The 121,366-nt window shown below is 41.4% G+C and overlaps 4 protein-coding genes across 14 annotated transcripts; all 4 read left to right on the forward strand.

The window, feature by feature from the left end:
* The first annotated feature begins 6,266 nt into the window (after positions 1-6,266).
* Positions 6,267-9,778, forward strand: LOC106605674 (meprin A subunit beta-like). The gene is made up of 7 exons (XM_045717741.1): positions 6,267-6,318; positions 6,423-6,611; positions 7,150-7,368; positions 7,745-7,909; positions 8,425-8,550; positions 8,891-8,999; positions 9,700-9,778. Exons 1-7 carry the CDS (start codon positions 6,267-6,269, stop codon positions 9,776-9,778), a joined length of 939 nt encoding a protein of 312 aa, XP_045573697.1.
* A 23,540-nt stretch (positions 9,779-33,318) lies between these two features.
* LOC106605693 (meprin A subunit beta) lies at positions 33,319-61,099 on the forward strand. 9 transcript variants are annotated; one of them, XR_006769954.1, is made up of 19 exons: positions 33,320-33,460; positions 33,656-33,747; positions 33,906-33,933; positions 34,281-34,331; positions 34,415-34,452; positions 34,570-34,648; positions 34,769-34,886; positions 35,018-35,196; positions 35,352-35,570; positions 35,948-36,100; positions 36,493-36,537; positions 36,634-36,678; positions 37,270-37,485; positions 37,735-38,178; positions 38,321-38,506; positions 38,831-38,942; positions 58,900-59,012; positions 60,065-60,103; positions 60,750-61,099. XR_006769954.1 is itself a non-coding variant. In XM_014201585.2 (17 exons), exons 2-17 carry the CDS (start codon positions 33,691-33,693, stop codon positions 47,415-47,417), a joined length of 1,869 nt encoding a protein of 622 aa, XP_014057060.2. In that variant the 5' UTR covers positions 33,319-33,460; positions 33,656-33,690; the 3' UTR covers positions 47,418-47,928. The 9 variants fall into 9 exon arrangements, 7 of the variants coding, with proteins under 7 accessions (XP_014057060.2, XP_045574644.1, XP_014057061.2 ...); XR_006769955.1 differs by lacking the exon at positions 38,321-38,506 and having other exon boundaries at positions 33,319-33,460; XM_014201585.2 differs by lacking the exons at positions 58,900-59,012; positions 60,065-60,103; positions 60,750-61,099 and adding an exon at positions 47,339-47,928 and having other exon boundaries at positions 33,319-33,460; positions 38,321-38,326.
* Positions 61,100-61,121: 22 nt separating this feature from the next.
* Positions 61,122-81,920, forward strand: LOC106605695 (meprin A subunit beta). Of its 3 annotated transcripts, none has more exons than XM_045718684.1 (16): positions 61,122-61,551; positions 61,948-62,035; positions 62,370-62,388; positions 62,576-62,614; positions 62,776-62,807; positions 62,897-62,975; positions 63,156-63,273; positions 63,371-63,549; positions 65,218-65,436; positions 65,813-65,977; positions 67,223-67,447; positions 67,973-68,416; positions 68,557-68,562; positions 73,481-73,592; positions 81,122-81,172; positions 81,322-81,920. In XM_045718684.1, exons 1-16 carry the CDS (start codon positions 61,418-61,420, stop codon positions 81,398-81,400), a joined length of 1,989 nt encoding a protein of 662 aa, XP_045574640.1. In that variant the 5' UTR covers positions 61,122-61,417; the 3' UTR covers positions 81,401-81,920. The 3 variants fall into 3 exon arrangements, with proteins under 3 accessions (XP_045574640.1, XP_045574641.1, XP_014057062.1); XM_014201587.2 differs by having other exon boundaries at positions 61,395-61,551; positions 68,557-68,742; XM_045718685.1 differs by lacking the exon at positions 68,557-68,562.
* A 15,120-nt stretch (positions 81,921-97,040) lies between these two features.
* Positions 97,041-118,503, forward strand: LOC106605676 (meprin A subunit beta-like). Its single transcript, XM_045717742.1, has 13 exons — positions 97,041-97,146; positions 97,514-97,666; positions 99,642-99,690; positions 100,338-100,401; positions 108,218-108,311; positions 108,746-108,863; positions 108,996-109,174; positions 109,432-109,650; positions 109,749-109,904; positions 110,061-110,285; positions 110,371-110,871; positions 111,061-111,231; positions 118,472-118,503. The coding sequence occupies exons 1-13, from the start codon at positions 97,041-97,043 to the stop codon at positions 118,501-118,503; spliced, it is 2,067 nt and encodes a 688-aa protein (XP_045573698.1).
* Positions 118,504-121,366: the final 2,863 nt, after the last annotated feature.

Consider the following 121,366-nt stretch of genomic DNA (forward strand, 5'->3'; position numbering starts at 1 on the left):
ATGGGCTGCGTCTCAATATATCGCATCTGCCGTGTTACGTTCTCCAGTTTCTGTTGTGGTTTGTGTATTTTCATGTATGTATTTCAGGAAATGGCTTCCTGAAATACCCCCAAGCAGCTGATTGGTCGGCCCCCATTGCTAATTGGAGAGCTGACCCCGCCCCCTCGTCAGGACGCAGCTGTTTCCAATTACCAACTCCTTCTGAAACTATATAAGCCAGTGTTCTGTTGCTCAGAAGGGGACCAGATGATTGCTGAGAGAGGAGGCTGAGGGCCGTTACGGTGGCCGTTACTAACAGACATGGGTGTCCTGTGTTGATTGTTGCTGGGGAGCTGATTGGTAAATTCTGTGTTCAGAGTTTTAAGTATTGTGTAGTAGTTGATTGGTTAAGTCTGTGTCAATAGGACGCAGTGTTTTGATTATTGAAATTGTTTGTGTTATTCTGTTTCATTTGTTCCCAGGGGGAAGGGGAAGGCATCTAGGGAGTGCTTAGGCAAGAGGCCCGCGGGCATACACCCGTAGTAGTTTACTGTCTATGCACACTAGGAAAGACCTGGGTGGAACATCCCCTGTATTTTGGTTAGTGCACCAGGTGGTGCTAGTCAGGTAAGTAGTGGGTAGGCAGGTAGGTTAGGAGAGGGGGCTTTGATATTTACTTTCTTTGCTTTGGTTCCGTCCAGCCCCTTTTCCCCAAACTTACTGTGCGATGGAATAAATCCCTTGTAAATGCTAATTTTCTGCCTTTTGTCATCCTTACTCACACCTACAGTCCCATGCCTTTCACACCACGGAGAGTTGAGTCGTAGCAGGGTGTTGCGTTCCCTCTTCGGAGAGGCGTACGTAACATGCCGATATTGCTCTTCTGCATCTGCTGTGAAAGGTGGCAGAGCTAGAGTGGTGTTTGTCAACCATGAGACTTCCCGAAAATAGGTATTCTCACAAAAACGTCTGTAGTGTCCGAACGGTTTGGGCTACGAAGTATTCTGACCTCTCTATTGAAAGACGAGACTCTCAAGATGGTGTTCGTGACATGTCTGAAGTCGGTACAGCCTCTTCTGCCAACTTCTGTCTGTAGCGTCCGAATGGTTTGGGCTACACACTAATATGACCACTCGGTGGACAGCTGAGACTCATGAACACTCTCACGATTAGTCTGAATGTCCCCAGTACCAGTTAAAGAAATTAATGGAAGGGAAAAGGGGATACCTAGTCAGCTGTCCAACTGAAATGTGTCTTCTGCATTTAACCCAACCCTTATGAATCTGAGAAGTATACAGTACCGGTCAAAAGTTTTAGAACACCTACTCATTCAAGGGTTTTTATTTTTACTATTTTCTGCATTGTAGAACAATAGTGAAGACAGCAAATCTATGAAATAACACATATGGAATCATGTAGTAACCAAAAAAAGTGTTAAACAAATCAAAATCTTTTATATTTGAGATTTTTCCTTTGCCTTGATGACAGCTTTGCACACTCTTGGCGTTTTCTCAACCAGCTTCATATAATGCATTTCAATTAACAGGTGTGCCTTAAAAGTTAATTTGTGGAATTTCTTTAATGCATTTGAGCCAATCAGTTGTGTTGTGACAAGTTAGGGGGGGGGGTATACAGAAGATAGACCTGCTGTATTATGGCAAGAACAGCTCAAGTAAGCAAAGAGAAATGACAGTACATCATTACTTTAAGACATGAAGGTCAGTCAATGTGGAAAATATCAAGAACTTTGAAAGTTTCTTCAAGTGCAGTCGCAAAAACCATCAAGCGCTATGATGAAACTGGCTCTTATGAGGACTGCCACAGGAATGGAAGACCCAGAGTTACCTCTACTGCAGAGGTTAAGTTCATTAGAGTTACCAGCCTCAGAAATTGCAGCCCAAATAAATGCTTCACAGAGTTCAAGTAACAGACACATCTCAACATCAACTGTTCAGAAGAGACTGTGTGAATCAGGCCTTCATGGTCAAATTGCTGCAAGGAAATCACTACTAAAGGACACCAATAATAAGAAGAGACTTGCTTGGGCCAAGAAACACGAGCAATGGACATTAGACCGGTGGAATTTTGTCTGGAGTCCAAATTGTAGATTTTTGGATCCAAACGCTGTCTCTTTGTGAGACGCGGTGCGGGTGAACGGATGATCTCCGCATGTGTATTTCCCACTATAAAGCATGGAGGAGGAGGTGTTATGGTGTGCGGGTGCTTTGCTGGTGACACTGATTTATTTAGAATTCACGGCACGCTTAACCAGCATGGCTACCACAGCATTCTGCAGCGATTCTCCATCCCATCTGGTTTGGGCTTAGTGGGACTATAATTTTTGTATTTTTCAACAGGACAATGACCCAGGCTGTGTAAGGGCTATTTTACCAAGAAGGAGAGTGATGGAGTGATGCATCAGATGACCTGGTCTCCACAATCCACCGACCTTAACCAAATTGAGATGGTTTGGGATGAGTCGGACCGCAGAGTGAAGAAAAAGCAGCCAACAAGTGCTCAGCATATGTGGGAATTCCTTCAAGACTGTTGGAAAAGCATTCCAGGTGAAGCTGGTTGAGAGAATGTCAAGAATGTGCCTAGCTGTCATCAAGGCAAAGGGTGGCTTTTTGAAAAATATAAAATATATTTGATTTGTTTAAATCTTTTTTGGTTACTACATGATTCCATATGTGTTATTTCATAGTTTTGATGTCTTCACTATTATTCTACAATGTAAAAAATAGTAAAAATAAAGAAAATCCCTTGAATGAGTAGTTGTTCTAAAACTTTTGACCAGTAGTGTATATTGAGATATATTTAATCCCATTATTTTAGGTACTAAACTATGTTAAAAATAAATAAAAATTGTTTCCTGATCGTTCTTATATCTCTCGGATATAAGTCTTGAATAAGAAATATATACTGGATACACTGACTCAATACTCTACAAATCAAGCCCCACCCCCAAGTCTTGATCCTTGAGCTTAATTATAACACAATCTATAAAAAATGTACCAAATACACACTCACAAAAGACGAAAGTCAAACTCCGCTTTTGCGTTGACTAGAGAGTGGAGGTTGACCATCGTTCGACTCACCCCGAGCAGGGCCTTTGTTCAGCTCTTCCCGAGAAACGGTCTTAGTCTCTCTCGGTAGCAGCTCCCTTCTTCCTAGGTAACGGTGGAGATAGCGCTGGTGGAGACTGCTTGAGTTAAGCCTGGTGTCTTTTGTCATCTTCTCTGTGTGCTGGTTTCAGTCTCTCCAGCACTGACAATGTTTACATGTTCCTACGATTATTGTTTATTCTCAGATTAAAATAATTTTGTAAAACATTTACATGGTTTGCAACAGGAATACTGTGCCAGACAAGCAGTCCCATGGTACCTGATTCCTCACTTGACCCTGAAAACCATTCAGAGGTGTCAGTATATGTTGTCAGGATATGCAGGGTATTGAGTCAGTGTATCCAGAGATTGAGAAACCCGGTTACAGTCATCAGAGGCCACCATAGGCAACAATGCATCGGTGAATAGACAAAGAAACAAAGAAAATAAAAGAGAAACGCCTCAGATGCAAGAAACTTTCAAACACAGACACAATATTAGGACCCTCGATGACACCATATAAACACACACTCACCAGCCAGTTTATTAGGTACACCCATCTAGTACCGAGTCGGACCCCCCTTTGCCTCGAGAACAGACTGATTACTTTGGGGCATTCTACAAAATGTCGGAAACATTCCACAGGGATGTTTGTCCGTGCTGACACGATGGCGTCACGCAGTTGCTGCAGATTGGACGGTGGTACATTTTTGCTGCTAACAGGCCGTTCCATCTTATCCCAAAGACGCTCTATTGGGTTGAGCTCTGGGGACTGACCAGGCCCTGAAGTAAACTGAACTTGCTGTCATGTTCCAGGCGATGTTTTTCCACTCCTCAATTGTCCAGTGTTGGTGATCGCGTGCCCACTCGAGCCGCTTCTTCTTGTTTTTAGCTGATAGGAGTGGAACCCAGTGTGGTCATCTGTTGCAATAGCCCATCCGTGACAAGGATCGAGAAGTACTGCGTTCCGAGATGCCATTCTGCACACCACTGTTGTACTGCACCGTTATTTGTCCATTTGTGGCCCGCCTGTTAGCTTGCACCACTCTTGACATTCTCCTTCAACCTCTCATTAACGAGCTGTTTTCGCACCATTCTCAGTAAACCCTAGACAGTGTCGTGCGAAAAAAGCCCAGGGGAGAGGTTGTCTTTGAGATACTGGATCTGGAACACCTGTCACCGATGACCATACCATGCTCAAAGACATTTAGGCCACCTGTTTTGTGCATTCTAATGTAACTGAATGCCTCGATGCCTGTCTGCCTACTTTATATAGAGTAGCAAGCCACAGCCACATGACTCACTGTTTGTAGGAGCAATCCATTTTCGTGAACGGGGTGCTCTACCTAAGAAACGGGCTGATATGTGTATATCCTGTATATACAGTACCAGTCAAAAGTTTGAACACGCCTACTCGCTCAAGGGTTTTTGCTACCCCCCAGCCAAACCAACGTCTGGGGGGTAGCACGGCTGACGGGTTGCTAAGGCCAGGACGACCACAACTACCGTCCTTTGTATAGCCAACCTGCGGGCTACTATGAACCTTGGCATGTAGTGTAAGTGTGTGCTGGGGCCTACTTTTTCTTTGTGTGTGTCCTGTGTTGCCGCAAACCTATAACAACATTTTTTTTATAAACAAAATAATTTAAGAAACAGTAACTTTGACCGTCTGCATCCTGCCTTTGTTGTTAGCGGAACCTAAAAAACGTTTTGACACAAGTAGTGAAGTAAATGGTTTAAGTTTAACAATTCCTTATCTAATGTGTTTCTTCCTGAGCGTGCCATGGTTATTTAATAATAAAATAGTGGTGTTAGGCAGTGGTCCAGACCCCAAAACAGCTTCTAACTTCATGGTGCTTCATCAGATTAGAACTACACTCTTAGTAAAAGGGTTTCAAAAGGGTTCTTCAGCTGTCCCCATAGGAGAACCCTTTTGAGTTCCATTGAAACATTTTTTATTTGATTTTAATTTAAACACATATAATGGGTTCTTGTTTATTGTTTTCCAATGATTATCTGATTTGTTGTTACTGCTAGTGACCTTCACCCTGGAAAGGATATCCAGAGAGAATATATATCCATGCCTGTCTTGTTGTGAGCTTAGCTGTCTCACAAGTTTTGGCTGGGGTAAGTAAAGGATACTTTCCAAGTATTTATCTTTTTTTAGAAGGCCTACTCTAATTTATGTCTGTAGCTCAATATGTTAAAAGAACTATGTTTAATTTGATAGAATATAATTTATTGTATTGTGAGAAAATAATATGCAAGTTATGCAAAACCGTAAATCTAAAGATAAAATACATTTTTTGAATTATGGTTTTGATCATTTCTTATCTTAAAATGTATTATATATCATTCTCCTCAGGCTGTTCCCAAGGTCACAGGTAGGTCTGGATATTGTAAATGAAAATAAAATGTACTGACTACAGTCTATGGACCTGAGTTGTATTATTTAAAACATTTTATGAACATACTTATACTGTAGCAGGTGTTTATGTATATGGTGCTTACCATTAATATTGTTGACATCTTTTTCCTTTTCAAGAGTTGGGTATTGACAAAATAAACAAAGGTAAGGTTGAGCTTAAATAAAAACATATGCAAAGTATTAATTATACAGTACATAACGCATTAATAAAACACATATTTGTCACAGTTGTGTTGAAAAAATACAGATTTATAGAAAGTCACTTAATATTTTAATAACATATTACGTATTAACCCATATCGCTTTTCTTCAGACTTATGTTTACGTGAAGGGGACATGATGGAGGTGGGTACAGCAATGGTTTACATTATTTATATGTTTTAAATGATAAAGTCTACATCTGAGGAACGTGGGTTAACCAAACCGTATTGTTCCAGAAATTTCAGAGGAATGGCATTCTGGGGGATAACAAAAGCTGGCAGTCTCCAGTTCCCTATGTTTTATACTCAAGTCTTGGTGAGTAAAGACATGGGATTCTGATTTTGACTACCTTGTATCAAATATCATACAACTGTAGCATCTATGCTGTAAGCAGAAAAGTCACTTCTTCAATTCCAGTTAACTGATGTATAATATTTATTTTGTATCACATTACTGATCTTTATAATGTGGTCACTGTATTTTCTATTTGCACAGATATGAATACTAAAGGAATCATTCTGTGAGCCTTTGACCAGTTCAGGCTGAAAACATGCATGGACTTCCAGCCCAGAGACTCTGAGATGTACTACCTGACAATTGAGAAACGTACAGGGTAAGACATGTGCTGGTGGAACATTTGGTAGATATTTTGCTAATCAACTATTAATTACATGGTATGTGTTTTGTGTTAACATGTCTATCCCTGGTAGGTGTACCTAAAACGTTCTCCTATATAGGGAGAACGTTTCCAAATGGACAGGTTGTTAACATTGGACAGAACTGTGGTATTATCGCCATCGTGGAACATGAGCTTCTACATGCTCTGGGCTTCTGGCATGAGCAGTCCAGATATGACAGGGATGAATATGTAACCATTGTCAATGAAAACATCCTAGAAGGTTTGATGCAATGTTTTTCCCAACTAAACAACGGTTATTTATTATTTGTCTAGTTTTTCGATTCTAGCTTTAATGTGGGATTGTTCAGGCATCTACTGCTTTAGATGAACATTAATGATGTGTAGTGTATGAATACTGTACAGTTCTAAGTCCTTATATTAGAGAAAAGGGGGAAATGTATAATATACAGTTTGAATCAATCCACTACCACTACCTCTGAATTCAATGTTTGACTACAAATAAAACCATGAAACCATTTAATAATCTCAGGGCTGCTCAAACTATTCTCTACCAGCTGTCCCACCCTTCCTTCTAGTCTCTGATCTGTGTTTTTACGATATGGTTATATGTTTTATTATTTATTTCAACATGAACCTAACATTTGTTTGTTAAATTATCATTTTTATTATTATTTCATGCACTTTGTGGTCTACAAATGAATGTCCCTTTACAATTTACAAATGTACTAAATTACAATGAAAATTATAATTATCACTATTATCATTAGTTACGTCATATAATATTTTTTTGCTTTCAGGATACCAAAACAACTTTAATAAGTACAGTGAGAATGACACCACCACCCTGGGTACTCCGTATGACTACTACTCAGTGATGCACTACAGCAAAGATGCCTTCACCAATGGCAATGGATCCACTATCATCACTAAGCAACCAGAGTTCCAGGAAGTGATTGGCCAAAGACTGGAAATGAGCTCCAATGATGTCTTGAAGCTGAATCGAATGTACAGTTGTAGTAAGTGTTGGATAGCTCTGTCAGAATGTCTGTTGATAACACTAACGCTTTACAATAAGAGTATGGTACTGTACGGATCTAGATATGGTATTTAGAGGTATACTACCTCGAACCTTAATCTGAATTCAAACCTTACAAACATAACCATAACAACTTTTGAAGTGTATAGTTTATTGTGCATGTAAGTGCAAGGGATATATACTGTATCTTATGGTATTCCAAAACGCAGATCTTTACCTAACTGAGTATGAAAGTCTCTTCTCCAACCATTTGTCAAAGTCATTTCTGTAAGGTCATAATTCTGCATGTGAACACCCGATTCAGGGCTTAAATAGACATTGAGAACAGACGGTAATATTTTTGTTTCACGTTGTAGATGCATCTGTTGCATTTAAGGAAAGTTGCAGCTTTTCCAATAGCGGATTGTGTGGGATGAGTCGCTGCTCTCGGAGTGCGGAGAAAGGCAGTGAAAATGGCTGGGAGAGAGTGACACAGGCTGCAGGGGGTCCCTACACCGACCACAGCAACCTTGGCACTAATGGTAAGATTTTGTAACACATTATGTTTTTATATATATTTATAATTATTATTATTATATATATTTTTTGAATATTTAGGACATACAATATACTTGCAGTGAAGCCGCTCAACAACTACATCACATTAGTCATCTAACAGACTCACATCCAGAGAGACACACAGAAGCAACCAGGGTCAACGCCCTGCTCAAGGGCACATCGACAGATCTCCCACAAGGTCAAAAACGGGGACCCGAACCAGCGATCCACCAGCCCAAGCTCCCAACCTCCAGGCCACCACCAATCCCCCCCCCATCCACCAACAACCAACAAAAGGAACAAAAGAGAAAGACAAAGGAAAACAGAAAACATTATTAGAATGAAATTGTATACCCATAAGATTATTTCTGTGCAGTTTCAAATGAAGATATTATATCATCATAAACAACCTTGAGTATTAACTTTTTACATTTATTACGTGTGAAAAAGTATTTATTTTGGGACAACTCTCGCAAAAATGGAACCTTTTACAAACAAGAGGGCAATGAATCAATCTACGCGACCAACGGACGGGGCAACGGCTATATTATGTCCATTTTGGACATCAAGGACAAAGGCTTCCTCAAGGGTGGAGACATCTTCTTCTTCCTCACCTCCATGCAAGGTCAGCTATTAAAATCAGATCATACTTACAGTTTATGCGGGGTTATTCTTAAAATGTTGTGTTGAAATTAAAAGTAGCAAAAAAATTATAATACATTTAAATAATAATTATAATTGTTTTATCATAAATAATAACTTTTTCCTCCAATGAGTGGTCATGGTGACGGGTTAAATAAACTAAATCTTCAGCAATTATTTTGGATTGATGTTTTGCACCAACTCTCAGAAAATAAATCCCAGAATCTTTTTTTCTTACGTAATTTATCATTTGTTTCATTTACAATTTCAAAATGACCGGATCAAAACAAATACACTATGATCATTTGCTGTTTTGTCTCCAGATATCTCCAGTCTGCAGTATGCTGGTAATAACTCACTTCCCTGTCCCACTCCACCACAGGACTTCACCCTGTTGCATAGCCAGCGGGAGGAAGGCCCATGTTCAGCCAGGTACAATCTTTCTAATAACAGACTCAAATGAGCCTTGTATGTGTAATAATTGTTGTATTTTTAACACAAATGTAATATTCTGTGAATGTTGCATAAATTGCAGACCACATCCGACAGTTTGCTTTGAACTATGGGTTGAGGTCTGGGTTTATCTCCCCTTCAACATAATAATGTTTCATTTTGCTTCTTCTGTGTTCTCGTATTTTTCATGATCATAGTGTATTTGTTCTGCACTGGTAGTTTTTAAATTGTAAATAAAACAAATTATAAATTGTATAAGACACAAATCACAATATCCCATGCTGCCATCCACAACAAGCACTCTGGGATATCTGTTCTTTAGTGTTATCTACTCTACTGATGAAAAATTGCCGCTTTGCAATAGTCTGCAAACACTCTATTCTCTTTTCAAAGGATATTCCCAACAACAACAACAACAACAGTCCCACCTACAACAGATTAATAAAATGGGTATTTAAACCTTTATCAATCTTTGTTTGAAGGAACTCATTTGAAAGATAATTCCTATAGATTAAGCATATTGATTAAACTATAAGTGGTGTACATACATACATGAGGATTCCAGCATGTACAAACGTTGAAAAGCATAAGCATTATAATAATTGATAATCATTTAAAAGCATTTATAATGACTCATTCATTTGGAGAAAGGTTGATAAATCTGTCCTTTTTCTTCCAGCCTCTTTGACTTCTCCTCTGGACTGGTGTCTACCCCAGCGATCATCGTCATGGCTCTTATGTTGTGGTTGATTCACTGAACGACATTAGAACCTAAACATATAGCTAACAACAGTCTATAAAGCCCGATGACCTACAATGATTTACCAGAGAGATTATATTAATGTATGGTAAATGTTTGTGCCTTGTATATTACCAACCCTAATGTCATCCTGATGGAAATTACAATAGTTTAGCTAAAGAAATGTACTTATGAGATAATCCAATTTTAGATTTCTTTGAAACGGTATGGTTATTTTGATGGTAAGCATTATAATACATATATATATATATATATATATATGTCCTCTTTCTCTAATCACCATCACTATCAAAATCACCATTAGGTTGATGTCATTAGTGCATAGTATATTTTCCTTTCTGTAAAATAATGTCTTATACGAACTGAAGGCAACAATGCACACAACCTGTGGCGACCCGTCATTCAGGGCCCCAAATTTTTTGCAAAAATAAATAAATAAACAAATATATACACTACCGTTCAAAAGTTTGGGGTCACTTAGAAATGTCCTTGTTTTTGAAAGAAAAGCAAATTTTTTTGTCCATTAAAATAACATCAAATTGATCAGGAATACAGTGTAGACGTTGTTGTTGTAAATGACTATTTTAGCTGGAAACTGCAGCTTTTTTATGGAATATCTACATAGGCGTACAGAGGCCCATTATCAGCAACCATCACTTCTGCGTTCCAGTGGCACGTTGTGTTAACTAATCCAAGTTCATGATTTTAAAAGGCTAATTGATTGTTAGAAAACCCTTTTGCAATTATGTTAGCACAGCTGAAAACTGTTGTTCTGATTAAAGAAGGAATAAAACTGGCCTTCTTTAGACTAGTTGAGTATCTGGAGCATCAGCATTTGTGGGTTCGATTACAGGCTCAAAATGACCAGAAACAAAGAACTTCCTTTTGAAACTCGTCAGTCTAATCTTGTTCAGAGAAATGAAGGCTATTCCATGCTAGAAATTGCCAAGAAACTAAAGATCTCGTATAACGCTGTGTACTACTCCCTTCACAGAACAGGGCAAACTGGCTCTAACCAGAATAGAAAGAAGAGTGGGAGGCACAACTGAGCAAGAGGACAAGTACATTAAAGTGTCTAGTTTGAGAAACAGATGCCTCACAAGTCCTCAACTGGCAGCTTCATTAAATAGTACCCGCAAAACACCAGTCTCAACGTCAACAGTGAAGAGGCTACTCCAGGATGCTGGCCTTCTAGGCAGAGTTCCTCTGTCCAGTGTCTGTGTTCTTAATCTTTCATTTTTATTGGCCAGTCTGAGATATGTCTTTTTCTTTGAAATTCTGCCTAGAAGGCCACTATCCCGGAGTCGACTCTTCACTGTTGATGTTGAGACTGGTGTTTTGCGGGTACTATTTAATGAAGCTGCTAGTTGAGGACTTGTGAGGCGTTTGTCATTCTGTCATTCTTCCAACCAGTGGGACCAGTCTTGTTTTGGCACAAGTCTTATTAAATGTTAACATTGCTGTTTGTTTTGGATGACAGATATTTCCAGCCTGCGTCTAAACCTCTCTGACCTTTCCATGCCTCGCCTGAGGACCAACTTCTCTGGCTTCACAGTGAGAGACACAGGGGATGTCTTTCACAGTCTGTTCTTCATGGTGTTTGGAAGATTTAGTTAAATCATCACATATTGCTGAAGCGAGTGTGTTGGGGGCATTCTGGTCGATCCATATTAATCAACAACTTTATAATGGCAGAGTTTTTTGTAAACCAACAGGTAAGTTGGATCGTAACAAGGTCATGCCTCTTAAACAGAGTGTACATGATTCAGACAACCATACGCTGTGTAAAAAAGCACCTTGGACATAAATTTAAAGATGTTCTAGTTAATGGATTACCTAAAATGTTTATTGACCGTGCAGTTAGACTGATTTTCACCAGCTATGATCATCATTCTTCCAACCAGTAGGACCAGTCTTGTTTTGGTACACATGTCTTATTAAATGTTAACATCGCTGTTTGTTTTGGATGACATATTTCCAGCCTGCGTCTAAACCGCTCTGACCTTCCACGCCTCTTCTGAGGACCAACTTCTCTGGCTTCACACTGAGAGACACAGGGGATGATGGGACATGCTTAACCCTTTTGTGGTGTTGGTGTCTGTGGGACCCATTTTCAATGTTTACATAAAAGAAAAATGATACAATGAATAATTTTTTCAACCTGAGACTCATTGGCCTTGGCTCATTTTCTGTGAAGAACATGTAAAAGAACACATTTTCATTGAGCGCACACTGCACCCCCTACACATTTATATTACATAGCACCAAGAACCTGTCTGTCTCCCTGCCTGTCTCCCACTTTTCTCACACTCTTTACCCTTTGTAGTGTGTGAAACTGTCACGTTCACTGTCCTCAAACTCCCTGTCATAGATCAGCCAAGGCTCAGCGTGCCGGTAATTCCACATACTTTATTGGTGAAACCAAACAAAACAAGAAACAGGTAAAACAGAAAAGAACGTGATGCAACTGAGGCGCACACAAAACCCTCACAGAAAGAATAATTACCCACAACTACAGGTGGGAAAAAGGCTGCTTAAGTATGATTCCCAATCAGAGACAATGATAGACAGCTGCCTCTGATTAGGAACCATACTCGGCCAAACACAAAGAAAGACATGACATAGAATGCCCACCCCACATCACACCCTGACCTAACCAAAATAGAGGAAATAAAACGTCTCTCTCAGGTCAGGGCGTGACAGAAAATACACAATGTCTTGTACAATGTTATTATAATACATTATTTTGACACAGAATTTTTGACAATGTATTTTCCTACACACAACCCCAGCCAGGTACAAATTGAGGGAGGGACACAACAAATAAATAGCTTTGCATGTGTGGCTCCTTACCACAATCAATCAGTATGGCAAGGCTTTGGTGATGAAAAGTGCACAATGTATTTAGTTAATCTTCCTATCAGGCTGTAGTGCAGAGCTGTCCACAAAGTTACTCTTATTAACTGTATGCAAGGTTTGCTTTGTGTTGTCTTATAAATGCCTCATTATCTTGCCAACCCCCATTGTCACACCTCTGAGAAGCAGTTCTGTTGTGATTACATCATGTAGGTCGGTTATCTGATTGGAAGTTAACTTTACAGTAATACTATTGGTCAACAACTCCAATTTTGAATCCAAACAGCTCAGATTCTTAAAAAATGGTCTTCGCTTCATTGTTCTTTCTCTTATGTTCCTGACTTGCTGCAGAGAGATACCTAAACACTTTCTTTCTCTCTCCCTCTCCCATGAGATATGGGCCATCTCTCTCTCTCTCCCTCTCTCTCTCTCTTTGACCATGTTTGGAATAATGCCTACTAATAGGAGGTCGACCAATTGCGATTTGTCAACGCCGATACCTGTACTGATTATTGGACGACCAAAAAAGCAGATACCGATTAATTGGAAATTTTTTATATATATATTTGTAATAATGACAATTACAACAATACTGAATGAACAATGAACGCTTTTATTTTAACTTAATATAATACATAAATAAAATCTATTTAGTCTCAAATAAATAATGAAACATGTTCAATTTGGTTTAAATAATGCAAAAACACAGTGTTGGAGAAGAAAGTAAAAGTGCAATATGTGCCATGTAAAAAAGCTAACGTTTAAGTTACTTGCTCAGAACATGAGAACATATGAAAGCTGGTCGTTCAATATTCCCAGTTCTTCAATATTCCCAGTTAAGAAGTTTTAGGTTGTAGTTATTATCGGAATTATGACGCGTCGACTATTTCTCTCCATACCATTTGTATTTCATATACCTTTGACTATTGGATGTTCTTATAGACACTTTAGTATTGCCAGCCTAATCTCGGGAGTTGATAGGCTTGAAGTCATAAACAGCGCTGAGCATTGCCAAGAGCTGCTGGCAAACGCAGTAAAGTTTGAATGAATGCTTACGAGCCTGCTGCTGCCTACCACCGCTCAGTCAGACTGCTCTATCAAATATCAAATCTTAGACTTATAATATAATAAACACAGAAATACGAGCCTTTGGTCATTAATTTGGTCAAATCCAGAAACTATCATTTCAAAAACAAAACGTTTATTCTTTCAGTGAAATACGGAACCGTTCCATATTTTATTGAACGGGTGGCAACCCTAAGTCTAAATATTGCTGTTACATTGTACAACCTTCAATGTTATGTCATAATTATGTAAAATTCTGGCAAATTAGTTCACAGTTTGCAATGAGCCAGACGGCCCAAAGTGTTGCATATACCCTGACTCTGCTTGCACTGAACGCAAGAGAAGTGACACAATTTCCCTAGTTAATATTGCCTGCTAACATGATTTAAAAAAAAAAACTAAATATGAAGGTTTAAAAAATATACTTATGTGTATTGATTTTAAGAAAGGCATTGATGTTTATGGTTAGGTACATTTGTGAAAAGATTGTGCTTTTTTCGCGAATGAGCTTTTGTTAAATCATCACCTGTTTGGCGAAATTGAAGTAGCCTGTGATTCGATGATAAATTAACAGGCACCGCATTGATTATATGCAATGCAGGACAAGCTAGTAAAACCTAGTAATATCATCAACCATGTGTAGTTAACTAGTGATTATGTGAAGATCGATTGTTTTTTATAAGAGAAGTTTAATGCTAGCTAGCAACTTACCGTGGCTCCTTGCAGCCACAAGGTCCTTTTGATGCTGCACTCGCGTAACAGGTGGTCAGCCTGCCACGCAGTTTCCTCGTGGATTGCAATGTAATCGGCCATAATCGGCATCCAAAAAGGCAGATTACCGAATGTTATGAAAACTTGAAATCGGCCCTAATTAATCGGCCATGCCGTAGGTCAACCTCTACTTGTAATGCTTGTTAATGCTTTGTAACTTAAGCTTTATGCCTTGTATGTGAATCCATTCATTTTACAAAGTAATTATATACACTTGTATTTGGAATTCTATTCTCCGATATTTCTTCATTACTTATTACGGTTACTCAACCATGATGTTCTTGCATATTGCTCTTTATCTTATGGAGTCAGATAATAATTTTAATAGGCTAGTTGCATTAAGAGGTGTATATATAGGTGTATATGAGGTGTATATATAATAAAATACATATCAAATATTACTCCACTACGAGGCCACTGCATGCTGTGACAAGGTCCTGGATGGTTACACATCTGCTTCAAGCTGCCTGACGGAACACTGGGGCCTTCAATGGTACCTTCCCTTTGATTACAGAAAGAATCTCCTTATCTCTGTCTTGTAGCCATTTAACATGTACTGTGTGTAACCACTCAGATTCATACAAACTGCTCCAAACACAAGAACTGACTTATATTCACTTGTCTCTCTTGTCTCTGCGTTTAGACAGGCAGCCCGTTTCGGGTATTTTTTTTCCAGTAATTGGTCTTTTGACCAGTCACATCAATCTTTTCACATCCAATCTTTTTCAGTGCTGATCTGATTGGCCAAAAGACCAATTAGTGAAAACAAGATCAGACTGTCAAAACGCAGCCTATTTGTCATATTTTTCAGTCTTGTCTGGGATATATATTTTAATTGGCACACCTGTTTGATGTCCTATATACATGAATAAACATGTATTTACCCTGGATATAAGACTTGCATTGATTTTCAACCTTTTTGAATCATAAGCTCTAAGTGTTGTCAGATGTGGAAGTTATCATAATAGTTAGTACAATGAGAAGAAAAACAGGCTAAGAAAAAGTTATTGTTTTGTAACCTATTAAAAAATGAACATGAGTAGTTTATACAAAACTTTATTGCATTTGGTGTCATCCCCCACTTTTGACAGTTTAAAGCATCCTTCCTCAGGGAACTGTCTGCTGATAGCTGAGTTCCATGACCCAGCAGACACACCTGGGAATAAGGGGATAGACACATTAGTTTCTTAAAATAAAAGTCTAAGACTTTTAGAGGGTGGAGTGCACATGAGTTTTGGAGAGAGTACAGTAAATTCAATCAACCAGTGGTGCTGGATAATATGCTACACTACATGACCTCAAGTATGTGGACACCTGCTCATCGAACATCTAATTCCAAATTCATGGGCATTAGTATGGAGTTGGTCCCCTCTTTGCTGCAATAACAGCCCCCACTCTTCTGGGAAGGCTTTCCACTAGATGTTGGAAAATTGATGCTCGCAGTCAGCGTTCCAATTCATCCCAAAGGTGTTAGATGGGGTTGAGGTCAGGGCTCTGTGCAGGCCAGTCAAGTTCTTGAACACCGATCTCAACAAACTATTTATGTATGGACCTTGCTTTGTGCACAGGGGCATTGTCATGCTGAAACAGGAAAGGGCCTTCCCCAAACTGTTGCCACAAAGTTGGAAGCACAGAATTGTCTAGAATGTCATTGTATGCTGTAGCGTTAAGATTTCCCATCACTGGAAATAAGGGGCCTAGCCCGAACCATGAAAAGCACCCCCAGACCATTTTTCCTCCTCCACCAAACTTTACAGTTGGGACTATGTATTGGAGCAGGTAACGTTCTCCTGGCATCCTCCAAACCCAGATTCGTCAGTCGGACCATCAGAAGCGTGATTCATCATTCCAGAGAACGCGTTTCCACTGCTCCAGAGTCCAATGGCGGCAAGCTTTACACCACTCCAACCAACGCTTGGCATTGCGCATGCTGATCTTAGGCTTGTGTGCAGCTGCTCGGCCATGAAACATCCTGTGGCGTACTGCATTAGCATCGAACAGCCCCTGCGATATGCAACTTTTCAGGGAAGTTAGGAACCAATATACACAGGCAGCTAGGAAAGCAAAGGCTAGCTTTTTCAAACAGAAATTTGCATCCTGTAGCACAAACTCCAAAAGGTTCAGGGACACTGTAAAGTCCATGGAGAATAAGAGCACCTCCACCCAGCTGCCCACTGCACTGAGGCTAGGAAACACTGTCACCACCGATAAATCTATGATGGCAATGCTTTCCACCTGGCTACCCCAACCCCGGTCAACAGCTCTGCAACCCCGACAGCAACTTGCCCAAGCCTCCCCCATTTTTCCTTCACCCAAATCCAGATAGCTGATGTTCTGAAGAAGCTGCAAAATCTGGACCCCTACAAAGCAGCTGGGCTAGACAATCTAGACCCTCTTTTTCTAAAATTATCTGCAGCAATTGTTGCAACCCCTATTACTAGCCTGTTCAACCTCTCATTTGTATCGTCTGAGATCCCTAAAGATTGGAAAGCTGCCGCGGTCATCCCCCTCTTCAAAGGGGGAGACACTCTAGACCCAAACTGTTACAGACCTATATCTATCCTACCCTGCCTTTCTAAAGGCTTCGAAAGCCAAGTTAACAAACAGATCACGACCATTTCGAATCCCACCGTACCTTCTCCACTATGCAATCTGGCTTCCGAGCGGGTCATCGGTGCACCTCAGCCACGCTCAAGGTCCTAAACGATATCATAACCGCCATCGATAAAAGACAATACTGTGCAGCCGTCTCATCGACCTGGCCAATGCTTTCGACTGTCAATCACCGTATTCTTATCGGCAGACTCAACAGCCTTGGTTTCTCAAATGACTGCTTCGCCTGGTTCACCAACTACTTCTCAGATAGAGTTCAGTGTGTCAAATTGGAGGGCCTGTTGTCCGGACCTCCGACAGTCTCTATGGGGTGCCACAGGGTTCAATTCTCGGTCCGACTCTTTTCTCTGTATACATCAGTGATGTCACTCTTGCTGCTGGTGATTCTCTGATCCACCTCCATGGAGACGACACCATTCTGTGTACTTCTGGCTCTTCTTTGGACACTGTGTTAACAAACCTCCAGACAAGCTTCAATGCCATACAACACTCCTTCCGTGGCATCCAACTGCTCTTAAATGCAAGTAAAACTAAATGCATGCTCTTCAACTGATCGCTGCACCCTCCCGCTTGACTAGCATCACTAATCTGGACGGATCTGACTTAGAATATGTGGACAACCACAAATACCTAGGTGTCTTGTTAGACTGTAACTCTCCGTCCAGACTCACATTAAGCATCTTCAATCAAATATTAAATATAGAATCGGCTTCCTATTTCACAACAAAGCATCCTTCACTCATGTTGCCAAACATACCCTCGTAAAACTGACTATCCTACCAAACCCTGAACTTCGGCGATGTCATTTACAAAATAGCCTCCAACACTCTACTCAGCAAATTGGATGTAGTCTATCACAGTGCCATCCGTTTTGTTACCAAAGTCCCATACACTACCCGCCACTGTGACCTGTATGCTCTCGTTGGCTGGCCCTCGCTTCATATTCGTCACCAAACACACTGGTTCCAGGTAATCTATAAGTCTTTGCTAGGCAGCCCCGCCTTATCTCAGCTCACTGGTCACCATAACAGCACTCACCCATAGCACACGCTCCAGCAGGTATATTTCACTGGTCATCCCCAAAGCCAACTCCTTTCCTTCTAGTTCTCTGCTGTCCACGAATTAGCTGGAACGAATTGCAAAAATCACTGAAGCTGGAATCTTATATCTCCCTCACTAAGTTTAAGCATCAGCTGTCAGAGCAGCTTACCGATCATTGCACCTGTACACAGCCCATCTGTAAATAGCCCACCCAACTACCTCATCCCCATATTGTTATACTTTTTTTTGCTCCTTTGAACCCCAGTATCTCTACGTGCACATTCCTCTCCTGCACATCTATCACTCCAGTGTTTAATTGCTAAATTGTAATCATTTCCCCATTATGGCCTATTAATTACCTTACCTTGCAAATCTTACTACATTTTCACACACTGTATATAGATTTTCTATTGTGTAATTGACTATGTTTGTTTATCCCATGTGTTGTTTGTGTTGCACTGCTTTGCTTTATCTTGGCCAGGTCGCAGTTGTAAATGAGAACTTGTCAACTGGCCTACCAGGTTAAATAAAGGTGAAATAAAATTTTAAAATAAATGGAAAGTATTGTAACCGAGGATAGACGATTTTTACGCGCTACGCGCTTCAGCAATCGGCGGTCCCGTTCTGTGAGCTTGTGTGAACTACCACGTTGCGGCTGAGCCGTTGTTGCTCCTAGACGTTTCCACTTCACAATAGGTGTGGCGGAAATATCCGAATCCACTAATTTCAAAGCGTGTCCACATACTTTGTATATATAGTGTATACAGTTTGTCATCACATAAACAGACAGCCATAGTGAAGGAGGTTTACATAGTGCATAAAGTATATTAGCACCAGCGGCGCTTACTTCTCTGTGTTCTGGATAGATCCCAGGTAGTTTGTCTGAAGGCTCTGGAGGTCCTTGGAATATTCTGTCTCTGTAGCACCTGTAGAGAGATGGATAGAGGTACTGAATGCTCTTGAAAGAGAGAGAGCAAGAGAGTTAACATTTACAATGTTGATTATTGAACTATTAGGGTCCCTTCCAATCAGACAAATGGATGCGTAAAAGATGCAGCAAGTCAGTGGTTTTCAATGGGAGTAGTGTGTCAGAAAAATTGCAAAGACTATCCATCAACCAATAAAAAATGTAAAACAGTGTTTCTCTCCACCAAACAGCTGTGTTGGACATGCATTTCATGCATTTTGGTTTGAAGGTAGCCTTACTCCGTGGTTCAAGATGTATCTTCATGTCTGTAACTTCGCTCTTAGTCCCTCTGACCCCTAAGCCTTCACCCCTGACATCCCATTGGCTCAAGGACTCTGGCCTATCCAGTATACAGTGTCTGTGGGGTCATATTGCACTTTCTAAGGCTTCCACTAGATGTCAACAGTCTTTAGAACCTTGTTTCAGGCTTCTACTGTGAATGGGAAGAGAATAAGAGCTGATTCAGTAATGTGTCTGGAAAATTGGCATGAGCTCAAACATGCGCACAGCCGTGAGAGCGAGCTGCCTTTCCTTTCAATTCTAAAGACAATGGAATTGTCCGGTTGGAATATTATTTCAGATTTATGATAAAAACATCCTAAAGATTGATTCTAGACATCGTTTGACATGTTTCTATCAACTGTAATGGAACTATTTAGACTTTTTGTCTGGACTAAACTCGCGCGCTTAGTGAATTTGGAGTGCTGGACTAAACGCGCAAACAAAATGCAGGTTTTTGGACATAAAGATGAACTTTATCGAACAAAACGAACATTTATTGTGGAACTGGGATTCCTGTGAGTGCATTCTGATGAAGATCATCAAAGGTAAGTGAATATTTATAATGTTATTTCTGACTTCTGTTGACTCCAAAATGGCGGGTATCTGTATGGCTTGTTTTGATGTCTGAGTGCTGTACTCAGATTTTGCTAAATTCGCTTTCACCGTAAAGCTTTTTTTAAATCTGACACAGCGGTTGCATTAAGGAGAAGTTTATCTATAATTCTGTGCATAACACTTGTATTTTTTATCAAAGTTTATGATGAGTATTTCTGTAAATTGATGTGCTCATTCACTGGACGTTTTGGAGGCAAAACATTTCTGAACATTATACGCCAATGTAAAATGGGGTTTTTGGATATAAATATGAACTTTATCGAGCAAAACATACATGTATTGTGTAACATGAAGTCCTATGAGTGCCATCTGATGAAGATCATCAAAGGTTAGTGATTCATTTTAGCTGTATTCCTGGTTATTGTGACGCCTCTCCTTGCTTGGAAAATGGCTGTGTGGTTTTTCTTGTCTAGGTGCTGTCCTAACATAATCTAATGCTATGCTTTTGCGGTAAAGCCTTTTTGAAATTGGACAATGTGATTGGATTAATGAGAAGATTATCTTTAAAATGGTGTATAATACTTGTATGTATGAGAAATGTGAATTATGAGATTTTTGTTGTTTTGAATTTGGCGCTCTGCTATTTCACTGGCTGTTGGCGACGTGGGACGCTACCGTCCCACATGTCCTAGAGAGGCTAGCTAACGCAATAGCGTCTTTCAATGCAATGGCTGGTCTGAAGGTCGTCTGAAATGTATCATTATAGTTCACATGATAAGCAAACTACTGTCATGCCTTTTCAACCAAAAATCGATTTACCTCACTCGTGTGGGTAGCTATTTCCTGAGATTTGATTGATTGATTGAGATTTCAACTGGTATTTAAGACTGCAAACAGGTATTACAATGTTCATGTGTGAATGACTTTAACATTTTATTTTTCCTATAGTATTTAAAGATGATTGTCACCATGTAAAGTGTAATTTTCTGTTAATGATTTGGGAAATTATGTCTTTACTATTATGCAGCCTTACCAATGCACAAATTCATTGAATAGGAAATCATGTTGAGCATGTATAGGGCCATTTTACTGTGTACAAACTGTCAATCAAGCATCAGTCTCATTTGCTCAGGCTCTTACTCACGTAGAGGTGATGTGAATTGAAACACATAATGGGTTCTTGTTTGCTGTTTTACAATTATGATCCAATTTGTTACTGCTAGTGACCTTGACCCTGGAAATAATATCCAGAGAGAATGTATATCCATGCCTGTCTTGTTGTGAGCGTAGCTGTTTCACAAGTTTTGGCTGGGGTAAGTAAAGGATACCTTCAAAATATTTTATGAGTAGGTATCAGTAATCAAGGTAAGACCCAAGTGCAGACTGAAGTAACAATGTTTATTGTAACCACAGGGGCAGGCAAACAGGTCAAGGCAGACAAGGGTCGATAATCCAGAGCAGAGGCCAAGGTACAGGATGGCAGGCAGGCTCAGAGACAGGCAGTGGTCGGCCGGGTACAGAGACAGGCAGTGGTCGGCCGGGTACAGAGACAGGCAGTGGTCGGCCGGGTACAGAGACAGGCAGTGGTCGGCCGGGTACAGAGACAGGCAGTGGTCGGCCGGGTACAGAGACAGGCAGTGGTCGGCCGGGTACAGAGACAGGCAGTGGTCGGCCGGGTACAGAGACAGGCAGTGGCAGGCAGGCTCAGAGACAGGCAGTGGTCGGCCGGGTACAGAGACAGGCAGTGGTCGGCCGGGTACAGAGACAGGCAAAGGTGAAAAACCAGGAGGACGAGAAAAAGCGAGACTAGGGGAAAACCAGGAGCTGAGACAAACCGCTAGTAGACTTGAACAAACAAGATGAACTAGCAACAGACAGAAAACACAGGTATAAATACACAGGGGATAATGGGGAAGATGGGCAACACCTGGAGGGGGGTGGAGACAAGGACAGGTGAAACAGATCAGGGCGTGACAGTAGGCCTACACTCATGGATCACTGTAGGACAATATGTTAAAATAACTATGTTTAATTTGATACAATGTGATTTCTTGTATTGTGAGAAAATAATAATCAGTTATGTAAAACACTTTCTTATCTTAATACATTTTATCTATCATTCTCCTCAGGCTGTTCCCAAGGTCACAGGTAGGTCTGGATATTCTAAATGAAAAATGTACTGGCTACAGTCTATGGACCTGAGTTTAATACATTTTTTTTTTTAGATGTGAACATACTTATACTGTAGCAGGTGTTTATGTATATGGTGCTTACCATTAATATTATAGACTTTTTCCTTGGTTTGGTTTAAATTATTTATGTTTTACTTGAACCCTATCTGAGTTATATGGGTTAACCAAAACGTCTTGTTCCAGGACTTTCAGAGGAATGGCATTCTGGGGGAAAACAAACGATGGCAGTCTCCAGTTCCATATGTTTTATACTCAAGTCTTGGTGAGTAACGACATGGAATCCTGATTTTCATCTTGTATGAAATATCAAACCACTGTAGTATTTATGCTATAAGTAGAGCGTCACTTGTTCAATTCCAGTTCCCAGCTGTATTATGTTTATTTTGTATCACATTGCTGATCTTTCTAATGTGGTCACTGTATTCTCTATTTGCACAGATATGAATACTAAAGGAATCATTCTGTGAGCCAGTTCAGGCTGAAAACATGCATGGACTTCCAGCCCAGAGACTCTGAGATGTACTACCTGACAATTGAGAAACGTACAGGGTAAGACATGTACTGGTGGAACATTTGATAGATATTTTGCTAATCAACTATTAATTACATGGTATGTGTTTTGTGTTAACATGTCTATCCCTTGTAGGTGCTCCTCCTATGTAGGGAGAACGTTTCCAAATGGACAGGTTGTTAACATTGGACAGCACTGTGGTATTATCGCCATCGTGGAACATGAGCTTCTACATGCTCTGGGCTTCTATCATGAGCAGTCCAGATATGACAGAGATGAATATGTGACCATTGTCTATGAAAACATCCGAAAAGGTTTGACTCAATGTTTTCCCCAATCATACAAACATTTCATTATTTTTCTAGTTCTCACATTATAACGTTACTTTGGGATTGTTCATGTATCTACAAGCTTTAGATCAAAATGTGTGCTGTGTGGGCTGTAGGAATACACATATTAGAGGCTATATTGGCCCTCCCCAGTAGGACCAGTCGTCTATAACAGTGGTTCCCAAACTTTGAATAGTCCCGTAGCCCTTCAAACTTTCAACCTCCAGCTGCGTACCCCCTCTAGCACCAGGGTCAGTGCACTCTCAAATGTTTTTTTTCCCATCATTGTAAGCCTGCCACACACACACTATGCGATACCTTTATTAAACAAAAGAATGAGTGTGTGTTTCTGTCACAACCCGGCTCGTGGGAAGTGACAAAGAGCACTTGTAGGACCAGGGCAGAAATAATAAAAATCAATAACTTTGCTCTTTATTTAGCCATTATTTGTTCATCGAAAATTGTGAATAACTCACCACAGGTTAATGAGAAGGGTGTGCTTGAAGGATGCACATAACTCTGCAATGTTGGGTTGTATTGGAGAGAGTCTCAGTCTTAAATCATTTTACACACATAGTCTGTGCCTGTATTTAGTTTCATGCTAGTGAGGGCCGAGAATCTACTCTCACATAGGTATGTGGTTGCAACGGGCATCAGTGTCTTAACAGCGCGATTTGCCAAGGCAGGATACTCTGAGTGCAGCCCAATCCAGAAATGTGGCAGTGGCTTCTGATTTAAATTCAATTTTCACAGAACCACTTGTTGCAATTTTGATGAGGCTCTCTTGTTCAGATATCTGTAAGTGGACTGGAGGCAGAGCATGAAAGGGATAACGAATCCAGTTTGTGTCATCCGTTTCAGGAAAGTACCTGCGTAATTGCGCACCCAACTCACTCAGGTGCTTCGCTATATCACATTTGACATTGTCCGTAAGCTTGAGTTCATTTGCACACAAAAGATCATAATGATGGAAAGACCTGTGTGTTGTCCTTGTTAAGAAAAGAGCTCCAACTTCTTAATAATAGCCTCAATTTTGTCCCGCACATTGAATATAGTTGCGGAGAGTCCCTGTAATCCTAGATTCAGATCATTCAGGCGAGAGAAAAAACATCACCCAAATAGGCCAGTCGTGTGACAAATGTATCATCATGCAAGCAGTCAGACAAGTGAAAATTATGGTCAGTAAAGAAAATGTTAAGCTCGTGTCAATACTTTGCCCCTTGATAACCAGCGCACTTTTGTATGTTGTAAAAGCGTTACATAGTCGCTGCCCATATCATTGCATAGTGCAGAAATTACATGAGAGTTCAGGGGCCTTGCTTAAACAAAGTTAACTATTTTCACTGTAGTGTCCAAAACGTCTTTCAAGCTGTCAGGCATTCTCTTGGCAGCAAGAGCCACTCGGTGGATTCTGCAGTGTACCCAAGTGGGGTCGGGAGCAACTGCTTGCTCGAGTGTTAGCACTCCACTATGTCTCCCTGTCATGGCTTTTGCACCATCAGTACAGATACCAACACATCTTGACCACCAAAGTCCATCTGATGTCACAAAGTTGTCCAGTACTTTAAACATATCCTCTCCTATTATCCTGGTTTCCAGTGGTTTGCAGAACAGGATGTCTTCCTTAATTGACCCCCCATAAACATAACTGACATATACCAGGAGCTGTGCCAGGCCCGCCACGTCTGTTGACTCATCCAGCTGTAACATATATAATTCACTGGCTTGTATGCAAAGCAGTTATTGTTTCAAAACATCTCCTGCCATGTCACTGATATGTCGTGATACAGTGTTTGATGAAGGCATTGTGTGTATAGTTTTTTGGGGCCTTTTCCCACAGCATTGTCCCAGCCATAATCGCGGCAGCAGTAAGAATTAAGTCCTCCACAATAGTATGGGGCTTGCCTGTCCTAGCCACTCGGTAGCTCGCCATATAAGACGCTTCTAGCCCCTTCTTATTAATGCTATCTGTTGCTTTTATACATGTCTTACTACTCGAAAGTAGTCTTAATTCTCGTGGCTTATTTTTCAAATTGGAATGTTTTGTTTCTAAATGTCTGCGCAAGAGTGAAGGTTTCATCGAGTTGTGAGGTAGTACTTTTGCACATATAACACACTGTGGCTGAGGAAAGGCACTACTCCCAATATAAGTGAACCCCAAATCAATGTAGTTGTCATCATATTTGCGCCTCTTCGATGGTTCAACGTCCCTGTCTGTTGTTCAGTGCTTTCCCGGGTAAGGGGGCAGTAGGTCTTCAGCTGCATCAGATTCACAACTGTCAGTGTCCATGCTAGCTGGGCTAACAACAAATGTAGAATTACTTATGCTAGCATTGGATGTGCTCGTGGAAGCAGAACAACATGTGTCGTCGACCGGTGCAGTACTGCTGGTAGTAGCAGTACTACCAGTACAGCTGGTATGTGTCTCTATGGGCCTTACTTTTTAAAACCATTTATCCATTTTCAAGCAAATGGAATGAGCAGCAGCTACGTTTAGCTACATACGGACCGTTAGTGGAATTCCCGCGAGAGAGTAACAGTTAATGTGATTGGAGGTTAATTATTTGACTAGGCTACCTGTATTTGACATTGTGTTGTTATTTTGCTGAACACTAGATTGCAACATTTTATTTTTGGCAGTGAAACGAGGCTACTCAGGCGGGGGAAAAAATCTCACCCAAATGTATAGCCCCATTGGAAAATATAAATGGACTGTTTGAAAATGTGAAGATTTATTTTTATTTTTTATGCGAATCACGTTTTTATTTGGCGTACCCCCGACGGCATTGCGCGTACACCAGTTTGTGAATACCTACTCTATAGGAATTAATGGAATTCTTTCTACAGTATTTGAATGAAATGTTTCAAGGACAAAATTATGTATTTAATTTTTTTCTAACATTAGTAATCTCAAAATTCCACTAAGAAAAATACATATTTTTTGGTATTAATGTTTTGTTCACAATTTTAAAAGTATGCAATAACGTGTCTATAATACAATAAATGTGGCTAAAACGAATGTAGACATTAATAAATGCATTTCTATAGCTTCCAAAATAATTTTTACAACGGTAGGGGAGTGCCAAGATGGAGGCACAGTGGCTTCAACACATCGCCCCGAACAATCATCGTGTGTGTATATATGTCATTGCTAAAAACATCTCAAGCAGCTGGCCTACACTTCCTCCTAGACTTTGACTGTTTTTGTTATGATATGGTTATACATTTTAAGATTTCTTGTTCAATTACAATTTATATTATTTTATGCACTTTGAGATTTACAACTGTCACTTTAAACATGTGAAATCTAATTTCTTATTACTATGTAATATTTTTTGCATTCAGGAACACAAGAAAACTTTAAAAACTACAGTGAGAATGAAATCGCCATCCTGGGTACGCCGTATGATTACACCTCGTTGATGCACTACGGCAAAGCCGACTTCGGCAAAGTTCCCGGACTCATCACTATTATTACTAAGCAACCAGAGTTCCAGGATGTGATTGGCCAAAGGCTGGAAATGAGCTCCAATGATGTTTTGAAGCTGAATCGAATGTACAGTTGCAGTAAGTGTTGGATAGCACTGTTGGAATGTCTGTTGATAATGCTAATACTTTACAATGTGAGTATGATACTGTAAGGTTGCAGATATGTTTTTTAGAGTTCCTACCTCTAACCTGAACCCTAACCTCAAACAACAGTAAACATGTCATCCCCCACAAATGATGCAGCTCCCACCTATAATTTTGTAAATGCCAGATCTCTATGGCAAGATGCATCATTCACCCAAGTTTTGTCAATCGGGCCAGTGGTGTCTGCGATATCACGTGAGTTAGCTAAACTCCTATCACTGGGCATGTGTGCCAATGTTGTTACAATACGAATATCCTTGACTGATTTTATATGCATTTGTGCCAGATCACATCCACATGAATCTTTATTGTTCAATAGCGGCCATGTTTTAGGTACTAGTCTAAAATATTGCGTTGAGAGACCTTTGTCCATAAATGCCACATCAAGTTTCATGCAGATAGGTCATTCAGTGCCAAAAGAGTGTTTTTCACAAAATTCTAAATGGTGGAAAATCCATCATGACGGACCTTATAGATCCCTGAGGCAAATGCGTACCTTGTAAGAAGAGGGACCTATGTACCAAACAGGGTGAGGGGCGTGACCTTTGAAAGTTTACATTTTCAATCGCTTGATATAGCGCCACCATCTGGCCAATCAGTGTAATTTTGTAAAGGCCGGGTTTCTATGACAAGACTCATTCAACCCAGTCCCGCCAAAATGGGGCCTGTGCCGTCTATTGCGTGTGACTAACGTACCAATGGATGGAGACAGCTCCACAGTCCCCTCTCTGATTTCATTGTGGGGGACAGCAAAATGTATGAACAATAACCATAAGACATTTTCAAGTGTAGTGTATTACGCTTTTGAGGACATACAAAACATAACCCTTATGCTATTCCAAAACGCAGATCTTGTTGCAACATTTACCTAATTGACTGAGTACACATGGACTTTGTCAAAAATCCCTTGTCAAACCATTTCAGAGTAATTTCTAAGGTCATACCTCTGCACATACAGTATGATCATGTAATTGTTCAGAGCTTAAATAGATATTTACCACAGATGGTTAAACTTGCATTTTTGTTTTCACCTTGTAGAGGCCTCTGTTGCATTTAAGGAATATTGCAGCTTTTCCGATAAAGATGTGTGTGGGATGAGTCGCTGCTCTCGGAGTGTGGCGAAAGCCTCTGAAAATGGCAGGGGGAGAGTGACACAGGCTGCTGGGGGTCTCTACACCGACCACACCAACCTGGGCACTAATGGTAAGATTGGTGGCACATTTCATTATGACTTCAACTGACGAAGTGAGAGATTGGGCACGTCGTGGTCATCCTTGCAAACAGTTTATCATGTGTTTATTATCCTTCTATAGTTTGGTTCTATAGTAAAGGCACATTTCATACAAAATGCATCAGAATGAACTGCATTATTTAATTCATTTACAGTCATAATACAACATGCACATCTTGTTTCAGAATCCAGAAGCTCACACCTTTGTAACTGGTCTATATTAAATCTATAGATATGTAATGTATATACTGTACATTGACACGTTACATTAAACATCGACTGAATCCCACTTAAAGGAATTCATATTTTCCCAAGGTACTGGTTTCTTCATGCATGCCAGCACAGCATCAGGCCAGGAGGGGGACACAGCCTGGCTGGAGAGCAGGGAGATGACTCCCAGCAGGAAGTGCAGTGTCCAGTGTCTACAGTTCTACTTCTACCACAGTGGTAACGAGTCAGATCAGCTCAACATCTGGATCAGAGAGTATCGTGATGAGAGAGACCCTAACGGAACTCTACGCCACATGGGCCAGATCACAGGTAATCTACTCTCTGAGTAAGGTCATGTGTGCCCTGACTATATGATGAAAAATATGATAATGCCCTTTTAGTGTGAGAGCTGTTTGAAAAGACCGCCTGAAATTTCAGCCTGTTTTGGTGGGAGGGAGTTTTGGCCTTCCATGGTGACATCACAATGTGGTAAAATAGTTAATAGACCAATTAGAGTTCCAAACTTCTGTCAATAACAGCTCATTTTCATTTCCCCCTCCCTGCTCAAGCCACTCCCAGAGAGTCCTACCAAAATTGTTGTTAGAGAAATTGCTTTGCTAAGAAGACGTTTTTGTTTTCAATTAATACGGTCAAATAATCACAGTAAGGTACTTAATTGTTAGCCATAAATTATTTGATATTTAGATAAAAAAGGCTGCATTGGACCTTTAAGTAATCCATATCTAAAGTGTGGTTTTAGCGATTACTAGCGAACTATTAAACATATTGCATCCTACCTTAACCCAAGATCTTGAGATTAACGCTGCACCAACTGTGGCCACATTTTATTGCGTGCTGAGCTGGATGGATGGATAGATGGGTACAGTCCATTTGTAAAGTATTCACACCCCTTCCCTTTTTCCACGTTTTGTTACAGCTTTATTCTAAAATTGAGGAAAAAAATTAAGTTAATCAATCTACACACAATACCCCATAATGACAAAACAAAAACAGGTTTCAAGAAATTTTGGAAGTGTATTAAAAATAAAGAGAAAAACCTTATTTACGTAAGAATTCAGACCCTTTGCTATGAGACTCGAAATTGAGCTCCGGTGCATCCTGTTTCCATTGATCATCCTTGAGATGTTTCTACATCTTGATTGGAGTCCACCTGTGGTAAATTAAATTGATTGGACATGATTTGGAAAGGCACACACCTGTCTATATAAGGTTCCACAGTTGACAGTGCATGTCAGAGCAAAAACTAAGCCATGAGGGTGAAGGAATTGTCCGTAGAGCTCTGAGACAAGATTGTGTCGAGGCAGAGATCTGGGGAAGGATGCCAAAAAAAAGGTCACTCTGACAGTGCTCCAGAGTTCCTCTGTGGAGATGGGAGAAACTTCGAGTAGGACAACAATCTCTGCAAGACTCCACCAATCAGTCCTTTATGGTAGAGTGGCCAGATGGAAGCCACTCCTAGGTAAAAGGCACATCATAGCCCGCTTGGAGTTTGCCAAAAAGTAAACACTCTTAGACCATGAGAAACAAGATTTTCTGGTCTGATGAAACCAAGATTGAACACTTTGGCCTGAATGCTAAGCATCACATCTGGAGGAAACCTGGCAACATCCCTACGGTGAAGCATGGTGGTGGCAGCATCATGCTGTGGGGATATTTTTCAGTGGCAGGGACTGGGAGACTAGTCGAGGATTGAGGGAAAGATGAACGGAGAGAGATCCTTGATGAAAACCTGCTCAGGACCTCAGACTGGGGTAAAGGTTCACCTTCCAACAGGACAACAACCCTGAGCACACAGCCAAGACAACACAGGTGTGGCTTCAGGATAAGTCTTTGAATCTCTCTGAGTGGCCCAGCCAGAGCCCGGACTTGAACACGATCAAACATCTCTGGAGAGACCTGAAAATAGCTGTGCAGCGACGCTCCCCATCCAGCCTGACAGAACCTGAGAGGATCTGCAGAGAAGAATGGAAGAAACTCCCCAAATATAAGTGTGCCAAGCTTGTAGCGTCATACCCAAGAAGACTCAAGGCTGTAATTGCTGCTAAAGGTGCTTCAATAAAGTACTGAGTAAAAGGTCTAAATACTTATGTAAAATGTGATATACATGTTTTATTTTTAATACATTAGCAAAAAAATCTACTTTGTTTTCTATTGGGGTTAGATTGAAGGGCGGGGTCAGTTTAATTCATTTTAGAATAAGGCTGTAACGTAACAAAATGTGAAAAAAAAGTCTTAGGGGTCTAAATACTTTCCAAATGCACTATAGATAGTTATCACAAAAAGGGCATTATCGCAACTTTCACAGTATTCCAACCTACTAGTGTGTGTCTGTGTGTATATGTATACCCACACAGTACCAGTCAAATGTTTGGACACCTACTCATTCAAGGGTTTTTCTTAATGTTTTTTACTATTTTCTACATTGTATAATAATAGAGTAGACATCAAAACTATGAAATAACACATGGAATCCTGTAGTAGCCAAGAAAGTGTTAAAAATCAACATAGTAGCCACCCTTTGCCTTGATGACAGCTTTGCACAATCTTGGCATTCCCTCAATCAGCTTCAAAAGGTAGTCACCTGGAATGCATTTCAATTAACAGGTGTGCCTTGTTAATTTTCTGGAATTTCATTCCTCCTTAATGAGTTTAAGCCAGTCAGTTGTGTTGTGACAAGGAAGGGGTGGTATACAGAAGATGGCCCTATTTGGTAAAAGATCAAGTCCATATGATGGCAAGAACATTTCAAATCAGCAAAGAGAAATGACAGTCCATCATTACTTTAAGACATGAAGGTCAATCCCGTGTGGCTCAGTTGGTAGAGCATGGTGTTTGCAACGTCAGGGTTGCGGGTTCGATTCCCACGGGGGACCAGTACGGAGACAATTTTTTATGAAATGTATGCATTCACTACCGTAAGTCGCTCTGGATAAGAGCGTCTGCTAAATGAGTAAAATGTAAAAAATGTAAAAATGCAATCATTCCCGGAGAATAACTCTGAAAGTTCCTCAAGTGCAGTCGCAAAAACCATCAAGTGCTATGATGAAACTGGCTATCATGAGGACCGCCACAGGAATGGAAGACCCAGAGTTATCTTTGCTGCAGAGGATAAGTTCATTAGAGTTACCAGCCTCAGAAATTGCAGCCAAAATAAATGCTTAAGAGTTCAAGTAACAGACACGTATCAACATCAACCGTTCAGAGGAGACTGCATGAATCAGGCCTTCATGGTCAAATTGCTGCAAAGAAACCACTACTAAAGGACACGAAGAAGAGAATGGCTTGAGCCAAGAAACACGAGCAATGGATATTAGACCTGTGGAAATCTGTCCTTTGGTCTGATGAGTCCAATTTTGAGGTTTTTGGTTCTAACCGCTGTGTCTTTGTGAGATGCAGAGTAGGTGAATAGTTGATCCCCGCAGGTGTGGTTCCCACCGTGAAGCACGGAGGAGGAGGTGTGATGGTGTGGGGATGCTTTGCTGGTGACACAGTCTGTGATTTTATTTAGATTAAAAGGCACTCTTAACCAGCATGGCTACAACAGCATTCTGCAGCAATACGCCATCCCATCTGGTTTGTGCTTAGTGGGACTATCATCTGTTTTGCAACAGGACAATGACCCAACACAGCTCCAGGCTGTGTAAGGGCTATTTGGCCAAGAAGGAGAGAGATGAAGTGCTGCATCAAATGACCTGGTCTCCACAATCACCCGATCTCAACCCAATTGAGATGGTTTGGGATGAGTTGGACCGCAGAGTGAAGGAAAAGTAGCCAACAAGTGCTCAGCATATGTGGAAACTCCTTCAAAACTGTTGGAAAAGCATTCCAGGTGAAGCTGGTTGAGAGAATGCCAAGTCTGCAAAGCTGTCAAGGCAAAGGGTGGCAACTTTGAAGAATCTCAAATATAAATGAAATTTTGATTTATTTAACACTTTTTTGGTTACTACATGATTCCATATGTGTTATTTCCTAGTTTTGATGTCTTCACTATTATTCTACGATGTAGAAAACAGTAAAAATAAATAAATAAAAACCCCTGAATGAGTAGTTGTGTCAACTTTTGGCCTGTACTGTACATATTACCTCAATTACCTCGTACCCCTGCACATTAGCTCGGTACCGTTACGCTTTCTATATAGCCTCGTTATTGATATTTTATTGTGTTATTATTTCCTTTTTTTCTTATTTGCACATTTTTCGTACTTTTTTAACTCTGCATTGTTGGTAAAGGCTTGTAAGTAAGCCTTTCACGGTAAAGTGGCGTCTGCTGTGTCCCTTTTCCCTCCCATATATGTGACCCTCCTCTAGATGCGGTTTGTTGTCAACGGATACGTTTGTCTGTCCCAGGCACTACATTAGACCCAAGCTCAGTCACAGAGGAAGTTGATCAACCCATCTACAAACGGAGGTAAATATTAATTCAGTCATTCTGTCTGTAGGGGTTTCATCTGCATGTATCATGATTGCATCTGTGTCAATATAGTCTTTAAGAATATGTAATTTGACATGTTGTCACGCCCTGACCTGAGAGAGCCTTTTTTATGTCTCTATTTAGGTTGGTCAGGGTGTGATTTGGGTGAGCATTCTATGTCCTTTTTTCTATGGTTTGTATTTCTTTGTTTTGGCCTGGTATGGCTCTCAATCAGGGACAGCTGTACATCGTTGTCGCTGATTGGGAGTCATACTTAGGCAGCCTGTTTTCCTTTGGGGTTTGTGGGTAGTTAATTTCTGTTTAGTGTTTTGTTATACCTGACAGAACTGTTTGGCTGTAATTTTCTTGTTTTGTTGAAAGTGTCTCGAGTAGAATTAAATATGAGCACTCAACACGCTGCGCCTTGGTCTACTTCTTCAGACAGCCGTTACACATGTCCATTTGTACCATTTATAGATGTGTCAATAAGTACACTGAGTGGGTTAATCATCATGAAAAGGTATTAGACTGGGCTGTAAATTATTTTTGTATTTTTTTTTCTCCCTGTCAATCTTTAGTCAGACATACAGATGTATCTTAATTTGACCTATATTGTCACAGCAAAATAATCCTGCAGCAACAGGATTTGAACGATTAGTCCATAATGTTGCTTGAACGGTGGTTAGACTATTAGCTGGCCAAAAGTTGGCAACATGGAAAGTGCAATACTCTTAATATAACCGTGTGTTAGTGTGGCTTTTCAGTGAATTTATGTAAATCACGAAGCTCATCTGCATTTCCTGCTTTGCAGGAAAATTCTCAACAACAAAAGACTGAACAAATTATGATCCTACATCTGTAATGTATTCAGGGCAGGTCCGAGGTCCACTCGATGGTATAAGTGTTACAGTATACCGTTGGTTTTGTGTTATCAGTGTTGCGGCTTTAATCTCTCCATTTCTCCTCACATCTCTTTGACATTGGCCTATCATGTAAGTGTGAATACTACCTATTTATTTTATCGCTCTAATTTCTTGATGTCCTTTCTTCTTCAAATCTTTTGTATTCACAAGGAATTGGATGTTTTCATTCAAGCACTATTCATATAATATCCATTCACATACAGTATTAGAATGACTTTGAATGGGAATTACATGTTTTTCTTTTGTCTATTTCTACTGTTATAGTGTGAATTGTCAGTTGACAAGAACCAGCACAGAGAATGACTTTGTATGCATTTCTCCTGCTGAGTGTGATTAGCCAGCACACTTTGACTATGGTAAGATACATCACATCAGAGTGTATAGCTTGCCCAATAGTGTTTAAATTGAAATATCACAATTATAATGACCAAATATGATGATGTATTTAAAAGGTAACCATTGGAGTCAGATTAGAGATTAGTTAATGTGTTTCTGTTTCTGTGTGACTCCACAGCCAACTTCAACAGTAGGAGATATAGCAGGTACTTTACCCAGAAATATAACCAACAGTCACTTGAATTATGGGTCAGGCACATAACAGGATGCTAAACCTCAGAATATACTGTGTCGTTTAAAATGTAATCCTGGGTGAATTATCTTTAATGGTTTTGGTAATGAGGATCTAATGATTACTGATGAGAAACATTCCAACACATCACATGTCAACAATGATTTCATCATATCTACGGTGAGCAATCATGTAATTGTTGGACTAATGACTTGTTTTCAGAGCTAGATCCTGTAACACTACAATAACTGTGACCCTATTCACACAACAGTATCATCAGGGTCTATAATTATAGCAGACATTGTACTCTGACTTTAACAGGCGCTGGAGAAGAAGAGGAAAGATACCCAGACATCACAGAGATAAACAAAGGTAAAAAGCCAGACTTTACAGGTAACTGTATCTCCGTCATACAGTAGATGGCCCTCTTCACGTACTCTCTCTCTACATATTAGATCTGGATCTCCATGAGGGAGACATCATGCTGCCATCTGTAAGTACACAGTGTTGTATTAATGTGCATATATTGTGTTTGTATCTATTTTAAAATGATCACTTTCATAATTATAACAATTATTATGAAATTGATATATGGTGCCTATTTCCATAGGGAGGAGCGAGAAACACCATCCTAGGTGATCAGTATAGATGGGGTATCCCTGTCCCATATGTTCTGGATGAAAGTCTTGGTAAGACATTTGACCACAGTGAAACATGCTTGGCCATTCAGTAATTAGAAAAATATGTGTAATCATGTAAATTGACATAATATATCCTACTGTTCAAGCCATCTGGTTAATCTATTACAGATATGAATGCCAAAGGGATCATTCTTAGGGCGATGGAGCAGATTCGCCTGAAAACCTGTGTGGACTTCAAACCTCGGGAGGCAGAGCCGAACTACCTCTTTATCATTGAGGATGAAGGGTAATATAATACCTTAATATTTGAAAAATCTAAATTCTTAATGGTTAGAAGGACCACTAAAGTAAAATCTCTCATTTTTAATTTTCTTTCATTTGTCTTTCTGTTTTGCTTCCTTATTTCTTTCTCTTTAGATGTTATTCATACGTTGGGAATCAACGCTGGGGCAACCAAAGCCTCTCCATTGGACTTGGCTGTGGTCATATCGCCATTATAGAGCATGAGTTTTTACATGCTCTGGGCTTCTGGCATGAGCAGTCTAGATATGACAGGGATGACCATGTTACCATTGTCTGGGAAAACATTGAAGAAGGTTATTTGTTCTGCTTTGCTGTCCTAAAATAATAATGAGTGCAAAGTTGCAAAAATTTAGTCAAAACTATATTAAGTGTTTGACTACAATCGACACAGCAATACAAGTACCATGTCAAGTAAAAGCATAATTCTACTTATTATTTTTGTACTCAGGAAAGGAGCACAATTTTGAAAAACGCAGCGCAAGTCAAACCAGCACCCTTGGTACCCCGTTTGATTACACCTCGGTGATGCACTACGGAAAGGAGGACTTCACCAATGGCAACGGATCCACCATCATCACTAAGCAACCAGAGTACCAGGATGTAATAGGCCAACGGCTGGACATGAGCTCCAATGACGTGTTAAAACTAAACACGCTGTATAACTGCAGTAAGTAAGCTATAGAACTTTGTTCAGTGAAAGAATGAGACAAAACCATGGACTTATGTGTTTCATTAGCAGCATGTCAATAGCTTTTATATTGTATTGGTCATTGATTGGGGCGGCAGGTAGCCTAGTGGTTAGAACGTTGGGCCATTAACCGAAAGGTTGCTAGATCGAATCCCCGAGCTGTCTTTCTGCCCCTGAACAAGGCAGTTAACCCACTGTTCCTAGGCCGTCATTGTAAATAAGAATTTGTTCTTAACTGACTTGCCTAGTTAAATAAAGGTTAAACAATAAAAATAAAATTGATGGGAATGTTGTAAAGCATCACTACTGGTCTACCATGCAAATGCTTCCCTTGTATCTATGTTTTAATTATGCAGCATCTGCGGTCACATTCCTAGAGACATGCAGCTTTGAGGACATCCAGGAGTGTGGTATGATCCTCTCTGCCAGTGGCAATGCCAGCTGGGAGAGAGTGGGCAGTGTCCAAGAGGGGCCAAACTCAGACCACACCAAGCTGGGTCCTTTATGGGGTAAGCCTCCATGTTATAATCGTTAGGGCTCATTTCAATCAAACATGAAAACTTAACATTTTAATTTGACACATTATATAAGGAGTTAAACATTGATTCATTAGGTGCTGGCAGACTGTCAGTTATGTGTTTTTATTGTTAGAAGTCTGGCCAACTCTCATCCCTGAAAACAATTATTCTCTCTCCAATGGCAAGTTCGGTACATCTTATGTTTTACAGGCTCAAAACTCACCAAACCATGTCGCTTGACTAATTCCTCATGGCCTGCTATGATCAAGTTGATGCTGCTGATCAGATTCAGAATCATATACAATAGGCCAGAACCTAATTTCCCCCTGATGTCATTGATAATTCATGGGTTCATCTCATATATAGATTTTTATTTCTGACAGATACTGATCCAGTGTCTGTGGATAACAGTACCACGTTTCAAAATGGTATGTATACTGACTGACTATATACAAATTGTCTGGTGTTTTATTTACGACATGTATATTTTTGCTCAATACATGATTTATTTGTTATTTTTACAGAGACTGCCCCTACTTCTGCTACTAACATGTCAACCACTGACAGCGGTGAGTTACTGTGCTCAGTCACGGACAGATAAGCTTTAGCATTGCAGAGATTCCATAACAGAAATCAGAAGATGTACTTGTAGAAGTTTATTATCAACTAATATCACCTTTATAAACCATTTATTAAAGCGGCAATCAGCAGTTGAAACAATAAAGCGTTTTCCCCACCTCTGTTTTGGTAAAAAGCTGAGGGATGGGGCTGGAGAAAAGTGACCATTCTCAAATTTATAGACAGAGCTATGGCTGCAAGGACTGACCATCCATGATGTCAAAATAATAGTTTTAACCATGTTGAGGCTATTTAATATTTGTTTACATCTACTTTGTTTGCAAACATTGGAGTATAACAAGCTTACATTTTGGGTTCTGATGAGGTACGACAGTTGAACTAAGCTCATGAGGCAATTATAAGTTATATTCTTCAAGAATCAATGGGTCCATATCATTCATTTATAAGTCCAAAAATGGATTTAGCAACTATGGATTGCCCCTTTAAATGATATGTATATATACATTTTCATCTAAGTATGTATGCACAGGGAGGAGGGTAGTGTAATTTTACAGTCATCCTCCATGTGTACTGTTTTACAGATGGTGGATTCTTCATGCACTACAGTACAGCTACTGGTAAAGAGGGAGACGGGGCCAAAATGGAGAGTGTGAGGAAGACACCACGGAGGCAGTTTCAATGCCTGCAGTTATTTTACTACCACAGTGGGGGTGACCAGGACCTACTCAACATCTGGATCAGAGAGTATGATGACAACAACCCCAAAGGAACTCCCCGACTCATGGGCCAGATAACAGGTGATTATGTAATCTAGTCTCAAATCATATGATCTCATGGTAAAATCTGTTTTTTAAAATAGGGAGATGTAGTTGATATATAGCTGTGTCAAATTGTAAGGTACTGGATCAATGTTACAGAGAATAATGTTTTTTCTAGTGATCCTCCTAAGAAATTAGAGAATGGAAAAATATGGGCATCGATTTCATGTGTCCACGTCAATATTGGGTAAATATTCACCCTGTCTGGTGTGAAATCTATTTTCACAGGCCCACCAGCGTCTTACTGGCAGCTCCACCACGTGTCCCTGAACGCCACCAAAACCTTCCAGGTGGAGTTTGAGGTGCGTAAAGGAGCAGGACCATCTACAGGCGGGGTTTCCATCGATGACATCAACCTGTCAGAGACAGAATGCCCCCATCACACCTGGCAGATTAGAGACTTTGAGAATGTTGCAAAGAACACTGACACCTGGCTATTCAGTCCAAGACACTACTCCAGAGACGGCTACGCCTATCAGCTGATGGTTGTTCTGAGATCAAGTTATATTGGAGTCTATGCACGCCTCCTGTCTGGTAAATATGATGACCAGCTCCAGTGGCCCTGCCCATGGAGACAGATAACGTTTCTGCTGATGGACCAGAACCCAAACATCCAGCTACGTATGTCCAAGCAGAACAGCATCTCCACTGATCCTGAACAGATTGATTATAGTGAGTCAAACAGCTTTACATTACTTGAATGAAATGTTATTATCATAAGATTATTTCTGTGCAGTTTCAAATGATATCATCATAAACAACCTTAAATATTAACTTTTTGCATTTATACATGATAAATTACATGATTTTACAGAAAATGGTGAGAAGTATTTATTTTGGGACATCCCTCGCAAAAATGGAACCTTTTACAAACAAGAGGGCAATGACTCAATCTACGCAACCAAAGGTTGGGGCTACGGCTATTTTATGTCCTTTAAGGACATCAAGGACAAAGGCTTCCTCAAGGGTGGTGACATCTTCTTCCTCACCTCCATGCAAGGTCAGCTGTTAAAAGCAGATCATACTTCCATTTTATATGGTGTTATTAAAAAAAAAAATTTTTTTTTAAAGAAAAACATTTACATAACATTAATAATCATTGTTTTAACATAAATAATACATTTTTCCTTCAAAGAGTGGTAATGGTGACGGGTTAAACAAACTAAATCTTCAGCAATTATTTTGGATTGATGTTTTGCACCAACTCTCAGAAAATAAATCCCAGAAACTGTTTCTTATGTAATTTATAATTTGTTTAATTTACAATTTAAAAATCATCAGAACAGATCAAATATACTATGATAATATGTTGCTTTGTCTCCAGATATCTCCAGTCTGCAATGTGCTGGTAACAACTTACTCCCCTGTCCTACTCCACCACCACAGGACTTCACCCCGTTGCCCAGCAAGCAGGAGGAGGGCCCATATTCAGCCAGGTACAATCTTTCTAATTACAGACTCAAATGAGCCTTGTGTATGGCGCCGGAGAAGAAGGCAGACGTTTTACGTGTCCCCAACCGATTGTGATTTTTTTTGTTCGTTTACTTGCGTTTTTTGTAACTGATTGTTTTGTACATAATGTTGCCGCTACCGAAAATAAATTCTGGACATCAGGACTGCATTTTCTCACCACGGACTGGCAGAATGCTTTTTTTCCTTTAACGAGTCTGACGAGCCCGACGCAAACTATATACTGCTTTCTCAGGAACAGGCCCAGATACCTGTGATTTGCGTGAAGAGGAGGCAGAGAAAAAGGGAACAGAGGGCGGGCTGCCTTCTGTGAATTTGTAGGCGATCAAATAAACCCCCACTTCCTTTCATTCTGCTAGCAAACGTGCAATCTTTGGAGAATAAAATCTATGAGATACGAGCAAGATTAAACTACCAACGGGACATTCAAAACTGTAATATCTTATGTTTCACGGAGTCGTGGCTGAACGACGACACTATCAACATACAGCTGGCTGGTTATTCGCTGTACCGGCAGGATAGAACAGCGGCATCTGGTAAGCCAAGGGGCGGCAGATGATGTATTTTTGTAAATAACAGCTGGTGCACAATATCTAAGGAATTCTCAAGCTATTATTCACCTGAGGTAGAGTATCTCATGATAAGTTGTAGACCACACGATCTACCTAGAGAGTTTTCATCTGTATTTTTCGTAGCTGTTTACATACCACCATAGTCAGAGGCTGGCACTAAGACAGCATTGAATGAGCTGTATTCCGTCATAAGCAAACAAGAAAACGTTCACCAGAGGTGGCGCGCCTAGTAGCCTGGGGACTTAAATGCAGGGAAACTTAAATCCATTTCACAAAATTTCTATCAGCATTTTAAATGTGCAACCAGAGGAAAAAAAAACTCTGGACGTTTACTCCACACACAGAGACGCATACAAAACTCTCCCTCCCCCTCCATTTGGCAAATCTGACCATAATTCTATCCTCCGGATTCCTGCTTACAAGCAAAAATTAAAGCAGGAAGCACCAGTGACTAGATCAATAAAAAAGTGGTCAGATGAAGCTACAGGAATGTTTTGCTAGCTCAGACTGGAATATGTTCTGGGATTCCTCCGATGGCATTGAGGAGAACACCACATCAGTCATTGGCTTTATCAATATATCTCCCCACAGTGACCGTACGTACATACCCCAACCAGAAGCCATGGATTACAGGCAACATCTACACTGCGCTAAAGGCTAGAGCTACCGCTTTCAAGGAGCGGGACTCTAACCCGGAAGATTATAAGAAATCCCGCTATGCCCTCCGACGAACCATCAAACAGGCAAAGCGCCAATACAGGACTAAGATTGAATTGTACTACACCAGCTCTGATGCTCGTCGGATGTGGCAGGGCTTGTAAACCATACAGACTACAAAGGGAAGCACAGCCGAGAGCTGCCCAGTGACACAAGCCTACCAGACGAGCTAAAATACTTCTATGCTCGCTTCGAGGCAAATAACAATGAAACTTGCATGAGAGCACCAGCTGTTCCGGATGACTGTGTGATCATGCTTTCCGCAGCCGATGTGAATAAGACCTTTAAACAGGTCAACATTCACAAGGCCGTAGGGCCAGATGGATTACCAGGATGTGTACTGTGAGCATGCGCTGACCAACTAGCAAGTGTCTTCACTGACATTTTCAACCTCTCCCTGTATGAGTCTGTAATACCAACATGTTTTTAGCAGACCACCATAGTGCCTGTGCCCAAGAACACTAAGGTAACCTGCCTAAATGACTACTGACCCATAGCACTCACGTCTGTAGCCATGAAGTGCTTTGAAAGGCTGGTCATGGCTCACATCAACACCATTATCCCAGAAACCCTAGACCCACTCCAATTTGTATACCGCCCCAACAGATCCACAGATGATGCAGTCTCTATTGCACTCCACACTGCCCTTTCCTACCTGGACAAAAGGAACACACACCTATGTGAGAATGCTATTCATTGACTACAGCTCAGCGTTCAACACCATAGTGCCCTCAAAGCTCATCAATAAGCTAAGGACTCTGGGACTAAACACCTCCCTCTGAAACTGGATACTGGACTTCCTGACGGTCCGCCCCCAGGTGGTAAGGGTAGGTAACAACACATCCGCCACACTGATCCTCAATACAGGGGCCCCTCAGGGGTGCGTGCTCAGTCCCCTCCTGTACTCCCTGTTCACTCATGACTGCACGACCAGGCAGCACTCCAATACCATCATTAAGTTTTCCGATGACAAGGAGGTCAGAGACCTGGCCGTGTGGTGCCAGGACAACAACCTCTCCATCAACGTGATCATGATAAAGGAGATGATTGTGGACTACAGGAAAAGGAGGACCGAGCACGCCCCCATTCTCATCGACGGGGCTGCAGTGGAGCAGGTTGAGCGATTCAAGTTCGTTGGTGTCCTCCACCAACAAACTAACATGGTCCAAGCACACCAAGACAGTTGTGAAGAGGGCACGACAAAACCTATTCCCCCTAAGGAGACTGAAAAGATTTGTCATGGGTCCTCAGATCCTCAAAAGGGTCTACACTTGCTCCATCGAGAGCATCCTGACTGGTTGCATCACCGTCAGGTATGGCAACTGCTTGACCTCTGACCGCAAGGCACTACATAGGGTTGTGCGAACGGCCCAGTACATTGCTGGGGCCAAGTTTCCTGCCATCCAGGACCTCTATACCAGGTGGTGTCAGAGGAAGGCCCTAACAATTGTAAAAGACTCCAGCCACCCTAGTCATAGACTGTTCTCTCTGCTACCGCACGGAAAGAGGTACCGGAGCGCCAAGTCTAGGTCCAAGAGGCTTCTAAACAGCTTCTACCCCCAAGCCATAAGACTCCTGTACACCTAATCAAATGGCTACCCAGACTATTTGCATTGCCCCCCCTCTTTTACACCGCTGCTACTCTCTGTTATTATCATCTAAGCATAGTCACTTTAATAACTCTCCCTACATTTACATTGTAACTCAACTAACCGGTGCCCCCGCACATTGACTCTGTACCGGTACCCCCCTGTATATAGTCTCGCTATTGTTATTTTACTGCTGCTATTTAATTACTTGTCACTTTTATTTCTTATCTGTATTTTTTTAACTGCATTGTTGGTTAGGGGCTCGTAAGTACGCAATTCACTGTAAGGTCTACCTACACCTGTTGTATTCGACACATGTGAGTAATAAAATTCGATTTGATTTGTAATAATTGCTATATTTTTAAGACAAAAGTAATATTCTGCAGATGTTGCATAAATCCGACAGTATGCCTTGAACTATTTGAGGTCTGGGTTTATCACCCCTTTACAACACAATCATATTGTGTGCTTTTTGCTTTTTCTGTGTTCTCTTTTTCATGATCATAGTAAATATTTTCTGTTCTGGTAGTTTTGAAATAGTAAATAAAACAAAGGATGAATTCCATAATAAACTAATCACAATACCGCATGCAGCCATCCACAGCAACATCTCTAGGATATCTGTTATTTAGTGCCATCTACTCTACTGATGAAATCAAATTGTATTGGTCACATACACATGGTTAGCAGATATTAATGCGAGTGTAGCGAAATGCGTGTGCTTCTAGTTTTGACAGTGCAGTAATATCTAACAAGTAGTCTAACAATTTCCCAACAACTACCTAATACACACAAATCTAAAGGGGTGAATGAGAATATGTACATATAAATATATGGAGGAGCGATGGCCGAGCGGCATAGGGAAGGTGCAATAGATGGTATAAAATACAGTATATACATATGATGTGGGTAATGTAAGTTAAGTAAACATTATTAAAGTGCCATTATTTAAAGTGGCATTGTTTAAAGTGACTAGTGATCCATTTATTAAAGTGGCCAGTGATTGGGTCTCAATGTAGGGAGCAGCCTCTCTGAGTTAGTGATTGCTGTTTAGCAGTCTGATGGCCTTGAGACAGAAGCTGTTTTCAGTCTCTCGGTCCCAGCGTTAATGCACCTGTACTGACCTCGCCTTCTGGATGGTAACGGTGTGAACAGGTAGTGGCTCGAGTTGTTGTTGTCCTTGATGATCTTTCTGGCCTTCCTGTGACATTGGGTGTTGTAGGTGTCATGGAGGGCAGGTAGTTTGCCCCTGGTTGTCAATGGTGTGCGTACTGGGAGCGGAGTCAGGTGCAGAGAGTTGTGAACAGGCGCACACTTTATTTAGGCAGGAGAAACCAACAGACGGACGCCACTGCGTCGAAACCTCCATCCAATATGAAAAGTGCAAAAACGCGCAAACAGTCACAATAATAAAGTACAACAAATAAACATACCTCGTGAATATAAAACACGGAATAAACGCCCACCTGAAATAGCGTGTCAAAAATGACACGTAACACGAAACAATCACACACAAAGACATGAGGGGGGAACAGAGGAATAAATACATGTAGTGTGATCGGGGAATGAAAACCAGGTGTGCAGGGAACAAGACAAAATGAATGGATAAATGAAAAATGGAGCGGCGATGGCTAGAAAGCCAGTGACGTCGACCGCTGAACGCCGCCCGAACAAAGAGAGGAGCCGACTTCGGCGGAAGTCGTGACACTGGTGATGCGTTGTGCACACCGCACCACCTTCTAGAGAGCCTTGCAGTGCAGTTGCCGTACCAGGCTGTAATACAGTCCGGAAGGATGCTCTCGATTGTGCATCTGTAAAAGTTTGTCAGGGTTTTGGGCGCTGTTGCGCTTTCTTCACCACACTGTCTGTGTGGGTGGACAATTTCAGTTTGTCTGTGATGTGTACGCCAAGGAACTTAAAACTTTCCACCTTCTCCACTGCTGTCCCTTCGATGTGGATAGGGGTGTGCTCCCTCTGCTGTTTCCACGATCATCTCCTTTGTTTTGTTGACGTTGAGTGAGAGGTTGTTTTCCTGACACCACACTCCGAGTGCCCTCACCTCCTCCCTGTAGGCTGTCTCGTTGTTGTTGGTAATCAAGCCCATTACTGTTCTGTCGTCTGCGAACTTGATGATTGAGTTGGAGGCGTGCATGGCCATGCAATTGTGGGTGAACAGGGAGTACCGGAGGGGGCTGAGAACGCACCCTTGTGGGCCCCAGTGTTGAGGATCAGCGAAGTGGAGATGTTGTTTCCCACTTTCACCACCTAGGGGCGGCCCGTCAGGAAGTCCAGGACCCAATTGCACAGGGTGGGGTTGAGACAAGGGCCTCCAGTTTGATGATGAGCTTGGAGGGTACTATGGTGTTGAATGCTGAGCTGTAGTCATTGAACAGCATTCTTACATGCGTATTCCTCTTGTCCAGATGGGATAGGGCAGTGTGCAGTGTAATGGCGAATGCATCGTCTGTGCACCTGTTGGGGCGGTATGCAAACTGAAGTGGGTCTAGGGTGGCCGGTAAGGTGGAGATGATATGATCCTTGACTAGTCTCTCAAAGCACTTCATGATGGCAGAAGTGAGTGCTACGGGGCGATAGTCATTTAGTTCAGTTATCTTTGCCTTCTTGGGTACGATGGTGGCCATCTTGAAGCATGTGGGGGACAGCAGACTGGGATAGGGTGCGATTGAATATGTCCATAAACACACCAGCCACCTGGTCTGCGCATGCTCTGAGGATGTGTCTAGGGATGCCGTCTGGGCCAGCAGCCTTGCGAGGGTTAACACATTTAGATGTTTTACTCACGTCGGCCACGGACTTGTCCAAGGTACTAGACAACAACAGATAGACAAAAATAATACAGAACTTATCACTCCTGGAGATATTAACCCCCAACAACAACTGCTCTCCGGGCACCAATGACGTGGACATTGATTAAGGCAGCCCCCGCAGCTCTCTGATTCAGATGGGTTGGGTTAAATGAGGAAGACATTTCGGTTGAATGCATTCAGTTGTGCAACCGACTTGATTCCCTCTTTTCCCTATCCATATAGGCCAATTCCTATGAGTGTAATAGGTTAAAATGGCAGTCAGTAGTATAGACAATAACAAAGCGTAGTCCCCCTTGTTTAAGTAAAAAGATGACTGACCATACATGATATCAAAATTGTAGTTTTAACCATGTTTTGAGGCTATATCGTGTTTGTTTACATTTACTTTGTTTACAAACATTGAAGTTTAAGGAATTTGTAAGTTATATTCTTCAAGAATCAATGGGTAAATATTAATTTATAAGTCCAAAAATCGATGTAGCAACTGCTGATTGCCCCTTTAAAGTGGCACTCTAGTCTCATTTTCACCACATTTAAAACCTGATTTACTTAACAAAAGCCTCGTTTTAATAGACAGTCCAGGTCAGTCGCATTTCTCTTTTGTTCTCTATTACTCTTCAATTGTTCATTTTGCTCAAAACTATTTTTTTTACCGTTTAGTATGTGTACTTTAGTGTACTTATACATGGGATATCGCTTTAACAGTAAAAGTTCAGAAATCGTTGGAGGACGTCTTTAAGAATATAACATAAATGCCTCATGAGCTTAGTTCAACTGTCGTATCCCACCAGAAACCAAAATACAAGATTGTTTTAATACAATGTTTGTAAACAATGTAATTGTAAACAAACACTTTATAGCTTCAAAGCATGGTTAAAACTATAATTTGATATCATGTACAGTGGGGGGAAAAGGTATTTGATCGCCTGCTGATTTTGTACGTTTGCCCACTTACAAAGAAATGATCAGTCTATAATTCTAATGGTAGGTTTATTTGAACAGTGAGAGACAGAATAACAACAACAAAATCAAGAAAAACGCATGTAAAAAATGTTATAAAATGATTTGCATTTTAATGAAGGAAATAAGTATTTGACCCCTCTGCAAAACATGACTTAGTACTTGGTGGCAAAACCCTTGTTGGCAATCACAGAGGTCAGATGTTTCTTGTAGTTGGCCAACAGGTTTGCGCACACATCTCAGGAGGGATTTTGTCCCACTCCTCTTTGCAGATCTTCTCCAAGTCATTAAGGTTTCGAGGCTGACGTTTGGCAACTCAAACCTTCAGCTCCCTTCACAGATTTTCTATGGGATTAAGGTCTGGAGACTGGCTAGGCCATTCCAGGACCTTAATGTGCTTCTTCTTGAGCCACTCCTTTTTGCCTTGGCCATGTGTTTTGGGTCATTGTCATGCTGGAATACCCATCCACGACCCATTTTCAATGCCCTGGCTGAGGGAAGGAGATTTGACGGTGCATGGCCCCGTCCATCGTCCCTTTGATGCGGTGAAGTTGTCCTGTCCCCTTAGCAGAAAAACACCCCCAAAGCAAAATGTTTCCACCTTCATGTTTGACGGTGGAGATGGTGTTCTTGGGGTCATAGGCAGCATTCCTCCTCCTCCAAACACGGCGAGTTGAGTTGATGCCAAAGAGCTCCATTTTGGTCTTATCTGACCACAACACTTTCACCAGTTGTCCTCTGAGTCATTCAGATGTTCATTGGCAAACTTCAGACGGGCATGCATATGTATTCTTGAGCAGGGGGACCTTGCGGGCGCTGCAGGATTTCAGTCCTTCATAGCGTAGTGTCTTACCAATTGTTTTCTTGGTGACTATGGTCCCAGCTGCCTTGAGATCATTGACAAGATCCTCCCGTGTAGTTCTGGGCTGATTCCTCACCGTTCTCATGATCATTGCAACCCCATGAGGTGAGATCTTGCATGGAGCCCCAGGCCGAGGGATATTGACAGTTCTTTTGTATTTCTTCCATTTGCGAATAATCGCACCAAATGTTGTCACCTTCTCACCAAGCTGCTTGGCGATGGTCTTGTAGCCCATTCCAGCCTTGTGTTGGTCTACAATCTTGTCCCTGACATCCTTGGAGAGCTCTTTGGTCTTGGCCATGGTGGAGAGTTTGGAATCGGATTGATTGATTGCTTCTGTGGACAGGTGTCTTTTTTCCAGGTAACAAGCTGAGATTAACAGCACTCCCTTTAAGAGTGTGCTCTCAATCTCAGCTCGTTACCTGTATAAAAGACACCTGGGAGCCAGAAATCTTACTGATTGAGAGGGGGTCAAATACTTATTTCCCTCATTAAAATGCAAATCAATTTATAAGATTTTTGACATGCGTTTTTCTGGATATTTTTGTTATTCTGTCTCTCACTGTTCAAATAAACCTACCATTAAAATGATAGACTGATCCTTTCTTTATCAGTGGGCAAACGTACAAAATCAGCAGGGGACCTTGCATCCATAGCTCTATCTATCAATTTGAGAGTGGCTACCTTTCTCCAGCTCCATCCCTGAGCATTTTACCAAAACCAGTGTCGGGTATCTGCTTTGTTATTGTTTGAAATGCAGATTGCCCCTTTAAAAGCATCTATATGACTCATTCATTTAGTGGAAGGTTGATATTTCTGTCCTTTTTCTTCCAGCCTCTTTGACTTCTCCTCTGGACTGGTGTCTACCCCAGCGATCATCGTCATGGCTCTTATGTTGTGGTTGATTCACTGAACGACATTAGAACCTAAACATATAGCTAACAACAGTCTATAAAGCCCGATGACCTACGATGATTTACCAGAGAGATTATATTAATGTATGGTAAATGTTTGTGCCTTGTATATTACCAACCCTAATGTCATCCTGATGGAAATTACAATAGTTTTGCTAAATAAATATACTTATGAGATAATCCAATTTTAGATTTACTTTGAAACGGTATGGTTATTTTGATGGTAAGCATTATAGTCAGGACCAAACCTTGTCATACTGATTTAATAAACAAATGATGTAATGTAATTATAAAAAAGAATCAATACGTTATAACCAATGATTACAATATAGTAAGTAAAATAATAAGTCTGCCTATGGGATTGCAAAAACTAGGAATCGGGGGATTTGTATGTTTTACATGTGACATAAAATACAATTTAGTGAACTATTTACAATTTACAGCATAAAATATTTTAACTTTTCTATATTACATGTAAATATTTAACTAAAGTGTACTTTTTGCATCATACAGATGGGGTCATAATATTTGGATTGTCCTTGACAAGTTATGGGGCCTTTTCACTGAGTTTCTCCCTCTATATTTTCCATGTCACACCGGTAAAGGATATGTACTCTTTTTGCTCTAATCCAGAGCGAGTTACAGTTATGCATTCATCTTAAGATAACTGATGGGACAACCACATATCACAGTTATAGTAAGTCCATTTTCCCTCAATAAAGTAGCTATCAGCAAAGTCAGGGAAAAAGTGGTGTGAGTGTTAGTTCACAAAAAGTCTAAATAATTATACAGTGCCTTCGGAAAGTATTCAGACCCCTTTACTTTTTCCACATTTTGTTACGTTACAGCCTTATTCTAAAATTGATTAAATAGTTTTCCCCCTCATCAATCTACACCAATACCCCATAATGACAAAGCAAAAACAGTTAAAAAAAAATGTTTTGCCCCCCCCACCCCAGACTGAAATATTACATTTACATAAGTATTCAGACCCTTTACTCAGTACTTTGTTGAAGCACCTTTGCCAGCGATTACAGCCTCGAGTCTTCTTGGGTATGACGCTACAAGCTTGGCACACCTGTATTTGGGGAGTTTCTCCCATTTTAAACTGCAGATCCTCTCAAGCTGTCAGGTTGGATGGGGAGCGTCACTGCACAGCTATTTTCAGGTATCTCCAGAGATGTTCGATCAAGTTCAATTGCGGGCTCTGACTGGGCCACTCAAGGACATTCACAGACTCATTCAGACACACTCCTGCGTTGTCTTGGCTGTGTGCTTATCCTGTTGGAAGGTGTGCTTATCCTGTTGGAAGGTGTGCTTATCCTGTTGGAAGGTGTAAGTTCGCCTCAGTCTGAGGTCCTGAGAGCTCTGGAGCAGGTTTTCATCAAGGATCTCTCTGTACTTTGCGCCGTTCATGGTTAGGGACTGGTCTCACAGTTGTGATGTGAGAGCTAGTTGTGAGAACCACCATATCGTTTTTTTGCATTAGCTGACAGATCAGAAACAGATTTCATATGTTGACCAGATGATAATCAAAAGGTAATTTGATCTCTCTCTCTAACAAAAGGACAAAAGATGTGTCAGGAAAGGAGGCTATTGTACATGAACAATGCTAAACTCATTGACTCCCAAAAAATGCATACACATAACAATCAATCTGTCATTACGTCTTAAAACAGAAGCATGACCACAAACAAGGAAACTATTTTGACGTCGTATAACATATGACAGCAACTTTTAGACTAAGTTTGCCCTCCTTTATCCCCACAGATAAAGGTCGAGGGAAAATCAGTTGATGATTTTTCAGCAGACCAAGATTGATATGTATGTACAGTTATCTTACTGTGTGCAATTATCTATCATCTTACATGATGATGTATTAGTGTATCACAAAGAATTGAGGAATCTGTGGTGTCTTGTCTTTTCAGACATTTCACTGTGGTTTGCATAACAATGAGCGACAATTTAGAAGCTGAGCTGCTCCCTGTCACATTTGCTCCTGCTACGCCCTCTGGTGTTCATCCGGTGTCTTCTTGACCTGCAGTCACTCCCCCTGTACTCTCTCTCTCTCTCCCTCTCTGTGTGATTGTGTGGTTGGAGACAGGTGTGCTGGAGTCAGAGCAGATTCCTAACAGCTGCAACTCGTTCCATATCAAGACCTCCACAAATACTCAGTCCTGCCACTTCCAGTCTGCCAGATCGTAATCTCTGTTCATTACCGCTCTCTCTGGCTCCTGTCTCCTGTTCCACATCTCACCACCCAACTACCTTGCTCTGGATTTTACTCACCACCACTACCTTGGATTCCCCTCAGGACCTGTTTACCCTGTTCTACTCAGCCAACTCCAACCTTAGTCTCCACATCTGTTTTTTCTGCAACTCATCCAAGCTTCCCCAGATCTGCACTCCATATCTCCCTGTGTAACAATAAATATTTTGGTTCATTCATCCCTGTTTCCTGATCTGAGTCTGCTCTTGGGTTCCCCAGTGTCGCTCCACTTAACAGTACGATCTGGCCAAGAGATGAACCCAGCAGACTCCACTACTCTTCACCAAATTCTTGTTGGTCAAGGCACTCTCCTTGAGCAACATGACCAAGCCCTGAAAACCCTGCTGGAGAACATCAAGGAGTTTTCACAGAGCCTGTCTGACATACGGGTCCGAACCTCCGCCCAGAGTTCACAACCAGTCTCAAGTCCCTCTTCTCCACGCCGGGAGCCTTTTGTTCTGACTCCTGAGCGGTATGATGGTAATCTTGGCGCTTGCAGAGCCTTTCTTATGCAATGTTAACTAGTATTTGAGCAACAGCCCTACTCTTATGCTAGTGAACGAGCCAAGATTTATTTTTTGATTGGCTGCCTTTGGGGAGCAGCGATTTCCTGGGCCACTTCGGTGTGGGAGAGACAGTCACCTATCTGCTTCTCCTATAGTGGATTCACAGATGAGGTGAGGAAGGTCTTCGACCACCCGGTCTGTGGAAAGGATGCTGCTAAACGACTTCTGTCCCTTTGTCAAGGCCCCCAGAGTGTGGCTGAAATGGCATGTGAGTTCCGTACCCTCGCCGCAGAGAGCGGCTGGAATGACGAGGCCCTTCAGGGAGCAGGGTCACACTCACTGAGACCCCCAAGGACGAGTTGGTGTCCAGAGAGGAGCCTGATTGACTTCACAAACTAATTTCTCTCACTATCCGCATTGACAACCATCTCAGTGAGCGTCGGAGGGAGAGGGGAGGTAGGGTTGCATGTTCCATAACATCTGCTTCAGTGCCTTGCTCACTTTCTCTGACTGCATCACATCTCCAAGCATGTTCTAATCCTGAACCCATGCAGCTAGGCCGGACCCATCTATCTCCAGGGGAGAGGCAGCAGCGTATCAGTACTATGAGCTGTCTATATTGTGGCCAGGTTGGTCACCTGGTCTCCACTTGTTCCCTGTGTCCAGCAAAAGAGGGGTCTCAGCAGTAGTGGGGGACATACTGTTGAGCCAAATCGACTGCCCATCATCTCCCAGACCCCTGCTTGAGGCCAACCTTGTGTGGCAGAGCCAGGCTTTTCCTCTGCCTGCTCTCATCGACTCAGGCGCCGATGAGAGCTTTCTGGACTGAGGGGTCATTAATCAATTGGGTCTGGACACTGTTTCGCTCGATTCACCTCTGGATGCCAACACTCTCAATGGAAAGCTACTCTTCCGTGTTTTGGAGAGAACTGTTCCTGTTATCCTGCGTCTCTCTGGAAATCACCAGGAAAAGATCAGTTTCCACATAATTGACTGTTCTCACTCACCTCTGGTTCTGGGCCATCCATGGTTAAAGCTACACAACCCACAGATTGACTGGTCCACCGGAAGGGTAACTACTTGGAGTACATTTTGTCATTCTAATTGTCTACATTCTGCCCTTCCTCCTGCCTTGTCTGCACCCCAGTCCATTCCAGAACCCCCAGACGTGTCTTCTGATCCTCCAGAATATCACGGTCTAGCTCCTGTATTCAGTAAGCACCACACCCCATCTCTGCCGCCTCATCGGCCATACAACTGTGCTATGGAGCTTCAGCCTGGAGCTCCTCTCCCTAGTAGGTTGCCTAACCTCTCTCGCCCCGAGCAAGAAGCCATGGAAGAATACATCCGGGACTCCCTGGCTGTCAGACATATCAGGCCTTCTTCCTCTCCGGTGGGAGCGGGGGTTTTCTTAGTCAAGAAGAAGGATGGGTCATTGAGGCCATGTATAGACTTCCGTGGGTTGAATAGTATCACTGTCAGGAACAAGTATCGCTTGCCACTATCAGTGCTGCTTTTGCCCCCCTCCATGGTGCCACAGCGTCTACTAAACTTGACCTCCGGAATGCCTACCACCTTGTCCGCATCAGAGAAGGGGACGAGTGGAAAACAGTGTTCAACACACCACTTGGACATTTCCCCAGACCAACGGCCAGACCGAGCGGGCCATCCAGGAGTTGGAAACTGCAATATGCTGTGTGACTTCAGCTAACCCTTCCTCATGGAGTGCCCAGCTACCCTGGGCGGAATATGCCCACGTCACCCTCATCAACGCCTCATCAGGTATGTCTCCCTTTGAGTGTGCTCTGGGTTACCAATCTCCCTTGTTCCCTGCCCAAGAGGTCGAAGTAGCGGTGCCCTCAGTCCAGGACCACATGCGCCGTTGTCGTCGCACCTGGAGGAGGGCCCGGGTTGCCCTCCTTCGTGCCTCCGCCAGGACCCAATCCCAAGCTAACCGTCGCTGTGCTTCAGCCCCGGTCTACACTCCAGGCCAAAATGTATGGCTCTCATCTAAGGACTTGCCCCTGAAAGTGGTTTCCAAAAAACTAGCTTCCCGATTCATTGGACCCTTTGAGATTGATCATGTCATAAACCCCTCTGGTGTTCATCTGAAACTCCCAGACTCTCAAAATTCACCCGACCTTCCATGTATCCTTAATTAAACCAGTCTGCTCCAGTCCCCTGTCCCCTCCTGCAGATGCTCATCGACGACCATCCATCCTGCCTATACTGTCCGGCGGCTTTTGAATGTGCGCCGTCGGGCCGCGGTTGACAGTATCTGGTGGACTGGGAGGGATATGGGCCTGAGGAGCGCTAGTGGGTGCCCCGTCATCACATTCTGGATCCCTCCCTCTTACAGGATTTTCATACCTCTCACCCAGGCGTCCGGGGGGGGTACTGTCACATCTGCTCCTGCTACGCCATCTGGTGTTCATCCAGTGTCTTCTTGACCTGCAGTCACTCCCCCTGTACTCTCTCTCTCTCTCCCTCTCTGTGTGATTGTGTGGTTGGAGACAGGTGTGCTGGAGTCAGAGCAGATCCCTAACAGCTGCAACTCGTTCCATATCAAGACCTCTACAAATACTCAGTCCTGCCACTTCCACTCTGCCAGATCGTAATCTCTGTTCATTACCGCTCTGTCTCTGGCTCCTGTCTCCTGTTCCACATCTCACCACCCAACTACCTTGCTCTGGATTTTACTCACCACCACTACCTTGGATTCCCCTCAGGACCGGTTTACGCTGTTCTACTCAGCCAACTCCAACCTTAGTCTCCACATCTGTTTTTTCGGCAACTCATCCAAGCTAACCCGGATCTGCACTCCATATCTCTCTGTGTAACAATAAATATTTTGGTTCATTCCCTGTTTCCTCATCTGAGTCTGATCTTGGGTTCCCGGTGTCGCTCCGCTTAACACTCCCACTGAATGTCCCTGAACACAGCTATCTACGGTCATTTTCTTTTTGAAAACATATCATTAATAAAGTTCTGTCCAATATTACGCAATTGGAAGTTGGGTGTGTTGGAATTAAGATACAGTTGAAGTCAGAAGTTTACATACACTTAGGTTGGAGTCATTAAAACTAGTTTATCAACCACTCCACAAATTTCTTGTTAACAAACTATAGTTTTGGCAAGTCGGTTAGGATATCTACTTTGTGCATGACACAAGTACATTTTCCAACAATTGTTTACAGACAGATTATTTCACTTATAATTCACTGTATCACAATTCCAGTGGGTCAGAAGTTTACATACACTAAGTTGACTGTGCCTTTAAACAACTTGGAAAACTCCAGAAAATGATGTAATGGCTTTAGAAGCTTCTGATAGGCTAATTGACATAATTTGAGTCAATTGGAGGTGTACCTGTGGATGTATTTCAAGGCCTACCTTCAAACTCAGTGTCTCTTTGCTTGACATCATGGGAAAATCAAAAGAAATCAGCCAAGACCTCTGAAAAAAAAATTGTAGACCACAAGTCTGGTTCATCCTTGGGAGTAATTTCCAAACGCCTGAAGGTACCACGTTCATCTGTACAAACAATAGTACGCAAGTATAAACACCATGGGACCACGCAGCCATCATACTGTTCAGGAAGGAGACGCATTCTGTCTCCTAGAGATGAATGTACTTCGGTGTGAAAAGTGCAAATCAATCCCAGAACATCAGCAAAGGACCTTGTGAAGATGCTGGAGGAAACAGGTACAAAAGTATCTTAATCCACAGTAAAACGAGTCCTATATCGACATAACCTGAAAGGCCGCTCAGCAAGGAAGAAGCCACTGCTCCAAAACCACCATTAAAAAAAGCCAGACTACAGTTTTCAACTGCACATGGGGACAAAGTTCGTACTTTTTGGAGAAATGTCCTCTGGTCTGATGAAACAAAAATAGAACTGTTTGGCCATAATGACCATCGTTATGTTTGAATGAAAAACGGGGAGGCTTGCAAACCGAAGACCACCATCCCAACTGTGAAGCACGGGGATGGCAGCATCATGTTGTGGGGGTGCTTTGCTGCAGGAGAAAATAAAATTGCATCATGAGGGAAGAAAATTATCTGGATATATTGAAGCACCATCTCAAGACATCAGTCAGGAAGTTAAAAGCTTGGTCGCAAATGGGTCTTCCAAATGGACAATGACCCCAAGCATACTTCCAAAGTTTTGGCAAAATGGCTTAAGACAACAAAGTCAAGGTATTGGAGTGGAGTGGCCATCACAAAGCCCTGACCTCAATCCTATAGAACATTTGTGGGCAGAACTGAAAAAGCGTGTGCGAGCAAGGAGGCCTACAAACCTGACTCAGTTACACCAGCTCTGTCAGGAGGAATGGGCCAAAATTCACCCAACTTATTGTGGGAACCTTGTGGAAGGCTACCTGAAATGTTTGACCCAAGTTAAACAATTTAAAGGCAATGCTACCAAATACTAATTGAGTGTATGTAAACTTCTGACACACCAGGAATGTGATGAAAGAAATAAAAGCTGAAATAAGTAATTCTCTCTACTATTATTTTGACATTTCACATTCTTAAAATAAAGTGGTGATCCTAACTGACAGGGACTTTTTACTAGGATTAAATGTCAGGAATTGTGAAAAACTGAGTTTAAATATATTTGGCTAAGGTGTATGTAAACTTCCGACTTTAACTGTATTTGCTGGAAGGTGAACCATGACAAATTAATCAAATCTATTACTTGGTAATAGTGTTGGACAACATGTAGAAGATGAATGAGATGATCTCTCTGGCTGCAAAATAAAATATCCATCAAAGGTGGCAAAAATGTGAGTCTGCATAATCTTCTGAATTTAGTTTGACACCGTTTTTTGGGGGGTTTGAATGCTTTTTATTGTAAGTTCTTAAAATAGCACAATGAGTTGAACTATATCCATAGGCTCCACCATTTCCTATATATACTGCTCAAAAAAATAAAGGGAACACTTAAACAACACAATGTAACTCCAAGTCAATCACACTTCTGTGAAATCAAACTGTCCACTTAGGAAGCAACACTGATTGACAATACATTTCACATGCTGTTGTGCAAATGGAATAGACAACAGGTGGAAATGATAGGCAATTAGCAAGACACCCCCAATAAAGGAGTGGTTCTGCACAGACCACTTCTCAGTTCCTATGCTTCCTGGCTGATTTTTTGGTCACTTTTGAATGCTGGCGGTGCTTTCACTCTAGTGGTAGCATGAGACGGAGTCTACAACCCACACAAGTGGCTCAGGTAGTGCAGCTCATCCAGGATGGCACATCAATGCGAGCTGTGGCAAGAAGGTTTGCTGTGTCTGTCAGCGTAGTGTCCAGAGCATGGAGGCGCTACCAGGAGACAGGCCAGTACATCAGGAGACGTGGAGGAGGCCGTAGGAGGGCAACAACCCAGCAGCAGGACCGCTACCTCTGCCTTTGTGCAAGGGGGAGCAGGAGGAGCACTGCCAGAGCCCTGCAAAATGACCTCCAGCAGGCCACAAATGTGCATGTGTCTGCTCAAACGGTCAGAAACAGACTCCATGAGGGTGGTATGAGGGCCCGACGTCCACAGGTGGGGGTTGTGCTTACAGCCCAACACCGTGCAGGACGTTTGGCATTTGCCAGAGAACACCAAGATTGAAAAATTCGCCACTGGCGCCCTGTGCTCTTCACAGATGAAAGCAGGTTCACACTGAGCACATGTGACAGACGTGACAGTCTGGAGACGCCGTGGAGAATGTTCTGCTGCCTGCAACATCCTCCAACATGACCGGTTTGGCGGTGGGTCAGTCATGGTGTGGGGTGGCATTTCTTTGGGGGGCCGCACAGCCCTCCATGTGCTCGCCAGAGGTAGCCTGACTGCCATTAGGCACCGAGATGAGATCCTCAGACCCCTTGTGAGACCATATGCTGGTGCGGTTGGCCCTGGGTTCCTCCTAATGCAAGAAAATGCTAGACCTCATGTGGCTGGAGTGTGTCAGCAGTTCCTGCAAGAGGAAGGCATTGATGCTATGGACTGGCCCGCCCGTTCCCCAGACCTGAATCCAATTGAGCACATCTGGGACATCATGTCTCGCTCCATCCACCAACGCCACGTTGCACCACAGACTGTCCAGGAGTTGGCGGATGCTTTAGTCCAGGTCTGGGAGGAGATCCCTCAGGAGACCATCCGCTACCTCATCAGGAGCATGCCCAGGCGTTGTAGGGAGGTCATACAGGCACGTGGAGGCCACACACACTACTGAGCCTCATTTTGACTTTTTTTAAGGACATTACATCAAAGTTAGATCAGCCTGTAGTGTGGTTTTCCACTTTAATTTAGAGTGTGACTCCAAATCCAGACCTCCATGGGTTGATAAATTGGATTTCCATTGATTATTTTTGTGTGATTTTGTTGTCAGCACATTCAACTATGTAAAGAAAAAAGTATTTAATAATATTATTTCATTCATTCAGATCTAGGATGTGTTATTTAAGTGTTCCCTTTATTTTTTGGAGCAGTGTATAAATGCTCCAGAGTTCAGAGCTCGTCAAGTTCAGTCGATGAAGAGCCATTTTCATTCAACAGGGGCACTTTCACGTAAAGTTCTTATGATGCAATGTTAGACTGTGTAGTAGCATTAAATCTGAAAGTTATGCATTATTTTATTGCATGACTGCTTTACAAGAATTAAGAATTAATATACATTTGTTCTTACATATATATTTTATTATTACATTATCTTTAAATATTACAAATATAAACAACATATCTCTATCATGGGTGTATCATTACTTGAGATTAAATGTATTATGGAATAATTTTATACCAATTGAAATGTGTGTGTGATCACTGAGAATAAAATATTTTTGTATCTTATTTGACCTTTGTGTCACGTCCTGACCAGCAGAGGGCGTAATTGTGTTAGTCTTGGTCAGGAAGTGGCAGGGGGTTTGTGTTTGTTAAATGTTGTGTGGGTGATTGGACTCCCAATTGAAGGCAGGTGTGTTGAGTTGCCTCAAGGGAAAACTCGAGAAAGTTGAGTGAAGTTCAATCACGTGCTTCTCTCCGTGGGTTGATATTTCTTATGCGCTCTGGAGCTGCAAGACAATCTCAGGTCTCCTGCGCATGCGCACAGTTTAGAGGGAACACTGGTCCACACTGTTGGTGACTGAGTCAAGACCATGTACAAATGTATCTGACACCGAAACAAGACCAAGACACTCAATATGTTTTCTCGAGACCAACATTACAACACTGGTAGAGATTCAATATTGTATTGTATTTTCCATCAGCAGAGACCACCAGCTAAGGGTATGATAACTAGGGGTGAGTTGTTACATAGGTATAGTATGCATGCATACACATGTACAGTATCATTCAAACATTAGGACACACCTACTCATGCAAGAGTTTTTCTTTATTTGAACTTTTTCTACATTGTAAAATAATAGTGAAGACAACAAAAATATGAAATTGTTGTAATCAGTCATAAAAACCATCAAGCGCTATGATGGAACTGGCTCTCATGAGGACCGCCACAGGAAAGGAAGACCCAGAGTTACCGCCACTGCAGAGGATAAGTTCATTAGAGTTAACTGCACCTCAGATTGCAGCCCAAATAAATGCTTCACAGAGTTCAAGGAACAGACACATCTCAATATCAACTGTTAGAGGAGAGTGCGGGAATCAGGCCTTGATGGTCGAATTGATGCAAAGAAACCACTACTAAAGGACACCAATAAGAAGAAGAGACTTGATTGGGACAAGAAACACAAGCAATGGACATTAAACCAGTGGAAATCTGTCCAAATATGAGATTTTTGGTTCCAACTGCCTTGTCTTTGTGAGACGCAGAGTAGGTGAACGGATGATCTCCGCATGTGTGGTTCCCACCTTGAAGCATGGAGGAGGAGGTGTGATGTGTGGGGGTGCTTTGGTGGTTACACTGTCAGTGATTTATTTAGAATTCAAGGCACACTTAACCAGCATGGCTACCACAGCATTCTGCGGTGATACACCATCCCATCTGGTTTGCACTTAGTGGGACTATCATTTGTTTCTCAACAGGACAATGGCCCAAAACACACCTTCAGGCTGTGTAAGGGCTATTTGACCAAGAAGGAGAGTAATGGAATGCTGCATCAGATGACCTGGCCTCTACAATCACCCGACCTCAACCAAATTGAGATGGTTTGGGATGAGTTGGACCGCAGAGTGAAGTACTGTTATAATCTCCACCCGGCACAGCCAGAGGAGGACTGGCCACCCCTCAGGTTTATTCCTTGGTTCCTGTCTTTCTAGGGCATTTTTCTTAGCCACCGTGCTTCTACATCTGCATTGCTTGCTGTTTGGAATTTTAGGCTGGGTTTCTGTATAGCACTTTGTGACATCGGCTGATGTAAAAAGGGCTTTATAAATACATTTGATTGATTGATTGAAGTGCTAGGCATATGTGGGAACTCCTTCAAGACTGTTGGAAAGGCATTCCATGTGAAGCTGGTTGAGAGAATGCCAAGAGTGTGCAAAGCTGTCATCAAGGCAAAGGGTGGCTACTTTGACGAATCTAAAATGTAAAATATATTTGGATTTGTTTAACACTTTTTTGGTTACTACATGATTCCATATGTGTTATTTCATAGTTTTGACTTGTACTGTATAGTCAAGTTTTCAAGATAAGTAACCTTCAAAAGTTCAAAATCATCACCGTATGACGCATGTTGCTGTTTTTTTTATGACAGATATTTCCAGCCTGTGTCTAAACTGCTCTGATCTTCCCACGCCTCGCCTGAGGACCAACTTCAGTGGCTTCACACAGAGACAGAGAGGCTGATAGGACATGCTTAAACCAACTGTGAGAATGACCTCCTAATGTCGTCACTGTCAACAGACAGACGGATGGACGGACGGACGGACGGACCGACATGAGGGGTGGAACTCACACAAATGATTGAATCCAAGTAACAAGCAATGAATTAAACAAGTTAACATTAAATTAAAAGTATACTGTAGTCCAGTATCTTGAATGAACAATGCTCTCCTTTCAAATCAAACATACAGCAGTTAAATCATATAATCACGATTTAAATCATGAAAGCCTTACAGTCTAATGAAATGCACACCTCTCATGTAATGTAATTGGAGTGTAAGTCATTAAATACATTGTAATATTTTGTCTGTTTATTCAGCTCTTTAGGCTTTCATTCAAGCAATGTCGATTTAATTTGAACAGTGTGACTTTCATTTGAAAGCTGTTTGACCCTCCCACGCATCCGTGCATTTGTTTTGCAGGATGGGCGGTTCTTGGAAGGTGGGTAGCCTTGATTTTAAATGTAAGAGCCAAGTGGGGAACGTTATTAGTGGTTGAGTAGATAACAAAACAACATTGTGGTAGAGACCAACATTGAAGGGTAAAATTTCTGATCATTAATTGATAGACATATTAGCATATTCAAAAGACCGTGGCACCAGGCGAGCTAAAGGAATCCACCCCTAGACTCTGTTGTGCGCGTAGAAATCTGATTGACAGGTTAGGGAACGACAGATTTATATGAAAGTCACACCATTCGAATGAAACATATCTCTTGAATGAAAGCCTAAAGAGCTGAAGACACAGACACAGTATAACCTTAGATTTTACTTGCGAACTGTTTACATTCATGTGAGGTGCGCATTTCATTCGACTGTTAGGCTTTTCATGAGTTGAATCGTGGTCATATTCTCTAACTGTTATTTTTATTAATGTAAGAGACTGGACTAAAGTGTGTAGTTTGATTTCAAGCTTGCTTCTTTATTCAAATTGTTGAGACTTCCATCCGTCATAGACAGACAGACATACATTGAAAGACAGACAGTACAGAGGACAAAGCTATTGTTAAAATGTATAACCTTTTATTTTCCCTCCAGGGAGAGCACCACAGAAGCTTCTACCTCATCTGCAGTCAGGTATGCCAATACCAAAAAGGGTTCTACCTGGAACCAAATAGGGGTCTTTAAAGAGTTCGCCTATAGGGATAGCCGAAGAACCCTAATTGGTTCTAGACATACCTTTTTTCTATAATAGTGTACTCTACACCCCCTCTCTCGGTCACCAGTAATTCTCAAAGGTCAGAGTTCAGTGCACTTGAATTTGAGAGTTTCTAGGAAACAGAAGTCTGTGGGCAGGTTTTGACTCTGAACTTATTGCTCTGAAGAGGCAGAAAACATCTTGTATCATCAGATTAGGCAGATGTATTTAAGGAAAGGGTTGGGGTTTTCCTTTCATTTACCTCTTAACATTTTTTTTTCATTCTACCTCTGTATCCACTATTACTACTGACCACTGGAGGCTGTTGAGGGGAGGATGGCTCATAATGGCCAGAACAGAGTGAATGGAAACCATGGGTTTGATACCATTCCACTTTTTTCGCTCTAGCCATTACTACTAGCCCGTCCTCCCCAATTAAGGTGCCACCAACCTCCTGTGTTACTGACATCAGTGTTACTAGTCCTGCATTGATTATATATGATTGTCATCAAGTGTCCTAATATTGTGTCTGTGTTTTACAGTTTCTTGCATCTTATGCTTTTCTCTTTGTTTGTATATTCACAGATGCATTGTTAACCATGGTGGCCTCTGTGATGACTATTAGCTGGTTCCTCGATCTCTGTATACACTGACTCACACATACTCCACATATTCTGACAAAGGTCACATCTTCAGTATCAAGTGAGGATTCAACTACCCTAGGACTGCTGGGAATGAGCTATTTGTTGTCTGGCACAGTATACAGTACTCCACTTGTCTTGTTTCACATGCTCTCAGCTTTTGGGCACCTAGCAGCTGCCCCACAGGTATTTAGAGATTGCATTTTATCATGATGTGTATTTATAATGACAGAGTGGAATTGAAAACTTGAACCATCGCCATCGCCATTTTAAAGCTAATTTCCTGCAATTCTACACATTTTGCCATGTCTTATGTGTATTCATGTGACATTTGAGTGACTCAAACATTACAACAGAATCATTGGGCTGGATAGAAATTGTTAGCTGACATGGACCATTTGATCTGAACATTTCTGACAAGATATAGATAGCTCTCTAAGGTCTGCAATGAATGACATGACAAGAGGAAAACTGAAGATGAGCAGTTTTTCCTGTTAGTGTTTCCAATGTCGTGCTTATATATATGTAAATATAAAAATATGTTGATGGTAGCAACAACGTGAGCTGCATTCTTGTAGAATGATGCTTCAAACCAGTTAAGCGATATGGCCAATGAGGAAGAAGGAAATGTTGGAGTATTTTCAAGATGTTTCAGTTCTTATAAATATGAATGGCTGGTTTGAGCGAGCTCACTTTCTTAGGGGCTGTGGTTGGAGATTTTGTCTGGTAGTTAAGTATTCGGAGAGGTATTATTACAATTTTCATGTGTGAATTCTTTTGGAAATTTTACTTGTGAGAGTTAAAAGATCATATTTACACCATGTTAAATGTATGTTATGTTATACAGAATTAGAATATTTTTTACTTGGGAAATTATTTGAAGTCTATTTACTATTATGTTGAAAATGCATAATTCAATAATAAGAGGAAATTATTCTGAGCATGTATAGGGACATTTCACAGTGTACAACCTGTCAGTCAAGCATCAGTCTCATTTGCTCAGGCTCTTACTCAAGTAGAAGTGATGTTTGAAAAAAAAAAGTTGAAAACAAAGTCGATTTAATTATTTTATCAAAACACATGTAAGGGATTATTGTTTGATGTTGTTTTCAAATGATGTTCTGATTTGTGGTTACTGCTAGTAATCTAGACCCTGGCAAGGATATCCAGAGAATGTATATCCATGCCTGTCTTGTTGTGAGCTTAGCTGTCTCACAAGCTTTAGCAGAGGTAAGAAAAAAATATTAGAAATACATACTTTTATAAGTTTAATATATATATATATATATATATATATATATATATATATATATATATATATATATATATATATACATACATACATATATTGTATATCTGTTAATCTGTGTAGCACAAAATGTTGAAGGCAATATGTTTATTTGGATACAATATACTTTCTTATAGGAGAAAACAATTATATAAATAATACAAAACATACTGTTCACCTTAACTCAAAAGGTATTATGAGACATTTACTTTAAGTTTAAGAATGTCAATGTTGTTTTCAAATTTACTAAAATGTATTATTTATCATTCTCCTCAGACTTCTCCAAAAGTCAAAGGTAGGCCAGGGTATCCTAAATGAAAATTATATGAACTGGCTACAGTATATGGACCTGCTAAGTAAAAAAAAAAGAGAGAGAGAAGATGCTTACATCCTGTAATAATTGCAGGTGTAATGTTTTACCAATTGATTATGATTGCTTGTACTTAATATTGGTGACTTGATTATTATTTTTCCTTTTCAAGACATCGAGGATGAGTTGGACATTGACAAAATAAATAAGGGTAAAGACAGACTCTGTAAAGTAATAATACACATTGCATAATACATAAATAAAACATTTGTTAGTAGTTTTGTAAAAAAAAGTACACCTTCATAAAAAGTTACTTTAACTATTTTATTTTAATAACTAATTACTTATTAACACATTGTCTGTTCTTTTCAGACTTACATTTACGTGAAGGGGACATAGTGGAGGTGGTTACAGCAATGGTTAAAATTATTTCTATGTTTTAATGTCACACTCTAACTGAGGAATGTGGGTTAACCAAATCATCTTGTTCCAGACCTTTCAGAAGAATGGCGTTCTGGGGGAAGACAAACGCTGGCAGTCTCCAGTTCCCTATGTTTTAGACTCAAGTCTTGGTGAGTAAAGACATGGGATTCTAATTTTGACTATCTTGTATCAAATATCATACAACTGTAGCATCTATGCCGTAAGCAGAAAAGTCACTTGTTCAATTCCAGTTCCCAGCTGTATTATATTTACTTTGTATCACATTATTGATCTTTATAATGTGGTCACTGTATTTTCTATTTGCACAGATATGAACGCTAAAGGAATCATTCTGCGAGCCTTTGACCAGTTCAGGCTGAAAACATGCATGGACTTCCAGCCCAGAGACTCTGAGATGTACTACCTGACAATTGAGAAACGTACAGGGTAAGACATGTACTGGTGGAACATTTGATAGATATTTTGCTAATCAACAATTAATTACACGGTATGTGTTTTGTGTTAACATGTCCATCCCTGGTAGGTGCTATTCCTATGTAGGGAGAACTTTTCCAAATGGACAGGTTGTTTCCATTGGACAGAACTGTGGTATTATCGCCATCGTGGAACATGAGCTTCTACATGCTCTGGGCTTCTGGCATGAGCAGTCCAGATATGACAGGGATGAATATGTAACCATTGTCAATGAAAACATCCGAGAAGGTTTGACACAATGTTTTCCCCAATTAAACAACAGTTATTTATTATTTGTCTAGTTTTTAGATTCTAGCTTTAATGTGGGATTGTTCAGGCATCTACTGCTTTAGATGAACATTAATGATGTGTAGTGTATGAATACTGTACAGTTCTAAGTCCTCATATTAGAGAAAATGGGGAAATTAATAATATATAGTTTGAATTAATCCTCTACCACCACCTCTGAATTCAATGTTTCACTACAAATAAAACCATGCTAGCATTTAATAATCTCAGGGATGCTCAAACTATTCTTTACCAGCTGTCCTACCCTTCCTTCCCAAATCAAATCAAACTTTATTAGTCACATGCGCCGAATACAACAGGTGTAGACCTTACAGTGAAATGCTTACTTACGAGCCCCTAACCAACAGTGCAGTTTAAAAAAATACAGATAAGAATAAGAAAAAAGTAACAAGCAATTAAAGAGCAGCAGTAAAAAAATAACAATATATACAGGGGGGTGCCGGTAAAGAGTCAATGTGTGGGGACACCGGTTAGTTGAGGTAGTATGTACATGTAGGTAGAGTTCATTAAAGTGACTATGCATAGATGACAACAGAGAGTGGCAGTGGTGTGGAGAGGGGAGGGGGCAATGCAAATAGTCTGGGTAGCCATTTGACTAGATTTTCAGGAGTCTTATGGCTTGGGGGTAGAAGCTGTTTAGAAGCCTCTTGGACCTAGACTTGGTGCTCCGGTACCACTTGCCGTGTGGTAGCAGAGAGAACAGTCTATGACTAGGGTGGCTGGAGTCTTTTACAATTTTTAGGGCCTTCCTCTGACACGCCTGGTATAGAGGTCCTGGAAGGCAGGAAGCTTGGCCCCAGTGATGTACTGGGCCGTTCACACTGTTGTCCTGGCACCACACTGCAAGGTCTCTGACCTCCCCTATAGGCTGTCTCGTTGTTCTCAGTGATCAGGCCTACCACTGTTGTGTCATCGGCAAATGTAATGATGGTGTTGGAGTCGTGCCTGGCCATGGAGTGCAGGAGGGGGCTGAGCACGCACCCCTGAGGGGCCCCTGTGTTGAGGATCAGCGTGGATGTGTTGTTACCTACCCTTACCACCTGGGGGCGGCCCGTTAGGAAGTCCAGGATCCAGTTGCAGAGGGAGGTGTTTAGTCCCAGGGTCCTTAGCTTAGTGATTAGCTTTGCATCATCTGTGGATCTGTTGGGGCGGTATGCAAATTGGAGTGGGTCTAGGGTTTCTGGGATGATGGTGTTGATGTGAGCCATGACCAGCCTTTCAAAGCACTTCATGGCTACAGACGTGCTACGGGTCGGTAGTCATTTAGACAGGTTACCTTAGTGTTCTTGGGCACAGGCACTATGTTAGTCTGCTTAAAACATGTTGGTATTACAGACTCATACAGGGAGAGGTTGAAAATGTCAGTGAAGACACTTGCTAGTTGGTCAGCGCATGCTCGCAGTACACGTCCTGGTAATCTCTCCTCCTTCTAGACTCTGATCTGTGTTTTAACAATATGGTTATATGTTTTATTATTATTTCATGCACTTTGTGGGCTACAAATTAATGTCACTTTACAATAAAAAAATGTACTAAATGATGGTGATTATTATTATGTATTATTATCATCATTATTAGTTACGTCATATAAGATTTTTTTGCTTTCAGGATACCAAAACAACTTTAATAAGTACAGTGAGAATGACACCACCACCCTGGGTACTCCGTATGACTACTACTCAGTGATGCACTACAGCAAAGATGCCTTCACCAATGGCAATGGATCCACTATCATCACTAAGCAACCAGAGTTCCAGGAAGTGATTGGCCAAAGACTGGAAATGAGCTCCAATGATGTCTTGAAGCTGAATCGAATGTACAGTTGTAGTAAGTGTTGGATAGCTCTGTCAGAATGTCTGTTGATAACACTAACGCTTTACAATAAGAGTATGGTACTGTACGGATCTAGATATGGTATTTAGAGGTATACTACCTCGAACCTTAATCTGAATTCAAACCTTACAAACATAACCATAACAACTTTTGAAGTGTATAGTTTATTGTGCATGTAAGTGCAAGGGATATATACTGTATCTTATGGTATTCCAAAACGCAGATCTTTACCTAACTGAGTATGAAAGTCTCTTCTCCAACCATTTGTCAAAGTCATTTCTGTAAGGTCATAATTCTGCATGTGAACACCCGATTCAGGGCTTAAATCGACATTGAGAACAGACGGTAATATTTTTGTTTCACGTTGTAGATGCATCTGTTGCATTTAAGGAAAGTTGCAGCTTTTCCAATAGCGGATTGTGTGGGATGAGTCGCTGCTCTCGGAGTGCGGAGAAAGACAGTGAAAATGGCTGGGAGAGAGTGACACAGGCTGCAGGGGGTCCCTATACCAACCACAGCAACCTGGGCACTAATGGTAAGATTTTGTGATAAATTATTAGTGAGACCATTTCATTTGTATTTTTATTTATTATGGATGCCCATTAGCTGCTGCCAAGGCTTGCATGAGTTACTTAATGTGGTATAGAGTTCCATGTAGTCATGACTCTATGTAGTACTGTATGCCTCCCATAATCTGTTCTGGACTTGGGGACTGTGAAAAGACATCTTGTGGTATGTCTTGTGGGGTATGTATGTGTGTCCAAGCTGTGTGTCAGTAGCTCAAACAGACAGCTTGGTGCATTCAACATGTCAAAACCTCTCACAAATACAAGTAGTGATGAAGTCAATCTCTCCTCTACTTTGAGCCAGGAGAGATCGACATGCATATTATTAATGTTAGCTCTCTGTGTACATCCAAGTGCCAGCCGTGCTGCCCTATTCTGAGCCAATAGCAATTTTCTAAAGTCCCTCTTTGCGGCACCTGACCACACGACTGAACGGTAGTCCTGGTGCAACAAAACTAGGGCTTGTTGGACCTGGCTTGTTGATAGTGCCGTTAAGAAGGCAGAGCAGCGCTTCATTATGGACTGACTTCTCCCCATCTTAGCTGTTGTATCAATATATTTTGACCATGACAGTTTACAATCCAGGGTTACTCCAAGCAGTTTAGTCGCCTCAACGTCCACATTATTCATTACAAGATTTAGTTGAGAGGTTTAGTGAATGATTTGTCCCAAATACAATGCTTTTAGTTTTTAAATATTTAGGACTAACTGATTCCTTGCCACCCATTCTGAAACTAACTGCAGCTCTTTGTTAAGTGTTGCAGTGATTTCAGTCACTGCAGTAGCTCATGTGTCTAGTGTTGAGTCATCCGCATACATAGACACACTGGCTTTACTCAAAGCTAGTGACATGTAAGGGGCCTAGACAGTTGCCCTGGGGAATTCCTGATTCTACCTGGATTATGTTAAAGAACACCCTCTGTGTTCTGTTAGACAGGTAACTCTTTATCCACAATACGTTTTCTGAGATGGATATAGACATCCTTCTATGTGTATGTACAATTTATTTGCTACAAAATGCAACAGAATAAACAAATAATTTCAGTCCATTAAAGTAATTAACAGAATATGTACATCTCTCTTTATAATATGGAAGCCCACACCCTCGCTATGGTAACTGGTCAATATTGAACCTATACAATAATAATATATAATCGACATGTTACATAAAATTTTGACTGAATCCCACTTAAAGGAATTCATATTTTCCCAAGGTACTGGTTTCTTCATGCATGCCAGCACAGCGTCAGGCCAGGAGGGGGACACAGCCTGGCTGGAGAGCAGGGAGATGACTCCCAGCAGGAAGTGCAGTGTCCAGTGTCTGCAGTTCTACTACTACCACAGTGGTAACGAGTCAGACCAGCTCAACATCTGGATCAGAGAGTATCGTGATGAGAGAGACCCTAACGGAACTCTACGCCTCATGGGCCAGATCACAGGTAATCTACTCTCTGAGTAAGGCATGTCAGTCCTGACTATATAGAAAAAAGACATCACTACAAGGAATAAAATGTGGTCACAGCTGGTGCAGAGTTTCCTTCAAGGGCTTGGGCAAAGGTCGGATCCAATGTGTTTAATAACGATGGCTACCTATCTAAAATAATCTCTCTTACACTGAACATGTGCAAGAGCTATGGTCACTCAGACATGGGATGCCAGAATATGATGGATCACAGTTTGGAAAGCCTGAGTTGTATGTGTCCAACAGCTGTTATATCACTGATAAGGTATTGGCCTTTAAAAAAAATGTTTTTCATTTAACCATTATTTAACTTGGCAAGTCAGTTAATAACAAATTCTTATTTACAATGACGGCCTAGGAACAGTTGGTTAACTGCCTTGTTCAGGGGCAGAATGACAGATTTTTTACCTTGTCAGCTCGGGGATTCAATCTAGCAACCTTTCGGTTACTGGCTCAACGCTCTAACCACTAGTTAACAGAAACTCACAATTTCCTCCTCCAGGTTCCCCAGCGTCTTACTGGCAGCTCCACCACGTGTCCCTGAACGCCACCAAAACCTTCCAGGTGGAGTTTGAGGTGCGTAAAGGAGCAGGACCATCTACAGGCGGGGTTTCCATCGATGACATCAACCTGTCAGAGACAGAATGCCCCCATCACACCTGGCAGATTAGAGACTTTGAGAATGTTGCAAAGAACACTGACACCTGGCTATTCAGTCCAAGACACTACTCCAGAGACGGCTACGCCTATCAGCTGATGGTTGTTCTGAGATCAAGTTATATTGGAGTCTATGCACGCCTCCTGTCTGGTAAATATGATGACCAGCTCCAGTGGCCCTGCCCATGGAGACAGATAACGTTTCTGCTGATGGACCAGAACCCAAACATCCAGCTACGTATGTCCAAGCAGAACAGCATCTCCACTGATCCTGAACAGATTGATTATAGTGAGTCAAACAGCTTTACATTATTAGAATGAAATTGTATACCCATGAGATTATTTCTGTGCATTTTCAAATCAACGTGTTATATTATCATAAGCAACCTTAAGTATTTACGTTTTACATGTGTTTACATGATTTTACAGAAAATGGTGAGAAGTATTTATTTTGGGACATCCCTCGTAAAAATGGAACCTTTTACAAACAAGAGGGCAATGACTCAATCTACGCAACCAAAGGTTGGGGCTACGGCTATTTTATGTCCTTTAAGGACATCAAGGACAATGGCTTCCTCAAGGGTGGAGACATCATCTTTCTCACTTCCATGCAAGGTTAGCTATTCAAATCTGATAACGTACTTACAGTTCATGGGGGGTTAAACATAAAATGTTGTGTTAAATTAAAACCAGCTAAAAAGTTAAAAACACTTACATAACATGAATAATTATTGTTTTAAACCCCCTAAAGTCGATTGATGCTCCACAGCATCAAACGGTGGCATAATTTTGAATCTTGAATAGCTCCCTGTGTGTTTATGCTCGAGATTTACCATAATATCTTGTAGCGGTTTAACTTGAAATCGGTTGTTAAACCCGAACCGTGTGAGCTAAAAACAAATATGTCACCAATATCGAAAGGGGAGACTCTCATGAACTGGACAGTGTTGGTTGTTTGGTTCCTATAATTAGTTCACATCACGCCTTACGGTAGCGATATGAACCCGAGGCTTTCTGAAGACTTCGGAACTTTCACCAAATTGTACCGAAAAACAGCTAATTACTTATAACTTCATTATCCGTTCACAATGCACATTAGTGACATCTGCTGGTCAGCAATAAATAGCAGCATATGCTTATCAGATACATGTAAATCGTTGGCTTTTTGTAGCCTATAATCAGTTGGAATACCAAGTTCACATCTTACATCATGCTTCCCTCTTTTGCCTTCAAGTTGACCATTTTTCTAAAACGGAATCTATTGCATCATTTAGGGTGCTTAAGATAGACGCTTATACTATACTAGGGGTGGCAGGTAGCCTAGTGGTTAGAGCGTTGGGCCAGTAACCGAAAGGTTGCTAGATCGAATCCCCGAGCTAACAATGTACAAATCTGAGTTTACTCTATCTACCAGTGAGGTGAAATTATATGAAAAAAAAAAAAAAAAATCAGTTCCGAACAGAATGGACTACATTTTTTTTACTTTAACCTTTGTCAAAGTAGATTTTTTTGTTTAGAACGAGTGCAAAGACAAATTGAGTTATTGCACACGCTCACTTCAGAGTAGGGGTTCCCTCATGGAAATATGCAAATACATGCTAGAATGCGCCACTAGGATCTCGCTCGCTCGTGCTTGGCTCTGCTCACCTCCTTGCTTGTTCTGCCCACTGTGACTAATTTGTTCACATTTCAAACGACGGGCTGTGGTCTATCTTGGTTTAGTTATAAAAATATTTGGGCATACTGCTTCAAAGTTAGCTGCTTAGCAATTTCGACACATGCCTCGGTACTCCGGTATCAAACGTAACATCACTACTTTACGGCAGTCATCTGCACTCTTTTGCAGACTTCCTGATTTCGAAGAGGTCTTGTCACAAAACTGACTGTCCAGACCGAACCGTTAGAGCTACAAATAAATATGTCACCAATATCAACAGGTGTCGGTTGATCTGCTCTATGACACACAAGCTTCAGGGGAGTCATCTGAAATTAACCCAGGACCGGGCTGTACAAATTGCTAAAAATGCATGGGGGTAAAATTTGCCCAAAATAACATGCCCAAACATGGGTCAAAAAAAAAATCTCGAATATCTCTCAGATATACGACAGACACTTCAAAAACTTGTTCCTTATGATTTACTTGTTGACTGTCTGTTTTACCATTTATGAATGTGTTATTCAATGTGTTTCTATGGGCAATAGCAGTGTTGTGACGTGACTATCATTAATATGATGACTTTATTTATCAAATAATTAACTACTATGCTTAATTGGTACTCAATTAAATGAATCATGTAACAATTAACTCATTAGGAATGTGGGGCACCACGGGAAAAGTTGTTTACCGAGTTACTATCTCCTGACTTAAAATATTAATATATCTCTTACATTAATAACAGTCGATTATTAATTATTACCTCATCGGTCTCATTCTGAACGTCACAGACTTCGTAAATCTGCACAAACCCAGGTCTCACTGATCATTCTGTACCACACAAATTGATTTATTTATTTACTAACAAGCTAAATGATAACATAAGATACACACACGGTATTGGTTATTGATTAGAAACTTAATACGAGGACAACAGGTCCCTAGCGGACTAACACAATATGGCACTTGTTACACAAGATGGAGAGTTAACCTCTCTAGGGTATGTGGGACGAAATCGTCCCACCTACTCAACAGCCAGTGGAATCCCGTGGCGCGATATTCAAATACCTTAGTAATGCTATTACTTCAATTTCTCAAACATATGACTATTTTACACCATTTTAAAGACAAGACTCTCGTTAATCTAACCACACTGTCCGATTTCAAAAAGGCTTTACAACGAAAGCAAAACATTAGATTATGTCAGCAGAGTACCCAGCCAGAAATAATCAGACACCCATTTTTCAAGCTAGCATATAATGTCACATAAACCCAAACCACAGCTAAATGCAGCACTAACCTTTGATGATCTTCATCAGATGACACTCCTAGGACATTATGTTATACAATACATGCATGTTTTGTTCAATCAAGTTCATATTTATATCAAAAAACAGCTTTTTACATTAGCATGTGACGTTCAGAACTAGCATACCCACCGCAAACTTCCGGTGAATTTACTAAATTACTCACGATAAACGTTCACAAAAAACATAACAATTATTTTAAGAATTATAGATACAGAACTCCTTTATGCAATCGCTATGTCCGATTTTAAAATAGCTTTTCGGCAAAAGCACATTTTGCAATATTCTGAGTAGATAGCTCGCCATCACGGGCTAGCTAATTTGACACCCACCAAGTTTGGCCCTCACCAAACTCAGATTTACTATTAGAAAAATGTGATTACCTTTGCTGTTCTTCGTCAGAATGCACTCCCAGGACTTCTACTTCAAAAACAAATGTTGGTTTGGTTCAAAATAATCCATAGTTATGTTCAAATATCCTCTGTTTTGTTCGTGCGTTCAAGACACTATCCGAAGGGTGACGAAGGGTTACGCGCCCGACGTGTTTCGTGACAAAAAAATTCTAAATATTCCATTACCGTACTTCGAAGCATGTCAACCGCTGTTTAAAATCAATTTTTATGCGATTTTTCTCATAAAAAAGCGATAATATTCCGACCGGGAAAGCCCTGTTTTCGTTCAAAGACGAGAAAATAAAAACATGGTGTCGCCTCATGCACGCGCCTCCAGTCTCATTGTTCTCTGATCGACTACTATCCAAATGCGCTACTGTTTTTCAGCCAGGGGCTCCAAAGGCATCATTCAGCGTTTTGCCGCCTTCTGAGAGCCTATAGGAGCCGTAGGAAGTGTCACGTTACAGCAGAGATCCTCAGTTTTCAATAAAGAGAGTGTAGAAGCCCAAGAAATGGTCAGAGAGGGCACTTCCTGTAAGGAATCTTCTCAGGTTTTTGCCTGCCATATGAGTTCTGTTATACTCACAGACACCATTCAAACAGTTTTAGAAACTTTAGGGTGTTTTCTATCCAAAGCCAATAATTATATGCATATTCTAGTTTCTGGGCAGTAGTAATAACCAGATTAAATCGGGTACGTTTTTTATCCGGCCGTGCAAATACTGCCCCCTATCCCCAACAGGTTAAAGAGAGAGGGAGAGAAAGCGAGAAAGAGAAGAAACACTTGGATACATTTGGAAACTATGCTTACAGTAGCCCTAATACCTTGCCCGATCTGCCGCTCTTTTGGCTAAGACTTAATGTATGTATTAACGTGTTGAAGGTCTTCGTTGGGTATCTCTGTTGGGCCCAGGCCTTCATGGGCAGGGTTCCACTTGGTGAGAAGGGGGGCCTGTTCTTCGGATGGCCTTCTCCTTCGTTCTCGGGTGTAAATCTCTGATTGTCCACAAGACTTCACAATGTCCTTCTTCTTAGTTGTCTGTTTACTTGCACTTGTTCTGGAAGAGTGGTCTTCTGAAGACGGGCTAATCAGCCGTGTCGATGATCCCAGAGTGGTGATGAAAGCAGTGTAGGAAACGATGATTTGAAGAGAATAACCGGATGGTCCTACTTAAATTCACCTTCTTAGATACAGTACTATCTAAGAACATCTACTCAATCGTAGCTTCTTCATCCTCGTGTTGCAGTTTTCGGGGTCGTGACTAATGTGGACCAAGCTGCAGTTTATGGTCCGTCTAGTCCCCTATGTTAATTCTTAACTCAATACTTTTATACCCTCGAGTAGAAAGGGGCATTTACGTCATGCTGACACTCTCTCAGGGCTCCCTGGGACGTGGCTAGTTACGAGGCAAGGTATCAATTTACTATGATCTCGTTAGAGACTAAAATCAATCTTATCACAAAAACATTCTCTCATCCTTGATATTTTCTACACAACGTAAAGGGTGTAAACCTGATATACACCGTGTAAAAGCTTTTCAAGTTACAACGTTATAATGTCTTTATAATAATTTTAATGACATCACATAATACACACACATTTTCCATATTCCATCTCTCATCCTTCCCAACATTCGGATGTTGAAATATACTGTCCCAGTGTTCATTGTTTGATGTTGAAGTTTTGGGTGGCCACTCTTCTGGAACACAAAGACATTCCAAACTAGAGACCAAAAGGAATCGTCTACTGCCTACAATTTACGATCGACGTCAGGTGTCATAAAACCCCCACATCCATCCCTCCCCCCTCTGTGGGTGAGAGGGCTTTATTGAAATCTGATCCACTGTAACCTGATCCTTGGATCCTCACAGGAGAGTCATGACAGCAGTAAATATCAAATTCAATGTTCCAGAATCTTTCCCGTTTCTTATGTAATTTACCATTTCAAAATTACCAGAACAGAACAAATACACTATGCAAATTTTGGTTTTGTCTCCAGATATCTCCAGTCTGCAGTATGCCGGTAACAACTCACTTCCCTGTCCCACTCCACCACCACAGGACTTCACCCTGTTGCATAGCAAGCGGGAGGAGGGCCCATGTTCAGCCAGGTACAATCTTTCTGGTCACAGACTTAAATGAGCCTTATAAGTGTAATAATTGTTGTATTTTTAACACAAAAGTAATATCTTGGTGACAATACATGAATTGCAGACTATATCCAACATTATAAACTGGGTGGTTCAAGCCCTGAATGCTGATTGGCTGAAAGCCGTGGTATGAGACCGTATACCACGGTTATGACAAAACATTTATTTTTACTGTTCTAATTACGTTTGTAACCAGTTTATAATAGCAAGTTTCTAATGTCTAAGAACAGCCCTTAGCCATGGTATATTGGCTACATGCCAAACCACCTAGGGCCTTATTGCTTAAGTATGCCTTGAACTATGGTTTGAGGTCTGGGTTTATCACCCCTTCAAAACATAATAATATTGTGTGCTTTTTGCTTCTTCTGTGTTCTCTTATTTTTAATGATCATAGTGTATTTGTTCTGTTCTGGTAGTTTTTAAATTGTAAATAAAATAAATTATAAATTCTATAAGAAACAAGTCACAATACCCCATGCTGCCATGCACAGCAAGCACTCTATGATATCTCTTCTTTAGTGCCATCTACTGTATTGATGAAAAATTGCCTCTTTGCAATAGTCTGCAAACACATTCTATTCTCTTTTCAAAAGGTATCACACCTACAACAGAAGAAGAAAATGGGAATTTAAACCATTACCAAACCATTACCAGAAAGCGACTTCCTATACATTAAGCAGTGGTGTACATACATAAATAGGGATTCCAGTATGTACAAACTTTGAAAAGCATAATCATTTAAAGGGTACATTTTCAGTTGCTACATCCATATTTGGACTTAATGATATACAGTGCATTCAGAAAGTATTAAGACTCCTTCCTTTTTCCACATTTTGTTACATTACAGCCTTCTTCTAAAATTGATTTTTTTTTTAAATGAATCATCAATCTACACACAATACCCCATAATGACAAAGCAAAACAGGTTTGTAGACATTTGTAGACAAAATAAATGGAAATATTACATTTACATAAGTATTCAGACCCTTTACTTAGACTTTGTTGAAGCACCTTTGGCAGTGATTACAGCCTTGAGTCTTCTTGGGTATGACACTACAAGCCTGGCACACCTGTATTTGGGGAGTTTCTCCCATTCTTCTATGCAGATCCTCTCAAGCTCTGTCAGGTTGGATGGGGAGCATCGCTGCACAGCAATTTTCAAGTTTCTCCAGAGATGTTCGATCGGGTTCAAGTCCGGGCTCTGGCTGGGCCACTCAAGGACATTCAGAGACTAGTCCTGAAGCCACTCCTGCGTTGTCTTGGCTGTGTGCTTAGGGTTGTTATCCCGTTGGAAGGTGAACATTCACCCCAGCCTGAGGTCCTGAGCGCTCTGGAGCAGGTTTTCATCAAGGATCTCTCTGTACTTTGCTCCGTTCATCTTTCCCACGATCGTGACTAGTCTCCCAGTCCCTGCCACGGAAAAACTTTCAATCAAGATGTAGAAACATCTCAAGGATCATCAATGGAAACAGGATGAAAATTTACCCAAAAATCTAAAACCCTTTTTTTTTTTTTTTTATGAATTGGACAATAAGGCTGTAACACAGCAAAAGGCTGTAACGTAACAAAATGTGGAAAAAGTCCAGTAATCAACACGTTTATCTTTAAGATAGTGTTTTTGCAAATCAAACATTTCAGCAGAGACTAGAGCTGTTTTCGAGGCCCCCTAAAGCGAGACCAATTCAAGCCAAAGACCGGAGCAAATTGAGTCCGATTCACGAACAAGACCGGAGGGAGGGGGGGCAAGACCGAGTGAAGACCGCGACCGGGAGGGGTCCAAGACCAGAAAAATGCGAGATCAATACAAGACAATGATTGTGATTTTGTCAAATCGCCACCAAAACAGTTCAAAATGTCCAGCATTTCTGTGTTCATATCAGAAGAACATATGGATTCTTTAGACATTCAGAATGGGGGAAAAAATGCATGCTAAGGGCAAATAAAGGCACTCTACAAATGATAACTAACCCAAAACACAGTGGGAAACAATGGGCGTTCTACGCCTTCAGAAAAGGGCTAAGGATTTATAAGATAATAATTCTAAATAGTTATATATTATTTTCAATGATGTTCTGATTTAATCTCTTCCATTTTTGTTGCGAAGGGTTAACGAAGATCCAATCAGGATTTTTCTATGCTGTTGGGACATAAATCTTGCTTGGCAAGTCAGCCATTGGCTAAAATAAGTGAAAATAAATTTAATTTGGACCTAATCTATGGATTTCACAACTGAGAATACAGATATGCATCTTTTGGTCACAGATACCTTAGAAAAAAGGTAGGTGCGTGGATCAGAAAACCAATCAGTATCTAGTGTGACCATCATTCGCCTCATGCAGCACGACACATCTTCTCACAAAGTTGATCAGGCGGTTGATTGTGGCCTGTGGAATGTTGTCCCACTCCTCTTTCTTGGCTGTGCAAAGTTGCTGGATATTGGCAGGATCTGAAAAACGCTGCCGATCCAGAGCTTCCCAAACATGGTCAATGGGTGACATGTCTGATTAGTATGCAGGTCAGGGAAGAACTGGGACATTTTCAGCTTCCAGGAATTGTGTACAGATCCTTGTGGCATGGGGCCATGCATTATCATGCTGAAACATGTGATCGCGGCAGATGAATGGCACGACAATGGGCCTCAGGATCTTAAATAAAATCAAATGTTATTTGTCACATGCGCCGAATACAACCGGTGTAGACCTTACAATGAAATGCTGACTTACAATCCCTTAACACTTTTTTTTTTTAAACGGCATTGTTGGTTAAGAAAGTATTTACTAAAATAAACTTAAGTGTAAATATACAGTTGAAGTTGGAAGTTTACATACACCTTAGCCAAATACATTTAAACTCAGTTTTTCACAATTCCTGACATTTAATCTGAGTAAAAATTTTCTGTCTTAGGTCAGTTAGGATCACCACTTTATTTTAAGAATGTGAAATGAGAGAATTATTTATTTCAACTTTTATTTCTTTCATCACATTCCCAGTGGGTCAGAAGTTTACATACACTCAATTAGCATTTGGTAGCATTGCCTTGAAATCTTTTAACTTGGGTCAAACATTTCAGGTAGCCTTCCACAAGCTTCCCACAATAAGTTGGGTGAATTTTGGCCCATTCCTCCTGACAGAGCTGGTGTAACTGAGTCAGGTTGGTAGGCCTCCTTGCGCACACACACACACTTTTTCAGTTCTGCCCACAAATGTTCTATGGGTTTGAGGTCATGGCTTTGTGATGGCCACTCCAATACCTTGACTTTGTTGCCTTTAAGCCATTTTGCCAAAACCTTGGAAGTATGCTTGGGGTCATTGTCCATTTGGAAGACCCATTTGCGACCAAGCCTTAACTTCCTGACTGATGTCTTGAGATGTTGCTTCAATATATCCACATAATTGTCCTCATGATGCCATTTATTTTGTGAAGTGCACCAGTCCCTCCTGCAGCAAAGCACCCCCAAATGATGCTACCACCCCTGTGCTTCACAGTTGGGATGGTGTTCTTCGGCTTGCAAGCCTCCCCCTTTTTCCTCCAAACATAACGATGGTCATTATGGCCAAACAGTTCAATTTTTGTTTCATCAGACCAGAGGACATTTCTTCAAAAAGTACGAACTTTGTCCCCATGTGCAGTTGCAAACCGTAGTCTGGCTTTTTTATGGCGATTTTGGAGCAGTGGCTTCTTCCTTGCTGAGCGGCCTTTCAGGTTATGTTGATATAGGACTCATTTTACTGTGGATATAGATACTTTTGTACCTGTTTCCTCCAGCATCTTCACAAGGTTCTTTGCTTTTGTTCTGGGATTGATTTGTAGTTTTCACACCAAAGTACGTTCATCTCTAGGAGACAGAACGCGCCTCCTTCCTGAGCGGTATGATGGCTGCGTGGTCCCATGGTGTTTATACTTGCATACTATTGTTTGTACACCTTCAGGCATTTGGAAATTGCTCCCAAGGATGAACCAGACTTGGTCTTGGCTGATTTCTTTAGATTTTCCCATGATGTCAAGCAAAGAGGCACTGAGTTTGAAGGTAGGCCTTGAAATACATCCACAGGTACACCTCCAATTGACTCAAATGATGTCAGTTAGCATATCAGTAGCTTCTAAAGCCATGACATAATTTTCTGGAATTTTCCAACTTGTTTAAAGGCACAGTCAACTTAATGTATGTAAACTTCTGACCCACTGGAATTGTGATACAGTGAATTATAAGTGAAATAATCTGTCTGTTAACAATTGTTGGAAAAATGACTTGTGTCATGCACAAAGTAGATGTCCTAACCGACTTGCCAAAACTATAGTTTGTTAACAAGAAATTTGTGGAGTGGTTGAAAAACAAGTTTTAATGACTCCAACCTAATTGTATGTAAACTTCCGACTTCAACTGTGTGTGTGTGTGTGTGTGTGTGTGTGTGTGTGTGTGTGTGTGTGTGTGTGTGTGTGTGTATATATATATATATATATATATATATATATATAAAGAAAAAACTGAAAATAACTAGCAACAATAAAATAACAGTAGCGAGACTATATACAGGGGGTCCTGGGACAGAGTCAATGTGCGGCGGCACCGGTTAGTCGAGGTAATTGAGGTAGTATGTACATGTAGGTAAAGTGACTATGCATGGCTAATAAACAAAGAGTAGCAGCAACGTAAAAATGGGGGGAGGGGTGGGGACAATGCAAAAAGTCCTGGTAGCCATTTGATTTGCTGTTCAGTAGTTTTATGGCTTGGGGGTAGAATCTGTTAAGAAGCCTTTTGGACCTACACTTGGCAATCCGGTATCACTTGCCATGTAGTAGCAGAGAGAACAGTCAATGACTAGGGTGGCTGGAGTCATTGCAATTTTTTGGGCCTTACTCTGACACCGCCTGGTTTAGAGGTCCTGGATGGCAGAAAGCTTGGCCCCAGTGATGTACTGGGCAGTTCGCAGTACCCTCTATTGTGCCTTGCGGTTCGAGGCCGAGCAGTTGACATAACAGGCGGTGATGCAACCAGTCAGGATGCTCTCGATGGTGCAGCTGTAGAACTTTTTGACGATCTGAGGACCCATGCCAAATCTTTTCAGCCTCCTGAGGGGGAATAGGCGTTGTCGTGCCCTCTTCACGACTGTCTTTGTGTGTTTGGACCGTGATAGTTTGTTGGTGGACACCAATGAACTTGAAACTCTCAACCTGCTCCACTACAGCCCCGTCGATGACAATGGGGGAGTGCATGGTCCTCCTTTTTCTGCAGTCCACAATCATCTCCTTTGTCTTGATCATGTTGAGGGAGAGGTTGTTATCCTGGCACCACACTGCCAGGACTCTGACCTCCTCCCTATAGGCTGTCTCATCGTTATCAGTGATCAGGCCTACCACTGTTGTGTCGTTGGCAAACTTAATGATGGTGTTCGAGTCGTGCTTGGCCATGCAGTCATGGGTGAACTGGGAGTAGAAGAGGGGACTGAGCACGCACCCCTGAGGGACCCCTGTGTTGAGGATCAGTGTGGGCTATGTGTTGTTACCTACCCTTACCACCTGGGGGTCCAGGATCCAGTTGTAGAGGGAGGTGTTTAGTCCCAGGGTCCTTAGCTTAGTGATGAGCTTTGAGGGCACTATGGTGTTGTAAAGCTGAGCTGTAGTCAATGAATTGCATTCTCACTTAGGTGTTCCTTATGTCCAGGTGGGAAAGGGCAGTGTGGAGTGCAATAGAGATTGTATCAAGTGTGGATCTGTTGGGGCGGTATGTACATTGGAGTGGGTCTAGGGTTTCTGGGATAATGGTGTTGATGTGAGCCATGACCACCCTTTCAAAGCACTTCATGGCTACAGACGTGAGTGCTACGGGTTGGTAGTCATTTAGGCAGGTTACCTTGGTGTTCTTGGGTACAGGGACTATGGTGGTCTGCTTGAAATATGTTGGTATTACAGAAAATGTCAGTGAAGATACTTGCCAGTTGGTCAGAGCATGCTTGGATTACACGTCCTGGTAATCCGTCTGGCCCTGCGGCCTTGTGAATTTTGACCTGTTTAAAGGTCTTACTCACATAGGCTACGGAGAGCGTGATCACACAGTCGTCCGGAACAGCTGATGCTCTCATGCACGGTATCTCTGTGCATTCAAATTGGGGCGGCAAGTAGCCTAGTGGTTAGAGTGTTGGGCCAGTAACCAAAAGGTTGCTAGATCAAATCCCCTAGCTGACAAGGTAAAAATCTGCCATTCTGCCCCTGATCAAGGCAGTTAACCCACTATTACTAGGCCGTCATTGTAAATAAGAATTTGTTCTTAACGGACTTGTCTAGCTAAATAAAGGTTAAATAAAAATTGCCATCAATAAAATGCAATTGTGTTGGTTGTCCGTATCTTATGCCTGCCCATACCATAACTCCATCGCCACCATCTGTCAGCAAACAGAGTGCCACTCATCAGCAAACCGCTCGCCCACACGAGGACATACACGGTCTGCCATCTGCCGGTACAGTTAAAACCAGGATTCATCCGTGAAGAGCGCACTTCTCCAGCATGCCAGTGGTGAGCATTTTCCCACTGAAGTCGTTTACGAAGCCGAATTGCAGTCAGGTCAAAACCCTGGTGAGGACAACTATTTTGAAAATCTTCGCTTTTACAAACCCACAGTTTCATCAGCCGTCCGGGTGGCTGGTTTCAGACGATTCCAAAGGTGAAGTAGCCTGATGAAGAGGTTCTGAGCTGGTGTTGTTACACGTGTTCTGCAGTTGTGAGGCTAGTTGGACGTACTGACAAATTCTCTAAAACAACGTTGGAGGCGGCTTATAGTAGAGGAATGAACATTAAATTCTCTGGCAACAGCTCTGGTTGACATTCCTGCAGTCAACATTCCAATTGCACGCTCATCTGTGGCATTGTGTTGTGTGACAAAACTGCACATTTTAGTGTGGCCTTTTATTGTCCCCAGCACAAGGTGCACCTGTGTAATTATCATGTTGTTTAATCAGCTTCTTGATATACCACACCAGTCAGGTGGCGGGATTATCTTGGCAATGGAGAAATGCTCACTAACAGGGATGTAACATTGGGAAATGCTTAGCCTAATGATTGTGTTTTCATATTCTAATGATTGGGACGTAGAGGCTTATTATGTCTAAGTGAATGGACTGCTTATCCTTTAACATTATGCTGTTTGTGACTGCTGTTTTTCCATTGGCCTTATGCAGTGGTGTAGCAGAGCCTTGTTAAGTGGGTATACTCAAACTGGCCTGCCCAGCAAAGAAAAGGCACCCTGTGTGAAAAATCAGTCTTAAAAATATATTTTTCTGATTTTCACTCTCAAAAATCACAATTTTGTTTTATGGAAAAACAAAAATGTGTTGTGATTATAGAATATAGCATATCTTTGTTTGTAATAAAAAAAAAATGTATGTAAGACTACAGTTTCAGTGGTTTGTTCCAAACATCAGAAACCAAAGACTGTCCAACTACTCATTATTATGTCAACTTTTATTTGAAATGTTTCTGTATCCTTTGCTGTAGGCTCATTACCACCACTCTCCCTCCTCCAACAACAACTGAGGAAGACAACAGGTACTCAAACCCGTCCCCCTTTACATATTACTCTAACGTTACCTCGTGTCACAATTGTGGCCATAACAGTAGGTAATACATACATCATTAAAGTGAATTGTAGCCAAAGAAAACTAACAACACTATTATCTTTATTATCTCACCTCTAGCATCTTTGGCTTCTCTCCTGGTTTTGCCTCCTCCCCTGTGGTCATCCTTCTGACTCTTCTGCTGCTGTTGACTCACTGATGTGACAGCTCCCATCCTCACCTGGCCTTTGAATATAGGGAGCAGGAGTGAAAGTCTGGCCCTGGTTGTAGGAAGTCGAGCTAGCCTATTCTAAAACCCATAGACGTTTTTTGCATTTACCAATGTAAGGAATCTGTTGAAATGAATCTTGATTTTTGTCCACAACTGACAATAGGATGACTCATCTCATTTAACAGATAATTGTGAATGCAATGACAAAATGGCAAATTGATTATTAATGGTGGTGGACCTACATAATGGCACTTTTTTAAATAATGCTTTTATTACATTTTATATTTTTCTTTCAAGGAGCAGTCAATATATTAATTCACTCCACTTCTTCTAGTTAAGTTTGTCTGTTATGATTGAAAATAATATATACCTATTACCTAGTTATGATCATACCTATTTGTCAATGAAAATAGAAAAAAATTATAAAGTAAATGTATCTTCTCAATGAATGCGATTTAATATCTTAATCATTTGAATGTGTTTCTAATAAACACTATCTTCTAACATGCCCCTTTCAGTCCCCCAATATACTTACACATTCTTTATTTTTAAACGAGTCTTACCTTGTTTGTCTAAAACTTTACCTAGTAAATGAATATAACCTTCGTGTCACAGTGCCATGTTTACCTTCAACGTGCAAATAACAATCTGAAATGGATGTTGTGACTTTGAAAGAATGTATACAAGTCAATCAATCAATACAAAGCACTCATCCCTCATACCAGCACAAACCTGTGTAACAACAGGGACAAATAGCAACAAACCTTGCGTCACCATAGACAACAACTGACAGTAACTTTGTTTGATGCTCTTGCAGCTGACTGAAATATGTACAGTTGTCTCTGCATGAGTGATTACACTGTTTCTTGCTTCATGATGTGTATCATAAAAGGACAGACTAACCTGATGCGTCTGTCTTTTCAGACATTTCACATCTCTAATGTCTTCCATAACAGTGAGCACTGAGACTTGACGAACTGTCCCCACGCTTTCCTGAACACATCTATTTATGGTCTTATACTGTATGAAGAAAACACTAATCAGGTCATACCATATACTGCATGTCTTAGCTGGAAGTTAAAATGTGACAAATTATCGGCCTACATAGACTACGGTATATGGTGGTTGGTGGTCCACAAGTACTCCTTTCCTCAAGAAGGCTGAACTGGTGTCTTTCATTTTGCTCTTTAATGATTTGGAGGTCAGATATAAAGATCTAATATTAATTACCTCATCTGATTTCCACAGTTTAGTGAAACAGTAAGAAACAAAGATTTTAATGAGAAATAAAAATAATCACAATGGATATTTAGATGAATGAGGTGATCTTTCTAGTTGTGTTGGAGTGCAATTATTACACTGTCTTTTGTTTTGACGAAAATAAAATATGTAAGGGTGAGGGCAATAATGTGAGCCTGCAGCATCTTTACAATGTAGCTTGAGGTCTGGGAACACCTTTAGAATAAGGGAATCCATTTATAGGCTCAACCTTTTCCTCCTTATAAGTATGACTGTGAAGACAGTTTGGGGGAAGTCAGAGCTGCTGAAGTTCAGTTGAGGAATAGTCGTCCCCATCCAGGTGGATTTTAGGATAAGGTTCCACTGATTAAGTTTGGACCAAACCATTAGGGCGGCAGGTAGCCTAGCAGTTAGAGCAATGGGCCAGTAACTGAAAGGATGTTAGTTCGAAACCCTGAGCTGACAAGGTGAAAAAACTATTTCGATGTGCCCTTGAGCAAGGTACTTAACCCTAATTTGTCCAAGGTCGCTGTTGATAATGGCGAACCCTGGCTGTAATCCCACTCTCCCAAGGGTCTCAGGGAGAGTTGGGATATGCAAAAAAAACATTTCCAATAAAGACTTGTATGTGATAAATATAAATTATCATTTGTTTAACTGTACGATACAGTGATTGCATGACTAAGCAGTCAAGAAAACACTATTGTTCACAGTCGAATTCCTTTGATGGAAAAAATTACAGATTGTACAGAACTGATGGAAGAAATGACAGATTCTACAGAACTGTATTACTAAATGTTTCTGTTGCAACTTTGTCTACTCAGGCAGCTTGACTGTTACAAGGACAAGGGAGGATGTATATTTCTTGTGGTGAGCTTGGCTGTCTCACAAGGTTTGTTTCTGGCGCGAATATGATTCATTACTACCTACAATTTAAATATCCAATGAGGTAAAAACAATTGCTGCATTAATTTAAACTGGGACATTAGGCCTACATTTTCATTATGTTGCGCTACTGTTGTGTTTCTTTGTTTGACTATATCTCGTGTTTCAAAACTGTAGCTTAATTCAACCAACAAATCCTAAATTACTGATGATATAAGAACAGATTTGTCAATGTTTTTAAACCCAGACATTAATAAACTGTAAAATTTATCTGTTCAGATTGAACTAGTAACCTGTTTATATACATTTTATTTGGTTAGTATTTGGTAGTATTTTTCAAGATACCAAATGTACTTATTACATTCTGCTCCCCCTATGGACCCCCCCCCCAACTGACTTTTACTCTGCCCCCACCCCAACAACATTCATCACAGTTGCAGTTGTTAATATGTAGATTATCTATTTGTTTCTTATAATTTTGTTTTTATTTCACTTGGTCCTCACACACCCTAATGGTCATGCTCCTCTCTCCATGGTCATTCCCCCACACCCCTAAACAGTCTTTTGTTCTTCCTCCAACCCAATGGACATGTATTTATTCATCACTGCTACAGTTAAGATATTTATAGTGTTGTTTTTTATTACCATTTTCATTATTTTATTTAAATTAGTCCTCCTCGGGGCCTAAAATTTTCACTGTACCCTGCAATCACTCCTGCAACCCTGAATATGACTCATTACTACCTACAATTTAAATATCCAATAAGTTAAAAAACAATTCCTGTGTTAATTTAAACTGGGACATTAGGCCTACATTTTCATTATGTTTCGCTACTGTTGTGTTTCTACTTACTATTAAACACCCTGAATCTGAATCTCTAATGTACCATTGTTGTTATAGAGCTGAACATACTTGAAGGTGATATATTATACTGAACAAGTGTTGGTCCCATTTTTCATGAGCTGAAAAAGGCCACGGAAATGTCCATATGCACAAAAAGCTTATCCCTGTTAGTGAGCACTTCTCCTTTGCCAAGATAATCCATCCACCTGACAGGTGTGGCATATCAAGAAGCTGATTAAACTGCATGATCATTACACAGGTGCACATTGTGCTGGGGACAATAAAAGGCCACTATAAAAAAGGGCAGTTTTGTTACACAACAAAATTCCACAGATGTATTTTTTGGGAGGGAGCGTGCATTTGGCATGCTAACTGCAGAAATGCCCACCAGAGCTGTTACCATGGAACTGATTGTTCTTCTCTACCATAAGCCACCTCCAACAACCTTTTAGAGAACCGCAGACCACGTGTTACCATGCAAGCCCAGGACCTCCACATCCGGCTTCTTCACCTGCGGGATTGTCTGAGACCAGCCACCTGGACAGCTGATGAAACTGAGGAGTATTTCTGTCTCTAATAAAGCCCTTTTGTGGGGAAAAACTCATTCTGATTGGCTGGGCCTCGCTCCTCAGTGGGTGGTCCTATGCCCTCCCAGGCCCACCCAAGGCTGCGTCCTTGACCAGTAATGTGAAATCCATAGATTAGTGCTTAATAATGGAGCCGAAGGAGATGGCTGCCATTTTACGATCCCGTAACCAATTGCGCATGTTTTTTTCACGTTATTTGTAACTTATTTTGTACATAATGTTTCTGCCACCGTGTCTTATGACCGAAAAGAGCTTCTAGATATCAAGACAGTGATTACTCACCCCGTAATGGAGGAATACTTTTTCTTCAACGAGACAGATGGGAAGGGTTTACTTCAGATGCCCGACAAGGCCCTCATCCACGTCATTCGCAGGAGAAAGAGACGGATGTCCGGATGCCTTGTAAGGATCCGTCACCGAGAGGGTAATCTACCTTTACCATCGGTTCTATTAGCCAATGCACAATCAATCGATAATAAAATAGATGAACTACGATCACTACGATATCCTACCAATGGGACATCAAAAACTGTAATATCTTATGTTTCACCGAGTCGTAGCTGAACGATGACATGAATAACATACAGCTGGCGGGTTTTAAGCTTTTTCGGCAGGTTAGAACAGCGGCCTCTTGTAAGACAAAGGGTGGCAGTCTATGTATATTTGTAAACAACAGCTGGTGCACGACATCTAAGGAAGTCTCGAGGTTTTGCTCACCTGAGGTAGAGTATCTCATCATAAGCTGTAGACCACACTATTTCCCAAGAGAGATTTTATCTGTATTTTTCGTAGCCGTCTATATACCACCACAAACCGATGCTGGCACTTAGACCGCACTCAATAAGCTGTATACCGCCATAAGCAAACAGGAAAACGCTCATCCAGAGGCGGCGCTCCTAGTGGCCCGGGGACTTTAATGCAGGGAAACTCCAATCTGTTTTACCTCATTTCTACCAGCATGTTAAATGTGCAACCAAGAAGGGGGGAAAAAAACTCTAGACCACCTTTACTCCACACAGAGAGACGCATACAACGCTCTCCCTCGCCCTCCATTTGGCAAGGGAGAATAATTCTATCCTCCTGATTCCTGCTTACAAGCAAAAACTAAAGCAGGAAGAATCAGTGACTCGGTCAATAAGAAAGTGGTCAGAAGAAGCAGATGCTAAGCTACAGGACTGTTTTGCTAGCACAGACTGGAATATGTTCTGGGATTCTTCCGATGGCATTGAGGAGTACACCACATCAGTCACTGGCTTCATCAATAAGTGCATCGATGACGTCGTCCCCACAGTGACCGTACGACATACCCCAAACAGAAGCCATGGACTACAGGTAACATCCGCACTGAGCTAAAGGGTTGAGCTGCCGCTTTCAAGAAGTGGGACTCTAACCTGGGAGAAGCGGGACTCTAACCCTCCTACGAACCTTCAAACAGGCAAAGTGTCAATACAGAACTAAGATTGAATCGTACTACACCAGCTTTGACGCTCATCAAATGTGGCAGGGCTTGCAAACTACTCCAGACTACAAAGGGAGGCACAGCCACGAGCTGCCCAGTGACACGAGCCTACCAGACGAGCTACATTTTTCCTATATGCGCGCTTCGGGGCAAGTAACACTGAAGCATGCATGAGAGCATCAGCTGTTCCGGACAACTGTGTGATCACGCTCTCCGTAGCCGATGTGAGTAAGACCTTTAAACAGGTCAACATTCACAAAGACGCAGGCCTGTAGCCATGAAGTGCTTTGAAAGGCTGGTCATGGCTCACATCAACACCATTATCCCAGAAACCCTAGACCACATCCAATTTGTATACCGCCCCAACAGATCAACAATCTCTATTGCACTCCACATTGCCCTTTCCCACTTGGACAAAAGGAACACCTATGTGAGAGTGCTATTCATTGACTACAGCTCAGCGTTCAACAACATAGTGCCCGCAAAGCTCATCACTAAGGTAAGGACCCTGGGATTATACACCTTCCTCTGCAACTGGATCCTGGGCTTCCTGACAGGTCGCCCCAAGAGGAGAGGGCAGGCAACAACACATCCGCCACGCCGATCCTCAACACAGTGGCTGCACAGGGGTGTGTGCTTAGTCCCCCCGTACTCCCTGTTCACCCATGACTGTGTCCACATCACTAAGGACCTATCATGGTCCAAGCACACCAACACAGTCGTGAAGAGGGCACGACAACACCCCTTTCCCCTCAGGAGGCTGAAAATATTTACCATGGGCCAAAAGATCCTCAAGAAGTTATACAGCTGTACTATTGAGAGCATCTTGACTGGCTGCATCACCGCTTGGTACGGCAACAGCTTGGCATCTGACCGCAAGGCACTACAGAGGGTAGTGTATATGACCCAGTACATATCTGGGGCCAAGCTCCCTGCCATCCAGGACCTCCATACCAGGCGGTGTCAGAAGAAGCCCCTAAAAATGGTCAAAGATTCCAGCCACTGTTGTCTCTGCTACCACATGACAAGCGGTACTGGAGAACCAAGTCAAGGACCAAAAGGATTCTGAACAGCTTCTACCCCCAAGCCACAAGACTGCTAAGCAGATGATCAAATGGCCACCCAGACTATTTTTTGTTGTTGTTGCACTGGCTCTATGACTCTACCCACACACTCACACATACTACACCAACACTCCTACACACACTCACAAAAACACACACCAAAGCATATGTTGATGCCTCACTCACACAGACACACTATCACATTCTTCACATACACTGCTGCTACTCTGTTTATTATCTATCCTGATGGCCTAGTCAATTTTACCCCTACCTACAGTGCCTTCAGAAATATCAAAGTGTAATTATATTTTACAAATTTAAAATGAAAAGCTGAAATGTCTTGAGTCAATAGCTATTCAACCCCGTTGTTAATTGTTAAGGCAAGCCTGAATAAGTTCAGGAGTAAAAATTTGCTTAACATGTCATAGGTTGCCTGGACTCTGTGCAGTGATAGTGTTTAACAGGATTTTTTAATGACTACCTCATCTTTGTACCTCACACACAATTATCTGTAAGGTACATCATTTGGGCAGTGAATTTCAAACAGATTCAACCACAAAGGTTTACAATGCCTCGCATTGAAGGACACCTAATGGTAGATGGGTAAAAATAAAAAAGCAGACTTTGAATATCCCTTTGAGCATGATGAAGTTATTAATTACACTTTGGATGGTGTATCAATACACCTAGTCACTACAAACATTCAGGCGTCCTCCCTAACTCAGTTGCCGGAGAGGAGGGAAACAGCTCAGGGATTTCACCATGAAGCCAATGGTGACTTTAAAACAGTTGCAGAGTTTAATGGCTGTGATAGGAGAAAACTGAGGATGGATCAACAACATTATAGTTACTCCACACTACTAACCTAATTGACAGAGTGAAAAGAACAAAGACTGTACAGAATAAACATATTCCAAAACATGCATGCTGTTTGCAACAAGGCACTAAAGTAATACTGCAAATAATGTGGCAAAGCAATTAACCTTTTGTCCTGAAAACTGTTTTATGTTTGGGGCAAAAACAATACCACACATTACTGAGTACCACTCTACATATTTTCATGCAAAGTAGTGGCTGCCTCATGTTATGGATATGCTTGTAATTGTTAAGGACTGGGGAGTTCTTCATGATTAACAAAAAAAGTATTGGAGCTAAGCACAGGCAAAAGCCTAGAGGAAAATCTGGTTGTCTGCTTTCCACCAGACACTGGGAGATGAATTCACCTTTCAGCAGGACATTAACCTAAAACACAAGGCCATATCTACACTGGAGATGCTTACCAAGAAGAGAGTGACTGTTCCTAAGTGGCCGAGTTACAGTTTTGACTTAAATCTACTTGCACAATCCAGCTGTGGAAAGATCTTAGAGATTTACTCAGAAAGACTCAGTTGTAGCTGCTGCCAAAGGTGCTTCAACAAAGTATTGACTAAGGGGTGTGAATACTTATGTAAATTAGATATTTCTGTGTTTCATTTTCAACAGATTAGCAACATTTTCTAAAAACAGGTTTTCACTTTGTCACCATGGGGTTTTGTGTGTAGATGGGTAAGAAAAATAATTGATTGAATCTATTTTGAATTCAAGCAACACAACAATATGTGGAATAAGTCAAGGAGTATGAATATTTTTGGATGGCACTGTACATGTACATATTACCTCAATAAACTCAACAACCTCTTACCTCCGCACATTGGCTCGGTAGCGGTACTCCTTGTATAGAACCTCGTTATTGATATTTTGTGTTATTATTTCCCTTTTTTCTTATTTGCACATTTTTCGTACTTTTTTAACTCTGCATTGTTGGTAAAGGCTCGTAAGTAAGCCTTTCACGGTAAAGTGGCGTCTGCTGTGTCCCTTTTCCCTCCCACATATGTGACCCTCCTCTAGATGCGGTTTGTTGTCAACGGATACGTTTGTCTGTCCCATGCACTACATTAGACCCAAGCTCAGTCACAGAGGAAGTTGATCAACCCATGTACAAACTGAGGTAAATTTTAATTCAGTCATTCTGTCTGTAGGGGTTTCATCTGCATGCATTATGATTGCATCGGATTCAATATATTCTTTAAGAATATGTAATTTGATATGTCCATTTGTACAATTTAAAGATGTGTCAATAATTACACTGAGTGGGTTAATCATCATGAAAATATATTAGACTGGACTGTGAATTAATTTAAATTGTAACTTTCTCCCTGTCAATCTGTAGTCAGACATACAGATGTATGATCTTAATTTGACCTACAGTTGCAGTCAGAAGTTTACATACACCTTAGCCAAATACATTTCAACTAAATGTTTCACAATTCCTGACATTTAATCCTAGTAAGAATTCCCTGTCTTAGGTCAGTTAGGATCACCACTTTATTTTAAGAATGTGAAATGTCAGAATAATAGTAGAGAGAATCATTTATTTCAGCTTTTATTTCTTTCATCACATTCCCAGTGGGTCAGAAGTTTACATACTGTACACTCAATTAGTATTTGGTAGCATTGCCTTTAAATTGTTTAACGGGTCAAACATTTTGGGTAGCCTTCCACAACCTTCCCACAATAAGTTGAGTGATTTTTGGCCCATTCCTCCTGACCGAGCCGGTGTAACTGAGTCAGGTATGTAGGCCTCCTTGCTCACACACGCTTTTTCAGTTCTGCCTACAGATTTTCTATAGGATTGAGGTCAAGGCTTTGTGATGGCCACTCCAATACCTTCACTTTGTTGTCCTTAAGCCATTTTGCCACAACTTTGGAAGTGTGCTTGTGGTCATTGTCCAATTGGAAGACCCATTTGTGACCAAGCTTTAACTTCCTGACTGATGTCTTGAGATGTTGCTTCAATATGTCCACATAATTGTCCTTCCTCATGATGCCATCTATTTTGTGAAGTGCACCAGTCCCTCCTGCAGCAAAGCACCCCCACAACATGATGCTGCCACCCCCGTGCTTCACGGTTTGGATGGTAATCTTCGGCTTGCAAACCTCCCCCTTTTTCCTCCAAACATAACGATGGTCATTATGGCCAAACAGTTCAATTTTTGTTTCATCAGACCAGAGGACATTTCTCCAAAAAGTACCATATTTGTCCCCATGTGCAGTTGCAAACCGTAGTCTGGCTTTTTTATGGCTTCTTCCTTGCTGAGCGGCCTTTCAGGTTATGTCGATATGGGACTCGTTTTACTGTGGATATAGATACTTTTGTACCTGTTTCCTCCAGCATCTTCACAAGGTCCTTTTCTGTTGTTCTGGGATTGATTTGCACTTTCCGCACCAAAGTACGTTCATCTCTAGGAGACAGAACGCGTCTCCTTCCTGAGCAGTATGACGGCTGCGTGTTTATACTTGTGTACTAATGTTTGTACAGATGAACGTGGTACCTTCAGGCGTTTGGAAATTGCTCCCAAAGATGAACCAGACTTGTGGAGGTCTGCAATTCTTTCTTTTTTTCTGGGCTGATTTCTTTTGATTTTCCCATAATGTCAAGCAAAGAGGCACTGAGTTTGAAGGTAGGCCTTGAAATACATCCACAGGTACCCCTCCAATTCACTCAAATGATGTCAATTAGCCTATCAGAAGCTTCTAAAGTCATAACATCATTTTCTGGAATTTTCCAAGCTGGTTAAAGGCACAGTCAACTTAGTGTATGTAAACTTCTGACCCACTGGAATTGTGGTACAGTGAATTATAAGTGAAATAATCTGTCTGTAAACAATTGTTGGAAAAATGACTTGTGTCATGCACAAAGTAGATGTCCGAACAGACTTGCCAAAACTTTCGTTTGTTAACAAGAAATTTGTGGAGTGGTTGAAAAACAAGTTTTAATGACTCCAACCTAAGTGCATGTAAACTTATGACTTCAACTGTATATTGTCACAGCTAAATAATCGTGCAGCAACAGGATTTGAACGATTTGCCCATAATGTTGGGCTCCGAGTGGCGCAGTGGTCTAAGGCACTGCATCTCAGTGCTTGAGACGTCACTACAGACACCCTGGTTTGAATCCAGGCTGTAACACAACCGGCTGTAATTTGGAGTCCCATAGGGCGGTGCACAATTGGACCAGCGTCGTCCGGGTTTGGCATGTTGTAGGCTGTCATTGTAAATAAGAATTGTTCTTACTGACTTGCCTAGTTAAATAAAAACATTTTAAAAAATGTTGCTTGATTTGACAGGCGCTGGTGGTTAGGCTATTAGCTGGCCAAAAGTAAGCAACATGAAAAGTGAAATACTCTTAATATAACCGTGTGTTAGTGTGGCTTTTCAGTGAATTTATGTAAATCACGAACCTTAAGTGCAGGAAAATTCTCAGCAACAAAGACTGATCAAATTAAGATGCTACATCTGTAATGTATTCAGGGCAGGTCCGAGGTCTACTCGATGGTATAAGTGTTACAGTATACCGTTGGTTTTGTGTTATCAGTGTTGCGGCTTTAATCTCTCCATTTCTCCTGACATCTCTTTGACATTGGCCTATCACGTAAGTGTGAATACAACCCATTTATTTTATCGCTCTAATTTCTTGATGTCCTTCCTTGTTCAAATCTTTTGTATTCACAAGGAATTGGATGTTTTCATTCAAGCACTATTCATATAATATCCATTCACATACAGTATTAGAATGACTTTGAATGGGAATTACACGTTTTTCTTTTGTCTATTTCTACTGTTATAGTGTGAATTGTCAGTTGACAAGAACCAGCACAGAGAATGACTTTGTATACATTTCTCCTGCTGAGTGTGATTAGCCAGCACACTTTGACTATGGTAAGATACATCACGTCACTGTGTATAGCTTGCCCAATAGTGTTTAAATTGAAATATCACAATTATAAATGACCAAATATGATGTATTTAAAAGGTAACCATTGTAGTCAGATTAGAGATTAGTTCATGTGTTTCTGTTTCTGTGTGACTCCACAGCCAACTTCAACAGTAGGAGGTATAGCAGGTACTTTACCCAGAAATATAACCAACAGTCACTTAAATTATGGGTCAGGCACATAACAGGGTGCTAAACCTCAGAAAATACTGTGCCGTTTAAAATGTAATCCTGGGTGAATTATCCTTAATGGTTTTGGTAATGAGGATCTAATGATTACTGATGAGAAACATTCCAACACATCACATGTCAACAATGATTTCATCATATCTACAGTGAGCAATCATGTCATTGTTGGACTAATGACTTGTTTTCAGAGCTAGATCCTGTAACACTACAATAACTGTGACCCTACTCACAACCTTCTGGGAATATGGCCGAATACAAAGACTGTAGTTATTCCCTCTGCAAGGCAATCAAACAAGCGAAATGTCAGTATAGAGACAAAGTGGAGTCGCAATCCAACGGCTCAGACACGAGACATATGTGACAGGGTCTACAGACAATCACAGACTACAAAAGGAAAACCAGCCACATCACGGACACAGATGTCTTGCTTCCAGACTGTTACGAATCCCTTTGGCCCTGCAGCGGAGATGTAAACGAGACCCGTAACATAACTCATAATAGTCATCATGGTGTCATCAATAATAGTCATCAATAGTGAATAGTGATAAAAGACAAATCATAATAGTGAAAAGAAACAGTGAGAACTAATAACCACAGACAACTTAAATTTACCGTCAAACTCTATTGGTTTATTGCTTAAACACACGGTAATGGGGTGTGGGAAGAGAGGCTGAGCTGGACCCAAGGAAATAAACAATAATCCAAAAAACACCCCTAAACTAGACTAGCCTACTTCAGTAACAGCTAGCTAACTATCCAAAAATACAGTGGGTGGTCCGCCCAGTTCTAACTAGTGTATTTAGACACTGTTTTCCTGATTGGTGACTGATTGGGGAATGATTATTGCCACCTGTGAGGGGAGAAGGAGAGAAAAGAAATACACACACAGGATACACACTCAGGATACCTGTATCTGTAACAACAAACTAAACACCTTCTTTGCCCGCTTAGAGGACAATACAGTGCCACCGACGCGGCCCGCTACCAAAGACTGTGGGCTTTCCTTCTATGTGGCCGACGTGAGTGAGACATTTAAACATGTTAACCCACGCAAGGCTGCCGGCCCAGACCGCATCCCTAGCCGCTTCCTGAGAGCATGCGCAGACCAGCTGGCTGGTGTGTTTACAGACATATTCAATCTCTCCCTATCCCAGTCTGCTGTCCCCACATGCTTCAAGATGGCCACCATTGTTCCTGTACCCAAGAAGGCAAAGGTAACTGAACTAAATTAATATTGCTCCATAGCACTCACATCTGTCATCATGAAGTGCTTTGAGAGACTAGTCAAGACTCATATCACCACCTTACCTGTCACCCTAGACCCACTTCAATTTGCTTACCGCCCCAATAGGTCCACAGAAGATGCAATGCCATCACACTGCCCTATCCCGTCTGGACAAGAGGAATACGTAAGAATGCTGTTCATTGACTATAGCTCAGCATTCAACACCATAGTACCCTCCAAGATCATCATTAAGCTTGAGGCCCTGGGTCTCAACCCTGCCATGTGCAATTAGGTCCTGGACTTCCTGACGGGCCGCCCACAAGTGGTGAAGGTAGGAAAAACATCTCTACTTCGCTGATCCTCAACACTGAGGCCCCACAAGGGTGCGTGCTCAGCCCCATCCTGTACTCCCTGTTCACCCATGACCGTGTGACCATTCACGCCTCCAACTCAATCATCAAGTTTGCAGACGACACAACAGTAGTGGGCTTCATTGCCAACAACGACGAGACGTGAGGGCGGGCACTCAAAGTGTCAGGAAAACAACCTCTCACTCAACGTCAACAAAACAAAGGAGATGATCGTGGGCTTCAGGAAACAGCAGAGGGAGCAGCCCCCATCCACATAGGGACAGCAGTGGAGAAGGTGGAAAGTTTTAAGTTCCTCGACGTACACATCACAGACAAACTGAAATGGTCCACCCACACAGACAGTGTGGTGAAGAAGGTGCAACAGTGCCTCTTCAACCTCAGGAGGCTGAAGAAATGTGGCTTGTCACCTAAAACAATCACAAAATTTAGAGATGCTCAATTGAGAGCATCCCGTCGGGCTGTATCACTGCCTGGTACGGCAACTGCTCCACGCACAACCGTAAGGCTCTCCAGAGGGTGGTGCTGTCTGCACAACTCATCACCGGGGGCAAACTACCTGCCCTCCAGGACACCTACAGCACCCGATGTCACAGGAAGGCCAAAAATATCAAGGACAACAACCACCCAGCTACTGCATGTTCACCCCACTACCATCCAGAAGGTGAGGTCAGTACAGGTGCATCAAAGCTGGGACCGAGAGACTAAAAAACAGCTTCCATATCAAGGCCATCAAAATGTTAAACAGCAATCACTAACACAGAGAGGCTGCTGCCAACATACAGACTTGAAATCATTGGCATCTTAAATAAAAGTATCACTAGTCACTAATAATGCCACTTTAATAATTTTTACATATCTTGCATTCCTCATCTCATATGTACAGTTGCAGTCGGAATTTTACATACACTTAGGTTGGAGTCATTAAAACTTGTTTTTCAACCACCATTTCTTGTTAACAAACTATAGTTTTGGGAAGTCGGTTAGGACATCTACTTTGTGCATGACACAAGTAATTTTTCCAACAATTGTTTACAGACAGATTACTTCACTTATAATTCACTGTATCACAATTCCAGTGGGTCAGAAGTTTACATACACTAAGTTAACTGTGCCTTGAAACAGCTTGGAAAACTCCAGAAAATTATGTCATGGCTTTAGAAGCTTCTGATAGGCTAATTGACATAATTTGAGTCAATTGGAGGTGTACCTGTGGATGTATTTCAAGGCCTACCTTCAAACTCAGTGCCTCTTTGCATGACATCATGGGAAAATCAAAAGAAATCAGCCAAGACCTCAGAAAAAAAATTGTGGACCTCCACAAGTCTGGTTCATCCTTGGGAGCAATTTCCAAACGCCTGAAGGTACCACGTTCATCTGTACAAACATTAGTATGCAAGTATAAACACCATAGGACCACGCAGCTGTCATACCGCTCAGGAAGGAGACGTGTTCTGTCTCCTAGAGATGAACGTACTTTGGTGTGAAAAGTGCAAATCAATCCCAGAACAACAGCAAAGGACCTTGTGAAGATGCTGGAGGGAACGGGTACAAAAGTATCTATATCCACAGTAAAACGAGTCCTATATCGACATAACCCGAAAGGCCGCTCAGCAAGGAAGAAGCCACTGCTCCAAAACCGCCATAAAAACGCCAGACTACGGTTTACAACTACACATGGGGACAAAAATCATACTTTTTGGAGAAATGTCCTCTGGTCTGATGAAACAAAAATTGAACTGTTTTGCCATAATGACCATCATTATGTTTGGAGGAAAAAGGGGGAGGCTTGCAAGCCGAAGATCACCATCCAAACCGTGAAGCACGGTGGTGGCAGCATCATGTTGTGGGGGTGCTTTGCTGCAGGAGGGACTGGTGCACTTCACAAAATAAATGTTATCATGAGGAAGGAAAATTATGTGGATATATTGAAGCAACATCTCAAGACATCAGTCAGGAAGTTAAAGCTTGGTCGCAAATGGGTCTTCCAAATGGACAATGACCCCAAGCATACTTCCAAAGTTGTGGCAAAATGGCTTAAGGACAACAAAGTGAAGGTATTGGAGTGGCCATCACAAAGCCCTGACCTCAATTCTATAGAAAATGTGTGGCCAGAACTGAAAAAGCGTGTGCGAGCAAGGAGGCCTACAAACCTGACTCAGGTAGACCAGCTCTGTCAGGAGTAATGGTTCAAAATTCACCCAACTTATTGTGGGAAGCTTGTGGAAGGCTACCCGAAACGTTTGACCCAAGTTAAACAAGTTAAAATGTAAAGGCAATGCTACCAAATACTAATTGAGTGTATGTAAACTTCTGACCCACTGGGACTGTGATGAAAGATAAAAGCTGAAATAAATCATTCTCTCTACTATTATTCTGACATTTCACATTCTTAAAATAAAGTGGTGATCCTAACTGACCTAAGACAGGGAATTTTTACTAGGATTAAATGTCAGGAATTGTGATAAACTGAGTTTAAATGTATTTGGCTAAGGTGTATGTAAACTTCCGACTTCAAGTGTATTTTATACTTTCTATTGCATCTTGCCTATGCCGTTTTGTCATTGCTCATCCAAATATTTATATGAAAATATTTTTACTCCATTCCTTCACTTAGATTTGTGTGTATTAGGTAGTTGTTGTGGAATTGTTAGATTACATGTTAGATATTGCTGCACTGTCGGAACTAGAAGCACAAGCATTTCGCTACACTCACAATAACATCTGCTAACCAAGTGTATGTGACCAATACAATTTCATTTGATTGGAAGTGTTGAAATACAATCGACACAGCAATACAAGTACCATGTCAAATAAAGGAATATATCTACTTATTATTTTTGTATTCAGAAAAGGAGCACAATTTTGAAAAATGCAGCGTAAGTCAAACCAGCACCCTAGGTATCCCGTTTGACTAGACCTCGGCGATGCACTACGGAAACGAAGACTTCACCAATGGCAACGGATCCATCATCATCACTCAGCAACCAGAATGTAGTTGGCCAACAGCTGGACATGAGCTCCAATGACGTGTTAAAACTAAACACGCTGTATAACTGCAGTAAGTAAGCTATAGAACTTTGCTCAGTGAAGGAATGAGACAAAACCATGGACTTATGTGTTTCATTAGCAGCATGTCAATAGCTTTTATATTGTATTGGTCATTGATGGGAATGTCATAAAGCAGTTTACAAGGTGTTACGTCATAGGTCAGTGTTTCATTCAAAGTAAATATATTTGAAGCTAATGGGTTCTCAGAACAGTGCATAGTGTGCATAGTCCAATGATATTCGGAGGTTAAACAACAGTGCAGGATGTGCCTTTAGCTAGCGCCTTAAGCACTATGAGTAATCCATGTGTTTGCCCAGCATCACTACTTCTCTACCATGCAAATACTTCCCTTGTATCTTTATGTTCCAATTATGCAGCATCTGCAGTCACATTCCTAGAGACATGCAGCTTTGAGGACATCCAGGAGTGTGGTATGACCCTCTCTGCCAGTGGCAATGCCAGCTGGGAGAGAGTGGGCAGTGTCCAAGAGGGGCCAAACTCAGACCAGACCAAGCTGGGTCCTTTATGTGGTAAGCCTCCATGTTATAATCGTTAGGGCTCATTTCAATCAAACATGAAAACTTAACATTTTAATTTGACACATTATACACTGCTCAAAAAAATAAAGGGAACACTTAAACAACACAATGTAACTCCAAGTCAATCACACTTCTGTGAAATCAAACTGTCCACTTAGGAAGCAACACTGATTGACAATAAATTTCACATGCTGTTGTGCAAATGGAATAGACAACAGGTGGAAATTATAGGCAATTAGCAAGACACCCCCAATAAAGGAGTGGTTCTGCAGGTGGGGACCACAGACCACTTCTCAGTTCCTATGCTTCCTGGCTGATGTTTTGGTCACTTTTGAATGCTGGCGGTGCTTTCACTCTAGTGGTAGCATGAGACGGAGTCTACAACCCATACAAGTGGCTCAGGTAGTGCAGCTCATCCAGGATGGCACATCAATGCGAGCTGTGGCAAGAAGGTTTGCTGTGTCTGTCAGCGTAGTGTCCAGAGCATGGAGGCGCTACCAGGAGACAGGCCAGTACATCAGGAGACGTGGAGGAGGCCGTAGGAGGGCAGCAACACAGCAGCAGGACCGCTACCTCCGCCTTTGTGCAAGGAGGAGCAGGAGGAGCACTGCCAGAGCCCTGCAAAATGACCTCCAGCAGGCCACAAATGTGCATGTGTCTGCTCAAACGGTCAGAAACAGACTCCATGAGGGTGGTATGAGGGCCCGACGTCCACAGGTGGGGGTTGTGCTTACAGCCCAACACCGTGCAGGACGTTTGGCATTTGCCAGAGAACACCAAGATTGGCAAATTCGCCACTGGCGCCCTGTGCTCTTCACAGATGAAAGCAGGTTCACACTGAGCACATGTGACAGACGTGACAGAGTCTGGAGACGCCGTGGAGAACGTTCTGCTGCCTGCAGCATCCTCCAGCATGACCGGTTTGGCGGTGGGTCAGTCATGGTGTGGGGTGGCATTTCTTTGGGGGGCCGCACAGCCCTCCATGTGCTCGCCAGAGGTAGCCTGACTGCCATTAGGTACCAAGATGAGATCCTCAGACCCCTTGTGAGACTATATGCTGGTGCAGTTGGCCCTGGGTTCCTCCTAATGCAAGACAATGCTAGACCCCAAGTGGCCGAAGTGTGTCAGCAGTTCCTGCAAGAGGAAGGCATTGATGCTATGGACTGGCCCGCCCGTTCCCCAGACCTGAATCCAATTGAGCACATCTGGGATATCATGTCTCGCTCCATCCACCAACGCCACGTTGCACCACAGACTGTCCAGGAGTTGGCGGATGCTTTAGTCCAGGTCTGGGAGGAGATCCCTCAGGAGACCATCCGCCACCTCATCAGGAGCATGCCCAGACGTTGTAGGGAGATCATACAGGCACGTGGAGGCCACATACACTACTGAGCCTCATTTTGACTTGTTTTAAGGACATTACATCAAAGTTGGATCAGCCTGTAGTGTGGTTTTCCACTTTAATTTTGAGTGTGACTCCAAATCCAGACCTCCATGGGTTGATAAATTGGATTTCCATTGATTCTTTTTGTGTGATTTTGTTGTCAGCACATTCAACTATGTAAAGAAAAAAGTATTTAATAAGATTATTTCATTCATTCAGATCTAGGATGTGTTATTTTAGTGTTCCCTTTATTTCTTTGAGCAGTATATAAGGAGTTAAACATTGATTCATTAGGTGCTGGCAGACTGTCAGTTATGTGTTTTTATTGTTAGAAGTCTGGCCAACTCTCATCCCTGAAAACAATTATTCTCTCTCCAATGGCAAGTTCGGTACATCTTATGTTTTACAGGCTCAAAACTCACCAAACCATGTCGCTTGACTAATTCCTCATGGCCTGCTATGATCAAGTTGATGCTGCTGATCAGATTCAGAATCATATACAATAGGCCAGAACCTAATTTCCCCCTGATGTCATTGATAATTCATGGGTTCATCTCATATATAGATTTTTATTTCTGACAGATACTGATCCAGTGTCTGTGGATAACAGTACCACGTTTCAAAATGCTATGTATACTGACTGACTATATACAAATTGTATGATCTTTTATTTACAACATATATTTTTGCTAAATATATTATTTATTTGTTATTTTTACAAAGACTGCCCCTACTTCTGCTACTAACATGTCAACCACAGAGGGAAATCAGAACATATACTTGTAGACTTTTATCAACTTATATCACCTTTATAAACCATTATAAACCATTGACAAATGACTGAAATTAAAAATTAAAGCGGCAATCAGCAGTTGAAACAATAAAGCGTTTTCCCCACCTCTGTTTTGGTAAAAAGCTGAGGGATGGGGCTGGAGAAAAGTGACCATTCTCAAATTTATAGACAGAGCTATGGCTGCAAGGACTGACCATCCATGATGTCAAAATAACAGTTTTAACCATGTTGAGGCTATTTAATATTTGTTTACATCTACTTTGTTTGCAAACATTGGAGTATATATTTTGGGTTCTGATGAGGTACGACAGTTGAACTAAGCTCGTGAGGCATTTAAGTTATATTCTTCAGGAATCAATGGGTCCATATCATTAATTTATAAGTGCAAAAATGTATGTAGCAAGTGCTGATTGCCCCTTAACAGGTGGTCCAGGTAAATCGCCTTTCCTCTTTTGTTCTCTATTACTCTTCCATTGTCCCTCAAGCAAGGAGGCTGATGACATCGCGGATTCCCATCAGACCAACTCCTTGAATGCCCTACCCCTTGAAGTTTGCAATTGCTCCGAACATTTTTTTTACCCTTAAGTGTGTGTACTTTACTGTATTTATACATGGGATATCACTTTAACAGTAAAAGTTCAGAAATGGCTGGAGGACGTCTTTATGAATATAACATAAATGCCTCATGAGCTTAGGTCAACTGTCGTATCCCACCAGAAACCATAATATAAGTTTGCTTTAATACAATGTAATTGTAATCAAACACCGTATAGCTTCAAAGCATGGTTAAACTATCATTTTGATATCATGTATGGTTAGTCTTTGCATAGCTCTGCCTATGAATTTGAGAGTGGTAACATTTCTCCAGCCTCATCCCTGAGCATTTTACCAAAACTAGCGGCGGGGTATCTTCTTTGTTATTGTTTGAAATGCAGATTGCCCCTTTAAAAGCATCTATATGACTCATTCATTTAGTGGAAGGTTGATATTTCTGTCCTTTTTCTTCCAGCCTCTTTGACTTCTCCTCTGGACTGGTGTCTACCCCAGCAATTATCGTCACGGCTCTTATGTTGTGGTTGATTCACTGAACGACATTAGAACCTAAACATATAGCTAAAAACAGTCTATAAAGCCCGATGACCTACGATGATTTACCAGAGAGATTATATTAATGTATGGTAAATGTTTGTGCCTTGTATATTACCAACCCTAATGTCATCCTGATGGAAATTACAATAGTTTAGCTAAAGAAACGTACTTATGAGATAATCCAATTTTAGATTTACTTTGAAACGGTATGGTTATTTTGATGGTAAGCATTATAGTCAGGACCAAACCTTGTCATACTGATTTAATAAACAAATGATGTAATGTAATTATAAAAAAGAATCAATACGTTATAACCAATGATTACAATATAGTAAGTAAAATAATAAGTCTGCCTATGGGATTGCAAAAACTAGGAATCGGGTGATTTGTATGTTTTACATGTGACATAAAATGTAGTAACTATTTACAATTTACAACAAAATGTTAACTTTTGTATATTACATGTAAATATTTAACTAACGTGTACTTTTTGCATTATACAAATGGTGTCATAATACGTATTGTCCTTGACAATCCAAATGTACAATCCAAATGTACTCTTATCCAGAGCTCTTATCCAGAGCGACTTAGTTAGTGCATTCATATCACAGCTATAGTAAGTACATTTTCCCTCAATAAAGTAGCCATCAGCAAAGCACAGCTAGTAAGGGGGAACAAGTGAAGTGTGTGTTAGTTCACGAAAAGTCAAAACAATTATACAGTGCCTTTGGACAATATTCAGACCCCTTGATTTTTTCCCACATTTTGTTATGTTACAGCCTTATCCTAAAATTGATTTAATTGTTTTTTCCACCTCAATCTATCCACAATACCCCATAATGACAATATAAAAATATGTTTTTACACATTTTAGCATATTTTTTTGTTGTCGAAAAAAATTGAAATATCATATTTACATTAGTATTCAGACCCTTTACTTGGGTATGACGTGACAAGCTTGGCACACCTGTATTTGGAGAGTTTCTCCCATTCTTCTCTGCAGATCCTCTCAAGCTCTGTCAGGTTGGATCGGGAGCATCACTGCACAGCTATTTTCAGGTCTCTCCAGAGATGTTCGATCAGGTTCAAGTCCAGGTTCTGGCTGGCCCACCCAAGGACATTCAGAGACTTAACTTCTCTAGGGTCGGTGGGACGAAATCGTCCCACCTACGTAACAGCCAGTGGAATCCTGCGGCGCGTTATTCAAATACCTTAGAAATGCTATTACTTCAATTTTTCAAACATATGACTATTTCACATCATTTTAAAGATAAGACATTAATCTATCCACACTGTCCGATTTCAAAAAGGCTTCCTCCCTGACCTAGGCCCTTCTCCCCCGATTGCTCAGTTTGGCCCAGCGGCCAGCTCTAGGAAGGGTCTCGGGGGTTCCAAGCTTCATTTAAGAACGGGCTCCCGAGCGGTGCAGCGGTCTAAGCCACTGCATCTCAGTGCAAGAAGCGTCACTACAGTCCCTGATTCGATTCCAGGCTGGAGTCCCATAGGGCGGCGCACAATTGGCCCAGCGTCGTCCGGGTTTGGCCGTCATTATGACTAAGAACTTGTTCTTAACTGACTTGCCTAGGAGGGTGGGGTGGGGACTAAAATAACAAATAAAACAGAATGATGGAGGCCACTGTATTCTTGGGGACCTTCAATGCTGCAGAAATGTTTTTGCACCCCTCCCCAGATTTGTGCCTCAACACAATCCTGTCTCAGAGCTCTACAGACAATTCCTTCGACCTCATGGCCGGGTTTTTGCTCTGACATGAACTGTCAACTGTGGGACCTTATGACAGGTGTGTGCCTTTCCAAATCAAGTCCAATCAATTGAATTTATAACAGGTGGACTCCAATCAAGATGTAGAAACATCTCAACAGCTCAATTTCGAGTCTCATAGCAAAAGTTCTGAATATTTATGTAAATTAGGTATTTCTGTTTCTAAAAACCTTTTTTCGTTTTGTCATTATAGGGTATATTGATGAGGATATGTTTTATTTAATCAATTTTAGAATGAGGCTGTAACGTAACAGAATGTGAAAAAAGTCAAGGGGTCTGAATACTTCCCGAAAGCACTGTACGTACACCGAGTATACAAAACATTAGGAATACCTTCTTAATGCATCCCCTTTTGTCTTCAGAACAGCCTCGATTTTACTGTTTAAGATACACTTTGAAGAGATAGGGTTTCAGATGTTTTCAGAAGATGGGCAGGGACTCTGCTACCCTAGCTTCAGGGGGAAGCTGTTTCCAGGGGCGGAAATCCCGGGGGGGACGGGGGCGACACGACCCCCCCCCCATCCTGGGAAAAATATGATTTGTCCCCTCCAATATATCACTGAAACATAACTATGTAATTTAAATACTATTAATAATACGCAATGAAAGCAATTGTGCTGATTATAGACACTTAACCTCTCTAGGGTAGGTGGGACGAAATCGTCCCACCTACGCAACAGCCAGTGTAATCCCGTGGCGCGATATTCAAATACCTTAGAAATGCTATTACTTCAATTTCTCAAACATATTACTATTTTACACCATTTTAAAGACAAGACTCTCGTTAATCTAACCACACTGTCCGATTTCAAAAAGGCTTTACAACGAAAGCAAAACATTAGATTATGTCAGCAGAGTACCCAGCCAGAAATAATCAGACACCCATTTTTCAAGCTAGCATATAATGTCACATAAACCCAAACCACAGCTAAATGCAGCACTAACCTTTGATGATCTTCATCAGATGACAATCCTAGGACATTATGTTATACAATACATGCATGTTTTGTTCAATCAAGTTCATATTTATATCAAAAACCAGCTTTTTACATTAGCATGTGACGTTCAGAACTAGCATACCCCCCGCAAACTTCCGGTGAATTTACTAAATTACTCACGATAAACGTTCACAAAAAACATAATTATTTTAAGAATTATAGATACAGAACTCCTCTATGCACTCGCTATGTCCGATTTTAAAATAGCTTTTCGGTGAAAGCACATTTTGCAATATTCTGAGTAGATAGCCCGGCATCACAGGGCTAGCTATTTAGACACCCACCAAGTTTAGCCCTCACCAAAGTCAGATTTACTATAAGAAAAATGTTATTACCTTTGCTGTTCTTCGTCAGAAAGCACTCCCAGGACTTCTACTTCAATAACAAATGTTGGTTTGGTTCAAAATAATCCATAGTTATGTTCAAATATCCTCTGTTTTGTTCGTGCGTTCAAGACACTATCCGAAGTGTAAAGAAGGGTGACGCGCCCGACGCGTTTCGTGACAAAAAAAAATCTAAATATTCCATTACCGTACTTCGAAGCATGTCAACCGCTGTTTAAAATCAATTTTTATGCCATTTTTCTCATAAAAAAGTGATAATATTCCGACCGGGAAACCGTGTTTACGTTCAAAGAGAGAGAAAATGAAAACATGGGGTCGCCTCGTGCACGCGCCTCAGTCTCATTGTCCTCTGATAGACCACTTACCAAAGGCGCTAATGTTTTTCAGCCAGGGGCTGCAAAGACGTCATTCAGCTTTTTCCCGAGTTCTGAGAGCCTATGGGAGCCGTAGGAAGTGTCACGTTACAGCAAAGATCCTAAGTTTTCAATAAAAAGAGTCAAGAAGCCCAAGGAATGGTCAGAGAGGGCACTTCCTGTACAGAATCTTCTCAGGTTTTTGCCTGCCATATGAGTTATGTTATACTCACAGACACCATTCAAACAGTTTTAGAAACTTTAGGGTGTTTTCTATCCAAAGCCAATAATTATATGCATATTCTAGTTTCTGGGCAGTAGTAATAACCAGATTAAATCGGGTACGTTTTTTATCCGGCCGTGCAAATACTGCCCCCTACCCTCAACAGGTTAATAGCGCGTTTTTAAGTTTCAAAAGATTGCGACCCCCCCCCACCCTTTGCCTCACAATGGTTTGATCCACTGCCAGTTCCTTAGTTGGCAGGTAACAGAGGGGTCGTGTCCACTGTCTGAAAGGCACTCAATGAACGTAACTGACGTGAGGTTAATCCAGTCAATCGCGCAGACACACTAGCTGAATATGCAGAGCTAGCGCGCAAATATTAACTATTAAGCTAGCTAGTACCTATTCCATTTATGTGGCGTCGTCAAAGATGGAATCTTTGCTATCGTCAATTTATTCCAAGATCAGCATGCAGATGATGTAAGTTAGTGCTTCAAAGTCCCTGTGATAAGGTTAGCGATAAACTGAAGTCCAAACTGAACAGAACTACACTCTCTTCTACCATTGTCATAAATATATTTATTGGTCTCGTTGCAAAAGCTAAATTGTCGCAAGGGAACTTTTATTTATTTATTTTATTTCACCTTTATTTAACCCGGGTAGCAAAAATGATAGCAAACACCACTGAAACGGAATTGGTGCTCGCTAGCTTTGCAAATTCAGCTATTGTTGGAAGCCAGCCAATATGAAACAAACGATTCAAAATTACAAAAGGTTGCAGCATATGTTGTGTAAATGGTGAACTCATACTGCTGTCAACTCTTGTCATTTTAATCCGTTTCACATTTGCTAGCTACCTTTTAGATCGAAGCCCAAATAGAATGATACAAGATAAGATGATAGAAGCCCATCTCCTACTGTAAATAACCTACACACTGTGTGTGTGTAGCCAGCCAGGTAGAAAAATGGCAGAAAATAAAAGACGGACATCAGAGTATTTTTCAGTACACCAAAACGCAAAGTAAGAACCCTAGTAGCCTAATATCTCAAAGACTAGTTGATAAAATGTTCATAAGAAAGAAATGAAATTCTAATGGAAATGTTTCACAATGATGTCATTAGGCAGAGCAGGCAACAGATGGCACACAGACAGCAGAGTTGGGGACAGATATGCAGGGACAGACTGACAGGGAGTCTCAGGTAAGTTTGTTGAGTCTTTGTTTGGCAACATTATGAAAGGTTCTCAATTTTTTTGACTTGTAAAATAGGAACATAATTGGAAAATGCCATGGATACCCCCACTCTCAACTTAAACTGGTGACTGAACTAAGATTTGTTAAAGGCAATGGTATTGCTGTTGTGATTAGTTGTGTAGTTTTGGGTACCGGTAGTTAGGAGTACGGCAAACACCTTATTTCTTTGGTTCCTCAATATACATTTACCATATTACAATGTAGGCTATGTGTTACAGCACTACTTTTGGTGTCCCCGTCAGGAATTGCTCTTGAGAAAATTCCATGTAATTGTCCCCTCCAAAGTTGATATCAGATTTTCGCCCCTGGCTGTTTCCACCATTGGGGTGCCAGGACAGAGAAGATCTTGGACTGGGCTGAGTGGGAGCTGCCCTCCTGCAGGGGTGAGAGGGCCAAGAGACCAGAGGTGGCAGAACAAAGTGCTCAGGTTGGGGTGTAGGGTTTAAGCATAGCCTGAAGGTAGGTCGGGACAGTTCCTCTTGCCGCTCCGTAGGCAAGTACCATGTCTTGTAGTGGATGCGAGCTTCGACTGGAAGCCAGTGGAGTGTGCGGAGGAGTGGGGTGACATGGGAGAACTTGGGAAGGCTGAACACCAGGCGCGCTGCAGCGTTCTGGACCAGTTGCAGGGGTGTGATGACACAAGCGGGGAGCCCAGACAACAGAGAGTTGCAGTAGTCCAGATGGGAGATGATAAGTTCCTGGATTAGGACCTGCACCGCTTCCTGTCTGAGGTAGGGTCGTACTCTACAGATGTTGTAGAGCATGAACCTGCAGGAGCGAGTCACTGCTTTGATGTTTTCAGAGAACGACAGGGTGTTGTCCACAGTCAAGCCATGGTTCTTAAGTGCAATTACTTATTGTTATTCAGTAATTAAAGCCATTATAATTACTACAGTTATTACCTGGCCATTGATTCCGACACCTCTTTCTTACCTCCATACATCATACACCTAGATGATTTGCTTTGACAATGAAGATGTCATGTTTGTTCAAGGTGCACCATTTGTTACATTGTGCAAATAAATGTTAAGTAACAGTATGATAATTGTGTTTGTGATGAATAGTTGTTTGCCATGCTAACTCACAGGTCTGCAAGGAAAAACTATGTTAATAAAGAGAGGGTAAAAATTCCACGTTTTGAGTCACTTCACTTCAAGTCTTGATCGTTTGCAATACCTGGGCATACACTACTATAAAGATATAGAGAAGGGAAGAAATACAAGATTTGAATACATTTGTCTTATGATTTACAACTTTCTTTTCACATGACAACATTTGGTTTGGTGTTTGTGTTGTTGTAAAGTATTTCGAATTTTAGGTAACTTGACCATAGCAAGGACATATGTTTCGTATCCATAGGAGAATGTATATTTATATTTTCCTAGTTGTGGACTTCATAACGCTGTCTCGGGTAAGAGATTGAATACCAATTTTATATTGATAACATTTTTTATTACATTTTCAAATTACAAAGACATGATCAGAAATATTTACACGGTTAAGTTATTTATTAATTTACCCGGAATTGCTACAAAATCATATTTTGTTCTTCATCCGCAGACTCAAGCAATTTTCAGAGGTGAGTTTTTATACTCTAGCCATACATCATTTTATTTAATATAATAACCAGGGAAATAAATACACTAGGGAGTTTGTATACTCTAGCCATACATCATTGTATTTAATATAATAACCAGGGAAATAAATACACTAGGGAGTTTGTATACTCTAGCCATACATCATTTTATTTAATATAATAACCATGGAAATAAATACACTAGGGAGTTTGTATACTCTAGCCATACATCATTGTATTTAATATAATAACCAGGGAAATAAATACACTAGGGAGTTTGAGTAGTCTATACCAAAGGTTTTGCATTGGCCTATATGGGATTGATACCATTTTTTTAATTTACACTTTTGGAAAACTGTTTCCTTTCATTTATATTCAAATACAAAATGGATACTAACAATTATTAATACTTTTCTATTTCAAACTTGTCTATTTTGTTATTTTTCAAGATATTGAGGATTTCGACTTGGACATCAACAGAATAAACATGGGTAGGTTGAGCTGAGTTATGCAACTAAAGTTGGTTGTTGTCAGTATGTACTGCAATATTATTTTAGACTGTTTTACCTTGATTCCATAGTGAATAATAACTTACAGCATTTAAACTTCCAGACTTAGACTTACGCGAGGGTGACATAATCGAGGTCAGTACACCGTATAAAAGATGACGAATTTTGATGAATATTCTGCTGGCTTCAGATGTACTCTTTCACTGTCATTTACTATTTCTGGTGTATCAAATCATGTAGCCTCCACATAAACGAAGGGTTCCAAGGAATACCGTTTTGAACAAGGACAAACTATGGGACCTTCCCGTCCCCTATGTGCTAGAAGAAACCCTTGGTGAGTACAAATCTTCATCAGGTCTCCATTTATAAGTCCATATATGGACAGACATCCCCAAGTAACATCACATGGTAGATTATACCTGTCACTTGAGGGTTGTCCTCAGGTGGGATGTCATATGTCTATACACAGAACGTTGGCTTGTTCTTTGTAAATGGAGACCTAATGAAAACCTAAGTGGCCAAAACACTGTCTCCAATAAACCACATGGGAGCTAAGATTGCAGAGTCTCTTTTGACCATTTATTGAACATATTATTCTGCATCCAGCATCTGCTCAGAAACAGTGGTTGTGCGTATGTAATCTGTTCCTATACAGAGTGAAGGCTTTCCCACCAGGTCGATAAATAAAGGTTGGATAAGTGATGGATCGTTCCCCCAAAGGCCTTAATTTGCCATCACTTTTACCATGTGTTTTCTATATGAACTCAGCTTTGAATGCAAAAGGAATCATTATGCGGGCCTTTGAGCAGTTCAGACTAAAATCATGCGTCAACTTCAAGCCCAGAGGCTCTGAGTATCACTTCATTTCAGCCCAGAAGAACAGAGGGTAAGATAATTTTTTCACTGCCTGATCACTTGAGGGAACATGGGTAGTTTGCCCCTTTTTACTGAAGATATCTGGCTTGCTTGATATTGATACAGGTTAATTTTTGTGTGTCCTTGCTTTCTTTTAATGTAGGTGTTCCTCCCACGTAGGGAGATCTTCCAAGTATGGACAGCCTCTTTCCATTGGAAATTACTGTGATCATATTGGCATTGTGGAGCATGAGTTTCTACACGCTCTGGGAATCTGGCATGAACAGTCCAGATATGACAGGGATGAATATGTGACCATTGTTTGGAAAAACATAAGATGTGGTTTGTTCACATTTTCTTCAGCATTTTTCAGTTATTAATTCTAATAATTAGGTCTACATATTATGCATTTTCTGTTATTAAATTCACTTTATATACATTATGTCTTCACGATGTTAGCAAAATGTTGACCGTGAAAGTAAATGATGGTTATTTATCATGAGCGTAATAGGCTGTTTTTCAAGACTTTAATTTCAGGAAATTTGAGGTTGTAAACTAAAGCAGTAATTAAGTGTCATGAATACACCCCTTGTCTACAGGTCATGAGAGGAACTTTGTGAAAGTCTCTCCCCATTATTCGACCACCCTGGGTTTCCCATATGACTACAGCTCGGTGCTGCATTACAGTGAGACATCATTCAGCAAGGGAAAGGGACCTACAATCATCACTAAGCAACCTGAGTACCAAAAGATTATTGGACAACGCCTTGAAATGAGCCCACAAGATGCCTTGATGCTGAACAAGCTATACGGATGCAGTAAGTGTGTGTCATGAAACCATGCAGGTCTACTGTACTGTATGTCCAAGTTGAAAAACATGTATATTCTTCTCCTCCTTTCTGTTTTCCACCTGTAGAAAAATCTATTTCGTTTATGGAACATTGCAACTTCGACAACCAGAGATTGTGTGGGATGAGTCGCTGCACCAAGAGTTTGGTAGGTGGCTGGAAAAGAATGAAGACTGTCATTGGGGGGCCCTATTCTGACTTCACCAACCTGGGGAAGACAGACGGTGAGATTTAACGCTGTAGTACAGCTCACACTTTACCAATAGTTGACGCCTTCATGAAAATGCTGTTAATACAGACAGTAAACTGAACTTGTGCTGTAGGACCATTAGATACAAATATCAGACATTTCTTAAAAATGCTTACCCTACTTTACCCAGGTACTGGTTTCTTCATGCATGCCAGCACAGCATCAGGCCAGGAGGGGGACACAGCCCGGCTGGAGAGCAGGGAGATGACTCCCAGCAGGAAGTGCCGTGTCCAGTGTCTGCAGTTCTACTACTACCACAGTGGTAACGAGTTAGACCAGCTCAACATCTGGATCAGAGAGTATCGCGATGAGAGAGACCCTATAGGAACTCTCCGCCTCATGGGACAGATCACAGGTTAGGATGATGAGAAGGTGAATCAACCACTTGGAAAATTCACTCCTAGCAGTAATCGTTTAATCTCTAGTGTCTCTCTCTGAAGGTTCCCCAGGATCTCACTGGATGCCCTACCACGTGCCCCTGAATGGCACCAAAACCTTCCAGGTGGAGTTTAAGGTGCGTAAAGGAGCAGGACAGTCTTCAGGTGGGTTTTCTATCGATGACATCAACCTGTCAGAGACAGAATGCCCTCATCACACCTGGCAGATTAGAGACTTTGAGAATCTTTTAACCACCAGTGACTTTAACACCGTTGTGTACAGCCCCAGATACTACTCCCCAGAGGGCTATGCCTACCAGATTGCCATTTATCTTCGTGAAATGTCATTTGGAGTCTATATGCGCTTAGTCTCAGGAAAGTATGATGACCAACTCCAGTGGCCTTGCCACCATCGACAAGTGACGATTCAACTGCTGGACCAGAATCCCCACATTCAGCAACGCATGTCCAAGCAAATCAGCATTACCACTGAACCCTCACTTCAGGACGGTAAGAGAAATTTAAACATTCAATACGAGTGTGTCCAAAACACAATCGATTATAGTAAGCGCACAGCTCATTTGCAATACCCAGCCTAACTTTGATCACATTTACAAACAAACCATTTCGAGACAGTGGCAAACATAAATGGCCATGCTTATGAATCATATGACTGAATGCAAATGCTTCTATATTATGAGAGACCCCACTCCCTTGCATGTGTATGACACTAGGTATTCCTCCATTTTGCAGACCATGATTCCTGGAACAATCCCCGTAAAGTCGGAATGCTAGAAAACAGGGGTGATGAGTCCTTCTACGTAAACCCTGCAGTTGGCTACTTAAAATTCCTAACCTTGACGCACCTGAAGCATAGAGAATTCCTCAAGGGAGGCAACATTTTCTTCCTCATCACCATGCAAGGTGAGCCATCAAATCCAGATGTGATTTTTCTTTTTTATCAATGGCCAACATCAGATAACATTTAATTAAGTTGAATAAGATACATAATTTAATTTTCTGTTCAAAGTTTTTACCTACACACCACTGATCATATTTATTTTCTCCAGATATCTCCAGTCTGCGTTTTACCAACTCCCTGCCCTGTCCCAAATGGTCACCACAGAACTTCATTTCAAACCCAAACAACCGTGATGAAGGCCCATGTGCCACAAAGTAAGAAAGATCAGATCAAGGACAGATTAGCATAGATTTGATTAATTCCAATATATGTGCTTAGGTAAATATTGTATTTATTTATTTAAAATCAGTATGCCCATGGTCATTATGTTATTTAGATTCATTTAATTGTAAGATGTTCTATATTTATTGTAAACATCTTGCCCACCTAAATGCCATCCTGGGACAGATTATGCCTATTGTAGTCTTAACTATGATAGGCCAGTATTGATAGCAAGCATTACATCTAGTACCCGTTGACCACACTCTCCTTATCCTGCTTCAGTATGTGTTAACATGTCCTATGTTTATTGATAATCATTTATTTATTTTTTATTTCACCTTTATTTAACCTGGTAGGCAAGTTGAGAACAAGTTCTCATTCACAATTGCGACCTGGCCAAGATAAAGCAAAGCAGTTCGACACATACAACAACACAGAGTTACACATGGAGTAAAACAAACATATAGTCAATAATACAGTAGAAAAATAAGTCTATATACAATGTGAGCAAATGAGGTGAGATAAGGGAGGTAAAGGCAAAAAAAGGCCATGGTGGCAAAGTAAATACAATATAGCAAGTAAAACACTGGAATGGTAGATTTGTTGTGGAAGAAAGTGCAAAGTAGAAATAGAAATAATGGGGTGCAAAGGAGCAAAATAAGTAAATAAATACAGTAGGGGAAGAGGTAATTGTTTGGGCTAAATTATAGATGGGCTATGTACAGGTGCAGTGATCTGTGAGCTGCTCTGACAGTTGGTGCTTAAAGCTAGTGAGGGAGATAAGTGTTTCCAGTTTCAGAGATTTTTGTAGTTCGTTCCAGTCATTGGCAGCAGAGAACTGGAAGGACAGATGGCCAAAGGAGGAATTGGCTTTGGGGGTGACTAGAGAGATATACCTGCTGGAGCGCGTGCTACAGGTGGGTGCTGCTACGGTGACCAGTGAGCTGAGATAAGGGGGGACTTTACCTAGCAGGGTCTTGTAGATGACCTGGAGCCAGTGGGTTTGGCGATGAGTATGAAGCGAGGGCCAGCCAACAAGAGCGTACAGGTCGCAGTGGTGGGTAGTATATGGGGCTTTGGTGACAAAACGGATGGCACTGTGATAGACTGCATCCAGTTTATTGAGTAGGGTATTGGAGGCTATTTTGTAAATGACATCGCCGAAGTCGAGGATCGGTAGGATGGTCAGTTTTACGAGGGCATGTTTGGCAGCATGAGTGAAGGATGCTTTGTTGCGAAATAGGAAGCCAATTCTAGATTTAACTTTGGATTGGAGATGTTTGATGTGAGTCTGGAAGGAGAGCTTACAGTCTAACCAGACACCTAGGTATTTGTAGTTGTCCACATAATCTAAGTAAGAACCGTCCAGAGTAGTGATGCTGGACGGGCGGGCAGATGCGGGCAGCGATCGGTTGAAGAGCATGCATTTAGTTTTACTTGTATTTAAGAACAGTTGGAGGCCACGGAAGGAGAGTTGTATGGCATTGAAGCCCATCTGGAGGGTTGTAACACAGTGTCCAAAGAAGGGCCAGAAGTATACAGAATGGTGTCGTCTGCGTAGAGATGGATCAGAGACTCACCAGCAGCAAGAGCGACATCATTGATGTATACAGAGAAAAGAGTTGGCCAAAGAATTGAACCCTGTGGCACCCCCATAGAGACTACCAGAGGCCTGGACAACAGGCCATCCGATTTGACACATTGAACTCTATCAAGAAGTAGTTGGTGAACCAGGCGAGGCAATCATTTGAGAAACCAAGGCTATTTAGTCTGCCGATGAGGATGTGGTGATTGACAGAATCGAAAGCCTTGGCCAGGTCAATGAATACGGCAGCACAGTATTGTTTCTTATCGTTTAGGACCTTGAGCGTGGCTGAGGTGCACCCATGACCAGCTCTGAAACCAGATTGCATAGCGGAGAAGGTGCGGTGAGATTCGAAATGGCCGGTAATTTGTTTGTTGACTTGGCTTTCGAAGACCTTAGAAAGGCAGGGTAGGATAGATATAGGTCTGTAGCAATTTAGGTCAAGAGTGTCCCCTCCTTTGAAGAGGGGGATGACAACAGTTGCTTTCCAATCTTTTGGAATCTCAGACGACACGAAAGAGAGGTTGAACAGGCTAGTAATAGGGGTTGCAACAATTTCGGCGGATAATTTTAGAAAGAAAGGGTCCAGATTGTCTAGCCCGGCTGATTTGTAGGGGTCCAGATTTTGCAGCTCTTTCAGAACATCAGCTGACTGGATTTGGGAGAAGGAGAAATGGGGAAGGCTTGGGTGAGTAGCTGTGGGGGTTGCAGTGCTGTTGACCGCGGTAGGGGTAGCCAGGTGGAAAGCATGGCCAGCCGTAGAAAAATGCTTATTGAAATTCTCAATTATAGTGGATTTATCGGAGGTGACAGAGTTTCCTATCCTCAGTGCAGTGGGCAGCTGGGAGGAGGTGTTCTTATTCTCCATGGACTTTACAGTGTCCCAGAACGTTTTTGAGTTTGTGTTGCAGGAAGCAAATTTCTGCTTGAAAAAGCTAGCCTTGGCTTTTCTAACTGCCTGTGTATATTGGTTTCTAACTTCCCTGAAAAGTTGCATATCACGGGGGCTGTTCGATGCTAATGCAGAACGCCACAGGATGTTTTTGTGTTGGTTAAGGGCAGTCAGGTCTGGAGAGAACCAAGGGCTATATCTGTTCCTGGTTCTAAATTTCTTGAATGGGGCATGCTTATTTAAGATGGTGAGGAAGGCATTTAAAAAAAATAACCAGGCATCCTCTACTGACGGGATGAGGTCAATATCCTTCCAGGATACTCGGGCCAGGTCGATTAGAAAGGCTTGCTCGCTGAAATGTTTCAGGGAGCGTTTGACAGTGATGAGTGGAGGTCGTTTGACCGTTTACCCAGTACGGATGTAGGCAATGAGGCAGTGATCGCTGAGATCTTGGTTGAAAACAGCAGTGTATTTAGAGGGCAAGTTGGTTAGGATGATATCTATGAGGGTGCCCGTGTTTACGGCTTTGGGGTGGTACCTGGTAGGTTCATTGATAATTTGTGTGAGATTGAGGGCATCAAGCTTAGATTGTAGGATGGCTGGGGTGTTAAGCATGTCCCAGTTTAGGTCACCTAGCAGCATGAGCTCTGAAGATAGATGGGGGGCAATCAGTTCACATATGGTGTCCAGAGCACAGCTGGGGGCAGAGGGTGGTCTATAGCAGGTGGCAACGGTGAGAGACTTGTTGTTAGAGAGATGGATTTTTAAAAGTAGAAGTTCAAATTGTTTGGATACAGACCTGGATAGTTGGACAGAACTCTGCAGTAGATTGCAACACTGCCCCCTTTGGCCATTCTATCTTGTTTGAAAATGTTGCAGTTAGGGATGAAGATCTCAGAGTTTTTGGTGGACTTCCTAAGCCAGGATTCAGACACGGCTAGGACATCCGGGTTGGCAGAGTGTGCTAAAGCAGTGAATAAAACAAACTTAGGGAGAAGGCTTCTAATGTTAACATGCATGAAACCAAGGCTATTACGGTTACAGAAGTCATCAAAAGAGAGCGCCTGGGGAATAGGAGTGGAGCTAGGCACTGCAGGGCCTGGATTCACCTCAATATCACCAGAGGAACAGAGGAGGAGTAGAATAAGGGTACGGCTAAAAGCTATGAGAATTGGTCGTCTATGACGTCCAGAATAGAGAGTAAAAGGAGCAGGTTTCTGGGGGCGATAAAATAGCTTCAAGGTATAATGTACAGACAAAGGTATGGTAGGATGTGAATACAGTGGAGGTAAACCTAGGCATTGAGTGATGATGAGAGAGATATTGTCTCTAGAAACATCATTGAAACCAGAAGATGTCATAGCATGTGTGGGTGGTGGAACTGAAAGGTTGGATAAGGTATAATGAGCAGGGCTAGAGGCTCTACAGTGAAATAAGCCAATAAACACTAACCAGAACAGCAATGGACAAGGCATATTGACATTAAGGAGAGGCATGCTTAGCCGAGTGATCGTAAGGGTCCCGTGAGATTCAGACAGCTAGCAGGGCCATAGGTAGCAAGCTGACAGAAGATGGAGGGAGGTCTGTTTTTAGCCACCTCGTGCGTTTCTGTCTGTAGATTAGTGGGGTTCCGTGTAGTAGGGGGGGACCAGTCCAATTGGCAAAATAGTTATAGTGGCCCAAGAAAATTGTCCGATAGACCTATTCAGATAGCAGCCGATAAGACAGCTAACGATTAGCAGGCCACAGATGGGCGTTCAGGTTACGTCGCGATGGAGGGGCCAGTTGGATAACTCCCTCGGGCAGATAACGTCGGTAGTCCAGTTGTGAATGCCCGATGGGGCTCCGCATCGGCAGTAAAACGGGTCCGGATAGGTGATTGTAGCCCAGGAGTGGCTGTTGGAACTCTTCAGCTGGCTAGCTCCGGAATAATTGATGTTAGCTCCGGGACCGACGTTAGCCAATAGTCACTCGGGTAGCAGCTAGCTAGCTGCAAGATCCAGGTGTAAATGTCCAGAGCCTGCGGTAGAAATCCGGGGATATGGATAGAAAATAGGTCCGGTATGCTCTGGTCTGAGTCGCGCTGTACAAAACTGCCGATAGCTTTTCGAGTTAAGGGACAGCTGATGACCGCCAACTGTGTCTAGCTGAACTCCAACGTTAGCCAGTGAACTGGCCAACCTCTGGCTAACCTCTGGCTAGCTTCTGTTGAGGATTTCAGATTTGAGGTAAATAATACTTCTTTTTTTTTAATAGGTGAGGCGGGTTGCAGGAGTGTTTTGGAGGTTGAGTTTTTAGAAAAAAAAATATAAAAAGATATGCGAAGAAAAAATGTAAATATATATATATATATATATACACGGGACACGACAAGATGAAGGACAAAAACGTCTGACTGCTACGCCATCTTGGATTGGAAGGATGGAATCATAACTGACCACTGATTGTAATTCTGTCCTAAAAAACACACTTTGCATAATACTGCTTGTATGTTTTATGACATTGTAGCTTTTTCAAATTGGGTGATTTGTATTTTTCCCGTTCCCATGTGACACTAAATTTTGTTTGTGAAAAGTTGAATATCCTCAGTATAGGTCATTTGTCCAGTAAAAACGTTAGGTTTGTCCCATTTATCTGCATATATTGTTGGAGTCAGAAGTTTACATACACTTAGGTTGGAGTCATTAAAACTCGTTTTTCAACCACTCCACAAATTTCTTGTTAACAAACTATAGTTTTGGCAAGTCTGTTAGGACATCTACTTTGTGCATGACACAAGTCATTTTTCCAACAATTGTTTACAGACAGATTTCTTCACTTATAATTCACTACCAATTTGTAAGTCGCTCTGGATAAGAGCGTCTGCTAAATTACGTAAATGTAAAATGTAAATATCACAATTCCAGTGGGTCAGATGTTTACATACACTAAGTTGACTGTGCCTTTAAAGAGCTTGGAAAATTCTAGAAAATTATGTCATGGCTTTAGAAGCTTCTGATAGGCTAATTGACATCATTTGAGTCAATTGGAGGTGTACCTGTGGATATATTTCAAGGCCTACCTTCAAACTCAGTGCCTCTTTGCATGATATCATGGGAAAATCAAAAGGAATCAGCCAAGAACTCAGAAAAAAACATTGTAGACCTCCACAAGTCTGGTTCATCCTTGGGAGCAATTTACAAACGCCTGAAGGTACCATGTTCATCTGTACAAACATTAGTACGCAAGTATAAACACCATGGGACCACGCAGCCATCACACTGCTCAGGAAGGAGACGCATTCTGTCTCCTAGAGATGAACGTACTTTGGTGTGAAAAGTGCAAATCAATCCCAGAACAGCAGCAAATGACCTTGTGAAGATGCTGGAGGAAACAGGTACAAAAGTATCTATAGCCACAGTAAAACGAGTCCTATATCGACATAACCTGAAAGGCCGCTCAGCAAGGAAGAAGCCACTGCTCCAAAACCGCCATAAAATAGCCAGACTACTTTTTGCAGCTACACATGGGGACAAAGATCGTACTTTTTGGAGAAATGTCCTCTGGTCTGATGAAACAAAAATAGAACTGTTTGGCCATAATGACCATCGTTATGTTTGGAGGAAAAAGGGGAGGCTTGCAAGCCGAAGATAACCATCCAAACCATGAAGAACGGGGGTGACAGCATCATGTTGTGGGGGTGCTTTGCTGCAGGAGGGACTGGTGCACTTCAGAAAATAGATGGTGTCATGAGGAAGGACAATTATGTGGATATATTGAAGCAACATCTCAAGACAGCAGTCAGGAAGTTAAAGCTTGGTCGCAAACGGGTCTTCCAAATGGACAATGACCACAAGCATATTTCCAAAGTTGTGGCAAAATGGCTTAAGGACAACAAAGTGAAGGTATTGGAGTGGCCATCACAAAGCCCTGACCTCAATTCTATAGAAAATGTGTGGGCTGAACTGAAAAAGCGTGTGCGAGCAAGGAGCCCTACAAACCTGACTCAGTTACACCAGCTCTGTCAAGAGTAATGGGCCAAAATTCACCCAACTTATTGTGGGAAGCTTGTGGAAGGCTACCCGAAAAATTTGACCCAAGTTAAACAATTTAAAGGCAATGCTACCAAATACTAATTGAGTGTATGTAAACTTCTTACCCACTGGGAATGTGATGAAAGAAATAAAAGTTGAAATAAATAATTCTCTCTATTATTCTGACATTCCACATTCTTAAAATAAAGTGGTGATCCTAACTGACCTAAGATAGGGAATTTTTCTAGGATTAAATGTCAGGAATTGTGAAAAACTGAGTTTAAATGTATTTGGCAAAGGTGTACGTAAACTTCCGACTTCAACTGTATCTAACCTGTCATATTTTAGCATTCAAATAAACAGATTTATTAAATATTAATTCATAATGTAGGCATTTTGCTCCGACTTATTTATACCCTTCGGTTTAATCTTTGATTCCTCGTTTATTCCGCAAGCAGCTGCATCTTTGCGTCATATGTTTGTACATGCAGGTATGATCATCATCGTGATCGTCCTGAGTTGACGGGATGATTTCTAGTGAAAAGGCGAAGGTTGGCATGACAATGTAAGATTAAGATGAGAGGTGGAATCTGAACTTGTTTGGTTACCTCCATGACGAAGGTGATCCATTTTGCAAATCATCAAAACTTACCTGAAGTTTATCACACAGTGCAACAATAATGTTGCTTTATAGAGCCCTTGAAAAAACTTGTTTGAATTTAATTAAATAGATATTTATTTACAAAATTAAAGGCGTGAATGTTATAAAGAACTGATGTGATTGATTTTCTTGCTGCAGATAATTGTGAGCCCATAGTTAATTGAGCATTCAGACTTTTTATATGTACCTTTTTCATTTCACAATTATATGTATCACTGCACCATTGTAGAAAACAGAATGTAAAGTACTGTATGTATTCTGACATTTAAGTTAGTCTCACACAGCAGAGAAAGACTGGACTAACCGGCTCAGTAATCACCTGGACGCAGTGATTAACATTCTGTTTATGACGTTCTGCAGCAGAAGCCATGAAACTAGATTTACAACACCACTCTTAACTGCATATACAGTTGATCACCTTAAAATACATATGAAAGACTGACATTCAAATGACAATGCTTTCGTTCTTATTTTAAAAAAAAGTGATGCAAACATGTATAGTTATGATTACAACCAATCAAATCAATTGGAGCAGGTGTCATCCTATCTTTGAATTTTAGCTCTAACAGTATTATTTGTTTTTATTCAATATAACTCCAAGTGTTCACATGGTTCTAATATTACAAAATCCAAATAAAGCCCTATAACATGACAGCCTTTATGAGCCTGATGCACAATTGTTCAGAAACCAACATCTAATTAAATGAAGGAAATACTCATAATATTAGGCTTGAGGGAGATTTACGTGACATGCTTTCCTGTCTCCCCGTGTAACTCAATGTGTGCAAATGTAGATGTCACTCAACATCATCTCTTACTGTTCAGTACTTTTTCTGACGACACTTGGAACAAACTGGTCTCACAACCAACTCATTCAAGACATATCAACAAGAATCAACCCTCACAGTAATGTAGTTGTGCAATAGATGACATACAGCAGCACATTTTTCCATGTGAGAACCTTAACCCCTTTCTACTGATGGAGATGTGGTGTGACAGAGAACGTTGAAAACCTGGACTTTCAGAATGACACCCCATGAAAAAACAACCAATAAGTAGACCTAAGTGGTTTTCAACCAGGCGTACTACCACCTATCCACAGAGGGTCCTTGAGAAGACTCATGAGACCATAGGCTTACTGGTAAAAATGTACATGAGGGGGTACTTCAGGGGTACTCCAGGCAGAGAAAAATGTACTTGTGGTATTGTAACCAAAAAAGGTTGTGAACCCAGCCAGGTTTTCACGCACATTTCATTGACAAATACTGCACCAAACATCTTAGTTAGATGTAAAATTGTGCGACTAAGATCTCTTCGTCAAAAATTTAAAAATTAATGACATTTAGTTTTTTGTTTCTTAGATTGACTATTTTGAGAACGTATATACTGGCAACAGTGTCTAAAAATGGACAAACAGTATTGTTGACACTTTATTCTCTTTTTCCAAGCGAAGGTCTTTTAAGAGAGTATGCAAGCACACTCGTTCGGTTCACCTAACCGACTTCGGCTAAGCGCCAGCCTAACTAACATGCTGACGCTGTAAGCATCTGCCTCTGGTGCCAAAGGTTGCATGTTCAAATCCAGCGATAAAGTTTATTTTTGTATTTCTGTTTTAATCGTATACCAAACCTTAACCCTTACTGTAAATTCAGAAAGTATTCAGACCCTTTTTCAATTCCACATTTTGTTACGGTACAGCCTTATTCTTCATATGGATTTTAAAAAAGGATTTCCCTCATCAATCTACACACAATAGCCTACAATGACAAAGCAAAAACAGGTTTGTAGACGTTTTTACATAAATATTCAGACTTTTTACTCAGTACTTTGTTGAAGCACCTTTGGCAGCGATTACAGCCTTGAGTCTTCTTGGGTATGACACTACAAGCCTGGCACCTGTGTATTTGGGGAGTTTCTCCCATTCTTCTCTGCAGATCCCTCTCAAGCTCTGTCAGGTTGGATGGGGAGCGTTGCTGCACAGCTATTTTCAGACCTCTCCAGAGATGTACCTTCAGGTTCAAGCTAATGAGGATACAAATAAACTACCACTCTCCCTCCGACAACGACTGAGAACACCACCCCTCTCCCTTCGCCAACAACGACTGAGAACACCACCCCTCTCCCTTCGCCAACAACGATTGAGAACACCGCCAACAACGATTGAGGACACCGCCACTCTCCCTCCGTCAACAGCAACTGTATGCTATCGTTGGCTGGTCGTCGTTATATATTCGTCGCCAAACCCGCTGGCTCCAGGTCATCTATAAGTCCTTGCTAGGTAAAGCTCCGCCTTATCTCAGCTCACTGGTCACCATAGGAACACCCACCCATAGCACGCGCTCCAGCAGGTATATTTCACTGGTCATCCCCAAAGCCAACACCCCCTTTGGTTGCCTTTCCTTCCAGTTATCTGCTGCCAGTGACTGGAACGAATTGCAAAATTACTGGTTGGAGACTTATATCTCCCTCACTGACTTTAAGCGTAAGCTGTCAGAGCAGCTTACCGATCGCTGCAGCTGTACACAGCCCATCTGTAAATAGACCATCCAACCAACCAACCCATATTTGTTTTTCTACTCTTTTGCACACCAGTATTTCTACCTGCACATCCTCATCTGCACATACAGTTGAAGTCGGAAGTTTACATACACCTTTGCCAAATACATTTAAACTCAGTTTTTCACAATTCCTGATATTTAATCCTAGTAAAAATTCCCTGTCTTAG

The sequence above is a fragment of the Salmo salar genome, chromosome ssa05 (genome assembly GCF_905237065.1).
Source record: "Salmo salar chromosome ssa05, Ssal_v3.1, whole genome shotgun sequence".
Taxonomy (NCBI): Eukaryota; Metazoa; Chordata; class Actinopteri; order Salmoniformes; family Salmonidae; genus Salmo; species Salmo salar.

What these genes read in the sequence shown, in the direction of transcription:
- LOC106605674 (XM_045717741.1), top strand. Translation starts at nt 6,267, where the DNA reads ATGGACTTCCAGCCCAGAGACTCTGAGATGTACTACCTGACAATTGAG. An exon ending in GAATCGAATGTACAGTTGTA is followed by an intron (nt 7,369 to 7,744) that starts GTAAGTGTTGGA and finishes TTCACGTTGTAG; the next exon opens with ATGCATCTGTTGCATTTAAG. An exon ending in CAGCAACCTTGGCACTAATG is followed by an intron (nt 7,910 to 8,424) that starts GTAAGATTTTGT and finishes TTTACAAACAAG; the next exon opens with AGGGCAATGAATCAATCTAC.
- LOC106605693 (XM_014201583.2), top strand. Translation starts at nt 33,691, where the DNA reads ATGACTTTGTATGCATTTCTCCTGCTGAGTGTGATTAGCCAGCACACT. An exon ending in CTGGGAAAACATTGAAGAAG is followed by an intron (nt 35,197 to 35,351) that starts GTTATTTGTTCT and finishes TTTTGTACTCAG; the next exon opens with GAAAGGAGCACAATTTTGAA. An exon ending in CTTCCTCACCTCCATGCAAG is followed by an intron (nt 38,507 to 38,830) that starts GTCAGCTGTTAA and finishes CTTTGTCTCCAG; the next exon opens with ATATCTCCAGTCTGCAATGT.
- LOC106605695 (XM_014201587.2), top strand. Translation starts at nt 61,418, where the DNA reads ATGAGGAAGAAGGAAATGTTGGAGTATTTTCAAGATGTTTCAGTTCTT. An exon ending in TGTTTTAGACTCAAGTCTTG is followed by an intron (nt 62,976 to 63,155) that starts GTGAGTAAAGAC and finishes CTATTTGCACAG; the next exon opens with ATATGAACGCTAAAGGAATC. An exon ending in CCTCATGGGCCAGATCACAG is followed by an intron (nt 67,448 to 67,972) that starts GTAATCTACTCT and finishes TTCCTCCTCCAG; the next exon opens with GTTCCCCAGCGTCTTACTGG.
- LOC106605676 (XM_045717742.1), top strand. Translation starts at nt 97,041, where the DNA reads ATGGCAACGGATCCATCATCATCACTCAGCAACCAGAATGTAGTTGGC. An exon ending in ACCACGTTTCAAAATGCTAT is followed by an intron (nt 99,691 to 100,337) that starts GTATACTGACTG and finishes TTGTCCCTCAAG; the next exon opens with CAAGGAGGCTGATGACATCG. An exon ending in CCTCATGGGACAGATCACAG is followed by an intron (nt 110,286 to 110,370) that starts GTTAGGATGATG and finishes CTCTCTCTGAAG; the next exon opens with GTTCCCCAGGATCTCACTGG.